The sequence below is a fragment of the Phyllobates terribilis genome, unplaced genomic scaffold (genome assembly GCF_046119375.1).
Source record: "Phyllobates terribilis strain yellow unplaced genomic scaffold, ASM4611937v1 Scaffold_2__4_contigs__length_985480577, whole genome shotgun sequence".
Lineage (NCBI taxonomy): Eukaryota > Metazoa > Chordata > Amphibia > Anura > Dendrobatidae > Phyllobates > Phyllobates terribilis.
Genome location: NW_027362762.1, coordinates 952728115 through 952844593, shown reverse-complemented (window position 1 = coordinate 952844593; position 116479 = coordinate 952728115). Strand labels below are relative to the sequence as shown.

Sequence of the window (116479 nt, the reverse complement as noted above, 5' to 3'; positions counted from 1 at the left end):
TCACAAAAAAACAAGCGTTTGTATGACTGTGGAATAAAAAAAGAATAAATAAATGAAAATAAAGTTGTGGCTAAAGAAAAGAAAAAAACTAAAACGCAAAAATGAAAAATATCCATAAAGGGTTAAAATATATTATAATAGTACGGACACATGGTGCAACAATGATGAATATACAAAGCTGCTAACAAGCATTGCTGCATACAGAATATGCACATTGGTGCTTGTGAAAATAGGAAAAAGAAAATTATAAATCTGCCCATAAATGCAGCTCGTTAGGAACTTGCTATTCCTCTTCTTCAGCAAGCGAGCATCTTGTGTGTCCGGAGTCTGTGCTGTGTGTGATCCTGGTGCTTCTTCTCATGCCCCGGTGGTCAGCAGTGTGGTACGCTGATGCGGCCCACGCCACAGTTTGCAATACAGGTCAGCGAGCCCCATTGTTATATCGAACAAAGGAAAAAATAATAATCATCCAAAAAATTTACAGAACAACATATATCAGCGTACAAGAGGTTGACATGATGAATCTTGTGAAAGAATATACCAACATGTAGCACCGCAGTGTGCACCCCCCACACAGTGCCAGCATGGTGTGTACCCCCCACATAGTGACAGCCATGGTGTGCACCCCCCACATAGTACCAAGTGCCAGCCACAATTCACCCCAAATGAACCCATGTATCAATAACAAAGCATATCTTTGCATTCATCTGCTTCCATCAGCCTCATAGACATTAATTAACCCCTAAACAGATAACATGTTCAGTCACCTTCCCCCGGGCTCTGGACCTTTGTTCTAGTGATTGATGAGGATCCCACAACGTTTCAATTACTAGAACAGGCAATTCTCTTATTGTATTCTAAAAAGAAACCTCAGCAAAATAGCACCTGAGAGGAATCCATATTATGAAACTGCAAAAAATCTAGCATGCAAAGGACTTCTCCAAGTAAGAGGTCCAAGTTTATTTAGGTTCGCATGAAATGTGCAGCCAAGAACCCATGTGGTGGACATACGCGTTTCAGACAGCTACAGGTTGCTACAAGAGGGACTTGCCCTCTGGGTATGGAAGCATTACATTCTGTACCTTAAATTCACAAGCAGAAATATCTTACACCATTTACACCCATTGTGGCAACTATTGGCTCACTAGGAGAACGTCTGGGATCCTGATTGGTCCATTACCTGCAATCATTCGTAAGAAAAACCACATCTAGCTGCATTCGTGTTACATATCCTTGGTGAAGTGAAGTTATGTAAATAGATTCACTACTTTAAGCAAGAACCCTCCCACACACGGTATGATGGCCCCACAACCCTCCCGCACACGGTATGATGGCCCCCACGACCCTCCCGCACACGGTATGATGGCCCCACGACCCTCCTGCACACGGTATGATGGCTCCACGACCCTCCCGCACACTGGATGATGGCCCCACGACCCTCCTGCACACTGTATGATGGCTCCATGACCCTCATGCACACAGAATGATGGCCCCTCGACCCTCCCGCACACGGTATGATGGCCCCTCGACACTCCCGCACACGGTATGATGGCCCCACGACCTTCCCGCACACGGTATGATGACCCCACGACCCTCCCGAACACGGTATGATGGCCCCACGACCCTCCCGCACACGGTATGATGGCCCCACGACCCTCCCGCACACGGTATGATGGCCCCACGACCCTCCCGAACACGGTATGATGGCCCCATGACCCTCCCGCACACTGTATGATGGCCCCCATGACCCTCCCGCACACAGTATGATGGCCCCACGACCCTCCCTCACACTGTATGATGGCCCCATGACCCTCATGCACACGGTATGATGGCCCCTCGACCCTCCCGCACACGGTATGATGGCCCCACGACCCTCACGCACACGGTATGATGGCCCCACGACCCTCACGCACACGGTATGATGGCCCCACGACCCTCACGCACACGGTATGATGGCCCCACGACCCTCCCGCACACGGTATGATGGCCTCACAACCCTCCCACACGCAGGAATTACATTTCTTTTGCTCTTCTACTTGAAGTGAGGTCCACAAGTTTTAAATGTGGCGAGGAGGCTTCTTTCTTCATGTTTTCTGGTCCTTCAGAGTCCTTGTCCTATTTAGAAAGAAGACACACCTGCCAAAATCACAAGCTTAAAGGGGTTGTCTGACATTGAAATATATTTTTTAGGCATGGATAGTTTTAAAACAATGAAAAAAGGCATTTTCTGATCTTTACAGTATGTTTGTCGTAGTGTATCATTGGCAAGAACAAAGGAGATTTCTGAGGACCTCAGAAGAGTTGTTGATGCTCATCAGGCTGAAAAAAAGGTTACAAAACCATCTCTACAGTGTTTGGACTCCATCAATTCACAGTCAGATAGAGTGTGTACAAATGGAAGAAATTCGGGGCCATTGTTAACCTTCCCAGGAGTGGTCAGCCAACAAAAATCACTCCAAAAGCAAGATGTAAAATAGTCTTCAAGTTTATAAAGGGACACAAGGTAACGTCTAAGCAACTAAAGGCCTCTCACATTAGCTATAATTAATGTTCATGAGTCCACCATCAGGAGGACATTTAATAACAATGGTGTGCATTGCAGTATTGCAAGGAGAAAGCCACTAGTATTTGAAAAGAACATTGCTATCTGTTGGCAGTTTACTAAAGATCAAGCCAAAGGGCTATTTGAACAATGTATTGTGGACTGTTGACACCAAATTTAAAGCTTTTTGGTTTAAATAAGAAGTAGTATGTTTGGAGAAAGTAAAACACAAAATTAGTGAATAAAAACATCCTACCATCTGTGACACATGGTGGTGGTAGTGTCATAGTTTGGGCCTATTTTGCTGCATCTGGGCCAGGACGGCTGTTATCATTGATGGAACAAGGCATTCTGAATTTTATCTGCAAATTCCAAAGGAAAATGTCATGCCACCTGTCCATGAGCTGAATCTCAGGAGAACAAAGGGTCATACAGCAAGACATCCATTGACCCAAAGCAACAAGTTGTTCTACAAAAGAACAGTGAAAGAAGAATAAAGGTCAAATTTTAGAACTGCCATGTCACAGTCCTGACCTTAATCATATAGAAAAGTCAAGACTCGGGTGGGCAGTGCTTGGGGTCTTCACACCCAGTTGTACTGTAAACGATCCATGATGTGGGAAATATATTACTGAGGCGTATATGAGACTTTTCCCCCTCTCGTTACCATCAGTCCAGGGGCTATGCTCTATAAACTACATTCATTTCAACAGTTGTGACAATAGATAATCATTAACGGCATAATCTGGTGAAGTTCACGGTGGTCCCCGGCCCGGCACAGGTGAGATCGGTCTTCTGTCTAGTGGTGCGGATTTCCGATATTAACGGTGACGTTGACGTACAGAGGCTCATGTTTGATGGACAGCAGCTCATAGGAGCAGGAGTTCAATCCGTCTCTCTTCCACATCCTGGCCACTTTCCTGAGTAAGCGAAATCTGGGAGAGAAGAACATGCTGTATATAAATACCGATTATTACACACACATGCAATGTTCCTGCTGCCACCGCTGGAGGGTAATCTGTGTAGGGTTCCTACTGATCAGTACGCTCATCCAAAGAGGTGTACTATTGGGTTTTACATGAACATTTCAAGATTAGTTGTGTGTGAATGGAGCAATTATTGGGTGTGGTGGTAGGTCAGCGGTGTGATGTGTGGCACTGCTACTTGGGCACTGTACAATAATTCATTTTTACAGTACATGGTGTCTGCACAGTAAAGCAGTAATTTAGCCAATCTGTTATTTCAGAACGATACTCCATAGCACTATTTTTGTTGCTTGACTGTATGGGAATATTATTTTAGCAGCGTACAGTATAGACTATTTTAGCATCCTATTATTGCAGCACTGTACTTTATAGTACTATTATTTCGGCACAGCATTGTACTATTTAGATTGGGCAATTCGACATTTTATCTGTTTACCAAAACATATTCCAGATCCATTTCTATAATCAATATGGGCTTATGGTGCAGACTCTCAGCCTTAATTTGAGGGGATTCACATCCTTATTCAAGGAAGGGTTTGGGACTTACTGCTGTTTAATATGTAGCTGTCTCTTTTTAAAGGGAGCAAAAATAATTTGACAATGATATCAAAAGCTCTTTAATGAGCTGCATCAATTAGGCAGGTAAAAAATCTGGAACGGATTACAGGTGTGGCATTTGCATTTCAAAGCTGTTGCTGTGAACCCACAATATGCGGTCAGAGGAGCTCTCAATGGAAGACAAACAGACCATCATTAGTCTGAAAAAAAGAAATCCATAAGAGAGAGAGAGCAGAAATGTTAGGAATGGCCGAATCAACAGTTTGGTACATTCTGCAAAAAAAAAAAAATGGCACACTGGTGAGCTTTGGAACTCAAAAAGGCCTGAACGTCTACGGAAGACAACAGTGGTGAATGATCTCAGAATCCTTTCCATGGTGAAGAAAAACCCCTCCACAACATCCAGCCAAGTGAAGAAACACTCTCCAAGAAGGCTGTATTTTAGTATCTAAGTCTACCATAGAGTGAAGACTCCATGAGAGCAAATACAGTGAGTTTACCACAAGGTGCAAATCATTAACGAGCTTAAACATAGAAAGGCCAGATAAGACTTTGCCAAAAAGCATCTAAAGAAGCCGCCCAGTTCTGGAAAAGCAAAACTAAGATCAACCTGTACCAGAATGATGGGAAGAAGGAAGTCTGGAGAAGGCTTGGAGCGGCTCCTGATCCTCGGCACGGCTCCTGATCCTCGGCACATCCTGTGTAACACATGGTGGGAGCGGTGTGATGGTGTGGGCATGCATGGCTTCCAATGGCACCAGGTCACTAGTGGTTATTGATGATGAGATTGAAGTCAGAAGCAGCCGGATGAATCCTGTGTGTACAGGGCGATACTGTCTGCTCAGATTCAATCATATGCAGCAAGGTTGATTGGACGGCGCTTCACAGGACAGATGGACAATGACCCAAAACATCCTGCGAAAGCCTAGAAGTGGAATATTCTGCAATGGCCGAGTCACCATCAGATCTCCACTCCATCGAGCCGCATTTCACAGGATGAAGACAAAACTTAAGGCAGAAAGACGCACAAACAAGCAACAACTGAAGTCACTGCAGTAAAGGAGGCAAAGCCTCACACCGGAGGAAACCAGCGATGGTGACGTCCATGGACTCCAGACTTTAGGCCGTCATTGCCTGCAAAGGATTCTCTACTAAAGAATTAAAAATTAACATTTTATTCATGGGGAAGTAATTTTGTCCAATTACTTTTGAGCTCCTGAAATGAGGAGGCTTTGTAGAAAAATAGCTGCAACTCAGGGCATTCTGGGGCCAAATGTGCTGATGAGTGTCAGAAAACTCGGTCTGAGCTGCAGGTCATGGCTCCACCAGCTGGTTAATGACTCCAAAACCCAACAAAAAACATCCAAGAACGGCTGAGAGCAAAGCATCGGACTCTTCTGAAGAGGCTTCAATGGCCCTGATCTAAACCCTACAGAACATCTGTGGACGGAGCTGAGGCCTGCAGTCTGGAGAAGACGTCTCCACACCTGAGACACAAGGAGCGGCCAAAATACCTGTGGACGGGGGCAGAAGTTTCATCGAGAGGCACAGAAATCGTTTGTTTGCAATGATTGGCTCAAAAGTTTGTGGAAGAAAATATTCAGGGAAACTTAATTTTTGTTCAGGCCGGGGCATTAGTTTGTTTTTCTCTGTCTTCTCACTGGCATGCCACTCTCCACAAGGAGAACCTCACCCCTTAGATTCCTGTTGAACCAAAAATCAAAAGCAAAGTCTGATTCTCATTATTGATAGTCAGGAAGTTTACATTGAAAATTACTTATCAGTTTCAAGTTATTTCAGTGACTGTGCGTGCTGTTCCTGTTTTACCAGAAGGATAACGACAATTCCGTGTGTATAATTATTTACAGAAGATGTCACTGCACATATATGTCACTATATGTAAGAAGTAGTATTACTGATAAACTCACCTTTTCTTGTTTATTTCATTCCCTACATCTTTGGTATGGGAAATCATGGTGTATCTGGCAATTTCTGCGGGGGGACGAACTACTGACATCTTTGCAAATTCCACCCTGGAAACTCATAAGTAGATGCATCGGTCATAATCTATTGAATAGAACTGTAAACTATAGAAATTTTATAGTAAATATATTTTTGTGCATAGGAGCAGTATTATAGTAGTTATATTCTTGTACATAGGGGGCAGTATTATAGTAGTTATATTCTTGTACATAGGGGCAGTATTATATTAGTTATATTCTGGTACATAGGAGCAGTATTATAGTAGTTATATTCTTGTACATAGGGGACAGTATTATAGTAGTTATATTCTTGTACATAGGAGCAGTATTATAGTAGTTATATTCTTGTACATAGGGGACATTATTATAGTAGTTACAGTGGGTGCGGAAAGTATTCAGACCCCTTTAAATTTTTCACTCTTTTTTTCATTGCAGCCATTTGGTAAATTCTAAAAAGTTCATTTTTTTCTCATTAAAGTACACTCCGCACCCCATCTTGACTGAAAAAAAAAACAGAAATGTAGAAATTTTTGCAAATTTATTAAAAAAGGAAAACTGAAATATCACATGGTCATAAGTATTCAGACCCTTTTCTCAGTAATAATAGTAATAATTTTTATTTTTATGGTGCCAACATATTCCGCAGCACTTTACAATTTTAGGGGGGACATATACAGACAATACAGAATAAACATAACTCATATAGAAAGGAGTGAGGGCCCTGCTCGCAAGCTTACAGTCTGAGGAAATGGGGGAGACACAAAAGGTAGAATGTACATATATTGTATATACATATAGCCTTGATATACTATATAGGATAAATAATAATACATGGACTGGTCGCCAGCCAGTATGTGTACAGTCCTGACCGAGGCTATTATGTGCATGGTTGGTATGAACCTGAAATTGAAGAAGATTTTAATATGGGGGAAAACTGGGACGGACAAATAGTGTGTTGAGGTGATACGCCAGTCTAAAGAAATGGGTTTTTAGGGTCCGCTTGAAACTGTGAGTATTGGAAATTAATTGAACTGTCCTGGGTAGTGCATTCCAAAGAATTGGCGCAGCACGCGAGAAATCCTGGAGACGGGAGTGGGAAGTTCGGATTATGGAGGATTTTAGTTTTAAGTCACTGGCGGAACAGAGGGCACGTGTAGGGTGGTAGACTGAGACAAGGGAGGAGATGTAGGGGGATACTGAAGCATGGAGCGCTTTGTGGGTAAGTGTGATAAGTTTAAATTGAACTTTATATTGGATGGGCAACCAATGCAATGACTGGAACAGGGAAGAGGCATCGGTGTAGCGGTTGGCGAGGAATATGATCCTGGCTGCTGCGTTCAGGACGGATTGGAGAGGGGAGAGTTTAGTAAGAGGGAGGACCGATTAGTAGAGAGTTGCAGTAGTCCAGACGGGAATGAATAAGAGCTACAGTAAGAGTTTTTGCCGAGTCAAAGGTGAGAAAAGTCCTGATTCTAGAGATGATTTTTAGGTGTAGATGACATGAACCAGCGAGTGAGTAATTTGATGTGAGGAGTGAAGGAAAGATCTGAATCAAAAATGACCCCAAGACAGCGGGCTTGTTGCTGGGGAGTAATGGTTGAGCCACAAACGGAAATGGCAATATCAGGCACAGGTAGGTTAGTGGAGGGAGGAAAGAAGAGGAGTTCAGTTTTTGACAGATTCAGTTTTAGACAGAGGGAGGACATAGTATTAGACACAGCAGAAAGACAATCACTGGTCTTTTGTAGTAATGCAGGGGTGATGTCCGGAGCAGAGGTGTATAATTGGGTGTCATCAGCATAGAGATGGTACTGAAAACAGAATCTGCTGATTGTCCAATAGGAGCGGTGTATAAGGAGAAAAGAAGGAGGCCTAGGACTGATCCTTGAGGAACCCCGACAGTAAGGGTAAGGAGAGAGGAGGAGAAGCCTGCAAAAGACACAGAGAAGGAGCGGTCAGAGAGATAGGAGGAGAACCAGGAGAGAACGGTTTCCTTGAGGCCTATAGAGCGGAGCATCGTGAGGAGGAGCTGGTGATCCACAGTGTCGAATGCTGCAGAGAGATCCAGGAGAATCAGCAGGGAGCAGTGACCATTAGATTTAGCTGTTAGTAGATCATTAGAGACTTTAGTGAGGGCAGTTTCAGTAGAGTGTAAAGAGTGGAAACCAGATTGTAAAGGATCAAGAAGAGAGTTGTCTGAGAGATAGCGGATTAGACGGGAATTGACCAGGCGTTAAAGGAGTTTAGAGATAAAGGGAAGATTGGAAACAGGTCTGTAGTTGGCCGTGCAGTTCTGGTCAAGGGATGGTTTTTTAAGTAATGGATGTATGCTGGCGCATTTAAAAGAAGAGGGAAAGATACCAGATGAGAGGTTGAAAATTTTATTTAGTTGAGTGGTGACAGCTGGAGAAAGGGACTGAAGGAGATGTGAGGGAATAGGGTCACTGTTGCAGGTAGTAGGGCGAGAAGATGCAAAGAAGATGCAAGGAGCCTGATCACTTCATCTTCTGTGACTGGTTCGAAGTCAGAAAGTGAGCAAAATACAATGTGGGGGGGAGCATCATAGGCGGATTATAATGAGGGCAATCTGGGCTACCCCCCAGGGCTCCGGGGAGCCCATGGACAGATTGCCCTTATTATAATATGTGGGCGCCAATGCGGCACATACCGGCAGGCAGAGGCGGGGGGCCCCAGACCGCTCCCCCAGCAGCTGCGCACGGCCGCTGTTTCTTCTTCGGCCGGGCCAGCACTGCACCTGTTAACTTCCCTGTGTGCTGGCCCGATCGCGTCACAGCAAGGAGACACGGCCCTGTGCGCGGCCGTGTCTGCTAGTGTGACGTCATGCAGTGTGCGCCCTGCACTGCTGCACCAGAGAGGAGCTGGACGACTGGAGCCGAGCTGGGGGATGGTGAGTGAGGGTGTGTATGTTTGTGCGCCCAGGCAGATATCATTGTGTGATGTCTGTTTATATGTATTTTTGTGTTTCAAATGTGTTTATGCTTGTATGTATATGTCTGTATATGTTTGTGTGTGTGTGCGTGACTGCGTGCAGCCTCGCGCTGTCTTTGGGGGGCGCCGTGTGGCCTCCCACTGTGTATAGATGGCTACTCGTGGCCTCCCGCTGTGTATAGATGGCGCCGTGTGGCCTCCCGCTGTGTATAGATGGCTACGTGCAGCCTCCCGCTGTGTATAGATGGCAACGTGTGGCCTCCCGCTGTGTATAGATGGCGCCGTGCGGCCCCCTGCTGTGTAGAGATGGCTACGTGCGGCCTCCTGCTGTGTATAGATGGCTATGTGCGGCCTCCCGCTGTGTGTAGATGGCTACGTGCAGCCTCCCGCTGTGTATGGGAGGATTGTGGCAGCTCATATTGTGTGTAGGGTCTCATACTGTATATAGGGGATGTCAGCATACTTAATTGTGCTCAATATTAAGTCATACAATTATTGTAAAAAAATTATTATAATTAATATTGTGCCAAATTAATTTCACGTGAACTATCACATGATCTATCACAGGGGATCATGTGACATGTCACGTGATACATCAGGTGTGTGTGGGGGGGCCACGCCTTCTAAACTGCCCGGGGCCATTGCTACTCTTAATCCACCCCTGGAGAATATGCATAACATTTGGGGATTGGGAGAAAATTTCCTGTCAGATATGGTCAATTTTTTCTTTTAAATAATTGGCCAGATCGTCAGCGCTGAGGTCGGTGGTCGGGCCTGTGCTGTTTTATTGAGGAGAGAGTGAAACGTGTCAAAGAGGCGTTTAGGATTATTGGAAAGTGAGATGATGAGGTTGCTAAAGTAGGTTTGTTTGGAGAGGTGAAGGGCAGAGTCATATGTTTTCAGCATAAGTTTATAATGGAGGAAATCTTCGGGCAGATTAGATTTTCTCCACAGCCGTTCAGCGCACCTGGAGCACCGCTGGAGAAAACAGCGTGTGCCAGGGTTGTCGCCGTCTATACCGAATTGTTCTTTGTGTAGGAGGTGCTCAGTATTGAGTAGAAGCCCCCTTTTGAGCTAGTACAGCCATGAGTCTTTTTGGGAACGATGCAACAAGTTGTTCACACCTGGATTTTGGGATCCTCTGCCATTCTTCCTTGCAGCTCCTCTCCAGTTCCGTCAGGTTGGATGGTGAACGTTGGTGGACAGCCATTTTCAGGTCTCTCCAGAGATGCTCAATTTTGATTAGGTCAGGGCCAGTCAAGAATGGTCACAGAGTTGTTCTGAAGTCACACCTTTGTTATTTTAGCTGTGTGCTTAGGGTCATTGTCTTGTTGGAAGGTGAACCTTCGGCCAAGTCTGAGGTCCAGAGCACTCTGGAAGAGCTTTTCATCCAGAATATCTCTGTACTTGGCCGCATTCATGTTTCCTTCAATTGCAACCAGTCGTCCTGTCCCTGCAGCTGAAAAACACCCCCATAGCATGATGCTGCCACCACCATGTTTCACTGTTGGGATTGTATTGGGCAGGTGATGAGCAGTGCCTGGTTTTCTCCACACATACCGCTTAGAATTATCACCAAAAAGTTCTATCTTCGTCTCATCAGACCAGAGAAACTTATTTCTTATAGTCTGGGAGTCCTTCATGTGTTTTTGAGCAAACTCTATGTGGGCTTTCATATGTCTTGCACTGAGGAGATACTTCCGTCTGGCCACTCTGCCATAAAGACTCGACTGGTGGAGGGCTGCAGTGATAGTTGACTTTGTGGAACTTTCTCCCATCTCCCTACTGCATTTCTGGAGCTCAGCCACAGTGATCTTGGGGTTCTTCTTTACCTCTCTCACCAAGGCTCTTCTCCCACGAGATTTGGCTGGATGGCCAGGTCTAAGAAGACTTCTGGTGGTCCCAAACTTCTTCCATTTAAGGATTATGGAGGACACTGTGCTCTTAGGAACCTTGAGTGTTAGAACCCTCCTGTTTGTTTTTCCATCTTGTGTTTTGCGGCCACGTGACTATCTGCCTTTATATTCCAACTCCGCCTTTTTGGCTTTGCTGGACTTCAGTGTTGTTTGACTGTTTTGCTAGCCAGGTGCTTCGGTGCCTATCTCTGTCAGTTCGCTTGGTCCTTCTGAGACCTCTAGTTCCTTTTTGTCAGTTTCTCTTTTTGTGTTCTGCAACAACTTTCTCTGTTCAGGAGGTGTCCCATTTTTGTTCCAGTCCTTAAATCTTTTAGGGACTCCTTCCTTTATTCTATAGGTCTTCGTTCAGACTAGCCGAGGACTAAGGCGGGTCCGTTCGCAAGGAACAGGCAGCCCGCTACATCGTAGGGATTCAGCTTAGTCTTACTGTAGGGACAGCTTTCCCCTTTCTTTCCTTTGTTATGATCTGCAACATGTACTATGAGTAATGCAGAAATTCTTTTGTAACCTTGGCCAGATCTGTGCTTTGCCACAATTCTGTCTCTGAGCTCCTTGGGCAGTTTCTTTGAGCTCATGATTCTCATTTAGTCTGACATGCACTGTGAGCTGTGAGGTCTTAGGCTATGTGCCCACGATGCAGAAATGCTCAGGATTTTTTCCTGAGCGTTTCTGCATCTCCCTGGCAGAAAAAAACGCATGTTGATTGTACATGTGGATTGTACATGCGGACTGTACATGCGTTTTCCTGCCAGGGACATGCGGAAGTGAAGCGTTCTTCACTTGCATTTCCGCATGCGGGTTGACAAGCGCTTTCCAAGCGATTTTAGCATCACTTGGAAAGTGCTTGTCATCTTGGTCACACTATATAAATCCATGCAAACAGCATGGATTTATATACTGTGACCCGAGAGAATGTAAAAAAATAAATAAATTTATATATATATAATATATTACAGTACAGACCAAAAGTTTGGACGCACCTTCTCATTTAAAGATTTTTCTGTATTTTCATGACTATGAAAATTGTACATTCACTCTGAAGGCATCAAAACTATGAATTAACACATGTGGAACTACAGTTATATGAAAAAGTTTGGGCACCCCTATTAATCTTAAGCTTAATGTTTTATAAAAATTGGTGCTTTTGCAACAGCTATTTCAGTTTGATATATGTAATAACTGTTGGACACAGTAATGTTTCTGCCTTGAAATGAGGTTTATTGTACTAACAGAAAATGTGCAATCTGCATTCAAACAAAATTTGACAGGTGCATAAGTATGGGCACCCTTATCATTTTCTTGTTTTAAATACTCCTACCTACTTTTTACTGACTTACTAAAGCACTTTTTTTGGTTTTGTAACATCATTGAGCTTTGAACTTCATAGCCAGGTGTATGCAATCATGAGAAAAGCTACTTAAAGTGGCCACTTGCAAGTTGTTCTCCTGTTTGAATCTCCTCTGAAGAGTCGCATCATGGGCTCCTCAAAACAACTGTCAAATGATCTGAAAACAAAGATTATTCAACATAGTTGTTCAGGGGAAGGATACAAAAAGCTGTCTCAGAGATTTAACCTGTCAGTTTCCACTGTGAGGAACATAGTAAGGAAATGGAAGAACACAGGGACAGTTCTAGTTAAGGCTAGAAGTGACAGGTCAAGAAAAACATCAGAAAGGCAGAGAAGAAGAATGGTGAGATCAGTCAAGGACAATCTTCAGACCACCTCCAGAGAGCTGCAGCATCAACTTGCTGCAGATGGTGTCACTGTGCATCGGTCAACTATACAACGCACTTTGCACAAAGAGAAGCTGTATGGGAGAATGATGCGAAAGAAGCCGTTTCTGCAAGCACGCCACAAACAGAGTCGGCTGAGGTATGCAAAAGCACATTTGGAGAAGCCAATTTCTTTTTGGAAGAAGGTCCTGTGGACTGATGAAACCAAGATTGAGTTGTTTGGTCATACAAAAAGGCATTATGCATGGTGGCAAAAAAACACAGCATTCCAAGAAAAACACTTGCTACCCACAGTAAAATTTGGTGGAGGTTCCATCATGCTTTGGGGCTGTGTGGCCAATGCCGGCACCGGGAATCTTGTTAAAGTTGAGGGACGCATGGATTCCACTCAGTATCAGCAGATTCTTGACAATAATGTTCAAGAATCAGTGATAAAGTTGAAGTTACGCAGGGGATGGATCTTTCAGCAAGACAATGATCCAAAACACCGCTCCATATCTACTCAGGCATTCATGCAGAGGAACAATTACAATGTTCTGGAATGGCCATCCCAGTCCCCAGACCTGAATATCATTGAACATCTGTGGGATCATTTGAAGAGGGCTGTCCATGCTCGGCGACCATCAAACTTAACTGAACTGGAATTGTTTTGTAAAGAGGAATGGTCAAAAATACCTTCATCCAGGATCCAGGAACTCATTAAAAGCTACAGGAAGCGACTAGAGGCTGTTATTTTTGCAAAAGGAGGATCTACTAAATATTAATGTCACTTTTCTGGTGAGGTGCCCATACTTATGCACCTGTCAAATTTTGTTTGAATGCAGATTGAACAATTTCTGTTAGTACAATAAACCTCATTTCAAGGCAGAAACATTCCTGTGTCCAACAGTTATTACATATATCAAACTGAAATAGCTGTTGCAAAAACACCAATTTTTATAAACCAATAAGCTTAAGATTAATAGGGGTGCCCAAACTTTTTCATATAACTGTATATACTTAACAAAAAAGTGTGAAACAACTGAAAATATGTCTTATATTCTAGGCTCTTCAAAGTAGCCACCTTTTGCTTTGATGACTGCTTTGCACACTCTTGGCATTCTCTTGATGAGCTTCAAGAGGTAGTCACCGGAAATGGTCTTCCAACAATCTTGAAGGAGTTCCCAGAGATGCTTAGCACTTGTTGGCCCTTTTGCCTTCACTCTGCGGTCCAGCTCACCCCAAACCATCTCGATTGGATTCAGGTCTGGTGACTGTGGAGGCCAGGTCATCTGGTGTAGCACCCCATCACTCTCCTCCTTGGTCAAATAGCCCTTACACAGCCTGGAGGTGTGTTTGGGGTCATTGTCCTGTTGAAAAATAAATGATGGTCCAACTAAGCGCAAACCAGATGGAATAGCATGCCGCTGCAAGATGCTGTGGTAGCCATGCTGGTTCAGTATGCCTTCAATTTTGAATAAATCCCCAACAGTGTCACCAGCAAAGCACCCCCACACCATCACACCTCCTCCTCCATGCTTCACGGTGGGAACCAGGCATGTAGAGTCCATCCGTTTACCTTTTCTGCATCACACAAAGACACGGTGGTTGGAACCATAGATCTCTAATTTGGACTCATCAGACCAAAGCACAGATTTCCACTCGTCTAATGTCCATTCCTTGTGTTCTTTAGCCCAAACAAGTCTCTTCTGCTTGTTGCCTGTCCTTAGCAGTGGTTTCCTAGCAGCTATTTTACCGTGAAGGCCTGCTGCACAAAGTCTCCTCTTAACAGTTGTGGTAGAGATGTGTCTGCTGCTAGAACTCTGTGTGGCATTGACCTGGTCTCTAATCTGAGCTGCTGTTAACCTGCGATTTCTGAGGCTGGTGACTCGGATAAACTTATCCTCAGAAGCAGAGGTGACTCTTGGTCTTCCTTTCCTGGGGTGGTCCTCATGTGAGCCAGTTTCTTTGTAGCGCTTGATGGTTTTTGCAACTGCACTTGGGGACACTTTCAAAGTTTGCCCAATTTTTCGCACTGACTGACCTTCATTTCTTAAAGTAATGATGGCCACTCGTTTTTCTTTACTTAGCTGCTTTTTTCTTGCCATAATACAAATTCTAACAGTCTATTCAGTAGGACTATCAGCTGTGTATCCACCAGACTACTGCACAACACAACTGATGGTCCCAAGCCCATTTATAAGGCAAGAAATCTCACTTATTAAACCTGACAGGGCACACCTGTGAAGTGAAAACCATTTCCGGTGACTACCTCTTGAAGTTTATCAAGAAAATGCCAAGAGTGTGCAAAGCAGTCAGCAAAGCAAAAGGTGGCTACTTTGAAGAACCTAGAATATAAGACATATTTTCAGTTGTTTCACATTTTTTGTTAAGTATATAATTCCACATGTGTTAATTCATAGTTTTGATGCCTTCAGTGTGAATGTACAATTTTCATAGTCATGAAAATACAGAAAATTCTGTAAATGAGAAGGTGTGTCCAAACTTTTGGTCTGTACTGTATATACTTACCCTCCGATGGCCCGCGCTGTCTTGCTTCGCTTGGTCCCGGCTGCCGGCAGCGGTAGACTGAAGGACCTGCCGACGTCAGCGTCGCGTGACCCGTCACATGACTCTGACGTCAGCGCAGGTCCTTCATTCCATCGCGAAGTGCCGGGAAGCAAGGAGGAGCGCAGCGCGGGCCGCCAGAAGGTAAGTATATATTTATTTTTTATTTTATTCTTTTTTTACAGCTTTTTTAATGGTACCTGGGTGTGGAGGAGAGTCTCCTGTCCTCCACACTCGGGTTCCATCCGCACATTAGAACGCACCAATTGCGCAAGTACAGATGCAGTCTTGCGGAATTGGCGCGTTCTAATGCAAGTCAATGGCGGCGAAAACGCAGCGCTTCCGCAAAATTAATGGACATGCTGCGGATTTTTGAGCGCAGCATAAACACTGTGGAAAAATCCGCAACATGGGCATTGAAAGTGCGGAATTGCATTGGAGACCATGGGGGAAGGTTTACCAAGCGTTTCCCAAGCGTTTACGCTGCGGAAATTCCGCAGCATAAACGCTTGAAAAACGCATCGTGGGCACACAGCCTTATATAGACAGGTGTGTGCCTTTCAAAATCAAGTCCTATCAGTTTAATTAAACACAGCTGGACTCCAGTGAAGGAGTAGAACCATCTCAAGGAGGGTCACAAGGAAATGGACAGCATGTGACTTAAATATGAGTGTCTGAGCAAAGGGTCTGAATACTTATGACCATGTGATATTTCAGTTTTTCTTTTTTAATAAATTTGCAAAAATGTCTACATTTCTGTTTTTTTTTCAGTCAAGATGGGGTGTAGAGTGTACTTTAATGAGAAAAAAAATGAACTTTTTAGAATTTACCAAATGGCTGCAATGAAACAAAAATTTAAAGTGGTCTGAATACTTTCAGTAACCACTGTATATTCTTGTACATAGGGGGCAGTATTATAGTAGTTATATTCTTATACATAGGAGCAGTATTATAGTAGTTATATTCTTGTACATAGGAGCAGTATTATAGTACTTATATTCTTGTATATAGGAGCAGTATTATAGTAGTTATATTCTTGTACATAGGAGCAGTATTATAGTAGTTATATTCTTGTATATAGGAGCAGTATTATAGTAGTTATATTCTTGTATATAGGGGCAGTATTATAGTAGATATATTCTTGTACATAGGGGGCAGTATTATAGTAGTTGTATTCTTGTATATAGGGGCAGTATTATAGTAGTTATATTCTTGTATATAGGAGCAGTATTATAGTAGTTATATTCTTGTACATAGGGGCAGTATTATAGTAGTTATATTCTTGTACATAGGGGCAGTATTATAGTAGTTATATTCTTGTACATAGGAGCAGTATTATAGTAGTTATATTCTTGTACATAGGGGACAGTATTATAGTAGTTATATTCTTGTACATAGGGGGCAGTATTATAGTAGTTATATTCTTGTACATAGGGGGCAGTATTATAGTAGTTATATTCTTGTACATAGGGGGCAGTATTATAGTAGTTATATTCTTGTACATAGGGGCAGTATTATAGTAGTTATATTCTTGTATATAGGAGCAGTATTATAGTAGTTATATTCTTGTACATAGGAGCAGTATTATAGTAGTTATATTCTTGTACATAGGGGGCAGTATTATAGTAGTTGTATTCTTGTATATAGGGGCAGTATTATAGTAGTTATATTCTTGTATATAGGAGCAGTATTATAGTAGTTATATTCTTGTACATAGGGGCAGTATTATAGTAGTTATATTCTTGTACATAGGGGCAGTATTATAGTAGTTATATTCTTGTACATAGGAGCAGTATTATAGTAGTTATATTCTTGTACATAGGGGACAGTATTATAGTAGTTATATTCTTGTACATAGGGGGCAGTATTATAGTAGTTATATTCTTGTACATAGGGGGCAGTATTATAGTAGATATATTCTTGTACATAGGGGGCAGTATTATAGTAGTTATATTCTTGTACATAGGAGCAGTATTATAGTAGTTATATTCTTGTACATAGGGGACAGTATTATAGTAGTTATATTCTTGTACATAGGGGGCAGTATTATAGTAGTTATATTCTTGTACATAGGAGCAGTATTATAGTAGATATATTCTTGTACATAGGGGGCAGTATTATAGTAGTTGTATTCTTGTATATAGGGGCAGTATTATAGTAGTTATATTCTTGTATATAGGAGCAGTATTATAGTAGTTATATTCTTGTACATAGGGGCAGTATTATAGTAGTTATATTCTTGTACATAGGGGCAGTATTATAGTAGTTATATTCTTGTACATAGGAGCAGTATTATAGTAGTTATATTCTTGTACATAGGGGACAGTATTATAGTAGTTATATTCTTGTACATAGGGGGCAGTATTATAGTAGTTATATTCTTGTACATAGGGGGCAGTATTATAGTAGTTATATTCTTGTACATAGGGGGCAGTATTATAGTAGTTATATTCTTGTACATAGGGGCAGTATTATAGTAGTTATATTCTTGTATATAGGAGCAGTATTATAGTAGTTATATTCTTGTACATAGGAGCAGTATTATAGTAGTTATATTCTTGTATATAGGAGCAGTATTATAGTAGTTGTATTCTTGTATATAGGGGCAGTATTATAGTAGTTATATTCTTGTACATAGGAGCAGTATTATAGTAGTTATATTCTTGTACATAGGGGGCAGTATTATAGTAGTTATATTCTTGTATATAGGAGCAGTATTATAGTAGTTATATTCTTGTACATAGGGGCAGTATTATAGTAGTTATATTCTTGTACATAGGGGCAGTATTATAGTAGTTATATTCTTGTACATAGGGGCAGTATTATAGTAGTTATATTCTTGTACATAGGAGCAGTATTATAGTAGTTATATTCTTGTACATAGGAGCAGTATTATAGTAGTTATATTCTTGTACATAGGGGGCAGTATTATAGGAGTTATATTCTTGTACATAGGGGCAGTATTATAGGAGTTATATTCTTGTACATAGGGGGCAGTATTATAGTAGTTATATTCTTGTACATAGGGGGCAGTATTATAGTAGTTATATTCTTGTATATAGGGGGCAGTATTATAGTAGTTATATTCTTGTACATAGGGGGTAGTTTTATAGTAGTTATATTCTTGTACATAGGGGACAGTATTATAGTAGTTATATTCATGTACAGTACAAACCAAAAGTTTGGACACACCTTCTCATTTAAAGATTTTTCTGTATTTTCATGACTTTGAAAATTGTACATTCACACTGAAGGCATCAAAACTATGAATTAACACATGTGGAATTATATACTTAACAAAAAAGTGTGAAACAACTGAAAATATGTCTTATATTCTAGGTTCTTCAAAGTAGCCACCTTTTACTTTGATGACTGCTTTGCACACTCTTATCATAGAATCATAGAATCATAGAATGGTAGAGGTGGAAGGGACCTCCTGGGTCATCTGGTCCAACCCCCTGCTCAAAGCAGGATTCACTAGATCATCTCAGACAGATGTCTGTCCAGCCTCTGTTTGAAGACGTCCATTGAAGGGGAACTCACCACCTCTCGTGGCCGCCTGTTCCACTCATTGATCACCCTAACTGTCAAAAAGTTTTTTCTAATATCTAATCTGTGTCTCCTCCCATTTAGTTTCATCCCATTGCTTCTAGTCTTTCCTTGTGCAAATGAGAATAAAGATGATCCTTCTACAATGTGACAGCCCTTGACATATTTGTAGACAGCTATTAAGTCTCCTCTCAGTCTTCTTTTTTGCAAGCTAAACATTCCCAAATCCTGCAACCGTTCCTCATAGGACATGGTTTGCAGACCAGTCACCATTCACTCTTGGCATTCTCTTGATGAGCTTCAAGAGGTAGTCACCGGAAATGGTCTCCCAACAATCTGGAAGGAGTTCCCAGAGATGCTTAGCACTTGTTGGCCCTTTTGCCTTCACTCTGCGGTCCAGCAGACACCAGCATCGCCCCCCCCCCTTCCCATTATTCTCTATGGAGGACTATGTGGGGCCATTATATTGTATGGAGGACTATGTGGGGCCCATTATACTGTGTGGAGGGTTGTTAATACATATCAAGGTTGGATCACAACTTTGTCCAAGTTTTTTATTTTGGCCCTCTCTGTATTTGATTTTGACATCCCTGCATTAGAGGAATACTACCCCTTAGGATAAATTCCCACATCCATGTGACATGTCTGTGTGCTGTCCATTGTTATTTCTCGGACGGCTTAAATACCTATAGAGCTTTATGGATCTATACATGTGGATCCGTGTATGACATCCATGAGACTGTGTTTGCAGATCAGACTTTACCATTTAAGTCTATGTGCATCCGTGACTCATTGATCCAAATCAAAAGATTTCCAATTCGCCTCCATTTTATATGCATGTCCCACTGATCTGTTGCTAACTGGTAAATTTGAATAAAACCATGCGACCTTCTAGAAATCTTTTTATTAGTTTTGGAACAAAAACACTTTTTCAGATAAAAAAAATAGATGCAACTAGAGGAACTCCTGAGAAAAAGCGGTCCATTTCTCCTGTATGTGAAAATTTACACAGATGCAAAGATGGATAGGCAGTGGATGAATAGAGTTAGAGTCTACATTGGGGCATCCATGGTTTTACCACAGTGACGATGTACTTAATCCTACACTTTATATTCATAGCAGCGCTCACAAATTTGATACTAAATAGAAAGACACACCTCCATTCATTGCTCCATCCTAATGGCTAGGTCCTCCTTTGAATATGTGTTAGCCCTCTCTATGGGGGGATTAGTATTTAGACAATGTAGTACTGAAACCTATACCTGTAGCGCATGTCGTCATCCTCACCACCCCAGCCCCAGTAGTTGTTGGAGTAACCGTTTGCCTTGGTAAATTGAGTCCTGGTCATGGCAGTGACACCTCCGAAGTTTCGTGGGTAGTGCAACCTTCAGGAAGGAGAGATGGGAGTTAGGACAATCCATTAAAGACAACAATTTTCCTCCCCTCCTCTATATTCTGTAAATAGTTGAAAACCCGCCTCACTTTACTGTACAGTGCAGAGACAAAGACCCACCCCCACTTCCTGTAGAGAGGGACCTATCCCCACTTCCTGTAGAAAGAAAAGGACCTGACCCCCACTTATTATAGAGGCAAGAACTCGTTTCCTCTTCTTGTAGAAACAAGGACTTGCCCCCCTACTTCCTGTAAAGACAAGGACCCACCTCCCACTTCCTGTAAAGACAAGGACCCACCTCCACTTCCTGCAGAAACAAGGACTTACCCGTCTACTTCCTGTAGAGACAAGGACCTGCCTCCCACTTCCTGTAGAAAGGCAAGGACCCACCCCTCACATCTTATAGAAGAACAAAGACCAATTTTAATATTTTGTAAAAAGAAAAACCTACACCTCACTTCCTTTAGAAAGCCAAAGACCTGCCCTCAATTTCTGTAGAGGAACACCCTTCTCTTCCTCGAAAGATAATGACCCACCCCCACTTCCTTTACAGAGATAAAGACCCGTCCTTCTTTCCTGTAGAGGAACAAAGAAGAGAGATACTTGGTTGGCACTTTCTGATGAGATTTTTTTTTGTGCTGAAAATGTAGTTTTCAGTAAATAAAGTATGCTGCACCTTTGTTAATAATTATTGGTCATGGGACGGGTCTAAAATTATTGAAATGACATTGACCATTCAATACCAAATTCTGGCCACCTGCTGCCACCACTAGGGGTCAGAAGATTTGTATCAGAAAAACTAAGCTATATTTCCCAAAGATACATCAAGATAGTTCATCTGTCCATCCCTCTATCCAAAAAAAGAATTTGATGCAACACAGTAGGGATAATGGTAAGTGCAAGTCTTTAGACAATTACCAACTGTCCATGATGATATAATAATAAAAAAGGTACTGGAGGGTTGCCTTCTTTTTTGGATTATCTATCTAAAGTGCCTTGAAAACGTATTCATACCCTGTGAATTTTTCCACATTTTTTCATGTTACACCCACAAACTCAAATATATTTTATTGGGATTTTATGTGATGTATCAACACAAAGTAGCAAGTATTAGTGACATCTAAATTAAATATATATTTTAAATAATTAGAAAAACATGTAAGTCTAAAAATTGTGAGGTGCATTTGTATTCAATCCCCTGTAGTCTGATCCATCTAAATAAAATCCTGAGTGATCAATTGTCTCCAGAAGTCACATAATTAGTACAATGACCTGGGTGTGATTTCTTCTCAGTATAATTACAGCTATTCTGTGAAGGCCTCAGAGGTCTATTCGAGAACATTAGGGATCAAGAGGCATCATGAAAACTAAGGAGCCCACCAGACAGGTCAGGGATAAAGTTGTGGAGAAGAGTAAAGCACGGTTAGGTTATGAAAAAGATTCCTCTGAGCTCTGAACACCTCAAGGAGCACTGTTCAATCCATCATCCAAAAATGGAAGAAGTATGCCACAACTGCAAACTTACCAAGACATGACCGTTCACCTAAACTGACATCCCAAGCAAGGAGATCACCAATTAGAAAAGCAACCCAGAGGCCCATGGTCACTCTGGAGGAGCTGCAGAGATCCACAGCTCAGGGGGGAGAATCTGTCCTGAGGATAACTTAAGTCATATACTCCACAAATCTGGCCTTTATAGAAGAGTTGCAAGAAGAAAGCCATTTTTGAAAGCCATAAGAAGTTCTGTTTGCAGTTTGCGAAAAGCCATGTAGTGAACACACTGAGCATGTAGAAGAAGGTGCCCAAGTCAGAAGTAGAACTTTTTGTGTTACGTGTAAAATGTTATGTGTGGTGGAAAAATAACACTGCACATCACCCTGAAAACACCATCCCCACTATCACACATAGTGGTGGTTGCATCATACTATGGGGAGGCTTTTCCTCAGCAGGGGCAGGGAAGCTGGTCAGAGCTGATGGGAAGATGCATGGAGCTAAATACAGGACGATCCTGGAGGAACCCTGTTAGAGGCTACAGAAGTCTTGAGACTGTGGCGTAAGTTCACCTTCCAGCAGGACAACAACCCTAAACATCCTGCCAGAGCTACAACGGAGGGTTTAGATTAAAGCATATTCCTGTGTGTGAACGGCCTTGTAACAATCCAGACCAAAATCCCAGTGAGAATCTGTGACAGGACATGACAATTGCTGTTCACAGTCTCCATCCAATCTCACTGAGTGAGAGCGAGTGTGCAAAGAATGGTCAAAAATGTCACCTCTAGATGTGCAAAGCTGGAGAGATAGACCCCAAAAGACTGCAGCAGTAACTGAAGATAAAGGTGGTCCTACAGAGTATTGACTAAGTCGGGCTAAATATCAGATTAGATTTATATTTTTAAAATAATTAAAAAACCCTAAGCCAGGTAAAGACTCATCCCTGACTCATATCTTTATTGTCAACTGATGTTAAAATTATTGCGAAGGTTCTGGCGTCTAGATTGAATACAGTAATTTCTACAGTTATCCATACTGACCAGTCAGGCATCATGCATGCTAGATCCACAGCTGTTAATATCCGGAGATTGTTTCTTAATCTTCAGTTGCCGGTGGATGGTGATGGGGACAGGGCTGTATGTTCTCTGGACGCAGCTAAAGTGTTCGATTCTGTTGAGTGGGAATGTTTATGGGCAGTGTTGGAAAAGTTTGGTATAGGACCTAGTTTTATTTCATGGGTTAAATTGCTGTATGGTAGACCGATGGCTAGAATACGGGTAAATGGACACCTCTCGGCGGCTTTTGGACTGAGTAGAGGTACGCGGCAGGGTTGCCCTTGTCCCCCCTGCTCTTTGCACTGGCCATTGAACCCCTTGGCATCGGTTATCAGGGAGCATCCAGGAATAGTTGGGTTTCGTAGAGGGAATAGTGAAGAGAAGGTCGCGTTATACACTGGCGACACTTTATTATTTCTGGCTAAAACTTCTGAGTTTCTTCCGTTAGCAATGGAAACGATAGAAACATTTGGAAAATACTCTGGTCTGAAGATAAACTGGAGCAAATCAGTTATACTTCCATTGGATAATACAGATGATAATACAGATAATGCAGATGAGAATGCTTCCCACTACATTAATTTGGGTTTACAAGTGGTATCAGAGTTTAAATATTTAGGCATCGATATATCGGCAAAAATAAATGATTATCAGAAGTTGAATCTTGATCCAGTCTTAATTAAACTTAGAGGTAAACTAGGCGCCTGGTCTAAGTTACCGTTGTTGGTTGTGGGCCATGCTAACCTGGTCAAAATGATCTGGATGCCACAATTGCTATATGTTCTACACAACTCCCCAATATGGATAAATCGGAGGTTTATCTTTAAACTCAGTCAGGAGTTTAGAAAATTAATATGGGGCAAAGAGACTGCGAGAATTAAACTGGAAACATTGCAAAGAATTAAAACAATGGGAGGGCTTGTTGTTCCTAACCCATGGGTATATTATGTGGCATCTTAGCTTCAACATATCCGGGGATTGGATGACCCTGGGGGAGGGGAAGCTCAGCGTATGTTGCTACTGCATTATTTCCAATCAGATAAACTCTATGAGGTATTGGAGGCGCATAAATTTGGGACACTTGGAAGCAAAATACCAACTATGCTGTTATGTCACAAACTTTGGGGGATGTGAAAAAATTACAAGGAATAGAAGGTGTTTCGCAATTTACTTCATTATGGAACACTCCATGGCTTCCAAATCTATACCAACTGGTGGGATTTGGCTCCTGAAGCTCCAAGGGTTTAAACAGACTTAATCAAGTGCTGATAGGTGATGTGATTAAGGAGTTCTCACCGCTGTAAAACGAATATGGGCGACCTCCCTCTGAATTCTATAAATATTTACAATTTAGGCACGCATATTGGGCGGAAGGCATTGTTCTGGAAAGAGGGGTACCCCGAAACTCAATAGTACAGAGAATAGATAATCTACACAGTTCTCGTGGACTGATCTCATTACTTTATAACATTCTCTTATACATTATATTGACAAACCAGCCGATGCGATCAAAAGTGAAATGGGAGAGTGTAATGGGACCCAAAGTGGAAAATCACTGGTCCGATATACTGGAAAGAGTTCCACAGCTGTCTTTAAGTGAATCCCATAGACTGTCCCATATATATGTGATACACCAGGTACACAGGACACCTAAATTCTTATTTAACATAGGATTTCGCTCAAGTCCCCACTGTCATAGATGCAAGACTAACATAGCGGATATGCTTCATATGATGTGGAACTGTCCTAACTTGGTGTCCTTTTGGAAGAGTGTTGTAGCAATGATTAACAGGGTTTATTCAATTGACATAGAGCTTTCACCATTACTATGTATACTGGGATATGTTGAAGATCTGACTATTGATGAGTACGGCAAAATTGCGGTGGCACGTATGTTATATATGGCAAGAAAATTGATAGCCGAAAAGTGGATAGCAGATCAGGAGCCTATGATATCAGAATTTATTGATAAAGTTAACTGGCTAGTAAATTTGGAAAAAGGCATATACTAAAAAGAGAAGCTATCGCTAAATTTGACAAGATCTGGGGTCTATGGATTGATGGCTCTGGTTTGACATCTAGGGAGATGAGGAGATTTTGCCTCGGCTTGCTTTGAGTTACATTTATATGATTCCTCAAATTAAACTTCTTTGAAAATTAATAAAAATGTTATTAGTACTTCCACAAGTTATATGTAATTGGATTGACTATTGTTACTATGTTCAAATATTTGTTCATGTAATTATGCTGGTTTTGCAAAGCCAAGATGTATAAATAACTCATGTTTAATGCTGCTTAAGGTTGGGGGGTGGAGAACTGTGTTTCTCCAATGTTTCTTTGGTGGTGGTTATTTTTTTTTTTAATTTTTACCTTTGTGAAAATCTTTATAAAAATTAATAAAAAACATTTGATTTAAAAAAACAAAAAAAAACAAAACCATGTATCATTTCCTTTACATTTCACAAAGCAGCTGAATAGTCTTCTTCATCCACTCAAATTTCCACTGAAGTTCAAAGTTTGGTCAAGTTAATTTCTACACTGAGAAGTTGATACTCCAAATGAGAGTTTTCCATTTGAAAAAAAATATTTTTTTTAATTTAATTTTTGTTCTTTCTAAATTGGAAACCACTGTAATTATGAGAACTGCATGGCTAAAGTAGTACTTTCCAATATTTGATTGATACTTCAGATTGCATCTTATCTTCCTACTCCGGTTCCTTTAGAAATCAACATTCCACCTCCGTACTGGGACTTTGCGGATGTATTTTCCAAGCATTGCTGGTTCTTCGCCTATTTGAAGAGTATAGAGTCGATTCATTAAAACTTGCTTTGAAGTTTAATCAATGTGTTTAGTTTACCTAGATGACATTTTATTTTTCTTTCAAGATCTGAATTTTCATAGCTGGCATCTTCTTTCAATTTTACGAAGTTTACAGCAAAATAATCAGTGTTCTTAAGCTTTGTTTCTCTTCTACTCCGGATCTACATCATCCTGACATCAACAAACCATTTTTTCTTGACGAAGATGCCTCCTCAGTAGGAGTAGGAGACATTCTCTCACAGTTGTCCTTTGAATCTAGAATCCCTGTGGTCCAAACATTTCTCCAGATGAGTGAAATTATTCTATTGGAGACTGCAAACTTCTTGACTCAGCATTAGGCTTTGAGGAGTCGTGACATCTTTTGGAAGGAGCCAAGTTCCCTGTGACTATTTATACTGACCATAACAACTTGGGATCCTACTATAGATTGAATCCACGTTAAGCATGATTGGTATTCTTCTTCTCTTGGTTTACTTTCATACTACTGTTCAGAAGGGAAGAACCATAGCGCCGGTGCCTTCTCTAGCTCCTTTGACATCTCCAAAGAGACACCATCTCATATCACCGAACAAGAATGTATCTTGGCTGCTGTTTATACATCTCAACTCACCGAAAAGGACATAAAATTCAAAAAACATCACAGAAAAGCCATATTTACAGACACCGGGTCACAATATTAATGCACTACATGATGCAGCAACCCCATGATAAAGGCAGAGGCGGCACAGGTGCAAAATACTGATGAAGCAACCACTCACACCTGACCATTCATGGTGGGGGTGGCTGTGTAGTAAAGTGCAATAAAAAAGGATTCTTGCAGGATGTGTCAGAGATGAGGAAAGGTTGCCATCTGCTGGATAGAACAAATAAAGCGGAACCAAGTTATACCAGAAGAGTTGGAGGGGGAAGAGATTCAGATGCTGCACCTGATCAGGTGACCTCCAGGAAGGATTTCCTGGATATAAAAGCCCAGAGCGCCAAGACGCAGGGAGATTTGGTGCCAGGCTGCAGAGTGGAGCAGACGTGTTCCAGAGGGATCGCAGATTCCAGCGCGGCAGGCCCCAGCCAGAGGCCTGCGCTGCATCAGAGTCAGACGCCGCCTGAGAAGTTCTGGACTCCTCACAAAAGCGCCCTGAGCCCTTGCATGTGTGGCCCAAAGTCAGGACCTACACCCCACACAGAGTAAGTTCCTGGGACCTGACGCCGCCTGTCAAGAGCCGAGGTCTGGATCCCTGTACCCCAAGTGTGAGAGACTACCATCGACAGTCAAGCCAAGAAGAGCTGAGAGAGGACTGCGACAGGAGAGACGCACCAGCAACAGCGGAGGAACCACGTAAGTGAACAGAGCCGTCACTTCCAATTTCCACTCACGGTACTGGGGACAGTTGGGATTAGGATTTCAGGTTGGGAGGGGGCCGTTTGGTGTGTGGGAGGCTAAACGGGGGCTGATCGACTTTATCCGGAAGAGACTTGCGGCCTAGCGGGAATAACCGGTGACCCCCGCTAGGGCCATACAAAGAGAACTCACGTGGTGAATCTCACGACTGGGTGCATCACATTTATGCACAGAAATTTACCCTTATTCACTGAAACTTTTTCTCATTGTTATCCCAAGTTGTTTATTATCCCTGTTACTAACCCCCTTGCATAATACTTGTTATACATACAAGGTGGTTTTAGCAAACCCTGATTGTTCCAGCCTTATGTCTCTGTGCGTTGCATCCCGGCACCTGCATTACATTTGGCGTAGTCGGCAGGATGCAACATTCAGATACAGAGTTGGTGGCCGAGTTCAGCAGGGGACATATACCCTTGGGGGCGATGATCAGCCACCTACCTAGGTTTACAGGGAGCAGCGTGTCGCTGTGATACTGGGAAGAAAGACTTAGAAGTATTCTACGCATGTATCCCTTGACCCCTTTCGCAGAGGCTGAGCTGGCACTCCTAACCCTTGATGGAGAGGCCCGGCAGACTGTTGTGCACTGCCCTCCTGGAGACCGTGATACCGTGGAAAAATTGATAAAAATATTAGCGGACATGCACTGTGACACCACAGACCTGGGACACTTACGTGTTTCAGCGGGTCCAAGGGAAAAATTAGACCATAAACCAATATGTTAATGCATTGCAGGAAGTGATGGCCCATATCGTCAAGAAGGCTCGAGATGAGAACTGAGGACTAGGGCCATTAGACTAAATGTATTACGGGATCAACTGATTGCTGGCCTGAAGGACCCCTTCCTGAGATTAATTCTAAAGGAGCGACTGCGTCTGAGTCCTGATCTGGGCTTCCTGGAGGTCGGGGCCAAAGCCAGGGTCCTGGAAAAAGAGGTTCCTATTCTCGAGGCTGCAGTCCGGAGCTCTGAAGTGACTATTCCTGAATTAACCCACAAAGAGCCCGACTGGGTATGGGAGATACGTAAAGAGATCCGGGATATCAGAGGTGAGCTGCACGATATTAAGGGGACCGCCACGGCCCTCTCCTTGACAGACCGCACAGCCCCACATGGACAGAGGTCAGAGCGAGAGAAGCGTTTCTACCATACTCCACCACGTTGTATACCCAGCCCATCAGAGGAGAGAGGGTCAGAGTGTTGGACCTGAAGAGGTAAAGGACATATCTCCAAAGACTGCCCAAATCGAGAAAGGAGATGAGGGGGCAGCCATTAAACTAAAGCTCCCCACAGTCGTGGAGCATACTGTGGGGTTCCGAGCCTCAGAGAGTGGAAGGGGGAGTTTTGAGGACATTGTCTCCGAGAGGCCCATCACCTGGGCTGAATTTAATGGACGACGGATTAGTTGTTTAATATACACAGGGTCTCAGGTGACCACTATGCCTGAGGCGCATTTCCAAAATCATTTCCCTGAAGTTGCTCGCTCCTGGAAAGAACCCACTGTCCGGCTGGTGGCGGCTAATCAATTACCTATTCCAGTAGCGGTAGTAGTATGGATGACTGTCCGGGCATGCAGAAAGGATCTCGGTCGAAAAGGGATAGTGTTGACCACGGGGTCTAGAGGCGGAGGGCCTATTGTGACTTTGGGCATGAATGTGCTGAAGGAGGTCGGAGAGTTCTTAGCCGAGGGCCCCAACAAAAAAAATTGAACCTGCGCCACTCGTGATCCGGCCAGCAAGAAAGTATTCCAACATCTCGTGCACGTCAACCAATTTCATAAGCTGCCCGCTGCCTCCCAGTATCTCGGTAAAGTATTGATACCGCCTGAAGCCACATTGACACTGCCATGGTACAGACTGTACTCACTATACCAGTACTGGCACATGTATCCCTAGAGGGGGATGGATGTTCAGGTTTAGGCAATAGAGGGAGAAGAGGCGCCCTCCGGACTCTTGATTGCTCAGACCCTAGCCACCGTGTGGCAGGGGCGAGTGCCCATAAGCTGCCTCAACCTAAGCAGAGCAAGTTTACAGTTATCGCCCCGACAAGAGGTGGCTCAAGTTTGTATAATGCCGGAGGACCTCACCAGAGCCGACACTATAGGACTGACACTTGTGAAAGGAGACCCGTGGACTCTAGAGGTGTCACTCAACAGTCAAAGAGAATGGGAGAGAACCACTGGCTGGACGCCATCTCTTAGAGCAAATGGAGGCTAACCTCACTGAGTTCTCAGCAAGCCATGTCAGGCAGGTCGAGCAGTTACTACAGCGGTATCAGGGAGTATTTGCGTAGCATGAAGATGACTTTGGGTGTACCCAGGACTATTGACAGCACGGCAAATTAGGGATGTTCATGGGCGGAAACGATTTTTTGGCGCTAACAAGTCGGAACCCGGCACACGAACACGAATTTGAAATGCCGAACAAATTCGCTCAACACTACCCATGACATTCAGCATGAAATACCTACAGGGAGTGCTGATCCCATTCGAGAAAGGTATCGACAGATCCCACCTCAGATGTATCAGGAGGTGAAAGAACTGTTGGCTCATACTGTATTTTGCGAAATGGTGTGATACGCGAGAGTCAGAGCCCCTAGGCAGCCCCTATCGTGTGGGTCCAGAAGAAGGACGGTACCTTAAGATTTTGTGTAGAATACCGGAAACTTAATTCATGACCTGTGCAGGACTCTTATCCCTTACCCAGGATCGAATAATCTCTATCAGCACTGGGAATGGCCAAAGTCTTCTCTTCCCTTAACCTGGCTAGTGACTATTGGCAAGTCCCAGTAGCTGAAAAGGACCGCCCGAAGACAGTTTTTGTTCTCCCTATGGGCTTGTTTGAGTTTAACCGGATGCCGTTTGACAAATGCGCCAGGGACCTTTCAAAGACTGATGGAAAGATGCCTGGGAGATCTTAACGTTGAAGCCACTTTAATATACTTAGATGATATAATTATCTATTCTGCAACGTTTGAAGACCATCTCAAGTGTTAGAGCGACTTCAGAGACATGGATTGAAGATCAAGCCTCGCAAGTGTCATTTATTCAAGCTGGAGATTGAATATCTGGGACACACCGTGTCCAGTTCAGGAGTGCACCCCACCACAGAGAAAGTAGCTGCAGTACAGAGGTGGCCCACACCCACCAACCTGAGGGCATTTCTGGGGCTCACCGGATACTACCGCTGATTCGTGAAAGACTTCGCTAAGATTAAGATACCGCTCAATGAGCTGCTGAGAGGAACAGCGAGGGGAGCCAAGCGACAACCTATTCAGTGGGGCCCATGACAAGAGGAAGCCTTCCGAGCATTAAAGATGGCACCAAGGGATGCTCCAACTCTGGCCTATGCCTATGCTGATTTTTCACAGCCCTTCATGTTGTACACTGACGGAAGTTTGCATGGTCTGGGAGCAGTGTTGGCACAAGTACAGGAAGGAAGAGAGCGGGTGATCGCGTATGCCAGTCGATCACTGCAGGATACAGAGAAGAACCCAGACAACTACAGTTTGTTCAAACTTGAGTTACTGGCATTGGTGTGAGCCATGACAGAGAAAATTGTGGAGTACTTGTCAGGATCAGAAGTACAAGTGCGGACAGACAACAACACATTCGCCCATATAGAGAATGCGAAGCTGGGCGCCTTGGAACAGCGGTGGGTCGTGAGGATGTCTAAGTACCAGTACAAGATCGCCTATCAGTCTAAGGCCCTGAACACGCATGCAGACACCTTGTCTTGAGTCACCCAAGCGGGGCCAAAGAGGGACATAGACGAAGAGTTTGAAGGCGACGAGATTACAGATTTCAGTTGGTTTGCCGCTGCTGTAGTAGACGCCCAGGAGTCCAGAGAAGAGCCTAGACCCACTCAAATTTTAAGATGATGAAGAGACGAGTGGATACATCTACAACAGAATTGGCGACACGGAGAGAATGGGTTGCCCTGGGGGAAAAGCCCAATCAGGAGGCCAGGGCTGCTTCGCTCCCAACTACTCTGCAAATCTTGGGCCAGTGGGAAAGGCTCTTCCTGAGGGATGGCTTGCTATCCCGAAGGATCCAACTACCTCGAGAGTTTGACGTTACCTGGCAAGTACTGGTTCCAGAAGCACTAGTGTTACAGCTGGCCAAAGATGCTCATGAGAGGGGCGCTCACTTTGTGTTAAATATTAATTACGGATATTCATTTTATTCTGAATTCTGTACCATATATTGCATAAGATTGCATCAGCCATCGTGCTAATGTTTCTAGATGACATGCGCTATTTGTGTATTTTTAGTTCAGTGCCATAAGTAGAAGAACAGCTGGTATGATCAGCTATATAACCCCATGTTAGAGACAAGGGGCGCTCTTACCATTTCACAGGACACTGGTCGAGCATCTGTGTGTGAAGGAAACAGCTGCTGATGTAGGCCCAAGGAGTCACGTGCTTTACCCGGGCACATGGTGTCATTCTGACACACGTGCTGGACACAGACAGACGCAATCTACCATTCAGGATCTCAGGAAAAGATGGGTGAATCTCAGCTATTAAGCTAATTATGGAGAAATGGACAATCACTTTGTAACTATTTAACTATTTTATGTAACTACTGCAATTATTATTTTTAATGGACAATCCAAGAATAAATCGATACTTTTTTTTATAAGAATATCGTTATATAGTCTGTGATCGATCGCATCTGATAAGAAGTCCTCGATAGAAAAATATACGGAAAGAAGTATTTTTTTACCTTGGCGAGCCACAGTCAGTCCTGATTTTTCGTGTTTTTAAGTGAATTTCCTTCTTGAACAAAGGGGGGGAGAAATGAGATGAGCTGAACAGCTGTTGTTCAAGTGTCAGGAAATCCACTAACTTTGTCAAAAGAATCAGAAAGAACCTACAGATTGAGGACTGATATATTCTCCAGATGGATTGACAGGCACCAGAGGTACTACAAAGATCAGACGAGTTGAAGATAATACGTGCTGATCACCAGAAGCTAAGCAATCTGAAGGTAAGCAAAATATGGATAGAATTTCTTCTTTTGCTGACCAAAGTAAATTGAAATTTAAGGATACTGACAAAACTGACTTAGATGTTTTGTGGCTTAGTTTATATAGAGAATGTGAATTGGAGAATTTACAGTATGATTCTAAGTAGGTATCTTTTCATAGAGACAAAGAAAAATTGAGAAGTATTCTACAGTTGGTAGATGTATTTCATAGTCTTGTGCTAGAGAAGTCTAAGCAGGACAATTGTGTAGAAATAGTGTCAAATGGTGATACTGATTCTGACTGTAATGTGGAAATTGAGCAAAATGCAAGACACGTGTCTGTAACTAGAACTGAAGGTGACCTTGTGTCTGAAGAAGAGACGGATATACAAAAAACTTACATGGAAGGAGGCATGATTGACATACGAGAAACTGACATATTAGGTGATTTGGGAGGAGACATGAGTGATGTAGGAGGAATGGACGTTCAAAGGCCATTAAAAATAGCAGAGAATTTAGAAGCTACCGAGGCCCAACTCCAAATTAAAGTTGGGAAACATTTGTTAAAATTATACAAAATTATGCCAAAATATGATGTAAAAATCCATGTCTGTAGAAATTCAGAGATATTTGAGAGCTTTGCTGATGAAAAATATGGATTTCCATTCATCCTATCTTTAGTTGGTATAATTTAAACCTGGTAGCCAGTAAAAAAAGAATCTAAGACATTTCTATTTTTGCAAGTAAAGAGCATTTTCTTATTTTTTTTCACGCGTCTTAAATTTCAGAAAAATATGATATTATATTATATGTACTTGGGGAATACTCAAAGAAATATTAAGATATTTAATTTAATTGTTTACAATACACATTGATAATTAGGATACAACAATTTTGGGTTAAATATATATATATCTATAACTTCATATGTGGAATGTTTGAGTTGAACAAATCTGTGAATGTCAGAGTAAAAATGAGCATCTGCTAAGTGTGGTTTGTGTGACTGAGGCCCCATGTATGTTTGAAAAAAAAATGTTTCTTTATGTGAAGATACAAAAATACATTTAATTCTGAGAAAATTATGATATATATTATGTAGATAGCACTTAATTATGTATTTCTATATTTCTTTAGTAATAATTATTTCTTGATTTAGATAATAGAGGATAAGGTTAACCACACATCAAAATGGTTTATAAAGCAAATTTACATTTAGAATAATTTTTCCAAATTATATTTTTTAGTATTCAAGATTATTTTTTTTTAATGGTTACCTAAATAGGTACACACCTCTTCAGACAAATATATGCTACACATTGATATGAAATTTTTGCAAAATATTTATAGAAGAATAATTATTTTTAATTTGATTCTAATATATAAATTATTTTATAAAATAATATTTTTTGGTATTAAGTGGGAAAATGTGTTTTTGATCCTGATTACATAATCACTTTAGATCAATACTTATTTTTCACACATTTTAATAAAGAAGACATATTAATAAGGTACAATGGTATAACTAAAAAGGGGTTATATGCAGAATTGCATAATTTAATCATTTTTGGTAATACAAGGTTATGACAAATATAAAATCATCCTGATAATGGAAATATAAGGATATTTTTATGGAGAATATAATTACGCTGCATTTGTCATTAACATATAAAGGCCTTGTTTCTATTATTATTCTTATTTTTAATCTTAATTTTATTCTTCATTTTTAAATTGTATTCTTACTTTCTTCTTATTTTTCCATTTTTCATTTTTAATTCTCATTTTTTTTATTTTATTTCAGTTCAATATCTCAATTGAGAAAACACATTAATATTTAATAAAGTAATGTCTGGTACAAGAATATTGCTTCATTAAATATAATGATATGGTTCCAATATAAGAAGAAAAATGTTTCAATTTTCTGAGTAAACACAACAAGTCATTCATATATTTATTCATTTTGGTTCATGAGTATACATTCTTTGGTATTATTGGTTTAATAAAGATATAAACACTGGTGGTTTCAAAACACGCTGACACCTATGGGTTGGAAAAGGTAATTACACCTATGACATAAAAATATTCTATCACATGAAGAACTTGATTAATAATGAATTACTATCTATTATTGTTTTATTATTCCAAACATAATTTATTTTAATATTTTGATACTAATTAGATGGATATTATTGATTGCTATGGTACGCTGTGATATTATAGGTTAGGAAAATGACCAGATTTGGTATCAGATTAGGGAATGAAGACTTCAATCAAGACATCACAATTATGAATTCTATTTTAATAAAGACTTTTCATATTTCTAAATCAAAAAGATTCTTAAAAGTTACAAGAAGAAGCAGCCGATATCCGGAAGTCTCAGAAGGTTGTGAATGCTGAGTGTTATACTAGACTGTGTCAATTACAATTCACACCACTGATCACCAGGACGGCAGAGGACGATGATCCTATATGAACTGTGTTGTGTTCAAGTTTCATCACGTTCCGTGGTTTCCTATCACCTGAAAGCTGGGGAATAATGAAGGAGTGTCAGGATTCTGCCAGCCTGACATATGTGTCCTGTACATTAAGGATTAGGTACTGGTTATGGTGCTATATAAAGCAGGGAAGTGTCAAGTTAACCCTTGCTTTGCTGACCAAAGACGTCACATCTGTTCCAAAAGTGACACGAGATCAGTGCGGACGACACGGAGGATTCCAGAATTATCCAAAGACAATCCAACGTAAGTCCAGGTGACACTGCACAGATATTAACCCCTTTCCGACCCAAGGCGTACTAATACGTATCTGGGACTTAGGGCGTACTAATACGTATCTGGTCCATATCTTTAAAGCGGCACCGCGACCGAAGTCGCTGTGATAAAATTAAAATTCCGGTGCCATCTTACCTCAGGGTAGATGGCACCAGCATCTCGGGGGGTGGCGTCGCCCCCCCGCACCCACGATCGCTGAGATTGGCTGTTCAATTCTGAACAGCCAATCACAGCATTTCTCACTGTTTCCGGCAATCAGATTGCCGGAAACAGTGCTGTGCAGCCTAGGATCGGTGCTCCTAAGAGCACCGATCCTAGGCTGTTGCCTAGTAACCCCAGCCCTCTCCCCAAACTGCTAGGATCGGTGCGATCGCCGATCAAATCGATCACAGCGGGACCGCGCGGTAACAGGGCGGTCACGAGGCGGTGACCGGCTTGTGACCTGCCTGTCACCTCCCCATGACCCCCTGTGAAGTCATACAAGCCCCCAGCCAGCTCTGATTGGAGCGATCGATGATGACATCGATCGCTCCAATCAGAGTACATGAACACAGGTGACATGGCGGTCACAGGGCAGTGACAGGCTTGTGACCTGCCTGTCACCTCCCTGTAACCCCTTGTGGTGCGTGCCCAGGCCCCAGCCATCTCTGATTGGTGCGATCGATGTCATCATCAATCACACCAATCAGAGTACCTGACCGGGAGGTGACCGGGTGGTGACCGGCCTGTGACCTGCCTGTCACCACCTTGTCACCACCCTGTGACCGCCCTGCAGATCCTCACACTTGGTGAGGATTTCTACAGAGCGGTCACGTCTGATCACTCTGTGCTGGGCCTTGTAGTTCCACAACCTTTTGTGACACTACAAGACCTCTCTCCTACCTGCTCCAGTCGCTGCTTCTGCTCCGGCATCCCTCTGTGCTCTCCAGGGTCCTGGATCTCTTGCTCCGGCATCCTGCTGAGCTCTTCAGGCTGCTGGCTGAGCTTCGGCGTCTGGCTGCTGTCCAGGGTCCTGGATCTCCTGCTCCTGTCTCCTGGGTCGTCGGTCTCCAGCTCCTTATCCTGCGGATCCTGCTCCTGAGCCTGCTGAAAGAAGAACAGAGAAGACTTTGGTAAGTGCATCTCTGTTCTCCCCTCATCCACCCCTCTCCCCCCCACCTCCTCTTCCCCCCCCCCCCTCCTTTTTACCAATTTTTTTTTTTCGTGCGTCCTGCAGCGGCCGAGCGCTGAGCAGTGTCTACGTCAGTGATCAACGTCCGTGCTCGCTGCTTTTCACGACTTTTCTTTATTTCTTTTCCGTGTTTGCTGTTTTCACGACTTTTCTTTTTTTCTTTTCCGTGTTCGCTGTTTTCACGACTTTTCTTTTTTCTTTCTCTTCTTTATCTTGTCCCTGTCAATTCTCCCCCCCCCACCTTTGCACCACATCCGCGCACACACCCAGCAGCTGCCGAGAGTTGATTGGTGACTTAGTTCACCGATCCGCACCCGTGCTCGCTATTTGAACCACCCACGGTAGTTCTTTTTTTTCTCTTTTTTTAAGGAAAAAAAAGTTCACACCAAGCACACTGACACACACACACTCTAAATAAATTACTGACACACACGCACCACATACACGGAAAAAAAAATGGCCGGCTCATTCCAAACTCGCTATTCAGCGGAGGAGGCATACTCTTTTGTTGCCTCCGACACTGAGACCGACAGCGAGGGCGAGGATCCCACATTTCTTTGCTTTTCTGACGCCTCATCGTCCTCCTCTTCCTACTCTTCTTCCTCCTCTTCTTCCTCAGGTTCTCCTGGACCGCTCCGCAGTCGTCGCAGGAGAGAAGATGTTCCAGCGCCCCCCAATACTGACCCCATATGGACCTCGCCCCCTGAAAATTTTGAGCCATTTATTCCTGATTTCGTGGCGGAATCAGGAATCAAGTTTGACACCACCGGCCTCACAGAAATAGACTTTTTCAAAGTCTTTTTCTCTGAGGACTTTATAAACCTCATGGTGGGCCAAACTAATGTGTACGCTCATCAATTTTTGGAACAAAACCCCTCTTCATCATTTTCTGACTGGTCTCCTGTAGACGCAGAAGAAATGATGAAGTTTTGGGGCCTGGTCCTTCATATGGGGATCCTGAAAAAAACAGAGATTCGGCAATACTGGAGTGTTGACGTTTTGTATAACACTCCAGTGTTCCGAATGGTGATGATCCGGAAACGTTTTGAGGCCATCCACAAGTTCTTGCATTACAACGATAATGCAAGGTGTCCTGCACGCGATGACCCGAACTTTGATCGTCTTTTCAAAGTTCGGCCGGTCATCGAGCACTTCAACAACAAGTTTGGTGAAGTGTACGTGCCCCAAATGGACATCTGCATGGATGAGTCCTTAATTGCTTTCAAGGGGCGGCTTGGATTCTGGCAGTACCTGCCCAGTAAAAGGTCCAGGTACGGGATCAAGCTGTATAAACTTTGTGAGAGTACATCAGGGTACACTCACAAGTTTAGAGTTTATGAAGGGAAGGACTCCCGGATTGAACCCCCTGAATGCCCCCCTGTTCTGGGAATGAGTGGGAAAATTGTGTGGGACTTGGTGCACCCACTGCTGGATAAAGGTTATCACCTGTACGTGGATAACTTTTATACAAGTATCCCACTCTTCAAGTCCCTCTCTGCGCGACATACCACAGCTTGCGGTACTGTCTGCAAAAATCAGAAAGGCCTCCCAAAGACGCTAATAGGGCAGCTGCTCAGAAGGGGTGAGAGCAGAGCCCAATGTAGCGACCACCTGTTGGTGGTCAAGTACAAGGACAAGAGGGATGTCCTTCTCTTGACCACCATACATGGTGATGGCAGCACCCTCAGCACTGTAAGAGGTTCCACTACACAGGTCGCCAAACCAGACTGTGTAGTGGGGTACAACAAGTACATGGGGGGAGTTGATCTCTCCGATCAAGTCCTCCAGCCGTACAGTGCTTTGAGAAAGGCCAATGTATGGTATAAAAAGCTGGCCGTGCACATTGTTCAGATGGCAATGCACAACGCTTTCCTTCTGTCTCAATGTGCAGGCCAGACTTCTGCGTCGTATCTTCACTTTCAGGAGACAGTTATCAAGGCCCTGATATTTGGCAGTGGTGGCGGAGCGGGTCCCACTACTTCTGGAACTGAAGGACCTCGAATTGTACCGGGCCAGCATTTCCCGGGGCAGATCCCTCACAGCGGAAAAAAGGGTAAGTCACAAAAGAAGTGCCGAGTGTGCTACCGAAGAGGAATGCGCAAGGACACCATTTACCAATGTCACACCTGCCCCGACAAACCTGGCCTCTGCATGAAAGACTGCTTCAGAAGATACCATACCTCCATGGACTATTGAATTAATTTCTGACGCATGAGAACCCGACGAACACTACACAGCTGATGTAGTGTTCGTCAGGTTGTCATACTTCAGTTGTGTAGTGTTTGTCAGGTTGTAATACACAACTGGCATATAACACTACATAATAAAATTGACAAATCAGGAATCCGTTCCAAAAAGGGGGCACTTGTGGGGGCGCTCCAATGTTTAGGCACACAGGGGCTCTCCAAACGCGACATTGTTCCAATTTGTTAGCGGACACCATGTCGCGTTTGGAGAGCCCCTGTGTGCCCAAACATTGGAGCTCCCCCACAAGTGACCCCATTTTGGAAACTAGACCCCCCAAGGCACCTATCTAGATGCATAGTGAGCACTTGGAACCCCCAGGTGCTTCACAAATTGATTCATAAAAATGAAAAAGTGTTTTTTTTTTCACTTTTTCATTTTTACGAATCAATTTGTGAAGCACCTGGGGGTTCCAAGTGCTCACTATGCATCTAGATAGGTGCCTTGGGGGGTCTAGTTTCCAAAATGGGGTCACTTGTGGGGGAGCTCCAATGTTTGGGCACACAGGGGCTCTCCAAACGCAACATGGTGTCCGCTAACAATTTGAGCCGATTTTCCATTCAATTTGTTAGCGGACACCATGTTGCATTTGGAGAGTCCCTGTGTGCCCAAACATTGGAGCTCCCCCACAAGTGACCCCATTTTGGAAACTAGACCCCCCAAGGCACCTATCTAGTTGCATAGTGAGCACTTGGAACCCCCAGGTGCTTCACAAATTGATTTGTAAAAATGAAAAAGTGAAAAAAAAACCACTTTTTCATTTTTACGAATCAATTTGTGAAGCACCTGGGGGTTCCAAGTGCTCACTATGCATCTAGATAGGTGCCTTGGGGGGTCTAGTTTCCAAAATGGGGTCACTTGTGGGGGAGCTCCAATGTTTAGGCACATCAGGGGCTCTCCAAACGCAACGTGACGTCCGCTAATTATTCAAGCAAATTTTACAATCAAAAAGTCAAATGGCGCTCCTTCCCTTCCGAGCCCTGCCGTGCGCCCAAACAGTGTTTTTTTCCCCACATATGGGGTATCTGCGTGCCCAGGGGAAATTCACAACAAATTTTGGGTTCCATTTTTTCTTGTTACCCCTGTGAAAATAAAAAAAATTGGGTCTAAAGTAACATTTTTGTGAAAAAAGTTAAATGTTCATTTTTTTCTTCCACATTCCAAAAATTCCTGTGAAGCACCTGAAGGGTTAATAAAGTTCTTGAATGTGGTTTTGAGCACCGTGAGGGGTGCAGTTTTTAGAATGGTGTCACTTTTGGGTATTTTCTGTCATAAAGACCTCTCAAAGTGACTTCAAATGTGATGTGGTCCCTAAAAAAATGGTTTTGTAAATTTTGTTGGAAAAATGAGAAATCGCTGGTCAACTTTTAACCCTTTTAGCTCCCTAACAAAAAAAAATTTTGGTTCCAAAATTGTGCTGATGTAAAGTAGACATGTGGGAAATGTTATTTATTAACTATTTTGTGTGACATATCTCTCTGATTTAAGGGCATAAAAATTAAAATTTTGAAAATTGCTATATTTTCTAAATTTTCGCCAAATTTCCGTTTGTTTCACAAATAAACGCAAATGATATCGAAGAAATTTTACCACAATCATGAAGTACAATATGTCACGAAAAAACAATCTCAGAATCAGGGGGATCCGTTGAAGCGTTCCAGAGTAATTACCTCATAAAGTGACAGTGGTCAGAATTGTAAAAATTGGCCTGGTCATTAACGTGCAAACCACCCTCGGGGGTAAAGGGGATAAAGCTACATTTCATCCATGGACTTTGTTTTCTTATCAATTGACACACATGATCTTTCTAATAAAGAGTACAGTTTATGGACTGAACAATAATGAATACAATTATGGACTGTACAATATCTACACGCTATAATTTATTTCAAAGGAGTTTTCATTTAAAGACTGTTTTAAAAGAACCAAGAAGAAGACGAGATGAAGACCCGATGACATCAGATGATGACGATTGGCCCCGTGATTTCTTTAGATTTAGGGAAGTATAATTATACATGTTAAATGAATATTAGTCACAGCTTACCATAACATAAATTCATATCATTATGCTATTGGATACATATAACAATAATCCGATATTGATATTATTATTACTATTATTATTATTATTATTAATATTATTATGGATATTAAATTATATTGCCAAGGAAGAAGAAAAGAAAAATGATCCTGTTATCCTAATGATGAACCTATCTACTTTGAGGATTTCAGTTGATGTCTGTCATCCTCAAAAGGGGGAATTGTTAAATATTAATTACGGATATTCATTTTATTCTGAATTCTGAACCATATATTGCATAAGATTGCATCAGCCATCATGCTAGGGTTTCTAGATGACATGCGCTATTTGTGTATTTTTAGTTCAGTGCCATAAGTAGAAGAACAGCTGATATGACCGGCTATATAACCCCATGTCAGAGACAGGGGGCGTGCTCTTACCATTTCCCAGGACACTGGACGATGATCTGTGTGTGAAGGAAACAGCTACTGATGTAGGCTCAAGGAGACACGTGCTTTACCCGGGCACATAGTGTCATCCTGACACAAGTGCTGGACACAGGCTCAATCTACCATTCAGGATCCCAGGAAAAGATGGGTGAATCTCAACTATTAAGCTAATTATGGAGAAATGGACAATCACTTTCTAACTATTTTATGTAACTACTGCAATTATTCTTTTTAATGGACAATCCAAGAATAAATCGATACATTTTTTATAAGAATATTGTTATGTAGTCTGTGATCGATCGCATCTGATAAGAAGTCCTCGATAGAAAAATATACGGAAATAAATATTTTTTACACTTTGGTGTGGAGAAGACCTTCTGGTGGTTACAACGACTGGTGTTACTGGCCTCAACTGCGGCAGGAAGTTGAGGGAGTTTGCCAAAAATGTCGCCAGTGTGAGCTAAGTAAGCCCCCGGAGCAGAGAGCTCCTGTTCAGACCATCCAAACTTCTGCGCCCTTGGAGGTCCTGATGATTGACTACCTGATGATAGGAACTTCATACAATGGCTACGGGTACTGCTTGGTGATGACTGACCATTTCATCAAGTTCGCAGTGGTGACTCCTACTTGGGACCAGACTGCAGAAGCTATGGCATCTTACACGCTGTGACCGCCCTTTGTCTGGGCTGAGACGCTCATTCTGCCTCGGCTTTATGCTTACACTAGGGATCCAGTCTCTCTGCCCTTATCCATATGTACGTCACTTGACAAATGGTAAGGTTTTTAATATTAGAGTTAGGACTGTCCCATAAGGGTTGCCGTGAAGTGGCGGGATGGCTTTCACATTATTTTGATCAAAATTATGTTAATTAAATACCCTTTGTTATTTATTATTATTTTTGCACTGTGCGATTTATACATTTACTTTCAGTTATTTGGGTATTTTTCTTGTCTTTGGTTTTACCCCTTACATGTTGCTGTCTGGGAGGAATGGACTAGAAATCACCGAACTGGAGCTAGAATCAGGAGACCCCTGCCCAGGTAGCAGCCCAAGTACATGGATTCGTTGAGCACAGACGCCGACTTCACACTGTGAGAAGGTTGGTTGAACAGAAGTTCCGGGAAGTGGAACATTCAAGTCGGCCCCCGACCTCGGGTGGACCACTTCAGTCAGGAGACAGTGTGTTAGTGCGAGCCAAGGCTCGGAAGTAAACTGGATCACCATTGGGAGGCGATACCTTATTGAGTGGTGAAGAAGGTCCACCCGGATAACCCGGTCTGTGAGGTCCAACTCAAAGGGGATGACACCACGGCATCTAGGGAGTTGCACCGTAACATGCTTCGGCCCTGTTTTTCCAAAGTGGAGGACTGTCACGGGACTGAATCTCCATCTGAGGTGGCTGAGGCACCACAAACAGGGGCCTTGGGGGATGAAGAAGGATGGGCTACACTACCGTTGTCTGCCAGAGTTGCCAGTGCCACCCTCAAGTGGGGCAGAGAATGAATGGGGAGGCGATTTGCAATCCCCAGTGATTGATTCTTCAGGAAGTCCAGAATCGCCTCTGCAGGAGGAGCTCCGCTGGACTGTGCGGGCTAATGCCGGAATCCCCCCTAACCAGTTTGCCCAAGAGGAATTTATCTGGTCTCAGATTCAACAGAAAACAGAAGAGTGTGCTCAACTCTTGTCTGATCTTGTGCTGCTTTAAAGGAGATGTCAACCCCGCAAGAAGTCCACTCGCCCAAGGACTGGCGAGCAAAAAGGAGGGAGGACTGTATTAAAGTGCAATAAAGGAGGATTTTTGCAGGATGCGTCAGAGATAAGGAAAGGTTGCCATCTGCTGGCCAGAAGAAATAAAGCGGAAACAAGTTATGCCAGAAGAGTTGGAGGGGGAAGAGATTCCGATGCTGCAGCTGATCAGGTGTCCTCCAGGAAGGATTTCCTGGATATAAAAGCCCAGCGCGCCAAGACGCAGGGAGATTTGCCGCCAGACTGCAGAGTGGAGCAGATGTGTTCCAGAGGGACCGCAGATCCCAGCGCGGCAGGCCCCAGCCAGAGGCCTGCGCTGCATCAGAGTCAGACGCCGCCTGAGAAGTTCTGGACTCCTCACAGAAGCGCCCTGAGCCCTGCACGTGTGGCCCAGAGTCAGGAACTGCTCCCAGGGCTGGCTCCAGGTTTTTGTGGGACCTGGACGAAAGAGTCTCAGTGGGCGCCTTTAACACATACCACGATTCATGATGCACAGATACTGCAGAGAAATATATATATAGTACAAGGCCAAAGATTTTACTTCTTACATTACATGAGTGATATCTATTGTAAATTCTACAAAAGCTCAGAAACCGGCAAATCCTTGCAGCACACAGTCCTCCATACAGTATTATGGGCCCCATATATTGCTCCATACAGAATAATGACCCCACATAGCTTTCCATACAGTATAAAGGCCCCACATAGTCCTCCTTACAGTATAATGACCCCACATAGTCCTCCATACAGTATAATGGCCCCACATAGTCCTCCATACAGAATAATAGCCCCACATAGTCTTCCATACAGTATAACGCTACCCACATAGTGCTCCATGCAGTATAAAGGCCCCACATAGTCCTCCATACAGAATAATGGGCCCCACATAGTTCTCCATACAGAATAATGGGCCCCACATATTCCTCCATACAGAATAATGGCCCCACATAGTCCTCCATACAGAATAATGACCCCACATAGCTTTCCATACAGTATAATGGGCACCATATATTGCTCCATACAGAATAATGGACGCCATATAACGCTCCATGCAGAATAGTGGTCCCCATATAACGCTCCATGCAGGATATTGGTCCCCATATAACGCTCCATACAGGATACTGGCCCCCATTTAATGCTCCATACAGGATACTGGCCCCCACATAATGCCCCATGCAGACTGTGCCCCCACATAATGCCCCATGCAGGATATCACTTCCCCCCCATATAATGCCCCATGCAGGATGTCACCTCTCCACCCCCCATATAATGCACCATGCAGGATGTTACCTCTCCACCCATATAATGCCCCATGCAGGATGTCACCTCTCCCCCCCAAATAACGACCCATGCAGGATGTCACCTCTCCCCCATATAATGCCCCATGCAGGATGTCACCTCCCCCCATATAATGCCCCATGCAGGATGTCACCTCCCTCCCCATGTAATGCCCCATGCAGGATGTCAACTCTCCACCCCCCCATATAATGCACCATGCAGGATGTCACCTCTTCACCCCCCATATAATGCCCCATGCAGGATGTCACCTCTCCCCCCATATAATGCCCCATGCAGGATGTCACTTGTTTCCCACCATATAATGCCCCATGCCTCCATACATATAAAAAAAATCAAATACTCACCTCACTTCTCACCTGCTGCCGCTGCTCCGGACTGCTCAGCGTCGCCGGCGTCTTCCCGCTGTGTGCTGTGACTGCTCAGGAGAGAGCGCGGTGTAAAGACATCACCGCGCCCTCTGACCTGAGATGCCACAGTGCAGCAGCCGCGGAAGAGACAGGAGCTGCTGCGGAGGCACGGGGAGAGGTGAGTGGGCCCCCCCCCGCCTGCTCAGGGCCCTGGGTGCTGATGCCGGGCCTGCCTGCGCCCCACACAGAGTAAGTTCCTGGGACCTGATGCCGCCCGTCAAGAGCTGAGGTCTGTATCCCCACACCCTAAGCGTGAGAAACTACCATCGACGGTCAAGCCGAGAAGAGCTTAGAGAGGACTGCGACAGGAGAGACGCGCCACCAACAGCGGAGGAATCGCTCAAGTGAACAGGGCCATCACTTCCAATTTCCACTCACGGTACCGGGGACAGTTGGGATTAGGATTTCAGGTTGGGAGGGGGCCGTTTGGTGTGTGGGAGGCTAAACGGGATCTGATAGACTTTATCTGGAAGAGACTTGCAGCCTAGCGGGAACAACAAATCCCCACTAGGGCCATATAAAGAGAACTCACGTGGTGACTCCCACGACTGGGTGCATCACATTTATGCAGAGAAATTTAGCCTTATTCCCTGAAACTATTTCTCATTGTTATTCCAAGTTGTTGTTTATTATCCCTGTTACTAACCCCCTTGCATAATACTAGTTATACATATAAAGTGGTTTTAGAAATCCCTGACTATTCCTGCCTTGTGTCTCTGTGCGGTGCATCCTGGCACCTGCATTACAGCTGCCTTGCATTATGCACACAGGTTAGGCTTGTATAGAGCACCGGTCACTCAAATATGTATAGTCAACAGTGTCTGGGTTACAGTGTCTAGATCAGCTGGCTGCCCAGCACTATATGAGTGCACCCCACAAGGACAGACACCCCAATTACCCAAGCCAACCATAGTGTAAGCCAGACCCTGTAGAAGGAAAACGACTCTTGACACATGACAATCTGCGGAGACATTTCCTCCTTACTTGTATCCGGTGACGTTGCGTCCCACCACCAGGTGTTTGGGTTGGCTGTCACAGAGGTAAATGTTAAAGTCGTTCTCCGGGATCAGATCCACATCGTGGAATATAAAGCAGTCCCAATTCTCCTCTTTTGATGCCTCCAAGTACCCAATGTTCAGTAGCTTGGCTCGGTTAAAGGTGACATCTCCAGCCTGCAGGACATAGAAAGACATAAAACATAAGTGAAATCTCTCTGCAGTCCCTGCTTGTTCGGCATCTGCACAGAGCTAGTTATGGGGATTTGCATTCTGAGGAGCATCATTATTACACCTAACACTGGAAAGTCAAAAGTAACTGTCCCCCCACCCCCTCATGCATTGTAGGAGCACAGCTGAGCAGCTAAGGGGTTTTGCTGATGAGCTTTCTGACTGTTTCCAGTAACAACCAACATAATTCCTAACAGATCACCTGTGCTACATTTTCCCACCTGATGAATGACGTAAATGGCGTAGTCCAGCTGCTGCCTCTGGAGGACCGGATGTAAGTTATCCAGCAGGTACAGGAGGTGCTTCTCCCGATTCCGGTGTGGGATCAGAATAGCTACTCTCTGCTGGGCTCTGCAGGTGTCTGGTTTGTAATAACCTTTGCTCACCATAGGGAACTTCTTCTCCACATCCGCTAGACTGAGGTCTGGTGGAAAATTCAGCGGCACAACACCCTCTGTAAAAAAAAATAAAAAAAAAATAAAAATGGACTTCAAAGTATTTTGTCCGGTTCCACATCGAGCTACTACTGCTACAAGCCGCACCTCCACCTCCGCCTCCTGCTGTGCACCCACCGCACAGGACAGGAGACTACCCACTTGTTCGTAGCAGTTAGGCTATGTTCACACACGTTGTGTTTTTTTCTGCTGCTAACTTTTCTATGGCAGGAAAACAGCTGCATTGAAAATGCAGGTTTTGGTGCATATTTTGCTGCGTTTTTCTGCGTTTTTTTTGACCACCGATTACTTCCTATCGGTGAAAAAATGCTGCAAATACGCAGCAAAAATGCAGGTGCTTTTTCTGCTGCAAAAACGCTGAAAAAAACATAACCAGGTCCCAAAATATGCAGCAAAAAAAAAAACAACATGTGTGAACAGAGAATTCTAGTTTCTCATAGACTTTGCTGGTACTGTAGAACACAGCTGAAAATTTGCATAAAGATCTGCAGCAAAATACGCTGCAAAACTCAATGTGTGTGAACATAGCCTAAGAGTAAAACTTCCCACAAGCTGAAGTTTAGAAAAGTAAATCCTAGGCTGTATGGCAGCTAGCTACAGTTTTCCTAGCTGTCAGGCATAGGCTTAATACATAGTGACTGCAAAGCGCTCAATGCCAATGCTTCTATTGGATTCAGCGATCACATGTAAAAAGTAAATAATAGAAATGCCACCCACACCATTACTGACCCACTGCTAAACCGGTCATGCTGAAGGATGTTGCAGGCAGCAGATTGCTCTCCACGGTGTCTCCAGACTCTGTCACGTCTGTCACATGTGCTCAGTGTGAACCTGCTTTCATCTGTGAAGAGCACAGGGCGCCAGTGGCGACTTTGCCAATCCTGGTGTTCTGTGGCAAATGCCAAGCATCCTGCACGGTGTTGGGCTGTGAGCACAGCCCCCATCTGTGGACGTCGGGCCCTCATACCACCCTCATGGAGTCGGTTTCTAACCGTTTGTGCAGATACATGCACATTTGTGGCCTGCTGGAGGTCATTTTGCAGGGCTCTGGCAGTGCTCCTCCTGTTCCTCCTTGCACAAAGGTGGAGGTAGCGGTCCTGCTGCTGGGTTGTTGCCCTCCTACGGCCCCCTCCATGTCTCTTGGTGTACTGGCCTGTCTCCTGGTAGCGCCTCCAGCCTCTGGACACTACGCTGACAGACACAGCAAACCTTCTTGCCACAGCTCGCATTGATGTGCCATCCTGGATGAGCTGCACAACCGGAGCAACTTCTGTGGGTTGTAGAGTCCGTCTCATGCTACCACGAGTGTGAAAGCACAACCAACATTCAAAAGTGACCAAAACATCAGCCAGAAATCATTGGTACTGAGATGTGGTCTGTGGTCCCCACCTGCAGAAACACTCCTTCATTGAGGGTGTCTTGATAATTGGCAATAATTTCCATCTATTGTCTATTCCATTTGCACAACAGCATGTGAAATTGATTGTCAATCAGTGTTGCTTCCTAAGTGGACAGTTTGATTCCACAGAAGTTTGATTTACAAGGAGTTATATTCTGTTGTTTAAGTGTTACCTTTATTTTTTTGAGCAGTGTATAAAAATGTAATAAAAAAATGTTTTTCTTTCACCAAAAACTACATTCATTCCTATCGAGAAAAAAATGAACAAAAATTTACAGATGTTAGCGATACACCTGACTGTAATAACCTGTCCTGAAAACTTAGTTTTGTGGCTTACTTGGTGTGAAACCTGAAGAGTGAAAAAAAAATCATATTTTTTTTATATACAGTATATATTTGCATCCCTCCTTCCTATAGCTACTGAATGGCTGCCCCTTAGCCTATTTGACTGTTCCTCCGTGTCCCTCTCTGCTACTGCTGAATCATGAGCAGCAGCACAGCCTCACTGCACAGTCGCGGGATCAGCGCCGGACATGTAGAAATGTGCATGCGCCCAACAACATCAGCGCTTGCCGGGAGCAATATTCAAATACGTGGGTAGCGCCAGCAGTGACTGTATGCGGCGCCGCCCCTGACTGAATGTGAGAATCACGCCCCTATGACTGAAAATGAGCAGGTAGGACAAAGTGAATATAATGTTATAAAATCATTATGCTACCACCGATTTTAATGAAAAAAGTGTGTTAGTGATGCACATTGCATCACTAACAAAGCAATGGGGGCAGTGTAGATAGTAGCTAGGACGAGACAGGTTCCCTTTAAAGCCAGAGATGTCAAATTTAAATACACTGAGGGCCAAAGTTCAAAGCTTGGACAAATTCGCGCACCAACCTTGATATTTATTAACCCCTTTACCCCCGAGGGTGGTTTGCACGTTAATGACCAGGCCAATTTTTACAATTCTGACCACTGTCACTTTATGAGGTAATTACTCTGGAACCCTTCAAAGGAACCCTCTGATTCTGAGATTGTTTTTTCGTGACATATTGTACTTCATGATAGTGGTAAAAATTTCTTCGATATCACTTGCGTTTCTTTTTGAAAAAATCGGAAATTTGGTGAAAATTTCGAAAATTTTTCAATTTTCAAAATTGTAATTTTTATGCCCTTATATCAGAGAGATGTCACACAAAATAGGTAATAAATAACATTTCCCACATGTCTACTTTACATCAGCACAAATTTTGAACCAAAATTTTGTTTTATTAGGGAGCTATAAGGGTTAAAAGTTGACCAGCGATTTGGCATTTTTACAACAAAATTTGCAAAACCATTTTTTTAGGGACCACTTCACATTTGTGACTTTGAGGGGCAAGGGACAAGTGACTTTGAGGGGCCTTTATGACAGAAAATACCCAAAATGGACACCATTCTAAAAACTGCACCCCTCAAGGTGCTCAAAACCATATTCAAGAAGTTTATTAACCCTTCAGGTGCTTCACAGGAATTTTTGGAATGGGGAAGAAAAAAATTAACTTTTAACTTTTTTCACAAAAATGTTACTTTAGACCCAATTTTTTTTATTTTTGCAGGGGTAACAGGAAAAAATTAACCCCAAAATTTGTTTTGCAATTTCCCCTGTGCACGCAGATACCCCATACGTGGGGAAAAAACACTGTTTTGGCGCACGGCAGGGCTCGGAAGGGAAGGAGCACCATTTGACTTTTTGAATGTAAAATTTGCTTGAATAATTAGCGGACACCATGTTGCGTTTGGAGAGCCCCTTATGTGCCTCTACAGTGGAAACCCCCCACAAGTGACACCATTTTGGAAACTAGACCCCTCAGGGAACCTATCTAGATGTGTGGTGAGCACCTTGAACCCCCAGGTGCTTCACTGAAGTTTATAACATTGAGCTATGAAAATAAAAAATCTAACTTTTTCCACAAAAATGATCTTTTAGCCCCAATTTTTTTATTTTCACAAGGGTAAGAGGAGAAAATAGAACATAAAAACTGTTGTGCAATTTCTCCTGAGTACGCTAATACCCCATATATGAAGAAAATACACTGTTTGGGCGCACGTCAGGGTTCAGAAGGGAAGAAGCACTGTGTGACTTTTTGAACGCAAAATTGACTGGAATCAAGAGCGGACGCCATGTCGCATTTGGGGAGCCCCTGATGTGCATAAATAGTGGAAGCCCCCCACAATTGACTCCATTTTGGAAACTAGATTCCTCAAGGATTTTATCAATGGGTATAGTGTACATTTTGAACCTACAGGTGTGACAGAATTTGATAACATTAGGTCATCATATTGAATAAGTTGTCATTAGTCTTGAGTGCAAGTGCTCGCTACTTGAGTTTGCATCGGGTACTCGGGTATGCACCATGTATCACAGGTGCTCGAGTGACATGCTCGAGTCCCTGCCCTGCATATTTCACGGTTGTTAGACACCCAAAAAAAACATGCGGGGATCACTCTTGTATGGCAGGCGATCCCAGCAACGTTTTTATTGGCCGGGAAGCATATGGGGCAGAGACTCGAGCATGTCACTCAAATACCCACAATACTCAGTGCATACCCAAGCACCCGATGCAAACTCAAGTAGCGAGCACTTGCGCTCAACACTGGTCACCATATCGTCATAATTTTTTTTTCTTTACTTTTGAAAAAAATCGCAACCCTAACCCCAACCCTAACCCTATCCCAACCCTAACCCCAACCCCAACCCTAACCCTAGCCCAACCCTAACTCTAGCCCAACCATAACCCCAACCTTAGCCAACCCTAACCCTAGCCAACCCTAACCCCAGCCTAACCCTAGCCCAACCCTAACCCTAGCCCAACCCTAACTCCAACCCTAACCCTAGCCAACCCTAACCCTAGCCCAAACCTAACCCTAGCCCAACCCCAACCCTAACCCCAACCCTAACCCTACCCTAACCCTAGCCCAACCATAACCCCAACCCCAACCAACCCTAACCCTAGCCCAACCCTAACCCTAGCCCAACGCTAACCCTAGCCCAGCACTAACCCTGGCTCAACCCTAACCCTAGCCCAACCCTAACTCTAGCCCAACCCTTACCCTAGCCCAACCCTAACCCCAACCCCAACCTTAGCCAACCCTAACCCTAGCCAACCCTAACCCCAGCCCAACGCTAACCCTAGCCCAACACTAACCCTAGCCCAACCCTAACTCTAGCCCAACCCTAACCCTAGCCCAACCCTAACCCTAGCCCAACCATAACCCCAACCATAACCCCAACCCCAACCTTAGCCAACCCTAACCCTAGCCAACCCTAACCCCAGCCCAACTCAAACCCTAGCCGAACCCTAACCCTAGCCCAACCCCAACCCTAACCCTAGCCCAACCCTAACCCTAGCCCAACCCTAACCAACACTAACCCTAGCCCAACCCTAACTCTAGTCCAACGCTAACCCTAGCCCAATACTAACCCTAGCTCAACCCTAACCCTACCCTAACTCTAGCCCAACCCTAACCCTAGCCCAACCCTAAACCTAGCCCAACCATAACCCCAACATTAGCCAACCCCAACATTAGCCAACCCTAACCCTAGCCAACCCTAACCCCAGCCCAACCCTGACCCTAGCCCAACCCCAACCCCAACCCTAACCCTAGCCCAACCCTAACCCCAACCCTAACCAACCCTAACCCTAGCCCAACCCTAACCCTAGCCCAATGCTAACCCTAGCCCAACACTAACCCTAGCTCAACCCTAACCCTAGACCAACCCTAACTCTAGCCCAACCCTTACCCTAGCCCAACCCTAACCCTAGCACAACCCTAACCTCAACCCTAATACAACCCTAACCCTAGAACAACCCTAACCCCAACCCCAACCTTAGCCAACCCTAACCCTAGCCAACCCTAACCCCAGCCCAACCCTAACCCCAGCCCAACCCTAACCCTATCTCAACCCTAACCCTACCCTAACTCTAGCCCAACCCTAACCATAGCCCAACCCTAACCCTAGCCCAACCATAACCCCAACTCCAACCTTAGCCAACCCTAACCCTAGCCAACCCTAACCCCAGCCCAACCCTAACCCCAGCCCAACCCTAACCCTAGCCCAACCCTAACTCCAACCCTAACCCTAGCCAACCCTAACCCTAGCCCAACCCTAACCCAACCCCAACCCTAACCCCAACCCTAACCCTTGCCCAACCCTAACCCTAGCCCAACCCTAACCCCAACCCTAACCAACCCTAACCCTAGCCCAACCCTAACCCTAGCCCAACGCTAACCCTAGCCCAACGCTAACCCTAGCTCAACCCTAACTCTAGCCCAACCCTAACTCTAGCCCAACCCTTACCCTAGCCCAACCCAACCCTAGCCCAACCATAACCCCAACCCCAACCTTAGCCAACCCTAAACCTAGCCAACCCTAACCCCAGCCCAACGCTAACCATAGCCCAACACAAACCCTAGCTCAACCCTAACCCTACCCTAACTCTAGCCCAACACTAACCCTAGCCAAACCCTAACCCTAGCCCAACCATAACCCCAACCCCAACCTTAGCCAACCCTAACATTAGCCAACCCTAACCCTAGCCCAACCCTAACCCTAGCCCAACCCTAACCCTAGCCCAACCCTAACCCTAGCCCAACCCCAACCCTAGCCCAACCCCAACCCTAACCCCAACCCTAATCCTAGCCCAACCCTAATCTTAGCCCAACCCTAACCCTAGCCCAACCCTAACCCCAACCCTAACCAACCCTAACCCTAGCCCAACCCTAACCCTAGCCCAACGCTAACCCTAGCCCAACACTAGCCCTAGCTCAACCCTAACCCTAGCCCTAGCCCAACCCTAACTCTAGCCCAACCCTTACCCTAGCCCAACCCTAACCCTAGCACAACCCTAACCTCAACCCTAATGCAACCCTAACCCTAGAACAACCCTAACCCTAGAGTTTATTTTTTTACACTGTTCCTCATGTGGTATGTGATTAAACGACTTTATTCTTCGGGTCGGTGCGATTACAGCGATACCAGATTCATATGGGGTTTTTATGATTGACAGCTGTCACACACTAAAAGACGCGTTTTTTTTTGCAAAGACTAGTTTTTGCATCGCCATATTTTGAAAGCTATAATTTTTCCATATTTTGGCCGACAGAGTCACGTGACGGCTTGTTTTTTGTGGGACAAGTTGACATTTTTATTGGTACCATTTTCGGGCATGTGACATTTTTTGATCGCTTTCTATTCCGATTTTTGGGAGGCAGAATAAACAAAAAACAACAATTCCGTAATTGTTTTTGTGGGGTTTTTTTATGCCGCTCCGCGTGTGGTACAATTGATAAGGCAGCTTTATTCTTCTTTTTTTGTATCGCTTTATTCTGAGAGCTTTAACTTTTTTATTTTTTGGATGAAGTAGCTGTATTGCAGCTTGTTTTTAGCGAGACAAGATGATGTTTTCAGCGGTACCATTTTTATTTACATTCGTCTTTTTGATCGCGTGTTATTCCATTTTTTGTTTGGCAGTATGATGATAAAGCATTGTTTTTTGCTTCGTTTTTTATTAAAGGGGTTAACTAGTGGGACAGTTTTATAGGTCAGGTCGTTCTGGACACAGCAATACCAAATGTGTGTACTTTTATTGTTTTTGTTTTTTTTCATAATAAATAAATATTATGGGTTCAATATATTTTTTTTTGGGGGGGGGGTTATTTTTTTAATTTTTTTTTATATTTTTACAATTTTTATTTTACTTTTTTTTCACTTCAATACACTTTTTTTTTCTTTTACACATTTTCCCACTATGGGACTTTCACTTTTTGCAGCCTGATCGACTGTATAGCATATAGAGCAGCTGCTCCCTATGCTGTGCAGTCTGTCAGTGCTGCACACAGGGGAGACATTACTTTGGTCATGCACTGCGTATCAGGTCGTCATGACAACATCCGTAAGCAGCCGCAGACATCTCTGGACACCGGCAGGAGAGGTGAGTATAGCGATCACCTCCCCCCTTGCCCCCGCAATGCTGCGATCGACTTTGATCGCAGCATTGCGGGGGCTAATGTGCAGGGAGCGGTGCGGGACCGGGTGACAATCAGCTGACACCCGGCGGCGATCGCCCCGCACCGCTTGTGTGCGGGCGTGATAGCATTATGCGTAATAGTACGTAGCTGGTCCATAAGTCCCAGGGCGCAGCTACGTACTATTACTGACGTCGTCGGAAAGCGGTTAAAAAAGTTTCTACAATTGAGGAAGTTTTTCTTTATCAAATATAACGATTAATTTAAAAATTATAGTTGAATATTATAATATGTAAAAGCAATAAAAAGCGTATGGCCCAATGGCCTAATTTAAATATGTAATTTAACAGAGGATAAAAATCCTTGAATGAAACAGATAATAATGTATGATGCAAACATAAGAGCCCCCAAACACTGTATGATACCCCCACAGTGAATTCCTCCACACTCACAGTCCTCCATACGGTATAATGGCCATAAAAAGTCCTCCATACAGTATAATGGCCACAAAGAGTCCTCCATACTGTATAATGGCCTCACATAGTCCTCCATACAGTATAATGGGCCCCACATAGTCCTCCATACAGTATAATGGCCCCACATAGTCCTCCATACAGAATAATGGGCCTCACATAGTCCTCCATACAGAATAATGGGCCCCGCATAGTCCTCCATACAGAATAATGGGCCCCACATAGTCCTCCATACAGTATAATGGCCCCACATAGTCCTCCATACAGTATAATGGGCTCCACATAGTCCTCCATAAAGTATAATGGGCTCCACATAGTCCTCCATACAGAATAATGGGCCCCACATAGTCCTCCATACAGAATAATGGGCCCCACATAGTCCTCCATACAGAATAATGGGCCCCACATAGTCCTCCATACAGAATAATGGGCCCCACATAGTTCTCCATATAGCATAATGGGCCCCACATAGTCCTCCGTACATTATAATGGGCCCCACGTAGTCCTCCGTACAGCATAATGGGCCCCACATAGTCCTCCGTACAGTATTATGGGCCCCACATAGTCCTTCGTACAGTATAATGGGCCCCACATAGTCCTTCGTACAGTATAATGGGCCCCACATAGTCCTCCATACAGAATAATGGGCCCCACATAGTCCTCCGTACTGTATACATAGCCCCTCATAGTGCTCCGTACTGTATACATGGCCCCTCATAGTGCTCCGTACTGTATACATGGCCCCTCATAGTGCTCCGTACTGTATACATAGCCCCTCACAGTGCTCCGTACTGTATACATGGTCCCACATAGTGCTCCGTACTGTATACATGGCCCCACATAGTGCTCCATACTGTATACATGGCCCCGCATAGTGCTCCGTACTGTATACATGGCCCCGCATAGTGCTCCGTACAGTATAATGGGCCCCACATAGTCCTCTGTACAGTATAATGGGCCCCACATAGTCCTCCGTACAGTATACATAGCCCCTCATAGTGCTCCGTACTGTATACATGGCCCCGCATAGTGCTCCGTACTGTATACATGGCCTCGCATAATGCTCCGTGCTGCATACATGGCCTCGCATAGTGCTCCGTGCTGCATACATGGCCTCGCATAGTGCTCCGTACTGTATACATGGCCCCACATGATGCTCCACACAGTATACATGGCCCCACATAGTCCTCCGTACAGTATAATGGGCCCCACATAGTCCTCCATACAGTATAATGGGCCCCACATAGTCCTCCGTACAGTATAATGGGCCCCACATAGTCCTCCGTACAGTATAATGGGCCCCACATAGTCCTCCGTACTGTATACATAGCCCTTCATAGTGCGCCGTACTGTATACATAGCCCCTCATAGTGCTCCGTACTGTATACATGGTCCCACATAGTGCTCCGTACTGTATACATGGCCTCGCATAGTGCTCCGTACTGTATACATAGCCCCTCATAGTGCTCCGTACTGTATACATAGCCCCTCATAGTGCTCCGTACTGTATACATGGCCCCGCATAGTGCTCCGTACTGTATACATGGCCCCACATAGTCCTAAGTACTTTACACATGGCCCCGCATAGTGCTCCGTACTGCATACATGGCCTCGCATAGTGCTCCGTACTGTATACATGGCCCCGCATAGTGCTCCGTACTGCATACACGGCCCCATATAGTGCTCCGTACTGTATACATGGTCCCACATGGTACTCCTCACAGTATACATGGCCCCACATGGAGCTCCTCACAGTATACATGGCCCCACATGGTGCTCCTCACAGCATATGACGCGCCCCCTGGGCCAGTGTTGTTTGGGGGATACCCGGAGCCGGATCAGATGGGGGTTGTAGTCTCCGAGTGGCGGTGACCCGGTCCGTGCCCAGGGTGTCAAGCTCAGTGTGTGGCAGTCCTACAGATGTTACTGGATGTTCTTTAGTGTCGACTACGCCACCCGTTGATTTGCGGTCACTACGGCCGCCGCTGCAGCAGGGTCCGCTGAGGCTGGTGGTGTGTGTGCAGCTCAGGTAGTATAACCCCCAACGGGAGGGGTATAGCCTCAGGGGGGTCAGTTGTAGAGGGTGGTGGTTGTGGTGGTGCAGTGAGAGTGGTAATAAGACTCCGAGTCGGGCTGTGCAGTTCAGGGTTTTACTTACTGCTTTTGTGTTGGTCACTCCGGCCTTGAGTGACCACCCGAGCCGTGCTGCGTCCACCAGGTCCTGGACTCGGCCAACCCCCAGGTGATTCTGGAGCGTGGTCCTGAGCTCCCTTTCTGACTTGTCCTTCTCTCTGGCCTTCCCCACCAGGGATCCACCTAAGTCCGGCTCCCTCGGGCCTCTTGTTGGTAAACCCTTGTCTCTGGGTTCCCTGACCCTATTCACGGTTTGCCTTCCGGGTGGATTTAGTGGGTGGTCGTGGCAGATCCTGCCCACGACCTCCGGTCTCTGGCTAAGGATTAGGGCCCTCCACCAGCTTGGGATCCGGTACCCTTGTGCCAACTCTTCACCCTCTGGTCTAATTTTGGGTTCTTGGAGTTCCCTCTTCTCCCCCTCTGGGTCCTTCTTTCTCCTCTCTCTCTCTCTCTCTTGGCCTTGGAGCTGGCTGAGCTGTTCTGCTTGCCTGACCAAACCTCTACAAAAGACCCTGTTCTAAGATGGTTCCCACCTTATATACTCCCTCTATGTGTGAGCTCAGGTGACCAGCACCCAATGAGCTCCTAGCATTACCCAGACTGCTCCCCCTATCTGCCCCTACACTACTGGGATGTTCCACCCCCCTCCCACTCCAGCCAGGGACAGACACTGTCGTACCTGCACATTTCTCTAGTGGGAGTACCATTGGTCTGTCCCCCGGAAATGGGATGTATGTAGTGCATGCAGCCTACTGAGCTCAGTTCCACACTCCATCCTTACCCGGGAGTGGAATATCACACCTCTGGGTTGAGGCGTAATACCCCTGTAGCAGCCGAATCCTCAGGGTGCTACATTCCCCCCTGGTAAATCACAGCACGTCCTCGGGCTGTAAGATATAAAAACATCCAAAACATACAATTTTTTTTTTCATAAACATAAACATATAAAACATCACATAAAACTTTTCATAAAAACTCTTCATAAATAACGTCCTTGTAAACACTCTTGCTCCTCCGGCCACGGTGCAACTTGTGACCGGGAAAAGCGCGACAGTCTCTTTAAGAAAAACAACAGTTTACTATAAAACCGGTAGGGGGCGCCTTAGGAAGCGCAACTATATACAAGGGGAATATGGCCGCTCTCAGTCCTCGGCCAGGTAATGGGAATAGGGACACACGGGTTAACAGTTCACTCTTGTCCCAACGGGGACTTATTTAAAGCAGCAACAGTTCACTGTACCCCGATGGGTAACTATTTACAGTCTCTTTACCGTACTTTAACGACGGCGTCCTCCTGCTCCTTCTTTGGATTTAGACCCGTCCGGGTCCTCCTGCTCCTCCTCACACCGCAGCTCCTCCTCCGTCAGGCGATGTACATGGAGGGCGTAGGGTCCTTTGGCACACTTGTGCCGGGTGAAGGTGACCTCGTCCCCTACGTACAGGTCACGACCTCTGTGTCCCTCCGGCAGATGGCTTTCTACGTCTCTGCGTGTGACAAAGACGTCGCCGGGGGTATGATGGTCTTTTATGAAGCGCCACCCATGCTGCAGGTTGAATTTAATCACAGTCCCGGTGGTACGGGGACCATGAGCTGCACGGGGGTTCCTCCTGGTCCGGCTCTTCTGCTCCGCGCTCCTTATCTGTGCTTGCTGTTCCCGGACCCGCCTCTCTCTCCGCTCCTTCTCGAAGACCTCGAGCTGCTGGCGGCAGCACTCTGCACGCTCCGCTGCGGCCGCCCGAGTCTCCTGAGTGAACCCCATGAGGTCTCCTCCGGTGGGGTCCCACTCAAACTGTGCCTCCTCTAGCGGGGGCTGGGTCCTCCTGACGGGCTTCGGAACCGGAATCAGGGGTTCATCTAGGGGTCTTTCTTTCCGGAGTCGGGGATGGTGAAACTCCGGTGGCCATATGAAGGGCTGCCCATCCGGGCACGTATGCTGGGCGAACAGGTCCTCACCCAGGTGCGGTACTTTAGGTGTTATGGGCGCTGTGGTGGTAGCGGCGCCCGGGTTGACCAGGCCTTGCGACCAGGCTTGGGGCACGCTAAAGGAAAAGGGCACCGTAAGAACGGCGGCGCCCGTGGTTACTCGGCCCTGCGACCAGGCTGGTGGCTCCGCGGAGGTAGGGGGCACTGTTGGAATGGCGGCGCCCGGGGGTACTAGGCCTTGCGACCAGGCCGATGGTATTTCCTGCTTTGCCGCGCTCAGGGTCGAAGCGCGTGACGTCACAGGGGTCGCGGCCGCGGGTTCCGGTTGAGGCCTAGTCTGCGGCGGTGACGATGCAGCGACGGGCACGGCAGGGGGAATTTCGGGCTCTGCGACGGGGAGCTGGGGCAGGTACACGGTTTCCCGGCTCGGGGTAGAGACATCCCCTTTACCTGCCTCCGTCCGTTCGGCTCCCTTCTCGGCGCCGTCTCCGGCCTTGAGTCCTCCTGCACCATCCTCAGAGGCGGTCTGTCTCCTCGTCTCGGGTGGCGTGCTCCGCTGACGGGTTCCGGTCTGCTGGGCCATCTCTCGGCTCCACTCCGCCAACGTCTCTCGCTGCACCCGGGCCATCCTCCGTGCGAGGCCCTCCAGCGCAGTCTGTGCACACTCCCGGTCTCGGGGGAGCTGTGCCAGGACCTCCACTAGGCCTAGTGGGGTTGTTGCTTGCAGCAGGCTCCTGACCACTGGGTCGGTGCTGCCTGACTCTCCCTCCATCTCCGGGTAGGCTTTCTCTGGACTCCTCTCCAGACTTCTTGTCTCCGGGTGCGCTCTCTCCAGACTCCTCCAGGCGACACCCATCTTCGTTCTCTTGTTCTGTCTCCGCCCACATTGAGGGTGGTCCCGGGGCAACTTTGTGATTGTCAGTTCCAGGGGCAGTTCTCTCACGCTGATGGACACTTCCAGCATCACAGTCTCTGTTGGTGGGCGCGGTTTCCGCTTTTGGCGCCATTCCTTGACCTGGCCCACGATGGGAGGTGACCTCTTGCCACCCTCTGGCACGCCCATAATGGCGTCCGCTCTTCCAAGGCGGGAAATCTTCTGGAAATGGCGGGAATCGTCTCCCAGTGGCGGGAAACTCTGCGGATGGCGGGAAAAAGCTGCAAATGGCGGACAACCGGCGGGAAACGACCTGTGATGGGGTCCGTTGGCGGGGACCCTCCGGAACCGGCGGGAGACTTCTTTTTGTGGTAACGGTGAACTTTTCTTCAGGCACGCAGTACCCGGTTGTTGCGGGCACGTGATCCTGCCGACTACGCCAAAGTTGACGCGCCCCCTGGGCCAGTGTTGTTTGGGGGATACCCGGAGCCGGATCAGATGGGGGTTGTAGTCTCCGAGTGGCGGTGACCCGGTCCGTGCCCAGGGTGTCAAGCTCAGTGTGTGGCAGTCCTACAGATGTTACTGGATGTTCTTTAGTGTCGACTACGCCACCCGTTGATTTGCGGTCACTACGGCCGCCGCTGCAGCAGGGTCCGCTGAGGCTGGTGGTGTGTGTGCAGCTCAGGTAGTATAACCCCCAACGGGAGGGGTATAGCCTCAGGGGGGTCAGTTGTAGAGGGTGGTGGTTGTGGTGGTGCAGTGAGAGTGGTAATAAGACTCCGAGTCGGGCTGTGCAGTTCAGGGTTTTACTTACTGCTTTTGTGTTGGTCACTCCGGCCTTGAGTGACCACCCGAGCCGTGCTGCGTCCACCAGGTCCTGGACTCGGCCAACCCCCAGGTGATTCTGGAGCGTGGTCCTGAGCTCCCTTTCTGACTTGTCCTTCTGTCTGGCCTTCCCCACCAGGGATCCACCTAAGTCCGGCTCCCTCGGGCCTCTTGTTGGTAAACCCTTGTCTCTGGGTTCCCTGACCCTATTCACGGTTTGCCTTCCGGGTGGATTTAGTGGGTGGTCGTGGCAGATCCTGCCCACGACCTCCGGTCTCTGGCTAAGGATTAGGGCCCTCCACCAGCTTGGGATCCGGTACCCTTGTGCCAACTCTTCACCCTCTGGTCTAATTTTGGGTTCTTGGAGTTCCCTCTTCTCCCCCTCTGGGTCCTTCTTTCTCCTCTCTCTCTCTCTCTCTTGGCCTTGGAGCTGGCTGAGCTGTTCTGCTTGCCTGACCAAACCTCTACAAAAGACCCTGTTCTAAGATGGTTCCCACCTTATATACTCCCTCTATGTGTGAGCTCAGGTGACCAGCACCCAATGAGCTCCTAGCATTACCCAGACTGCTCCCCCTATCTGCCCCTACACTACTGGGATGTTCCACCCCCCTCCCACTCCAGCCAGGGACAGACACTGTCGTACCTGCACATTTCTCTAGTGGGAGTACCATTGCTCTGTCCCCCGGAAATGGGATGTATGTAGTGCATGCAGCCTACTGAGCTCAGTTCCACACTCCATCCTTACCCGGGAGTGGAATACCACACCTCTGGCTTGAGGCGTAATACCCCTGTAGCAGCCGAATCCTCAGGGTGCTACACATACATGGCCCCACATGGTGCTCCACACAGTATACATGGCCCCACATGGTGCTCCTCACAGTATACATGGCCCCACATGGTGCTCCTCACAGCATACATGGCCCCACATGGTGCTCCACACAGTATACATGGCCCCACATGGTGCTCCTCACAGTATACATGGCCCCACATGGTGCTCCTCACAGTATACATGGCCCCACATGGTGCTCCTGACAGCATACATGGCCCCACATGGTGCTCCACACAGTATACATGGCCCCACATGGTGCTCCACACAGTATACATGGCCCCACATGGTGCTCCACACAGCATACATGGCCCCACATGGTGCTCCACACAGTATACATGGCCCCACATGGTGCTCCACACAGTATACATGGCCCCACATGGTGCTCCACACAGTATACATGGCCCCACATGGTACTCCTCACAGTATACCTGGCCCCACATGGTGCTCCACACAGTATACATGGCCCCACATGGTGCTCCACACAGTATAATGGCATTAAAAAAAAAAATAAAAAATACTCACCTCTGCCATTCCAACGCTGATCACTACCTACCTGTGGGCCCACAGGCCATACCCTCACCCTTGCCAGCGCGTGCCATCCCGCTTTCACTAGCGCCGTGGCCACTCTCTGCGCGCTTCCTCCCATCAGGTTGCACGCCCTCCCATCAGGCAGTGCACCCTGATGGGAGGGGGCACGTGCAGAGGAGAGTGGCCGCGGCAGTATTGAGGCGATGGCTGATGCCCGGGCGGCCAAAACCTCTGCTGGAGGACCGGCCTGGGGGGCATTTGCCCCTCTGCCCAGCCCGCCCCTGTTGAACACATGCAGATTCACTGCATCCTATACATTGCATTGATAGAATTTCTCTTGCTGCGGTCTGTGAAGATGCGCCACATGTCCGTCTCCCCGGGTGACCCGCAGGAGCACGGAGATGCATAGTGGGCATGGGATTATCCACTATGCTCTAACATCTGGCCGCTGTGAATTGCACGCAGCTCAACTGCGCTTCGTCCAATCCGCAGCGCTTACTGACCGTGTGCACGCACCCTAAGACAGTTCCTCAGTGTCCCTCCTCCCTGCTGCTTCTGAATTTCCACACACCTAGTGTATATGACAGTTCCTCAGTGTCCTTCCTCCCTGCTTCATCTGAATCTCCACCCACCTAGTCTATAAGACAGTTCCTCAATGTTCCTCCTCCCTGCTTCTGCTGAATCTCCACCCACCTAGTCTGACAGTTCCTCAGTGTTCCTCCTCCTTGTTGTTGGTTTAATCTCCACCCACCTAGTCTATAGGAAAGTTCCTCTTTGGTGCTGCTGAATCCCCAGCAACCTAAACTATTTGACAGTCCTCAGAGCCTCTCGTGCCAGTTGCTGCTGAATCTCTTCCCACCTAGCTCATTTGACAGCTCCTCATTTTCCCTCCTTTCTGCTGCTGAATTTCTGCCCATCTTGCCTTTTTGGCATCTCCTCAGTGTCCTTCCTCCCTGCTGTTGCTGAAACTCCTCACCTACAGGGTGATTAACACCTCTTTGGCATCTTTCCTCCTTGCCCCCTGCCCAGCCCGCCCCTGGGGATCATACTGTATCAAGGCAGCTATGTGGTGGCACATACTGTATCTAGGGAGACTATGTGGTGGCTCATACTGTATCTAGGGAGCTATGTGGGTGCTCATACTGTTTCTAGGGAGACTATGTGGTGGCTCATACTGCATTCAGGGAGTTATATGTGGGCTCATCTAATATATAATTGTCTTATCCCGTCTGTCTGTCTGTCTGTCCAGGAAATCCCACGTCGCTGATTGGTCAGGCCGCGGCCAATCAGCGACGCGGGATTTCAGAACAAGATGGCGGCCGTTAGCGGCTCACCCTCACACGCTCACCCTCAGACGCTCACCCTCAGACGCTCACCCTCACACCCTCAGACGCTCACTCACGCTCAGACACTCACGCTCACACTCAGAAGCTCATGCTCACGCTCACGCTCAGACGCTCACGCTCACGCTCTGACACTCACGCTCTGACGCTCACGCTCGGAAGCTCACGCTCTGACGCTCACCCTCAGACTCTCACCCTCAGACGCTCACGCTCAGACGCTCACACTCACGCTCTGACGCTCACGCTCGCACGCTCACGCTCACGCTCGGACGCTCACGCTCTGACGCTCACACTCGGACGCTCATGCTCAGACGCTCACGCTCACGATCAGACGCTCACGCTCAGATGCTCACGCTCACGCTCTGACGCTGACGCTCGGACGCTCACGCTCAGACGCTCATGCTCACGATCAGACGCTCACGCTCAGACGCTCACGCTCACGCTCTGACACTCACGCTCGGACGCTCACGCTCGGACGCTCACGCTCAGATGCTCATGCTCACGATCAGACGCTGACGCTCAGACGCTCACGCTCACGCTCTGACACTCACGCTCTGACGCTCACGCTCGGACGCTCACGCTCACGCTCTGACGCTCACGCTCGGACTCTCACGCTCGGACGCTCACGCTCGGACGCTCATGCCCACGATCAGACACTCACGCTTACGCTCTGACACTCACGCTCTGACGCTCACGCTCGGACCCCACGCTCACGCTCTGATGCTCACGCTCGGACGCTCACGCTCATGCTCTGACGCTCACGCTCGGACGCTCACGCTCAGACGCTCATGCTCACGCTCGGACGCTCACGCTCTGATGCTTAAGCTCTGACGCTCACGCTCAGACGCTCATGCTCACGATCAGACGCTCACGCTCAGACGCTCACGCTCACGCTCTGATACTCACGCTCTGACGCTCACGCTCTGACGCTCATGCTCACGATCAGACGCTCACGCTCACGCTCTGACGCTCGGACGCTCACGCTCAGACGCTCATGCTCACGATCAGACGCTCACCCTCAGACGCTCATGCTCACGGTCTGACACTCACGCTCTGACGCTCACGCTCTGACGCTCACGCTCGGACCCTCACGCTCACGCTCTGACGCTCACGCTCGGACGCTCACGCTCAGACGCTCATGCTCACGCTCAGACGCTCACGCTCAGACGCTCACACTCACGCTCTGACACTCACGCTCTGACGCTCATGCTCGGAAGCTCACGCTCGGACGCTCATGCTCACGATCAGACGCTCACGCTCAGACGCTCACGCTCTGACGCTCATGCTCTGACGCTCACGCTCGGACGCTCACGCTCGGACGCTCACGCTATGATGCTCATGCTCACGATCAGACGCTCACGCTCGGACGCTCGCGCTCTGACGCTCACGCTCGGACGCTCACGCTCGGACGCTCACGATCAGACGCTCACGCTCACGCTCTGACACTCACGCTCTGACGCTCACGCTCGGACGCTCACGCTCTGACGCTCACCCTCAGACGCTCACCCTCAGACGCTCACGCTCAGACGCTCACACTCGGACGCTCACGCTCTGTTGCTCAAGCTCTGACGCTCACGCTCGGACGCTCATGCTCACGCTCAGACGCTCACGCTCAGACGCTCACACTCACGCTCTGACACTCACGCTCTGACGCTCATGCTCGGAAGCTCACGCTCGGACGCTCATGCTCACGCTCAGACGCTCACGCTCAGACGCTCACGCTCTGACGCTCACGCTATGACGCTCATGCTCACGATCAGACGCTCACGCTCGGACGCTCGCGCTCTGACGCTCACGCTCGGACGCTCACGATCAGACGCTCACGCTCTGACACTCATGCTCTGACGCTCACGCTCGGACGCTCACGCTCTGATGCTCACCCTCAGACGCTCACCCTCAGACGCTCACGCTCAGACGCTCACACTCGGACGCTCACGCTCTGTTGCTCAAGCTCTGACGCTCACGCTCGGACACTCACCCTCAGACGCTCATGCTCGGACACTCACCCTCAGACGCTCACACGCTCACACTCAGACGCTCACACTCGGATGCTCACGCTCTGTTGCTCAAGCTCTGACGCTCACGCTCGGACGCTCACGCTCGGACGCTCATGCTCAGACGCTCAGACGCTCATGCTCAGACGCTCATGCTCACGATCAGACGCTCAGACGCTCACGCTCACGCTCTGACACTCACGCTCTGACGCTCACGCTCTGAGGCTCATGCTCACGATCAGACGCTCACGCTCTGACGCTCACGCTCGGACGCTCACGCTCGGACGCTCATGCTCACGATCAAACGCTCACGATCAGACGCTCATGCTCACGGTCTGACACTCACGCTCTGACGCTCACGCTCTGACGCTCACGCTCGGACGCTCACGCTCACGCTCGGACGCTCACGCTCGGACGCTCATGCTCACGATCAGACGCTCACGCTCAGACGCTCACGCTCTGATGCTCATGCTCTGACGCTCACGCTCGGACGCTCACGCTCACGCTCTGACGCTCATGCTCACGATCAGACGCTCACGCTCGGACGCTCACGCTCGGACGCTCATGCTCACGATCAGACGCTCACGCTCAGACGCTCACGCTCTGACGCTCATGCTCTGACGCTCACGCTCGGACGCTCACGCTCACGCTCTGACGCTCATGCTCACGATCAGACGCTCACGCTCGGACGCTCACGCTCGGACGCTCACGCTCACGCTCTGACGCTCACGCTCGGACGCTCTGACGCTCACGCTCGGACGCTCACGCTCACGATCAGACGCTCACGCTCACGCTCTGACGCTCACGCTCGGACGCTCACGCTCTGACGCTCACCCTCAGACGCTCACCCTCAGACGCTCACGCTCAGACGCTCACACTCGGATGCTCACGCTCTGACGCTCACCCTCAGACGCTCACGCTCAGACGCTCACGCTCAGGCTCTGATGCTCACGCTCACGCTCTGACGCTCACGCTCGGACGCTCATGCTCATGATCAGACGCTCACGCTCTGACGCTCACGCTGGGACGCTCACGCTCACGCTCTGACGCTCACGCTCGGACGCTCACGCTCGGACGCTCATGCTCACGATCAGACGCTCACGCTCAGACGCTCACGCTCTGACACTCAAGGTCTGACGCTCACGCTCGGACGCTCACGCTCGGACGCTCACGCTCAGACGCTCATGCTCACGATCAGACGCTCACGCTCAGACGCTCACGCTCTGACACTCAAGGTCTGACGCTCACGCTCGGACGCTCACGCTCGGACGCTCATGCTCACGATCAGACGCTCACGCTCACGCTCTGACGCTCACGCTCTGACGCTCGGACGCCCACACTCACGCTCTGACGCTCACGCTCTGACGCTCACGCTCAGACGCTCATGCTCACGATCAGACGCTCACGCTCACGTTCGGACGCTCACGCTCTGATGCTCACGCTCGGACGCTAATGCCATGATGCTCACGCTCAGACGCTCACGCTCGGACCCTCACGCTCGGACGCTCATGCTCAGACGCTCACTCTCAGACGCTCACCCTCAGACGCTCACGCTCAGACGCTCACACTCGGACGCTCACGCTCTGTTGCTCAAGCTCTGACGCTCACGCTCGGACACTCACCCTCAGACGCTCATGCTCGGACACTCACCCTCAGACGCTCACACGCTCACACTCAGACGCTCACACTCGGATGCTCACGCTCTGTTGCTCAAGCTCTGACGCTCACGCTCGGACGCTCACGCTCGGACGCTCATGCTCAGACGCTCAGACGCTCATGCTCAGACGCTCATGCTCACGATCAGACGCTCAGACGCTCACGCTCACGCTCTGACACTCACGCTCTGACGCTCACGCTCTGAGGCTCATGCTCACGATCAGACGCTCACGCTCTGACGCTCACGCTCGGACGCTCACGCTCGGACGCTCATGCTCACGATCAAACGCTCACGATCAGACGCTCATGCTCACGGTCTGACACTCACGCTCTGACGCTCACGCTCTGACGCTCACGCTCGGACGCTCACGCTCACGCTCGGACGCTCACGCTCGGACGCTCATGCTCACGATCAGACGCTCACGCTCAGACGCTCACGCTCTGATGCTCATGCTCTGACGCTCACGCTCGGACGCTCACGCTCACGCTCTGACGCTCATGCTCACGATCAGACGCTCACGCTCGGACGCTCACTCTCGGACGCTCATGCTCACGATCAGACGCTCACGCTCAGACGCTCACGCTCTGACGCTCATGCTCTGACGCTCACGCTCGGACGCTCACGCTCACGCTCTGACGCTCATGCTCACGATCAGACGCTCACGCTCGGACGCTCACGCTCGGACGCTCACGCTCACGCTCTGACGCTCACGCTCGGACGCTCTGACGCTCACGCTCGGACGCTCACGCTCACGATCAGACGCTCACGCTCTGACGCTCACGCTCGGACGCTCACGCTCTGACGCTCACCCTCAGACGCTCACCCTCAGACGCTCACGCTCAGACGCTCACACTCGGATGCTCACGCTCTGACGCTCACCCTCAGACGCTCACGCTCAGACGCTCACGCTCAGGCTCTGATGCTCACGCTCACGCTCTGACGCTCACGCTCGGACGCTCATGCTCATGATCAGACGCTCACGCTCTGACGCTCACGCTGGGACGCTCACGCTCACGCTCTGACGCTCACGCTCGGACGCTCACGCTCGGACGCTCATGCTCACGATCAGACGCTCACGCTCAGACGCTCACGCTCTGACACTCAAGGTCTGACGCTCACGCTCGGACGCTCACGCTCGGACGCTCACGCTCAGACGCTCATGCTCACGATCAGACGCTCACGCTCAGACGCTCACGCTCTGACACTCAAGGTCTGACGCTCACGCTCGGACGCTCACGCTCGGACGCTCATGCTCACGATCAGACGCTCACGCTCACGCTCTGACGCTCACGCTCTGACGCTCGGACGCCCACACTCACGCTCTGACGCTCACGCTCTGACGCTCACGCTCAGACGCTCATGCTCACGATCAGACGCTCACGCTCACGTTCGGACGCTCACGCTCTGATGCTCACGCTCGGACGCTAATGCCATGATGCTCACGCTCAGACGCTCACGCTCGGACCCTCACGCTCGGACGCTCATGCTCAGACGCTCATGCTCAGACGCTCATGCTCAGACGCTCATTCTCAGACGCTCATGCTCACGATCAGACGCTCACGCTCTGACACTCACGCTCTGACGCTCACGCTCTGACGCTCACGCTCGGACGCTCACGCTCATGCTCTGACGCTCACGCTCGGACGCTCACGCTCAGACGCTCATGCTCACGATCAGACGCTCACGCTCGGACGCTCACGCTCTGATGCTCAAGCTCACGCTCTGACGCTCACGCTCGGACGCTCACGCTCAGACGCTCATGCTCACGATCAGACGCTCAAGCTCAGACGCTCACGCTCACGCTCTGACACTCACGCTCTGACGCTCACGCTCTGACGCTCACGCTCACGATCAGACGCTCACGCTCAGACGCTCACGCTCTGACGCTCACGCTCGGACGCTCACGCTCAGACGCTCATGCTCACGATCAGACGCTCACGCTCAGACGCTCATGCTCACGGTCTGACACTCACGCTCGGATGCTCACGCTCACGCTCGGACTCTCACGCTCTGACGCTCACGCTCGGACACTCATGCTCACGCTCTGACGCTCACGCTCGGACGCTCACGCTCAGACGCTCATGCTCACGATCAGACGATCACGCTCAGACGCTCATGCTCACGGTCTGACACTCACGCTCTGACGCTCACGCTCGGACGCTCACGCTCGGACGCTCACGCTCTGACGCTCACGCTCGGATGCTCATGCTCACGATCAGACGCTCACGCTCAGACGCTCACGCTCTGACGCTCACGCTCACCCTCTGACACTCACGCTCTGACGCTCACGCTCGGACGCTCACGCTCGGACGCTCATGCTCACGATCAGACGCTCACGCTCAGACGCTCACGCTCTGACGCTCACGCTCGGACGCTCATGCTCACGCTCTGACGCTCACGCTCTGACGCTCACGCTCGGACGCTCATGCTCACGATCAGAAGCTCACGCTCACGCTCTGACACTCACGCTCGGACGCTCACGCTCGGACGCTCACGCTTGGACGCTCACGCTCGGACGCTCATGCTCACGATCAGACGCTCACGCTCAGACGCTCACGCTCGGACGCTCACGCTCGGACGCTCATGCTCACGCTCTGACGCTCACGCTCTGACGCTCACGCTCACGCTCTGACGCTCATGCTCACGCTCTGACGCTCACGCTCTGACGCTCACACTCTGACGCTCACACTCAGGCTCAGACGCTCACGCTCTGATGCTCACGCTCTGACGCTCACGCTCAGACGCTCACGCTCTGACGCTCACGCTCGGACGCTCACGCTCGGACGCTCACCCTCAGACGCTCACGCTCAGACGCTCACGCTCGGACGCTCACGCTCTGACGCTGACACTCTGACGCTCACGCTCAGGCTCTGATGCTCACGCTCACGCTCTGACGCTCACGCTCTGACGCTCACGCTTGGACGCTCACGCTCTGACGCTCACGCTTGGACGCTTTGAAGCTCACGCTCGGACGCTCACGCTCTGACGCTCACACTCTGACGCTCACGTTCACGCTAGGACGCTCACGCTCTGACTCTCACGCTCTGACGCTCACGCTCAGATGCTCACGCTCACGCTCACGCTCTGACTCTCACGCTCTGATGCTCACGCTCACGATCAGACGCTCACGATCAGACGCTCACGCTCAGACACTCACGCTCTGACACTCACGCTCGGACGCTCACGCTCGGACGCTCACGCTCACACTCTGACGCTCACACTCTGACGCTCACGCTCTGACGCTCACGCTCTGACGCTCACGCTCACGCTCTGACGCTCACGCTCACACTCTGACGCTCACACTCTGACGCTCACACTCTGACACTCACACTCTGACACTCACACTCTGACACTCACACTCTGACGCTCACACTCAGGCTCAGACGCTCACACTCTGACGCTCACACTCTGACACTCACACTCTGACACTCACACTCAGGCTCAGACGCTCACGCTCTGACGCTCACGCTCTGATGCTCACGCTCTGACGCTCACGCTCTGACGCTCACGTTCACGCTCGGACGCTCACGCTCTGACTCTCACGCTCTGACGCTCACGCTCAGATGCTCACGCTCTCACTCACGCTCTGACTCTCACGCTCTGACGCTCACGCTCAGGCTCAGACGCTCACGCTCGGACACTCACACTCAGGCTCTGACGCTCACGTTCACGCTCGGACGCTCACACTCAGGCTCTGACGCTCACGTTCACGCTCGGACGCTCACGCTCTGACTCTCACGCTCTGACGCTCACGCTCTGATGCTCACGCTCAGGCTCAGACGCTCACGCTCACGCTCGGACGCTCACGCTCTGACGCTCATGCTCAGGCTCTGACGCTCACGCTCGGATGCTCACGCTCATGCTCTGACGCTCACGCTCAGACACTCAAGCTCACGCTCTGACGCTCACGCTCTGAAGCTCACCCTCAGACGCTCACGCTCAGATGCTCACGCTCACGCTCTCACTCAGATGCTCACGCTCACGCTCTCGCTCACGCTCTCGCTCACGCTCTGACGCTCACGCTCTGACGTTCACGCTCAGGCTCTGACGCTCACGCTCACGCTCTGAAGCTCACGCTCTGACGCTCACGCTCGGACGCTCACGCTTTGATGCTCACCCTCGGACGCTCACGCTCATGCTCGAGCGCTCACGCTCGGAGGCTCACGCTCTGACGCTCACGCTCGGATGCTCACGCTCAGACGCTAACGCTCACGCTCTGACGCTCACGCTCGGACGCTCATGCTCACGATCAGACGCTCACGCTCAGACGCTCATGCTCACGATCAGACGCTCACGCTCTGACACTCACGCTCGGACGCTCACGCTCGGACGCTCACGCTCAGACGCTAACGCTCACGCTCTGACGCTCACGCTCAGGCTCTGATGCTCACGCTCGGACGCTCACACTCTGACGCTCACGCTCTGACGCTCACGCTCTGACGCTCATGCTCACGCTCTGATGCTCACTCTCTGACACTCACGCTCTGACTCTCACGCTCACGCTCTGACGCTCACGCTCGGACGCTCACGCTTTGATGCTCACCCTCGGACGCTCACGCTCACGCTCTGACGCTCACGCTCGGACGCTCACGCTCGGACGCTCACGCTCACGCTCGGACGCTCACGCTCTGACGCTCACCCTCGGACGCTCACGCTCCGACGCTCACGCTCAGGCTCGGACGTTCACGCTCGGACGCTCACCCTCGGACGCTCACGCTCCGACGCTCACGCTCAGGCTCGGACGTTCACGCTCGGACGCTCACGCTCAGACGCTCACGCTTTGATGCTCACCCTCGGACGCTCACGCTCTGACGCTCAAGCTCGGACGCTCACGCTCCGACGCTAACGCTCTGACGCTCACCCTCGGACGCTCACGCTCCGACGCTCACGCTCAGGCTAGGACGTTCACGCTCTGACGCTCACGCTCAGGCTCGGACGTTCACGCTCGGACGCTCACGCTCTGACGCTCACGCTCGGACGCTCACGCTCATGCTCTGACGCTCACGCTCTGACTCTCACGCTCGGACGCTCACGCTCGGACGCTCACGCTATGACGCTCACGCTCATGCTCTGACGCTCACGCTCTGACGCTCACGCTCTGATGCTCACGCTCGGACGCTCACGCTCTGATGCTCACCCTCGGACGCTCACGCTCTGACGCTCACGCTCATTCTCTGACGCTCACGCTCGGACGCTCACGCTCGGATGCTCCTGCTCAGACGCTCACGCTCGGACGCTCACCCTCAGACGCTCACGCTCTGACGCTGACACTCTGACGCTCACGCTCAGGCTCTGATGCTCACGCTCACGCTCTGACGCTCATGCTTGGACGCTCACGCTCGGAAGCTCATGCTCATGCTCTGACTGTTAGAACTCTCCTGTTAGGTTTTTTCTAGTTTGCTGGTCACATGACCATTTTTGCCTAGTTAATCCGGCTCCGCCCTCCTGGCCTTGCTGGACTTCATTGTATTTACTACTCTTGAGCTAGCTTGGTGCTCTGTTACCGTTCTCTGTTAGTTTTGCTAGGTCTTCGGACCTCTATGTTCTTTGTTGTGTGTTTGTCTTTGACTGCTACAATTTCTGCTAGGAGGTGTCCAACTTTATCCCAGTCCCTAGTTCTTGTAGGGATTCCTCCCTTGCATCTATAGGTCTTCGTACAGACTAGCCGAGGACTTTAGTGGGTCTGATCGCAGGATCAGGTTCCCCGTTACATCATAGGGATCCAGTTTAGTTCGATTGTAGGGACAGATCTCCTGTCTTTCCTTAGTGCTTGTAGCAGATCATAACAGTAAGTCCAGCCCAAAAAAAAAAAATTCTCTAAGGAAAGACCTCCAATTTCCATCATGGTCTCGGTTCAAGATTTGGCTCAACGCTTGCAGGGACTCTCTCTGGAGGTGGCCGAGCTCCAACAACACGTGAGTAGCTGTTCTGGAGCACATTTGGTAGAGCCAAAGGTACGTCTGCCTGATCTATTTTTTGGTGAACAACAAGATTTTTTTTCTTTTAAAAATGCTTGTTTATTGTATTTTCGTTTAAGACCCGGATCCTCTGGTGATGAATCACAGCGCATAGGGTTCATAATGTCACTTTTGCGCAAGGATCCTCAGGGATGGGCTTTTTCTCTCCAACCTAGTGATCCGTGCTTTAGATCAGTGGATAGTTTTTTTTCTGCTTTGGGTTTGTTGTACGATGATCCTGATCGTGTCTCATCTGCTGAGTCTGAATTGAGACGTTTGAGGCAGGGATCAGGTAATGTGGAAAAGTATTGTTCTCACTTCCGTCAGTGGTCTGCTCAGGTGGGGTGGAACGATTCAGCTTTGAAAAGTTTGTTTCTGGCGGGGCTAGGTGAAAGGGTTAAAGATTTGCTGATTGCTTATCCCACACCCGGAAACTTGCAGGAGGCTATGCAATTAGCTATACGGGTGGACAGGAGACTGCGTGCAAGGGTTAATGAGAGCAAATCCTCTGCTATGTCAGCTCCGAGTCTTGAGAGGGTCTGTGCTGACAAAGGAGAGCCGATGGAGATTGGGGCGATGACACCCCGCTCTCAGGAAAAAGACCGCAGGCTTTCTGAAGGTTTGTGCTTCTATTGCGGAAATTCTGGTCATTTTATTAAGAACTGTGTGCTTCGTATGAACAAAGAAAAAAAAATGGTCAGTTATGCCCGTATTGCCTGTTTAAATTCTAAGGGGGTATTCCTATCTGCTACTACCACTGCTCAGGAAGAATTAATTGAATTTCGGGTATTTGTGGATTGTGGTTCTACTCTGAATGTGATTGATGGGGGATTCTTGGAAAAACTTACATTAAAACCTAAACCTTTGTCATCCCCTATTGCTGTGGTTTCTGTCGATGGCTCTCCCTTGAAGAGTGTTACTCACAAGGTCTGTGAATTTCCCCTCACTATTAATGGTATTCATCAAGAGAATTTGGATTTGGTAGTATTGAATAATTTGCCTTCTCCAGTAATATTGGGGTTACCCTGGTTAAAATTGCATAATCCTGTACTGGATTGGTCTACCAATGAAATTAAGTCCTGGAGCCCTAAATGTTATGACAAGTGTTGTAACGGGCGCATTGCTGCTGTGGATAAAGGGGAATTACCTGTACCTATTCAGGATTTTTGGAGAGTTTTTTCTGAGGAGGAGTCACAAATTTTGCCTCCCCATAGAGACTATGATTGTACCATTGAATTTGTCCCTGGAGCGACTCTTCCTAAAAGTCGTTTATTTAATCTTACTATTCCTGAGAGAAAGGCTTTGGAGGAATACATACAGACAAGCTTGGCCGCCGGTCACATTAGGCCTTCCAAGTCTCCTGTGGCTGTTGGATTTTTTTTTGTTAAAAAAAAAGATGGCGGTTTACGTCCTTGTCTGGACTTTCGTGAGATTAATAAAATTACTGTACGCAATCCTTACCCACTGCCATTGATTCCTGATTTGTTTAACCAGTTAGTGGGGGCCAAGTGGTTCTCTAAAATTGATCTCCGGGGGGCATACAATTTGTTGCGCATGAAGGAGGGTGACGAATGGAAGACTGCTTTTACCACTCCTGTGGGTCATTTTGAGAATCTGGTTATGCCTTTTGTTCTTACCAATGCTCCAGCATTTTTTCAGAATCTTATTAATGACATCCTTAGACCTTTAATAGGCAAAAATGTGGTTGTGTATTTGGATGACATTCTGATTTATTCGCCTGATCTGGAGTCTCATTGGCGGAGCGTACGTGAGGTTTTACAGTTATTAATGGACAATTCGCTTTTTGCTAAGCTGGAGAAATGTGAGTTCGCTGTACAGAGAATTAGTTTTTTGGGTTACATTATCTCCAGTGAAGGTTTTGAGATGGACCCTGTGAAGGTTCAGGCGGTTCAGGAATGGCCTAGGCCTATTGGTTTGAAATCGATACAGAGGTTTTTGGGTTTCGCCAATTATTACAGAAAATTCATAAAAAAAATTTCTATTATTGTCAAACCACTGACCGATCTCACCAGGAAAGGTGGTAATGCGGTTCAGTGGACTACTGAGGCCATTGAAGCTTTTGTGTTTCTAAAGGAGAGGTTCACCTCTGCTCCCATCCTTATGCAGGCTGATGTGACTAAGCCGTTTTTGGTTGAGGTTGATGCTTCTTCTGTGGGGGTCGGTGTGGTGTTGTCTCAGGAAATCAAGGATGGAGTACATCCCTGTGCCTTTTTTTCAAAAAAATTTTCTGAGACTGAACTTAATTACGATATTGGTAATCGGGAATTGCTGGCTATTAAACTCGCATTTGAACACTGGCGTCATCTCTTGGAAGGTGCTGAATTTCCCATTCAGGTTTTCACTGATCATAAAAATCTGATCTATCTTGATGCTGCCAAGCGCTTGAATGCCCGTCAGGCTAGGTGGGCACTTTTTTTCTCGCGGTTTAATTTTTCCGTTACTTACATCCCGGGTACCAAGAATGTTAAAGCGGATGCTTTGTCTCGCAGCTTTTCTCCCATGGTCAGTGCTGAGGAGGAGGAGGAGAGCATTTTACAAGAAGGTGTTGTGATTGCTGCTTTGGACTCCGTTTTGGAGGATGAGATTTTTAAAGCTCAGGAGAATGCCCCATCTAACACTCCCCATGGGAGGTTGTTTGTGCCTAGGACCTTTAGGAGAGATTTGTTTGTTGAGTGTCATGAGTCTCGGTTGGCAGGTCATCCAGGAATTTCTGAGACCAAGAGACTTGTGGGTCGCAGTTTTTGGTGGCCTGGATGGCAGAAGGAAGTCATTAAGTGGGTGCGTCAATGTACTGTGTGTGCTAGATCTAAGTCTTCGCATGCTCCTGCTGCGGGGTTGCTTTGCCCTCTGGAGGTTCCTAGTGCACCTTGGACACATCTGGCTATGGACTTTATTACTGACCTTCCCCCCTCTGAAGGTTTCACGGTCATCTGGGTGGTCGTGGACCGTTTTAGCAAGATGTGTCACTTGGTTCCCTTCATCAAACTGCCTTGCGCTAAGACACTCGCTAAGGCCTTTGTCAAGGAAATTGTCAGACTACATGGCGTTCCTACTGACATTGTTTCTGATAGGGGACCTCAGTTCGTGGCTCGTTTTTGGCGTGCCTTTTGTGACAGGTTGGGAGTTCATTTGTCGTTTTCATCCGGATATCATCCTGAGTCTAATGGCCAGACAGAAAGAAAGAACCAGGATGTTGAGCAGTTCTTGCGTTGCTTTGTGGCAGACAATCAAGAGGGGTGGTCTGAGTTTCTGCCACTTGCTGAATTTGCTCTTAACAACCATACATCCTCTTCTGCTGGTTGTTCGCCTTTTTTTTGTTGTTCTGGGAGACATCCGTCTTTTGGGTCATTCTCCAAATTGGTATCGGCTGTGCCGGAGGAGGAGAGTTTTTGCGGTGATTTGGAGAGTTTGGACGGATGTGCGTGATAATCTTCAGGAGGCTAACAAAAAATCTAAGAGGTACTTTCATAGGAAACGGCAAGAGGTTTCGTTTGCTATTGGTGACATGGTTTGGTTGTCCTCTAAGAATCTGCGATTGAGGATTCCTTCTAAAAAATTGGGTCCCAAGTTTGTAGGGCCCTTTAAGGTGCTTCAGATAGTTAAGCAATCTGCTGTTAGGTTGGAGGTTCCTACCTCCTGGAAGATTAATCCGGTGTTTCATGTTTCTCTGTTGAAAAAAGCTGATGTGTCGGTTGGTGACGCCTCTGCCACTGTTCCTCCGGTGGTGGAGGACGGGGAATATGAAATTTCCCGCATCCTAAATTCTAGACGGTATAGAGGGAGTTTGCAGTATCTCGTCGCTTGGAAGGGTTTCGGACCCGAGGATAACTCATGGGTGAGGGCGGATGATGTTTCTGCTTCCAGACTTGTCAGAGCATTTCACAGGAGGTTTCCTGATAAGCCCAGTCCTAGGGGATCCAGAGGATCCTCTTAGAAGAGGGGGTACTGTTAGAACTCTCCTGTTAGTTTTTTTCTAGTTTGCTGGTCACATGACCATTTTTGCCTATTTAATCCGGCTCCTGGCCTTGCTGGACTTCATTGTATTTACTACTCTTGAGCTAGCTTGGTGCTCTGTTACCGTTCTCTGTTAGTTTTGCTAGGTCTTCGGACCTCTATGTTCTTTGTTGTGTGTTTGTCTTTGACTGCTACAATTTCTGCTAGGAGGTGTCCAACTTTATCCCAGTCCCTAGTTCTTGTAGGGATTCCTCCCTTGCATCTATAGGTCTTCGTACAGACTAGCTGAGGACTTTAGCGGGTCTGATCGCAGGATCAGGTTCCCCGTTACATCATAGGGATCCAGTTTAGTTCGATTGTAGGGACAGATCTCCTGTCTTTCCTTAGTGCTTGTAGCAGATCATAACACTGACGCTCACGCTCGGACGCTCACGCTCTGATGCTCACGCTCGGACGCTCACGCTCATGCTCTGACGCTCATGCTCGGACGCTCACGCTCATGCTCTGACGCTCTGACTCTCACGCTCTGACGTTCACGCTCACGCTCTGACGCTCCCGCTCGGACGCTCACGCTCGGACGCTCACGCTCGGACGCTCACGCTCATGCTCTGACGCTCACGCTCGGACGCTCGGACGCTCACGCTCATGCTCTGACGTTCACGCTCACGCTCTGACGCTCCCGCTCGGACGCTCACGCTCGGACGCTCACACTCGGACGCTCACCCTCAGACGCTCACCCTCAGACGCTCACACGCTCACGCTCTGACGCTGACACTCTGACGCTCACGCTCAGGCTCTGATGCTCACGCTCACATGCTCACGCTTGGACGCTCACGGTCTGACGCTCACGCTCTGAAGCTCACGCTCTGAAGCTCACGCTCAGACGCTCACGCTCTGACGCTCACGTTCGGACGCTCACGCTCAGATGCTCACGCTTTCGCTCACGCTCTGACGCTCACGCTCAGGCTCTGACGCTCACCCTCACGCTCTGAAGCTCACGCTCTGACGCTCACGCTTTGATGCTAATCCTCGGACGCTCACGCTCTGACGCTCACGCTCAGGCTCTGACGCTCACGCTCTGAAGCTCACGCTCGGACGCTCACGCTCGGACGCTCACGCTCGGAGGCTCACGCTCGGACGCTCACGCTCGGAGGCTCACGCTCTGACGCTCAGACGCTCACGCTCGGAAACTCACGCTCAGATGCTAACGCTCACGCTCTGACGCTCAGGCTCTGACGCTCAGGCTCTGACGCTCACACTCTGACGCTCACGCTCGGACGCTCACGCTTGGACGCTCACGCTCACCCTCGGACGCTCACCCTCGGACGCTCACGCTCTGACGCTCACGCTCTGACGCTCAGGCTCTGACGCTCACGGTCTGACGCTCACGCTCTGATGCTCACGCTCGGACGCTCACGCTCTGATGCTCACCCTCGGACGCTCACGCTCTGACGCTCACGCTCATTCTCTGACGCTCACGCTCGGACGCTCACGCTCGGATGCTCCTGCTCAGACGCTCACGCTCGGACGCTCACCCTCAGACGCTCACGCTCTGACGCTGACACTCTGACGCTCACGCTCAGGCTCTGATGCTCACGCTCACGCTCTGACGCTCATGCTTGGACGCTCACGCTCGGAAGCTCATGCTCATGCTCTGACTGTTAGAACTCTCCTGTTAGGTTTTTTCTAGTTTGCTGGTCACATGACCATTTTTGCCTAGTTAATCCGGCTCCGCCCTCCTGGCCTTGCTGGACTTCATTGTATTTACTACTCTTGAGCTAGCTTGGTGCTCTGTTACCGTTCTCTGTTAGTTTTGCTAGGTCTTCGGACCTCTATGTTCTTTGTTGTGTGTTTGTCTTTGACTGCTACAATTTCTGCTAGGAGGTGTCCAACTTTATCCCAGTCCCTAGTTCTTGTAGGGATTCCTCCCTTGCATCTATAGGTCTTCGTACAGACTAGCCGAGGACTTTAGTGGGTCTGATCGCAGGATCAGGTTCCCCGTTACATCATAGGGATCCAGTTTAGTTCGATTGTAGGGACAGATCTCCTGTCTTTCCTTAGTGCTTGTAGCAGATCATAACAGTAAGTCCAGCCCAAAAAAAAAAAATTCTCTAAGGAAAGACCTCCAATTTCCATCATGGTCTCGGTTCAAGATTTGGCTCAACGCTTGCAGGGACTCTCTCTGGAGGTGGCCGAGCTCCAACAACATGTGAGTAGCTGTTCTGGAGCACATTTGGTAGAGCCAAAGGTACGTCTGCCTGATCTATTTTTTGGTGAACAACAAGATTTTTTTTCTTTTAAAAATGCTTGTTTATTGTATTTTCGTTTAAGACCCGGATCCTCTGGTGATGAATCACAGCGCATAGGGTTCATAATGTCACTTTTGCGCAAGGATCCTCAGGGATGGGCTTTTTCTCTCCAACCTAGTGATCCGTGCTTTAGATCAGTGGATAGTTTTTTTTCTGCTTTGGGTTTGTTGTACGATGATCCTGATCGTGTCTCATCTGCTGAGTCTGAATTGAGACGTTTGAGGCAGGGATCAGGTAATGTGGAAAAGTATTGTTCTCACTTCCGTCAGTGGTCTGCTCAGGTGGGGTGGAACGATTCAGCTTTGAAAAGTTTGTTTCTGGCGGGGCTAGGTGAAAGGGTTAAAGATTTGCTGATTGCTTATCCCACACCCGGAAACTTGCAGGAGGCTATGCAATTAGCTATACGGGTGGACAGGAGACTGCGTGCAAGGGTTAATGAGAGCAAATCCTCTGCTATGTCAGCTCCGAGTCTTGAGAGGGTCTGTGCTGACAAAGGAGAGCCGATGGAGATTGGGGCGATGACACCCCGCTCTCAGGAAAAAGACCGCAGGCTTTCTGAAGGTTTGTGCTTCTATTGCGGAAATTCTGGTCATTTTATTAAGAACTGTGTGCTTCGTATGAACAAAGAAAAAAAAATGGTCAGTTATGCCCGTATTGCCTGTTTAAATTCTAAGGGGGTATTCCTATCTGCTACTACCACTGCTCAGGAAGAATTAATTGAATTTCGGGTATTTGTGGATTGTGGTTCTACTCTGAATGTGATTGATGGGGGATTCTTGGAAAAACTTACATTAAAACCTAAACCTTTGTCATCCCCTATTGCTGTGGTTTCTGTCGATGGCTCTCCCTTGAAGAGTGTTACTCACAAGGTCTGTGAATTTCCCCTCACTATTAATGGTATTCATCAAGAGAATTTGGATTTGGTAGTATTGAATAATTTGCCTTCTCCAGTAATATTGGGGTTACCCTGGTTAAAATTGCATAATCCTGTACTGGATTGGTCTACCAATGAAATTAAGTCCTGGAGCCCTAAATGTTATGACAAGTGTTGTAACGGGCGCATTGCTGCTGTGGATAAAGGGGAATTACCTGTACCTATTCAGGATTTTTGGAGAGTTTTTTCTGAGGAGGAGTCACAAATTTTGCCTCCCCATAGAGACTATGATTGTACCATTGAATTTGTCCCTGGAGCGACTCTTCCTAAAAGTCGTTTATTTAATCTTACTATTCCTGAGAGAAAGGCTTTGGAGGAATACATACAGACAAGCTTGGCCGCCGGTCACATTAGGCCTTCCAAGTCTCCTGTGGCTGTTGGATTTTTTTTTGTTAAAAAAAAAGATGGCGGTTTACGTCCTTGTCTGGACTTTCGTGAGATTAATAAAATTACTGTACGCAATCCTTACCCACTGCCATTGATTCCTGATTTGTTTAACCAGTTAGTGGGGGCCAAGTGGTTCTCTAAAATTGATCTCCGGGGGGCATACAATTTGTTGCGCATGAAGGAGGGTGACGAATGGAAGACTGCTTTTACCACTCCTGTGGGTCACTTTGAGAATCTGGTTATGCCTTTTGTTCTTACCAATGCTCCAGCATTTTTTCAGAATCTTATTAATGACATCCTTAGACCTTTAATAGGCAAAAATGTGGTTGTGTATTTGGATGACATTCTGATTTATTCGCCTGATCTGGAGTCTCATTGGCGGAGCGTACGTGAGGTTTTACAGTTATTAATGGACAATTCGCTTTTTGCTAAGCTGGAGAAATGTGAGTTCGCTGTACAGAGAATTAGTTTTTTGGGTTACATTATCTCCAGTGAAGGTTTTGAGATGGACCCTGTGAAGGTTCAGGCGGTTCAGGAATGGCCTAGGCCTATTGGTTTGAAATCGATACAGAGGTTTTTGGGTTTCGCCAATTATTACAGAAAATTCATAAAAAAAATTTCTATTATTGTCAAACCACTGACCGATCTCACCAGGAAAGGTGGTAATGCGGTTCAGTGGACTACTGAGGCCATTGAAGCTTTTGTGTTTCTAAAGGAGAGGTTCACCTCTGCTCCCATCCTTATGCAGGCTGATGTGACTAAGCCGTTTTTGGTTGAGGTTGATGCTTCTTCTGTGGGGGTCGGTGTGGTGTTGTCTCAGGAAATCAAGGATGGAGTACATCCCTGTGCCTTTTTTTCAAAAAAATTTTCTGAGACTGAACTTAATTACGATATTGGTAATCGGGAATTGCTGGCTATTAAACTCGCATTTGAACACTGGCGTCATCTCTTGGAAGGTGCTGAATTTCCCATTCAGGTTTTCACTGATCATAAAAATCTGATCTATCTTGATGCTGCCAAGCGCTTGAATGCCCGTCAGGCTAGGTGGGCACTTTTTTTCTCGCGGTTTAATTTTTCCGTTACTTACATCCCGGGTACCAAGAATGTTAAAGCGGATGCTTTGTCTCGCAGCTTTTCTCCCATGGTCAGTGCTGAGGAGGAGGAGGAGAGCATTTTACAAGAAGGTGTTGTGATAGCTGCTTTGGACTCCGTTTTGGAGGATGAGATTTTTAAAGCTCAGGAGAATGCCCCATCTAACACTCCCCATGGGAGGTTGTTTGTGCCTAGGACCTTTAGGAGAGATTTGTTTGTTGAGTGTCATGAGTCTCGGTTGGCAGGTCATCCAGGAATTTCTGAGACCAAGAGACTTGTGGGTCGCAGTTTTTGGTGGCCTGGATGGCAGAAGGAAGTCATTAAGTGGGTGCGTCAATGTACTGTGTGTGCTAGATCTAAGTCTTCGCATGCTCCTGCTGCGGGGTTGCTTTGCCCTCTGGAGGTTCCTAGTGCACCTTGGACACATCTGGCTATGGACTTTATTACTGACCTTCCCCCCTCTGAAGGTTTCACGGTCATCTGGGTGGTCGTGGACCGTTTTAGCAAGATGTGTCACTTGGTTCCCTTCATCAAACTGCCTTGCGCTAAGACACTCGCTAAGGCCTTTGTCAAGGAAATTGTCAGACTACATGGCGTTCCTACTGACATTGTTTCTGATAGGGGACCTCAGTTCGTGGCTCGTTTTTGGCGTGCCTTTTGTGACAGGTTGGGAGTTCATTTGTCGTTTTCATCCGGATATCATCCTGAGTCTAATGGCCAGACAGAAAGAAAGAACCAGGATGTTGAGCAGTTCTTGCGTTGCTTTGTGGCAGACAATCAAGAGGGGTGGTCTGAGTTTCTGCCACTTGCTGAATTTGCTCTTAACAACCATACATCCTCTTCTGCTGGTTGTTCGCCTTTTTTTTGTTGTTCTGGGAGACATCCGTCTTTTGGGTCATTCTCCAAATTGGTATCGGCTGTGCCGGAGGAGGAGAGTTTTTGCGGTGATTTGGAGAGTTTGGACGGATGTGCGTGATAATCTTCAGGAGGCTAACAAAAAATCTAAGAGGTACTTTCATAGGAAACGGCAAGAGGTTTCGTTTGCTATTGGTGACATGGTTTGGTTGTCCTCTAAGAATCTGCGATTGAGGATTCCTTCTAAAAAATTGGGTCCCAAGTTTGTAGGGCCCTTTAAGGTGCTTCAGATAGTTAAGCAATCTGCTGTTAGGTTGGAGGTTCCTACCTCCTGGAAGATTAATCCGGTGTTTCATGTTTCTCTGTTGAAAAAAGCTGATGTGTCGGTTGGTGACGCCTCTGCCACTGTTCCTCCGGTGGTGGAGGACGGGGAATATGAAATTTCCCGCATCCTAAATTCTAGACGGTATAGAGGGAGTTTGCAGTATCTCGTCGCTTGGAAGGGTTTCGGACCCGAGGATAACTCATGGGTGAGGGCGGATGATGTTTCTGCTTCCAGACTTGTCAGAGCATTTCACAGGAGGTTTCCTGATAAGCCCAGTCCTAGGGGATCCAGAGGATCCTCTTAGAAGAGGGGGTACTGTTAGAACTCTCCTGTTAGTTTTTTTCTAGTTTGCTGGTCACATGACCATTTTTGCCTATTTAATCCGGCTCCTGGCCTTGCTGGACTTCATTGTATTTACTACTCTTGAGCTAGCTTGGTGCTCTGTTACCGTTCTCTGTTAGTTTTGCTAGGTCTTCGGACCTCTATGTTCTTTGTTGTGTGTTTGTCTTTGACTGCTACAATTTCTGCTAGGAGGTGTCCAACTTTATCCCAGTCCCTAGTTCTTGTAGGGATTCCTCCCTTGCATCTATAGGTCTTCGTACAGACTAGCTGAGGACTTTAGCGGGTCTGATCGCAGGATCAGGTTCCCCGTTACATCATAGGGATCCAGTTTAGTTCGATTGTAGGGACAGATCTCCTGTCTTTCCTTAGTGCTTGTAGCAGATCATAACACTGACGCTCACGCTCGGACGCTCACGCTCTGATGCTCACGCTCGGACGCTCACGCTCATGCTCTGACGCTCATGCTCGGACGCTCACGCTCATGCTCTGACGCTCTGACTCTCACGCTCTGACGTTCACGCTCACGCTCTGACGCTCACGCTCGGACGCTCACGCTCGGACGCTCACGCTCGGACGCTCACGCTCATGCTCTGACGCTCACGCTCGGACGCTCGGACGCTCACGCTCATGCTCTGACGTTCACGCTCACGCTCTGACGCTCCCGCTCGGACGCTCACGCTCGGACGCTCACACTCGGACGCTCACCCTCAGACGCTCACCCTCAGACGCTCACACGCTCACGCTCTGACGCTGACACTCTGACGCTCACGCTCAGGCTCTGATGCTCACGCTCACATGCTCACGCTTGGACGCTCACGGTCTGACGCTCACGCTCTGAAGCTCACGCTCTGAAGCTCACGCTCAGACGCTCACGCTCTGACGCTCACGTTCGGACGCTCACGCTCAGATGCTCACGCTTTCGCTCACGCTCTGACGCTCACGCTCAGGCTCTGACGCTCACCCTCACGCTCTGAAGCTCACGCTCTGACGCTCACGCTTTGATGCTAATCCTCGGACGCTCACGCTCTGACGCTCACGCTCAGGCTCTGACGCTCACGCTCTGAAGCTCACGCTCGGACGCTCACGCTCGGACGCTCACGCTCGGAGGCTCACGCTCGGACGCTCACGCTCGGAGGCTCACGCTCTGACGCTCAGACGCTCACGCTCGGAAACTCACGCTCAGATGCTAACGCTCACGCTCTGACGCTCAGGCTCTGACGCTCAGGCTCTGACGCTCACACTCTGACGCTCACGCTCGGACGCTCACGCTTGGACGCTCACGCTCACCCTCGGACGCTCACCCTCGGACGCTCACGCTCTGACGCTCACGCTCTGACGCTCAGGCTCTGACGCTCACGGTCTGACGCTCACGCTCGGACGCTCACGCTCTGACGCTCACGCTCGGACGCTCACCCTCAGACGCTCACCCTCAGACGCTCACACGCTCACGCTCTGACGCTGACACTCTGACGCTCACGCTCAGGCTCTGATGCTCACGCTCACACGCTCACGCTTGGACGCTCACGGTCTGACGCTCACGCTCTGAAGCTCACGCTCAGACGCTCATGCTTTGATGCTCACCCTCGGACGCTCACCCTCACCCGCTCACCCTCACCCGCTCACCCTCAGACGCTCACCTTCAGACGCTCACCCTCAGACGCTCACCCTCAGACGCTCACCCTCACACGCTCACCCTCACACGCTCACCCTCACACGCTCACCTTCTCACGCTCCCACGCTCACCCTCACACGCTCACCCTCACACACTCCCACGCTCACCCTCACACGCTCACCCTCACACGCTCCCATGCTCACCCTCACCCGCTCCCACGCTCACCCTCACACCCTCACATTCTCACCCTCCCACGCTCACCCGCACACGCTCACCCTGTGCTAGCCGGTCATCTCCCTCACACGCTCACCCTGTGCTAGCCGGTCATCTCCCGGCTGCTCGCAGCAGAAGTACCCCGACCAGCGGCCTCGCTCCCCAGTCCTCCAAAATTCATTAGGGGCCCTGGGGGGATACATTTGGCAGTTAATTTAAAGTAGTGCACAACCCATTTAAACACTGCTTCGCTGATTAGTCGCGCCCGGTCGGACGCATACATATTCTAGAATACCCGATGCGTTAGAATCGGGCCACCATCTAGTACTGTATATAAGAAGCTATGTGGGGCTCATACTGTATGGAGCTACAGTAGTGTTCCAAATAATAGCAAAAACATGAGTTAAGCACAAAATCTTGATACTAGTTTTTATTTCCCTGCATTGGGAACATTGCACACTGTTTTTTAATTCAAAACATGAAGAGAAATGTAGATAATTTTTAACTACCGTATTTTTCGGACTATAAGACGCACCGGACCATAAGACGCACCTAGCTTTTAGAGGAGGAAAATATAAAAAAAAGTAAGCAAAAAATATGGTCATGATGCACTGTTGAGGGGGAGGGGGTCTTCTGCTGACACTGTTAAAGGGGTAATGTCCCCCAATTCTGCTAATATCCCCCATACTAGTATATATGGCCCCCAACTTCCTGTTATACGTGACCCCTCATCCCCATCCTGGAATGCATGGAACCCCTCATCACCATCCTGGTATGCATGGCACCCCTCATCTAGATCCTGGATATTGCATGGTACCCCTCATCCCCATCCTGGTATGCATGGCACCCCTCATCCCCATCCTGTTATGCATGGCACCCCTTATCCCCATCCTGGTATGCAAGGCACCCCTCATCCCCAACGTAGTATGCATGGCACCACTCACCCTCATCGTGGTATGCATGACACCCCTCATCCCCATCCTGGTATGCATGGCACCCCTCATCCCCATCCTGGTATGCATGGCACCCCTCATCCCCATCCTGGTATGCATGGCACCCCTCATCCCCATCCTGGTATGCATGGCACCCCAATCCCCTATCCTGGTATACATGGCACCCCAATCCTCACCCTGGTATACCTGGCACCCCTCATCCTGGTATGCATGGCACCCGTCATTCTGATATGCATGGCATCCCTCATCTTGGTATGCATGGCACCCCCATCCCTCTTCCTGGTATACCTGGCACCCCTCATCCTGGTATGCATGGCACCCGTCATCCTGATATGCATGGCATCCCTCATCTTGGTATGCATGGCACCCCCATCCCTCTTCCTGGTATGCTTGGCACCCTTCATCCTGGTATGCTTGGCACCCCTCATCCTGGTATGCATGGCAACCCTCATCCTGGTATGCTTGGCACCCCTCATCATGGATATTGCATGGCACCCCTCATCCCCATCCTGGTATGCATGGCACCCCTCATCCCCATCCTGGTATGCATGGCACCCCTCATCCCCATCCTGGTATGCATGGCACCCTAATCCCCTATCCTGGTATACATGGCACCCCAATCCTCATCCTGGTATACCTGGCACCCCTCATCCTGGTATGCATGGCACCCGTCATCCTGGTATAAATGGCATCCCTCATCTTGGTATGCATGGCACCCCCCATCCCTCTTCCTGGTATTTTTTGGACCCCTCATCCTGGTATGCTTGGCAACCCTCATCCTGGTATGCATGGCACCCCTCATCCTGGTATGCATGACCCCCCTCACCCTGGTATGTATGGCACCCCTCATCCTGGTATGCATGGCCCCCCTCACCCTGGTATGCATGGCACCCCTCATCCCTCATCCTGGTATGCATGGCACCTCCATCCCCATCCTGCTGCACACAAAAAATAAACACTTCTACTCACCTTCCTTCCCTCTGCTCCAGTGCTGCGTCCTGCTCCGCTGCCAGCACTGATCTCACCGTGTGAGCTGCGCATGACGTCCCTGCCATGCGCCCTCACACTGTGAGATAATCTGCCGGAATAGTCACTTCACTCTCCTTAATAGCGCGCACAGTGTAGCCGCAGCGCGGCTCCTGCTGTAGCTCGGTGGTCGCGTGTGCCAGCAATTAAAGAGCATGAATATTCACTACTTCCCACACCCATGGGAGTGGAGAGTAGTGATTATTCATGCTCTTTAATAGCGGGCACACGTGACCGCCGAGCCACAGCAGGAAGTCGGCGACTTCTGCTGACACTGTGGGCGTATTGTCTGCATGTCTGCATTTGTCTTTACAAACTCACAATATATCCTCTCTTTTTTTTGTAAATTTAGCATTCCTGTGAATCACTAACCTAATATTTAGCTGTATACCCGCAGTTTTTTAGAACTGCTTCATGTCTATGTTGCATAGAGTCAACCAACTTGTAGCACCTGTCAACTGTTATTCCAGCCCAGAATGCTTTGACTACATCCCACAAATTTTTGGCATTTGTTGGCTTTGCCTGAGAAACAGCATTTTTGATGTCACCCCACAAGTGTTCTATCGGATTAAGGTCCGGGGATTGGGCTGGCTACTCCATAAACTCAATTTTGTTGGACTGGAACCAAGATTTTGCTCATTTACTGGTGTATTTAGCGTCGTTGAAACACCCATTTCAAGGGCATATCCTCTTCAGCGTAAGGCAACATGAGCTCTTAAAGTATTTTAATATATGTAAATTGGTCCATGAGCCCTGGTATGGGGTAAATAGGTTCGGCACCATAGTAAGAGAAACATGCCCATATCATGATGCTTCCACCATGCTTCACTGTCTTCAGACTGTACTGTGGCTTCAATGCAGAGTTTGGGGGTCATCTGACAAAGTGTCTGCGGCCCTTGGACCCAAAAAGAACAATTTTACTTTCATCTGTCTACAAAACGTTTCTCCATTTCTCTTTAGGCCAGTTGATGTGTTTTTTGGCAAATTGTATACGCTTCAGTACGCTGTTCTTCTGAACAATGGCTTGAATGACCCATATTTCTCAGGCTTTCAAGGAGAAATTTATGTACAACATGTGCTGGCTTCACCCTTAAATAAAGGCCACCTGATTAACACCTGTTTCTTCACAGAATGATTGACATCACTAATTGACCTCCACACTGCTATTATTTCGAACACTCCTCCGTACAATTAAAGGGGTTGTCCAGTACTTTATATTACCCCCCCCCAATGTATCCCCCCGGGGCCCCTAAGGATTTTTGTAATTACCTTACGTTGCAGATACTGCCTGTGAGCGGCGCTATCGCTGGCCGCTCACAGGCATCACGTGACCCCCGGCAGCAGCCGGCTCTGACATCCGATGATGTCACAACAAGTGCTGGCAGCAGCCGTGGGTCTTTGTCTTCCGCGTTCCAGGTGGATGCCAGGCTGTGGGCGGGGTTACCCCTCCCCCCCGCGTCACACCCGGCATCCACTGCGCGCTCTGCCTCTCCCCATTCATTGAGAAAGTGCGTGGTGGATGCTGGGTGTGATGCAGGGGTAACCCCGCCCACAACCCAGCAGCCACTGCGGGGACCCCAGCGCTGAGTCACGCCTCACTTGTTGTGACATCAGCACGGGGGTCACGTGATGCCTGTGAGCGGCCACCGATAGCACCACTCACAGGCATTATCAGCAACAGAAGGTAATTACAAAAAGTCTTAGGGGCCCCGGGGGGATACATTGGGGGGGGGGGTAATGTAAAGTACTGGACAACTTCTTTAATTATTCAAATACACAGACTCAAAAACCTGCAAATCATGAATGCGGAGTCTGGTGGTTTTCTTAGAATCTTCTTCACCAACTGGTAAATGGTTTGACATGTGGTGATATAATTTATACCGAAGACAGTGATTAATCTGGATAGTCATATTGGACTGCTATTATTCTGAACACTACTGTATGTGGGGGCTGATACTATATCTAGGGAGCTATGTGGGTGTTAATGCTGTATATAGGAGGCTATGTGAGAGCTCATACTGTATATGGAGGAGCTGTGAATGGGTTCATACTGTACATAGGGGGGTTTGTATATGGGCTAATATGGTATATAGAGAGATGTTAGCATACTTTAATTCTGTTCAATATTAAGTTATTGAATTAATATTATTATAAAATAATAAGGACAAAATCTGCAAGGAGTTTGCGTGGGTTTCCTTCGGGTTCTCCGGTTTCCTCCCACACTGCAAAGACTGATAGGGAATGTAGATTGTGAGCCCCAATGGGGACAGTGCCAATATGGTCTGAATTGTAAAGCGCTGCGGAATATGTTGGCGCTATATAAATAAAAAGATTATTATTATTAATGATTATATAATGACTTATCATATGATCTATCAAAGGGGGATTCTTCCATCTTGGAGTCTAAGACATGACACTGTCTCAACATTTTTGTGTTAAAGGGGAACTGTTACCTGCCATAAGTATGTAATGTTATTACCCATTATAAATGGCGCTCTACTTCTGAATCCGGCATTGTTTTTCTCTTGTACCTACACCTCGCCGTTCCTGAAATATGACCCGATATTACCTTTATATAAATCTAGTAAAGTGGGCATGAACCACAATACTCCTCTGTGGGTGTCTTCTTAAGGACCATGCCTACTTTGGTAAAAGATTGGATTTCAGTTCAGGGAAGAGGAGGCAATATGTTGAGAATGGAGAGGTTCAGAAAGAAAACGCCGGATTCAGGAGAAAAGTGGTATTCACACCAGGTACATAAAAATTACATATTTATGTCATGTGACAGATCAGACCATATAGTGGTCATCTTTATGACAGTATTAAGGCCCTGATCATATTACATATTCCATCAGTGGTCAGGACTAGCGATGAGTGAACCTTTTGATGTTCGGGTTCGTTGACTAAACCCAAACATCAAAAAAAGGTTTGTGTTCGGGCGCACAAACCCAAACACGAACCCAAACGGGTCCTCGAACATCCCTAGTTACCCATGCCATCATCTGCGTGGGAAACAGAGGCTGTGATTGGCGGTAACACCGCAGTAGTAGAAGCAGTAATCTCTCATCCGCCTGACAGCATGATCCTGCAGCGCTGTGACCAGCGGTAACGATGCTACCAGCGATCACAGCCCGTTTCCTGCGCGGTCACGCAGATGACAGCGTGGGAAACCAGGGATATTCGTGTTTGGGCCGACTTTTGCCGATTTTTGTGTAAAAGGCTCAGGAACCCGAACAAGAATCCGAATGAGCAACGTTAGTGCCGAATTTGGAAAAAAATAACGTTTACAGAACATGTTTGCCCATCTCTCGTCAGGACATTCACTATTACACTCTTCCTTCACCTCCTTTAATAAATGTGCATGCTGCAGAAGGTGCCAGATAGGAATATTTGCAAGCCTGACTTGAGTCCTTGGCTCTGGGCTGCTATGCAGGAGCCAGGACAACAGCAATTGTGCGGTGACCTGTTCATAAATCAGCAGTAGGGGACACAGTGATCCTGTGTTGCCATCTGGAGCTCATATTAGGGGTGGAGGACTCAGCGCTGACCCATCTATTTTGTACTGTTTTCCTCTAGTCCTATTTGCCTGTCTTATACTGCTAATTTATAATCAATACAGTACAGCTGACCAGAACAGTACAAGGGCTGCTGCACATTCCAGGATGGGGGCATATTACTCATTTGCACAAAGGGTGAGAGGGGTAGCTGGGCAAGGAGCTACTGTGCATGCTCCAGCATGAAGATCACTGGCACAGCTCCATATATTGAGTTGTGGCCACGAATGGTACTGCATGCTCTCTTCAAATCACTCATATAAGATGGAGCTTGCAGTACCATTTGTGGCCATTAGGTGGTGGGACTAACGTCGATCTGATATTAATGACCTACCCTAACATCAAATATGAAGGCGTGCACAAAATATGTTTCCATTTGTTGACAGAAAGAATAAATGTTGAGACATGGAAACACAAAGAATAATAGAAAATTACAAAACTTTAACGTGACGAACTATGGTGGCGACCATATTGATCGTCACCCAGCTTAATGGGTCAGATATGACATCTGGATCCTGGGCTCTCCTACGTTTCCCAATGCGAAATGACGGCTGCCTACAAGATGTCCAGCATATACTCACGGAAAATACATAACCCTTTTAATTGTAAACATATACTATGTCAAGAGCTAAACTTTACTAGCATGATGGGACGAATACCGACACTTAATCAGAACTGATCGTTACTTACATATTGGGCTCTCTCTACAGCGCCCCTAGTGGTAGACCAGATGAATATGCTTAACCACTGGCATCCATGCAGTCATACCTGTCTTGGGTTCTGTAATAAATTTAATAAATATGTCCCACTGGTCTCCTAGCATAAACAAGGTCACATGACTGTTGCAGCGGTCGCTGATGGACTGCAGTCTTCATGTGATATTGCTTATATCAGGAGACTTAGCAGCAACATAAGGCTATGTGCCCACGATGCAGAAATGCTGCATATTTTTTCCGCTTCACCCTGGCAGGAAAAACGCATGCAGATTTTACATGCGTTTTTCCTGCCAGGTAGAAGCGTTTGTCAAGCGTTTTTGCATGCGGGTTATCAAGCGCTTTTCCAAGCGATTTTAGCATCACTTGGAAAGTGCTTGACAACTTGGTCACACTATATAAATCCATGCAACCGGCAACCGGCATGGATTTATTTAGTGTGACCAAATAATAGTTAAAAAAAGAAGAATAAAATGGTAAAAAATAAAGATTATACTCACCTTCCGATGGTTCCCGGTATTTTCTCCACTGCGTCCGGTCTGTTGTATGGGTCACGTTGGTGTGAAAGGACCTGCAATGACGTCATGGCAGGTCCTCACACCACCGCGACCCATACAACAGACCGGACGCAGTGGAGAAAATACCGGGAACCATCGGAAGATGAGTATAATCTTTATTTTTTATTTTAAATTCTTTTTTTCACAGGTTCTATGGTACCCGAGTCTGGAGGAGAGTGTCCTCTTCTCCAAACCCGGGTACCATCCGAACATTGAAACGCATAATATCCGTGTGTGCAAATGTGCTGACACGGATATTATGCGTTTCAATGCAAGTCAATTGCTGAAATTACGCTGCGTGTCCGCAAAATTAATGGACATGCTGCAGATTTTTCCCCAATGATAATCCGCAGCGGAAATTTCCGCAGCATGTGCACAGCACAGCGGATTATCATTGGGGACCATGGGGCACGGATTACCAAGCGTTTTTTAAGCGTTTTTGCTGTGGAAATTCCGTGGCAAAAACGCTTGAAAAACGCATAGTGGGCACGCAGCCTAAAAGCCAGGGCCGAAAAGTGGTGTCAGTTCAGTGGGTAACTACAGATTTTATATTTTTAATCCCCCACCCTGGGCCTGTATGTAATAAGTATTAATGTAGGGCAAAAACCCCTTTAAGGGTTGCTCATCGATATACACTGCTCAAAAAAAATAAAGGGAGCACTCAAATAACACATCCTAGATCTGAATGAATGAAATATTCTCATTGAATACTTTGTTCTGTATAAAGTTGAATGTGCTGACAACAAAATCACACAAAAATCATCAATGGAAATCAAATGTATTAACCAATGGAGGCCTGGATTTGGAGTCACCCCCAAAATTAAAGTTGAAATACACACTACAGGCTGATCCAACTTTGATGTAATGTCCTTAAAACAAATAAAAATGAGGCTCAGTATTGTGTGTGGCCTCCACGTGCCTGTATGACCTCCCTACAACGCCTGGGCATGCTCCTGATGAGGCTGAGTATTGTGTGTGGCCTCCACGTGCCTGTATGACCTCCCTACAACGCCTGGGCATGCTCCTGATGAGGCTCAGTATTGTGTGTGGCCTCCACGTGCCTGTATGACCTCCCTACAACGCCTGGGCATGCTCCTGATGAGGCTGAGTATTGTGTGTGGCCTCCACGTGCCTGTATGACCTCCCTACAACGCCTGGCCATGCTCCTGATGAGGCTCAGTATTGTGTGTGGCCTCCACGTGCCTGTATGACCTCCCTACAACGCCTGGGCATGCTCCTGATGAGGCTCAGTATTGTGTGTGGCCTCCACGTGCCTGTATGACCTCCCTACAACGCCTGGGCATGCTCCTGATGAGGTTGCGGATGGTCTCCTGTGGGATCTCCTCCCAGACCTGGACTAAAGCATCCGCCAACTCCTGGACAGTCTGTGGTGCAACGTGACGTTGGTGGATGGAGCGAGACATGATGTCCCAGATGTGCTCAATCGGATCCAGGTCTGGGGAACGGGCGGCCAGTCCATAGCTTCAATGCCTTCATCTTGCAGGAACTGCTGACACACTCCAGCCACATGAGGTCTGACATTGTCCTGCACTAGGAGGAACCCAGGGCCAACCGCACCAGCATATGGTCTCACAAGGGGTCTGTGGATCTCATCTCGGTACCTAATGGCAGTCAGGCTACCTCTTGCGAGCACATTGAGGGCTGTGCGGCCCTCCAAAGAAATGCCACCCCACACCATTACTGACCCACTGCCAAACCGGTCATGCTGAAGGATGTTGCAGGCAGCAGATCGCTCTCTACGGCGTCTCCAGACTCTGTCACTTCTGTCACATGTGCTCAGTGTGAACCAGCTCTCATCTGTGAAGAGCACAGGGCGCCAGTGGTGACTTTGCCAATCCTGGTGTTCTGTGGCAAATGCCAAGCGTCCTGCACAGTGTTGGGCTGTGAGCACAACCCCCATCTGTGGATGTCGGGCTGTGAGCGCAACCCCCATCTGTGGATGTCGGGCCCTCATACCACCCTCATGGAGTCGGTTTCTAACCTTTTGTGCAGACCCATGCACATTTGTGGCCTGCTGGAGGTCATTTTGCAGGGCTCTGGCAGTGCTCCTCCTGTTCCTCCTTGCACAAAAGCAGAGGTAGCAGTCCTGCTGCTGGGTTGTTGCCCTCCTACGGCCCCCTCCACGTCTCCTGGTATACTGGCCTGTCTCCTGGTAGCGCCTCCATCCTCTGGACACTACGCTGACAGACACAGCAAACCTTCTTGCCACTGCTCGCATTGATGTGCCATCTGGATGAGCTGCACTACCTGAGCAACTTCTGTGGGTTGCAGAGTCCGTCTCATGCTACCACGAGTGTGAAAGCACAACCAACATTCAAAAGTGACCAAAACATCAGCCAGAAAGCATTATTGGTACTGAGATGTGGTCTGTGGTCCCCACCTGCAGAACCACTCCTTTATTGAGGGTGTCTTGATAATTGCCAATAATTTCCATCTATTGTCTATTCCATTTGCACAACAGCATGTGAAATTGATTGTCAATCAGTGTTGCTTCCTAAGTGGACAGTTTGATTTCACAGAAGTTTGATTTACTTGGAGTTATTGTTGGCATATGCCACAGATTAGGACTTATTATAAGTGAAAGGAGGACTTTATACTAACCAGACAGCAGATGGCGATAGTGTGTAAAGTTATATGCTTGCTGTAATGTGGGGAGGGAAGCTCTCAATTGTTGGCTGTTTTTACTTCCTGTTTTTCTTTTTTCCTGAATGTGTTATGTCAGCAGCACATGGACTGTGTGACACGGAATTGTATCTCATGTTTATCCAGTATGAAGTAAATACTGTTTACTCAAGATATCTTGCTGATTGAAGCTCTGGTAAGTACAGTGGTGACTGTAAGAAGATGCACTCTGCGACAGTTATATTCTGTTGTTTAAGTGTTCCCTTATTTTTTTTGAGCAGTGTATATTACTCCTGCATTCACCTTTCTTACAACTCTGGACCATTATTTCAAAGTTTTTCTTTTTCATTGATTGTTTTTGGCTCGCTTGGCACAGCAGATGTGATAGTAAACAAGACAAAATAATCCTCTGGTATTTGACTGCACAGTTTTTCAACGTAGCCAGAATCCCTTATTAAATATATGTAGTGGTCTATTCCTTAATGCTGAAGATATGGGACAGACCACTGTACAACTACAATTGGGTATTCTGGCTACACTAGGAATAAGACAAGTCAGTTATATGAGGATTTTATAGTTACTTAATGATATATACTCACTGAGATGTGAGGACAGCTCCGGACATATTTTGAGGTCCACTTCTCTCTGAAAGGTCGTTTTCACAACAGTCGTTGATCTTTTGTCTATTGGCTCTGATCTATTATCCTCAGATTTCCTCTCTGATCCTGAACATTCACAGAAGTCGCTCGGCACGGTTCTGCATTTTGAGGTGTTTTTCATATAGATGCTGATCCAGGCAACACTCGTTAACCACCACACGGCAAAAAGTAGGATCCTGAACTGGCAGAAGAGGTTCTTGATGGTCATAGTCATTCTCAAAGCTACATTTGACCAAACATGCACAGCGGATTTACAAAGTGGAGATGAATGGCGAGTCCGTCAGATCACCTTATCAACAGCTCACATAAAAGATCTGAAAATAATTCAGCATTGAGAGCCATCCTCCGGAGAATCGGACCTGCATATACACAGGGGAGTAAATAATGGTTAGCTGAACAGGAACGACTTAACCCCTGGTGAAGTCCTTCTTGTTTCTTAGAAAGTTGGGTTATCATTCAGATACAAAAAATATTCTGCTGGTGCAGTCACTGTGTACATACATTACATTACTGATCCTGAGTTACATCCTGTATTATACTCCAGAGCTGCACTCACTATTCTGCTGGTGCGGTCACTGTGTACATACATTACATTACTGATCCTGAGTTACATCCTGTATTATACTCCAGAGCTGCACTCACTATTCTGCTGGTGCAGTCACTGTGTACATACATTACATTACTGATCCTGAGTTACATCCTGTATTATACTCCAGAGCTGCACTCACTATTCTGCTGGTGCAGTCACTGTGTACATACATTACATTACTGATCCTGAGTTACATCGTGTATTATATTCCAGAGCTGCACTCCCTATTCTGCTGGTGCAGTCACTGTGTACATACATTACATTACTGATTCTGTACTGATCCTGAGTTACATCCTGTATTATACTCCAGAGCTGCACTCACTATTCTGCTGGTGCAGTCACTGTGTACATACATTACATTACTGATCATGAGTTACATCCTGTATTATACTCCAGAGCTGCACTCCCTATTCTGCTGGTGCAGTCACTGTGTACATACATTACATTACTGATCCTGAGTTACATCCTCTATTATACTCCAGAGCTGCACTCACTATTCTGTTGCTGCATTATAGCTCCAGCCCCCTGAGGAAGCAAGTAATGGTGAAACTTGTTGGGTTGAGCTATATGTTTGTTTTAGTCAGTAGTAGGAAAATTTGTGTTTATCCTGGTGAACAATCTGTCTGATAAACTACCCTATGAACTGCAGTTATAGTGGAGATAGTATAGATTCAGTAATACAATCAGATTGATTAATGAACTATATAGGTCCTAGACATTGAACATCATAGAAATAACAGACAAACTGGTGTAATTTTACATGCACCACATTTTTAAGTTTAATAATAAAAGTCATGTTTTAATACATCCCTTATTTAGGGTTTATTTACCCTTCAGGTAATTTGGTAATACATTCTGTATGGGAATTGGATGTTTCGCCCCCAGCAGTTCGCCCCCAGGTACATTTCGCCCCCGCACATTTCGTCCCCAGCATTTGATTTGGCCCCCAGGATGTTTTGCCCCCACACATCTCACCCCCGCACATATCGTCCCCAGTTCGAAACGTCCGGGGGCGAAACGTGCGGGCGCGAAATGTGCGGGGGCGAATCTTCCTGGGGGTGAAATGATAGGGGCGAAATGTGCGGGGGTGAAATGTACCTGGGGGCGAACAGATCGGGGCGAACTGCTGGGGCAAATTGCTGGGGGCGAAACTTCCTATAAGCATTCTGTATTATAACCCAGAACTGCACTTACTATTCTGCTGGTGCAGTCACTGTGTACATACATTACTGATCCTGTACTGATCCTGAGTTACATCCTGTATTATACTCCAGAGCTGCACTCACTATTCTGCTGGTGTAGTCACTGTGTACATACATTACATTACTGATCCTGAGTTACATCCTGAATTATACTCCAGAGCTGCACTCACTATTCTGCTGGTGCAGTCACTGTGTACATACATTACATTACTGATCCTGAGTTACCTCCTGTATTATACTGTAGAGCTGCACTCACTATTCTGCTGGTGCAGTCACTGTGTACATACATTACATTACTGATCCTGAGTTACATCCTGAATTATACTCCAGAGCTGCACTCACTATTCTGCTGGTGCAGTCACTGTGTACATACATTACATTACTGATCCTGAGTTACATCCTGTATTTTACTCCAGAGCTGCACTCACTATTCTGCTGGTGCAGTCACTGTGTACATACATTACATTACTGATCCTGAGTTACATCCTGCATTATACTCCAGAGCTGCACTCACTGTTCTGCTGGTGCAGTCACTGTGTACATACATTACATTACTGATCCTGTACTGATCCTGAGTTACCTCCTGTATTATACTCCAGAGCTGCACTCACTATTCTGCAATGAGCAGGCCAATTTTTACAATTCTGACCACTGTCACTTTATGAGGTTATTACTCTAGAACCCTTCAACGGATCCCCCTGATTCTGAGATTGTTTTTTCATGACATATTGTACTTCATGATTGTGGTAAAATGTCTTCGATATCACTTGCGTTTACTTGTGAAGAAAAAATGGAAATTTGGCAAACATTCTGAAAATTTTGCAATTTTCAAAATTTGAATTTTTATGCTCTTAAATCAGAGAGATATGTCACACAAAATAGTTAATAAATAACATTTCCCACATGTCTACTTTACATCAGCACAATTTTGGAACCAACATTTTTTTTTTGTTAGGAAGCTATAAGGGTTAAAAGTTGACCAGCGATTTCTCATTTTTCCAACAAAATTTACAAAACCATTTTTTTAAGGACCACATCACATTTGAGAGCTCTTTATGACAGAAAATACCCAAAAGTGACACTATTCTAAAAATTGCACCCCTCAAGGTGCTCAAAACCACATTCAAGTACTTTATTAACCCTTCAGGTGCTTCACAGGAATTTTTGGAATGTGGAAGAAAAAAATGAACATTTAACTTTTTTCACAAAAATGTTACTTTAGACCCAATTTTTTTTATTTTTGCAGGGGTAACAGGAAAAAATGGACCCCAAAATTTGTTGTGCCAATTTCCCCTAAGCATGTAGATACCCCATATGTGGGGGAAAACCACTATTTGGGCGCACGGCAGGGCTCGGAAGGGAAGGAGCGCCATTTGACTTCTTGAAAGTAAAATTTGCTTGAATAATTAGCGGATGCCATGTTGCGTTTGGAGAGCCCCTGATGTGCCTAAACAGTGGAAACCCCCCACAAGTGACACCATTTTGGAAACTAGACCTCTCAGGGAACTTATCTAGATGTGTGGTGAGCACTCTGAACCCCCAGCTGCTTCACAGAAGTTTATAACATGGAGCCGTGAAAATAAAAAAATCAAACTTTTTTCCACAAAAATGATGTTTTAGCCCCAATTTTTTTATGTTCACAAGGGTAAGAGGCGAAAATGGACCCCAAAAACAGTTGTGCAATTTCTCCTGAGTAATACAGTGTTTTGGCGCACGGCAGAGTTCAGAAGGGAAGGAGCACAGTATGACTTTTTGAACGCAAAATTGGCTGGAATTGAGAGCAGACGCCATGTCGCGTTTGGAGAGCCCCTGATGTGCCTAAATAGTGGAAACCCCCCACAAGTGACCCCATTTTGGAAACTACACCCCTCAAGGATTTTATCAAGGGGTATAGTGAACATTTTGAACCCAGAGGTACGACAGAATTTGATAAAATTAGGTCATCATATTGAATAAGTTGTCTTTAGTCTTGAGCGCAAATGCTCGCTACTTGAGTTTGCATCAGGTACTCGGGTATGCACCATGTATTGCACGTGCTCCAGTGACATGCTCGAGTCCCGGGCCGCATGTTTCACGGTTATTAGACACCCAAAAAAAACATGCGGGGATCGTGCATGGCAGGAAATCCCTGCAAGTTTTTTTTAGGCCGTGAAGCATATAGAGCAGAGACTTGAGCATGTCACCTGAGCACCCGCTATACTCAGTGTATACAAGAGCACCCGATGCAAACTCAAGTAGCGAGCACTTACGCTCAACACTAGTCGAAATATCGGTCATCTTTTTTTTTTTACTTTTGAAAAAAATCCCAACCCAAGCCCCAACCCTAATACAACCGAAACCCTAACCCTAGCCCAACCCCAACTCTAGCCCAACCCTAACCCCAACCCTAACCCTAGCCCAACCCTAACCTCAACCCCAACCCAACGCCAACCCTAGCCCAACCCTAACCCCAACGCCAACCCTAGCCCAGCCCTAACCCCAACTCTAACCCTAGCCCAACCCTAACCCAGCCCTAACCCCAACCCTAACCCTAGCCCAACCCTAGCCCAACCCTAACCCAAACCCTAACCCTAGCCCAACCCTAACCCCAACCCTAGCCCAACCCTAACCCTAGCCCAATCCTAACCCTATCCCAACCCCAACCCTAACCCCAACTCTAATCCTAACCCTAGCCCAATCCTAACCCCAACCCTAATCCTAATCCCAACCCCAACCCTAACACAACCCTAACCCTAACCCTAAACCTAGAGTTTATTTATATTTTTTACGCCGTTCCTCGTGCGATATAAGTGATTAGATGACTTTATTCTTCAGGTCAATGCGATTACAGCGATACCAGAATCATATCGGGTTTTTATGATTGACAGCTGTCACACACTATAAGACGCATTTTTTTTGTAAAATCTAGTTTTTGCATCGCCATATTTTGAGTGCTATAATTTTTCCAGATTCTGTCAGACAAAGTCATGCGATGGCTTGTTTTTTGTGCGATGAGTTGACGTTTTTATTGGTACCATTTTCAGGCACGTAACATTTTTTGATCGCTTTCTATTTGTGAGGCAGAACAAACAAAAACCAGCAATTCCAGAATTGTTTTTATGTTTTTTTTTATGCTGTTCCATGTGTGGTAAAATTGATAAGGTAGCTTTATTCTTCGGGTCAGTACGTTTACAGCGGTACCACATTTATATAATTTTTCTATGTTTGGCGCTTTTACACAATAAAAGCTATTTTATAGAAAAAATATTTTTTTGCATCAAATATTCTGAGAGCTATAACTTTTTTATTCTTCGGCTGAATAATAATTTTTTGTTTGGCGGTATGATGATAAAGCATTGTTTTTTGCTTTGTTTTTTATTTATTTATTTTATTCACTAAAGGGGTTAACTAGTGGGACAGTTTCATAGGTCAGGTCGTTCCGGACGCGGCGATACCAAATATGTGTACTATTTTGGTGGATTATTTTTTTTCTTTTTTTAAAAATATTTTTACAATTTTTTTTTTTTTTTTACTCTGATCGCCCTGTATAGCATAGGGATGGAGCACCTATACAGGCTGTCAGCGCTGCAGATGCAGGAGATACTTTCGTCATGCACTGCGCATGACCAAAGTATCTTCCTGCTGTCTGGTGACCCGGATGTTGTCATGACAACATCGGGTCGTCATGGCAACATCCGGGAAGCCGCGGCAGACAGCGCTGGAAGCCGGGAGAGGAGGTGAGTATCGCGATCACTTCCCCTTGCCCCCGCAATGCTGCGATCGACTTCGACAGTGTGCTGCCTACCTGGCGCTCGAGTCCGGCACATTGCTGATTGGGTTGACAGATTACTGGGAGGGGCTGGTGAGGACCCAGCGGTCATGGTGCACATTGGCACAAATGACAAAGTTAGAGGTAGGTGGAAGGTTCTTCAAGATGATTTCAGGAAATTAGGCTGCAAGCTGAAATCAAGGACCTCCAAGGTAGTATTCTCTGAAATACTGCCTGTACCACATTCCACGCCAGAGAGGTAACGGGAGATTAGGGAGATAAATAAGTGGCTCAGGAATTGGTGTAGGAAGGAGGGGTTTGAGTTCATGGAGAACTTCTCAGTTGGCTACAGGTTCTACGCTAGGGACGGGCTGCACCTCAATGGGGAGGGTGCAGCTGTCCTGGGGGAAAATATGGCTAGAAGGTTGGAGGAGTGGTTAAACTAGGGATTGGGGGGGGAGGGTATTCATTTTATAGGTGGGGAAGATAGTGCAGATAGTGACCGAAGCACAAATAAAGAAATTGGGGGTGGGGTTAGAACAGTCAATATAGTAAGAAGGAATAGAGGTACAGAGAGATACATAAAATGCATGTACACTAATGCCAGAAGCCTCACCAACAAAATGGAGGAATTAGAATTAATTTTGTTGGAAAATAATTATGACATGGTGGGGATATCTCTGAGACATGGCTGTACGAGAGCCATGAGTGGGATGTTAATTTACAGGGCTATAGTGTGTTCAGAAATGACTGTCCAAACAAGCGAGGGGGGGGGGGTGTTTATATGTAAAATCATCCTTAAAACCCAAAAACCCATCTTGCGTGAGAATATATGTGAATCTAATGAAAATGTAGAGTCCCTGTGGGTGGAAATAAGGGGAGGGGGAAAAAATAATAAATTACTGATAGGGGTTTGTTATAAGTCTCCAAAAATAATGGAAGCTGCGGAGAATATCCTCGTAAAGCAAATAGATGAAGCATAGACTCAAGGAGAAGTCATTATTATGGGGGACTTTAACTACCCTGAAATACATTGGGGAACAGAAACCTGTAGTTCCAGCAAAGGTAATAGGTTTTTGATAATTATGAGAGACAATTACCTTTCACAACTGGTTCAGGACCCAACAAGAAGGGGGGCACTGCTAGACCTAATATTTACCAACAGGTCAGCCCGCATATCAAATATACGAGTTGGGGGTCACTTGGGTAATAGTGATCACAAAATAATAAGCTTTCATGTATCCTTTAATATGATGTGTAGTAGAGGGGTTACAAGGACACTAAACTTCAGGAAGGCAAATTTCCAATGGTTGAGAGATGATCTTAGTGCAATAAACTAGGACGATATCCTGAGACATAAAACTACACAAAGCTAATGGGAGACATTTATTAGCATCCTGAATAGGACCTGTGCACAATATATACCCTATGGGAATAAACATGCTAGAAATAGGAGGAAACCACTATGGCTAAATAGAGCTGTAAGGGGTGCAATAAGTGAGAAAAAGAAAGCATTTAGCGAACTAAAGCATGTAGGTAGTGATGAGGCATTAAATAAATACAGAAAATTACATAAATTCTGTAAAAACCAAATCAAGGCAGTAAAGATTGAAACAGAGAGACTCATTGCCAGAGAAAGTAAAAATAGTCCCAAAATATTCTTTAACTACATAAATAGTAAGAAACTAAAAAATGATAGTGTTGGCCCCCTTAAAAATAGTCTGGGTGAAATGGTGGATGAGGATGAGGAAAAAGCCAATATGCTAAATGATTTTTTTCCAACAATATTTACACAAGAAAATCGCATGACAGAAAACATGATCAGTGATAACAAAAATTTTCGATTAAATGTCACTTGCTTAACCCAGCAGGAAGTACGGCGTCGTCTAAAAATCACTAAAGACAAATCCCCGGGCCCGGATGGGATACACCCGCGAGTACTGCAGGAATTAAGTAAAGTCATAGATAGACCATTATTTTTAATCTTTAAAGATTCCATAATAACAGGGTCTGTGTAGCGTCGGCGTCCCTGCCTCCTGCTAGGCAGGGATGCCGTTCCTCTCACCTCTCCGCTCCGTGCCCGGCGTCCTCCTCCCGCTCTGCTGGCAGCGCGCGCTGCTTCCCGGTCACTGTGCTTAGGGCGCGCGCGCGCTCCCTCTCTCTTAAAGGGGCCGCACGCGCCGTCCTAAGGAGTCCCCGGCCAATGGCCGGAGGATCTCACCATATATAAGGCACCTCCTCCAAAATGGAGGTGCCCGAGCAATGTTTTTGCAAAGCCTTTCAACTCTGATTCAGCCCTCAGGTCCCGTTGCCAGCTTGTTTTCCAGTGCTGTCTACCTGCTTGCAATCCTGCGGTCCGACAGTCTGCCTACCAGCATCTGCCAGTCTATCTATGGATCAGTCTGCCTGCGGACCAGGAAGCACCTGCCAGATACCTGCCTGATACCTACCTGATACTTGTCTACCTGCTTGCAATCCTGCGGTCCGACAGTCTGCCTACCAGCACCTGCCAGTCTGTCTATGGATCAGTCCGCCCGCGGACCAGGAAGCACCTGCCAGATACCTGCCTGATACCTGCCTGCCTGCCAGCCTGTCCAGAGACTCTTACCCGCTCACCTGGGAGCGCTCACCTGCCCTGCTACCCGCCTGCTAGCCTACCTGGAGTCTTAGCCGTCACTGGCTGTGACCACCTGCCTGTCCAGAGACTCTTACCCTGCTGTCACTTGCCGTGACCACCTGCCTGTCCAGAGACTCTTATCCTGCTGTCACTTGCCGTGACCACCGGCCTGTCGAGAGACTCTTACCCTGCTGTCACTTGCCGTGACCACCCGCCTGTCTAGAGACTCTTATCCTGCTGTCACTTGCCGTGACCACCCGCCTGTCAAGAGACTGTCCCTGTCACTTGACGTGACTGCCTGCCCGCTTTCCCTGGGAGCCACCCGCTTCCTTACAAGGACCGCCCCTTTGTATAGTAGCTCAGAGGTTCCACCTCCCAGACCCGTTACAGTCTGTACCACAGGACTAGCATATAGCAAATGTGGTGCCAATATTCAAAAAGGGGACAAAAACTGAACTTGGAAATTATAGGCCGGTAAGCTTAACCTCTACTGTGGGTAAAATCCTGGAGGGTTTCCTAAGAGATGCTATAATAGAGTATCTGAAGAAGAATAACCTCATGACCCAATATCAACATAGGTTTACGAGGGACCGTTCCCGTCAAACTAATCTGATCAGTTTTTATGAGGAGGCAAGTTCTGGACTGGACCAAGGAAATGCAGTGGATGTTGTGTATATGGACTTTTCAATTGCTTTTGATACGGTTCCACACAAAAGGTTGATACATAAAATGAGAACAATGGGGATAGGGGAAAATATATGTATGTGGGTTAAGAATTGGCTCAGTGATAGGAAACAAAGGGTGGTTATTAATGGAAAACACTCAGACTGGATCTCAGTTAACAGTGGGGTACCACAGGGGTCAGTATTGGGCCCCCTTCTTTTTAACATATTTATTAATGACCTTGTAGGGGGCATACAGAGTAATATTTCAATATTTGCAGATGACACTAAACTCTGCAGGGTAATCAATACAGAGGAGGACAATTTTATATTACAGGAGGATCTATGTAAACTAGAAGATTGGTCTGATAAATGGCAAATGAGCTTTTAATGAGGATAAATGTAAGGTAATGCACTTGGGCAGAGGAAATAAAATGTATAATTATATGCTTAATTGTAAAAAACTGGGCAAAACTGTCACCTAAAAAGGGTGTATTGGTGGATGACAAGCTCACGTTTGGTGGTCAGTGTCAGGCAGCTGCTGCAAAGGCAAATAAAATAATGGGATGCATTAAAAGAGGCATAGATGCTCATGAGGAGAAGATAATTTTACCTCTATACAAGTCACTAGTGCGACCACACTTAGAATACTGTGTACAGTTCTGGTCTCCGGTGTATAAGAAAGACATAGCTGAACTAGAGCGGGTGCAGAGAAGAGCGACCAGGTTATTAGAAGACTGGGGGGTCTGCAATACCAAGACAGGTTATTAGAGGACTGGGGGGTCTGCAATACCAAGACAGGTTATTATACTTGGGGTTATTTACTGTGGAAAAAAGAAGGCTTAGGGGTGATCTTATTACTATGTACAAGTATATGAGGGGACAGTACAAAGACCCTTCTACTGATCTTTTTACTCTGAGGCCTGAGACGGGGACAAGGGGGCATCTTCTACGTCTGGAGGAAAGAAGGTTTAATCATAATCATAGACGGGGATTCTTTACTGTAAGAGCAGTGAGACTATGGAGCTCTCTGCCGCATGATGTTGTAATGAGTGATTCACTACTAACATTTAAGAAGGGCATGGATACCTTTCTTGAAAAGTATAATATTACAGGTTATATATACTAGATTCCTTGATAGGGCGTTGATCCAGGGAACTAGTCTGATTGACGTATGGCGTCGGGAAGGAATTTTTTCCCCAATGTGGAAATTAGTGTTTGCCACATGGGTTTTTTTTTTTGCCTTCCTCTGGATCAACATGTTAAGCTATGGGTTGAATTAGATGGACTTAGTCTTCCTTCAACCTTAAAAACTATGTTACTGTGTACATATAATACATTACTGATCCTATATTATACTCCAGAGCTGCACTCACTATTCTGCTGGTGGAGTCACTGTGTACATACATTACATTACTGATCCTGTACTGATCCTGAGTTACATCCTGTATTATACTCCAGAGCTGCACTCACTATTCTGCTGGTGCGGTCACTGTGTACATACATTACATTACTGATCCTGTACTGATCCTGAGTTATAGCCTGTATTATACTCCAGAGCTGCACTCACTATTCTGCTGGTGCAGTCACTGTGTACATACATTACATTACTGATCCTGTACTGATCCTGACTTACAGCCTGTATTATACTCCAGAGCTGCACTCACTATTCTGCTGGTGCAGTCACTGTGTACATACATTACATAACTGATCCTGAGTTACATCCTGTATTATCCTCCAGAGCTGCACTCACTATTCTGCTGGTGCAGCCACTGTGTACATACATTACATTACTGATCCTGAGTTACCTCCTGTATTATACTCCAGAGCTGCACTCACTATTCTGCTGGTGCAGTCACTGTGTACATACATTACATTACTGATCCTGAGTTACATCCTGTATTATACTCCAGAGCTGCACTCACTATTCTGCTGGTGCAGTCACTGTGTACATACATTACATTACTGATCCTGAGTTACCTCCTGTATTATACTCCAGAGCTGCACTCACTATTCTGCTGGTGCAGTCACTGTGTACATACATTACATTACTGATCCTGTACTGATCCTGACTTACAGCCTGTATTATACTCCAGAGCTGCACTCACTATTCTGCTGGTGCAGTCACTGTGTACATACATTACATAACTGATCCTGAGTTACATCCTGTATTATCCTCCAGAGCTGCACTCACTATTCTGCTGGTGCAGCCACTGTGTACATACATTACATTACTGATCCTGAGTTACCTCCTGTATTATACTCCAGAGCTGCACTCACTATTCTGCTGGTGCAGTCACTGTGTACATACATTACATTACTGATCCTGAGTTACATCCTGTATTATACTCCAGAGCTGCACTCACTATTCTGCTGGTGCAGTCACTGTGTACATACATTACATTACTGATCCTGAGTTACCTCCTGTATTATACTCCAGAGCTGCACTCACTATTCTGCTGGTGCAGTCACTGTGTACATACATTACATTACTGATCCTGAGTTACATCCTGTATTATACTCCAGAGCTGCACTCACTATTCTACTGGTGCAGTCACTGTTTACATACATTACATTACTGATCCTGAGTTACATCCTGTATTATACTCCAGAGCTGCACTCACTATTCTGGTGCAGTCACTGTGTACATACATTACATTACTGATCCTGAGTTACATCCTGTATTATACTCCAGAGCTGCACTCACTATTCTACTGGTGCAGTCACTGTGTACATACATTACATTACTGATCCTGAGTTACATCCTGTATTATACTCCAGAACTGCACTCACTATTCTGCTGGTGCAGTCACTGTGTACATACATTACACTACTGATCCTGAGTTACATCCTGTATTATACTCCAGAGCTGCACTCACTATTCTGCTGGTGCAGTCACTGTGTACATACATTACATTACTGATCCTGTACTGATCCTGAGTTACATCCTGTATTATACCCCAGAGCTGCACTCACTATTCTGCTGGTGCAGTCACTGTGTACATAAATTACATTACTGATCCTGTACTGATCCTGAGTTACATCCTGTATTATGCTCCAGAGCTGCACTCACTATTCTGCTGGTGCAGTCACTGTGTACATACATTACATTACTGATCCTGTACTTATCCTGAGTTACATCCTGTATTATACTCCAGAGCTGCACTCACTATTCTGCTGGTGGAGTCACTGTGTACATACATTACACTACTGATCCTGTACTGATCCTGAGTTACATCCTGTATTATGCTCCAGAGCTGCACTCACTATTCTGCTGGTGCAGTCACAGTGTACATACATTACATTACTGATCCTGAGTTACATCCTGTATTATCCTCCAGAGCTGCACTCACTATTCTGCTGGTGCAGTCACTGTGTACATACATTACATTACTGATACTGAGTTATCTCCTGTATTATACTCCAGAGCTGCACTCACTATTCTGCTGGTGCAGTCACTGTGTACATATGACGCACCCCTGGGCCTTCGTCGCGCGGCATCGCGCGCACGGGAGCTTACCCGGAGCCGGATCTGTTGAGGGTTGTAGTCTCGTGGCGGTGACCCGGTCCGTACCCAGGGAGTCAAACTGAGCGGCGATGTATTAGCGGCAGATGTTGGACGACTACGCCACCCGTTGAATGCAGCGAAGGAGCTGCCGCTGCAGGGCAGACCGCTGAGGCCGGTGGTAGGATTGTGCAGCGTGATAGTATCACCCCCAACGGGAGGGGTATGGCCTCAGGGCAGCCGACGTGGATGATGGGGGTAGCAGGAATCACTCAGAGACGATGCGGTGTAATTCAGGGTCTTTACTGGTGATAAAGATAGACCCTCCCGGAGTACTGGCTAGCGGTCGGGGCCTGGTCAGTCCTTGAGCAGATGGGATCTCCCCTGGCCAGGCGGAGTTGTAGGCCTCCCAAACTGACTGTACTCTTCTGGCTACCTTGCTAGAGGCGGGTATAAGTAGCCCACGTCCCTGAGTGTACCGTGTGGTGCTCACCCGTATGGCCGGTGACTCGGGGCCTTCTAGTGGCGTCCGCTCCACGACGGCGGTGCTGGTCCCACGTGTGTGACCGTGCCTTCGGGTTTCTTGGCCAGAGGACCTGAAATCCCCTGCCGGGCGGTTTCTGCTGCTGGGTAAAGATTAGTCCCCACAGCCTCGGACTCCGGGTCCGGTGATAGCTTCTCAGTCAGGGCGAGCTCTGCAGCTGCCAGCCCCTGACTCCTTATAGCACTGCTCCCACAGAGCTCCTGATGTTCTTTTCCTAGATCTGCTTCTCTTCTCTGTCTCTACTTCTTCTCTACTCTCTAACCCTGCCTCAGCCCTAGGTTTATATAGGGGAAGTTCTTCCCCTCCCAGGACTGGGCAGGAGGTGTGGCATGCACAGGATCCCTGACCAAGAGACCTCCCACCTGCTCTCAGACATAACATTGCTGTTACTGTGGAAACCAGACCCCTGGGGTGCCACACATACATTACATTACTGATCCTGAGTTACATCCTGTATTATCCTCCAGAGCTGCACTCACTATTCTGCTGGTGCAGTCATTGTGTACATACATTACATTACTGATCCTGAGATACATCCTGTATTATACTCCAGAGCTGCACTCATTATTCTGCTGGTGCAGTCACTGTGTACATACATTACATTACTGATCCTGAGATACATCCTGTATTATACTCCAGAGCTGCACTCACTATTCTGCTGGTGCAGTCACTGTGTACATACATTACTGATCCTGTGCTGATCCTGAGTTACCTCCTGTATTATTCTCCAGAGCTGCACTCACTATTCTGCTGGTGCAGCCACTGTGTACATACATTACATTACTGATCCTGAGTTACCTCCTGTATTATACTCCAGAGCTGCACTCACTATTCTGCTGGTGCAGTCACTGTGTACATACATTACATTACTGATCCTGAGTTACATCCTGTATTATACTCCAGAGCTGCACTCACTATTCTGCTGGTGCAGTCACTGTGTACATACATTACATTACTGATCCTGAGTTACCTCCTGTATTATACTCCAGAGCTGCACTCACTATTCTGCTGGTGCAGTCACTGTGTACATACATTACATTACTGATCCTGAGTTACATCCTGTATTATACTCCAGAGCTGCACTCACTATGCTACTGGTGCAGTCACTGTGTACATACATTACATTACTGATCCTGAGTTACATCCTGCATTATACTCCAGAGCTGCACTCACTATTCTGCTGGTGCAGTCACTGTGTACATACATTACATTACTGATCCTGAGTTACATCCTGTATTATACTTCAGAGCTGCACTCACTATTCTACTGGTGCAGTCACTGTGTACATACATTACATTACTGATCCTGAGTTACATCCTGTATTATACTCCAGAGCTGCACTCACTATTCTGCTGGTGCAGTCACTGTGTGGATACATTACATTACTGATCCTGAGTTACATCCTGTATTATACTCCAGAGCTGCACTCACTATTCTGCTGGTGCAGTCACTGTGTACATACATTACATTACTGATCCTGAGTTACATCCTGTATTATACTCCAGAGCTGCACTCACTATTCTACTGGTGCAGTCACTGTGTACACACATTACATTACTGATCCTGAGTTGCATCCTGTATTATACCCCAGAGCTGCACTCACTATTCTGCTGGTGCAGTCACTGTGTACATACATTACATTACTGATCCTGAGTTGCATCCTGTATTATACCCCAGAGCTGCACTCACTATTCTGCTGGTGCAGTCACTGTGTACACACATTACATTACTGATCCTGAGTTGCATCCTGTATTATACTCCAGAGCTGCTGTCACTATTCTGCTGGTGCAGTCACTGTGTACATACATTACATTACTGATCCTGAGTTGCATCCTGTATTATACCCCAGAGCTGCACTCACTATTCTGCTGGTGCAGTCACTGTGTACACACATTACATTACTGATCCTGAGTTGCATCCTGTATTATACCCCAGAGCTGCACTCACTATTCTGCTGGTGCAGTCACTGTGTACACACATTACATTACTGATCCTGAGTTGCATCCAGTATTATACTCCAGAGCTGCACTCACTATTCTGCTGGTGCAGTCACTGTGTACATACATTACATTTCTGATCCTGAGTTACATCCTGTATTATACTCCAGAGCTGCTGTCACTATTCTGCTGGTACAGTCACTGTGTACATACATTACATTACTGATCCTGAGTTGCATCCAGTATTATACTCCAGAGCTGCTGTCACTATTCTGCTGGTGCAGTCACTGTGTACATACATTACATTACTGATCCTGAGTTGCATCCTGTATTATACCCCAGAGCTGCACTCACTATTCTGCTGGTGCAGTCACTGTGTACATACATTACATTACTGATCCTGCACTGATCTCCAGTTCCATCAGTAGTGAAGTGTATAATTTACTTGTCAAACTGCCCACTTCTAGCAAAGTGACAGGTGCCCTCAGTCCTTTTTGATAACCCTAATTTTATACATATTGTATTATGATCTCCCTCCTTTATTCTCTAATTATAATCCACATTTTGGGGTCCCCACTTCATTGGTATAATATATCATGTGTCCCTATCTCCCTTATTTACAGTTCCCATGTATATATTGTAGGATGACCTGCATTATCCTTTCTGCTGTGTACAATCACCCCCTCCTCCTGCTTGTACCTCAATAGCAGATAATCCAGGGCTCCTCGAGAAATCCTTCCCAGTCTGTGAATTGCATGAAAATGGAATAGAACGGCAATGTGTAATTCTAAAGCTCAAAGTATTACACCCACGGGGCGTCCTCTCAGCTTTTTGGCAGTGCTGCACCTCTTGCGTGTCAAAACGCTCGTATGGCATCATAGGCATGACGCGATCCCTCTACCGTGTCTCCACTCCTGTCAAAATTACATTTTTTTTACATTCTCAGCTAATAAAATCTTCCCCTTACATTCCCCTCATATCTCTCTAAGACACTGGTAAAGTTTCTAAAAGTTTCAAAAGTTTATTGAGCCAATCAACTTTGAAAGACCTACATCTTTGTCCATAAATACAAAAGTTTGATTTGACATGATGCAGATCGTCTGAGTTGTCTTGATGAAGCTGGTATTGTTACCATCAAGAATCCGCTTGTGCTGTTGTACTGCTGTAGCTTTATAAAGCAAACTAGTTGTAAAACTGCAGCAATAGTGTTTGCAAACTGTAGTTCAATATAGTTTCAGTGTAGGTTCTTTATAAGACAGTGTTCACACGTAGCATAAAATGCGTTTTTTTTTCTGCTGCTTTTTATGTACGTTTACTGCAGGTGTCTACGTTATATTACGTAATGACAATCTTCTCTGATTATTGTGTTTGTGCTGCATTTTTGTTTATGCGTTTTTGGTACAGAGTTGAAGCTTTTTTTAATACATTTTTAGTACAGAAAAACTTTCATTCTGCACTTGCAATTTAAACATCATTTTTTTTAACATGCGGTTTTTTTTCCAGTTCCCCATAGAAGCCTATAAGTAGTGTTGAGCATTCCGATACTGAAATATCGGGTATCGGCCGATATTCGCGGTATCGGAATTCCGATACTTAATTCCGATACTTTTGCAATATCGTATACCGGAATCGGAAGTTCCCATAATGCAATGAGCCATTTTCATTTTATTCAGCCAATGAGGATCCTAAGAAGTGTGGGCACATCCTGTTAGGCATGTAGGCACCTTAACTAATGGCATGGCTGTGATTGGCTGCTGAAATGATGTCATGATGCACTATAAAAGCCGCCGCCGCCATTTTGAGCTCACTCTGCTGTGAATTCAGTTAGGGATAGGACGTTGTTGTTCTGAGGGACAGTTTTAGCTACCTATTTGGTCTATTCTGCTTTACCCAAGCTACTTTATAAATCGCTGTGCCTTGCAGCGCTAGTGCAGAGTTCTCTGTGCTGTTCACGCCTGTCTGCAAGGTCTGTGTGTGTGAGTGCAGCTCACCCTGTAGTGTGTGCTTCAGCCACGTCTGGTTGTAGTGCACTCAGTGTGTGTCACTGCCTCATACATTGTCCTTTTTTGCCAATTCATAATTTTTCCTGATATCTCCTATTAGTGTGGTGGTTCCATCCGTATTCAGCTAAATTGGTTCCAAACACACTATATAGGAGTAGATAGAGAATTTTTTTTGGTCTTGCAGCACTAGTGCACAGTGCTCTGCATCTGTACTGTTCATCGCTGTCTGCAAGGTCTGGTGTGTGAGTGCAGCTCACCCTGTAGTGTGTGCTTCAGCCACGTCTGAGTGTAGTGCGCTCAGTGTGTGTCACTGCCTCATACATTGTCCTTTTTTGCCAATTCATAATTTTTCCTGATTTCTCCTATTAGTGTGGTGGTTCCATCCGTATTCAGCTAAATTGGTTCCAAACACACTATATAGGAGTAGTTAGAGGAGCCTTTCTGCAGCATTGGGCCCTGCAGCCCCAGCCAGATTAGTATTAGCCTATTTTTTGCAGCCTCATCTATTGCATTGTAGGTTACCTTCCTACATTGTAATAGCTACAAAAAGTTTGTGATACTATCGTTATTACATCTTTAGGCACATCCAGTGTCTTTTTGTGACAAAAAAAACCTAAATAAAGTTCACCAAACACTCCACTTTACAGTTGTGTAGGCCACATTAGCTCATATTAAAGTCTAGTCCACACTTTATAAAATTAGTGTTTCTTATACCTGTTAGCAGCTGTTCAGGAATAAGCACACTAAGCCCTTAGTACTTTTCTGCCTATCTTTATCAGTCTAACAAGATGAAGAAGGCAGGGAGTAAGGCATGTGGTCATGGGCGTGGGCGTGGGCGTGGAGTTTCTGCAGGGAGAGGACGTGAGGATTCTGTGCCTGCAGGGAGAGGACGTGGGTATTCTGTGCCTGCTGCGGGCACCAGTGACTCAGCATCCCCCAGTTTTACCAGGGAACAGTCCTTTATGCGCAGCTTTGTAGGAGCTAGCCGTACCCCACTGCTGCGCGAGGACCAAATTGAAGCCGTTGTCGGATGGATGGCAGCTAACGCATCGACTTCAATTAGTTCCAGATCCTCTCAGGTCCTGAGCACTGAAGAGCACCCATCTGTCTCTTCACCACCTGCCAAATTGCCCAGGCAGTCAGAGAGCCCTGGACAGGAGCCATCTCTACTTCTGTTCTCTGAATCTCTTGGCTTGGAAAGAGGGGGCCAGCCAAGCAGAATTCGAGAATTTGAAGAAGAGGTAGTATGCAGTGATGCGCAACCGTTTTGTCTCTCTGAATCTGAAGAGGCGGGTGGGCCAGTGCCTATGGTCAGCAGCACATCTCAGTACGCATCTGATGATGAGACTCAGGTGCCACTTTCTGGTGCGTACTGTGCTGTCGAGACTACCCAGGAGAAACAGTTGTTTGAAGAGGGTGGTGTAGATGATGAGGTCCTTGACCCATCATGGCGTGAGGGACAGGAAGGTGGTGGGAGCAGCTCTGAGGAAGAGATTCCCCGAACGGCCCAAAAAGGAGGGAGAGGGAGGGGGCAGACTTGGTTGCCTGTAGCCTCCACTTCGGCACCCATTAGGAGCATGGCTCTTCCAAAATCCAAAGCGGGCGCTCCCAAGACTTGCAGTGCCTGGTCCTTTTTTGACACAGTTGCAGATGACATTTGCTTTGTCAAATGCAAGCTGTGTAATCAGAAGGTGAAAAGAGGGAAAAGTGTCAGCAACCTCAATACCACAAATATGTGGAAACATGTGCGGACCAAGCACGTGGTGGAGTTACAAAAACACACTGAAGACCTAGGCCAACCTACAGCGCCACCTACCACCTCTTCAGCTCGTGTTGTAGCCTCTTCCTCCAGCTCACACACAGCTGGTTCGGCTTCCTCACAGGATCGCCATGGAAGAATCTCTGGCACTGTTGTACAGAGACACAGTGTAATTCCACCCACAGCACCACTTTCCCAGTCATCCTCACACTCCCAGGCCAGTCTACAGCCATCGTTAGCACAGGCATGGGAGAAAAGGCGCCCATACTCGGCAAACCACCCCCGAGCACAGGCTCTGAATGCTGGCATTGCTAAACTACTGGCCCTTGAAATGCTATCATTCAGGCTGGTGGAGACTGACACATTCCGTAACTTTATGGCATTGGCAGTCCCACAATACAACGTGCCCAGCCGCTTTTATTTCAGCAGGCAAGCCGTCCCTGCCCTGCAACATCATGTGGAGGGAAAAATTAAACATGCGCTACAAAACGCCGTCAGTAGCAAGGTCCACCTGACCACCGATGCGTGGACCAGTAAGCATGGACAGGGACGATACCTTTCCCTCACTGCCCATTGGGTAAATGTTGTGGAGCCGGGTACAAATCTTGAGAGTGGCGCTGTACGTGTTCTGCCAACTCCAAGGATTGCAGGAATCCAGTCTGTACACATTGACTCCTCCTCATACTCCAGTTCCTCTGAATCAGCGCTGCAGGAGCCGTCACGGTCTACCTCCACATCGACCCGTGAACGGTTACCTGTTATGGTGACCAATATGAGCACAGCCGTGGCCAAACGTCAACAGGCCGTATTAAAATTAATTTCTTTGGGGAATCGAAGCCACACAGCGCAGGAGCTCTGGAATGCCATCAAGCAGCAGAGCGACGTGTGGTTTGTGCCAGCGAATCTCCAGCCAGGCATGGTAGTGTGTGACAATGGCCGAAATCTGGTGGCAGCTCTGGGCCTAGGCAACCTCACTCACATCCTATGTCTGGCACATGTGCTCAACTTGGTCGTGCAGAGTTTTTTGAGGGACTATCCGGATCTTGATGCACTGCTTCACAAGTTCCGCATAGAGTGCGCTCACTTGCGGCGTTCCAGCAATGCAAGATCACGCATTGCAGCTCTGCAGCGCCGATTACGTCTTCCGGAACATCGCATCATATGTGACCTACCCACCAGGTGGAATTCAACGTTACATATGTTGGAGAGGTTGTGTGAGCAGCAGGCAGCAGTAATGGAGTACCAGCTGCAGCAGGCGCACACAAGTCGCAGTGCGCGCCATTCACACTTCACCACCACTGAGTGGGCCTCTATGAAGGACATTTGCCACGTTTTGCGTGCCTTCGATTATTCCACGCGGATGGCGAGTGCAGATGATGCACTAGTCAGCATGACTATCCCCCTTATCTGCCTGCTTGAAAAAACACTGCAAGCACTAAGGGACGAGGTTTTGGAAGAGGTGGAGGATGAGGAGTCACAAATGCCATCTGCTTCTCTACAGTCTGCGCAACGTGGTTCCTCACAAAGGCCTAGGCAGGGGACACTTTGTGAGGAGGATGAGGAGGAGTCAATGGATGAGGAAGACATCTGTCCAGAGGAGGGAGGTACACAATGCTCTAGTAGTCAGTATCTAGAGCGAGGGTGGGGTGATGCAGAGCAGGCAGAGATCACGCCTCAAGCAGGGGACAGCGTTTCTTGGCCAGTTGGCAGTCTGCAGCACATGGTTGATTTCATGCTGCAGTGCCTGAGAAACGACCGCCGCATCGCCCACATTCTCAACACGGCTGATTATTGGGTGTCCACCCTCCTAGATCCTCGCTACCGGGACAACTTACAAAGCCTCATAACACCGTTGAACCGGGAGCGTAAAATGCGGGAGTACCAAGACGCACTGGTGCATTCCATCATGTTCTCCATTCCAACCGAGAGCAGTGCTGCTAGTGCTTTACAAAGCAGCTCAGTGCGTCGAGGCAGTGGAGGAAGCTCTGCACAAAGAGGGAGCAGAAGCAGCGCCTCAGCACAAGGCAAGACCAGTATGGCCGAAATGTGGCAAAGTTTTGTGTCCCCGCCGCCACAAATGTCTACACCATCACAGACGGCTCCAGTCAGCAGGAGGCAACGTTTCCGTCAGATGGTGACAGACTACATGTCTTGCCCTCTTAGTGTACTCCCAGACGGCTCTTCTCCCTTCAAGTTTTGGGTCTGTAAGCTGGATACATGGCCAGAGCTTAGTCAGTATGCATTGGAGGTGCTAGCTTGCCCTGCTGCTAGTGTATTATCGGAACGCGTCTTTAGTGCCGCAGGTGGTGTACTAACAGACCGTCGCATGCGACTATCCTCCGATAACGTTGACCGGCTTACTTTTCTCAAAATGAACAAGGCCTGGATCTCTCATGAATTTGCCAGTCCTCTTCCAGAATAAATAATTGGTTGGCAACAGTATCCAGGTCTCCTGTTCTGTTCATGTTTCTACCACCTGAACTGTAATCCCTGAGCTCCAACACCGCCAGTTGGCGCTCGGAAGTGCCGTCTGCACAGTCAACACTTGCTGCCGTGTTATTGGGGTTCAGTAACGTCAGCTGTTCCCCTGCTGTGCGGACGGCAATTTCTCCTGCTCTGTCCACATTCTCACTACTACAGATTTTAAAGTTGCTCCAATTACACCTCTGGCTCCTCTGTTTTCAGTATTATCCCTGAGCTCCAACACCGCCAGTTGGCGCTCGGAAGTGCCGTCTGCACAGTCAACACTTGCTGCCGTGTTATTGGGGTTCAGTAACGTCAGCTGTTCCCCTGCTGTGCGGACGGCAATTTCTCCTGCTCTGTCCACATTCTCACTACTACAAATTTTAAAGTTGCTCCAATTACACCTCTGGCTCCTCTGTTTTCAGTATTATCCCTGAGCTCCAACACCGCCAGTTGGCGCTCGGAAGTGCCGTCTGCACAGTCAACACTTGCTGCCGTGTTATTGGGGTTCAGTAACGTCAGCTGTTCCCCTGCTGTGCGGACGGCAATTTCTCCTGCTCTGTCCACATTCTCACTACTACAGATTTAAAAGTTGCTCCAATTACACCTCTGGCTCCTCTGTTTTCAGTATTATCCCTGAGCTCCAACACCGCCAGTTGGCGCTCGGAAGTGCCGTCTGCACAGTCAACACTTGCTGCCGTGTTATTGGGGTTCAGTAACGTCAGCTGTTCCCCTGCTGTGCGGACGGCAATTTCTCCTGCTCTGTCCACATTCTCACTACTACAGATTTTAAAGTTGCTCCAATTACACCTCTGGCTCCTCTGTTTTCAGTATTATCCCTGAGCTCCAACACCGCCAGTTGGCGCTCGGAAGTGCCGTCTGCACAGTCAACACTTGCTGCCGTGTTATTGGGGTTCAGTAACGTCAGCTGTTCCCCTGCTGTGCGGATGGCAATTTCTCCTGCTCTGTCCACATTCTCACTACTACAGATTTTAAAGTTGCTCCAATTACACCTCTGGCTCCTCTGTTTTCAGTATTATCCCTGAGCTCCAACACCGCCAGTTGGCGCTCGGAAGTGCCGTCTGCACAGTCAACACTTGCTCCAGTGTTATTGGGGTTCAGTAAAGTCAGCTGATCCCCAGCTGTGTGTCCGGCAAATTCTCCTACTTGTCCACATCCACTGTACTACGGATTTAAAACCTCCTCCAAATACACCTCTGGCTCCTCCGTTTTTAGTATTTACCATGGGCTCCAATACCGCTAGTTGCTGCTCAGAAGTGCCGTCTGCACAGTCAACGCTTGCTCCAGTGTTATTGGGGTTCAGTAACGTCAGCTGATCCCCAGCTGTGTGTCCAGCAAATTCTCCTGCTTTGTCCACATCCACTGTACTACGGATTTAAAACCTCCTCCAAATACACCTCTGGCTCCTCCGTTTTTAGTATTTATCCTGGGCTCCAATACCGCTAGTTGCTGCTCAGAAGTGCCGTCTGCACAGTCAACGCTTGCTCCAGTGTTATTGGGGTTCAGTAACGTCAGCTGATCCCCAGCTGTGTGTCCGGCAAATTCTCCTGCTTTGTCCACATCCACTGTACTACGGATTTAAAACCTCCTCCAAATACACCTCTGGCTCCTCCGTTTTTAGTATTTACCCTGGGCTCCAATACCGCTAGTTGCTGCTCAGAAGTGCCGT

At 47.2% G+C, this 116479-nt stretch overlaps 1 protein-coding gene across 1 annotated transcript; it reads right to left on the bottom strand.

Moving 5' to 3' along the window:
- Nucleotides 1–3238: 3238 nt before the first annotated feature.
- On the bottom strand, nucleotides 3239–93974 carry LOC141248450 (beta-1,4-galactosyltransferase 4-like). The gene is made up of 6 exons (XM_073669362.1): nucleotides 93701–93974; nucleotides 45439–45671; nucleotides 44976–45163; nucleotides 20026–20148; nucleotides 6015–6119; nucleotides 3239–3477 (listed from the first exon to the last, which is right to left on the bottom strand). The coding sequence occupies exons 1-6, from the start codon at nucleotides 93972–93974 to the stop codon at nucleotides 3342–3344; spliced, it is 1059 nt and encodes a 352-aa protein (XP_073525463.1). The 3' UTR covers nucleotides 3239–3341.
- Nucleotides 93975–116479: the final 22505 nt, after the last annotated feature.

Coding starts and splice junctions, on each gene's coding strand:
- LOC141248450 (XM_073669362.1), bottom strand. CDS start 93,974: ATGACTATGACCATCAAGAACCTCTTCTGCCAGTTCAGGATCCTACTT. Junction 20,149..44,975: donor CGCAACGTCACCGGATACAA/GTAAGGAGGAAA, acceptor TCCTTCCTGAAG/GTTGCACTACCCACGAAACT. Junction 6,120..20,025: donor GATGACGACATGCGCTACAG/GTATAGGTTTCA, acceptor ATGAGTTTCCAG/GGTGGAATTTGCAAAGATGT.